General features: G+C 34.1%; 1 protein-coding gene across 6 annotated transcripts; it reads right to left on the bottom strand.

Annotated features, from left to right (window-relative positions):
* Positions 1–511: 511 nt before the first annotated feature.
* Positions 512–99,313, bottom strand: LOC143231028 (rho GTPase-activating protein 45-like). 6 transcript variants are annotated; one of them, XM_076465505.1, is made up of 27 exons: positions 99,177–99,313; positions 91,570–91,690; positions 75,557–75,845; positions 62,566–62,709; positions 53,573–53,654; positions 43,520–43,580; positions 41,621–41,684; positions 40,831–40,974; positions 38,368–38,432; positions 35,735–35,845; positions 33,566–33,646; positions 31,025–31,267; positions 24,607–24,723; positions 22,580–22,719; positions 19,935–20,032; positions 18,134–18,331; positions 17,441–17,571; positions 16,977–17,165; positions 16,260–16,397; positions 15,983–16,039; positions 15,331–15,458; positions 12,002–12,082; positions 11,618–11,796; positions 8,639–8,815; positions 7,794–8,441; positions 5,920–6,052; positions 512–2,759 (listed from the first exon to the last, which is right to left on the bottom strand). In XM_076465505.1, exons 2-27 carry the CDS (start codon positions 91,675–91,677, stop codon positions 2,387–2,389), a joined length of 4,179 nt encoding a protein of 1,392 aa, XP_076321620.1. In that variant the 5' UTR covers positions 91,678–91,690; positions 99,177–99,313; the 3' UTR covers positions 512–2,386. The 6 variants fall into 6 exon arrangements, with proteins under 6 accessions (XP_076321620.1, XP_076321629.1, XP_076321637.1 ...); XM_076465514.1 differs by lacking the exon at positions 99,177–99,313 and adding an exon at positions 98,895–99,000; XM_076465522.1 differs by lacking the exons at positions 91,570–91,690; positions 99,177–99,313 and adding an exon at positions 89,965–90,580.
* Positions 99,314–121,896: the final 22,583 nt, after the last annotated feature.

The raw sequence follows: 121,896 nt of genomic DNA, 5'->3' as shown, positions 1-121,896 counted from the left end.
ATTAAATAGCAACAGCAGTAAAATAGTGTAAGTTAACATACACTAGTAACAGTATCAAAGTAGTTGTGTTTCCTTGTGTAAGTTAACATACACTAGTAACAGTATCAAGGTAGCTGTGTTTCCTTGTGTAAGTTAACATACACTAGTAACAGTATCAAGGTAGTTGTGTAGACAGTGAAGTAGGGTAAACTAAGATAAAAGTTACATGAGACTAAACACACAGTATATCCTGTACAGCAGTAACTGCAGACAGTGAAGTAGGGTAAACTAAGATAAAAGTTACATGAGACTCAACACACAGTATGTCCTGTGCAGTAGTAACTGCAGACAGTGAAGTAGGGTAGACTAAGATAAAAGTTACATGAGACTCAACACACAGTATGTCCTGTACAGTAGTAACTGCAGACAGTGAAGTTGGGTAGACTAAAGTAAAAGTTACAATTGTTTCACAATTTGTAAGTAATTTTAAAATATCTCTACCATGTTTAAATTTATGTAATAAACATCCAAGTTTCATGTATTTCCACAAATTTATTTGCCTCTAGCATCAAATCATAAGATTTACAATATTTTGAGAACAGCGATATGCTACTGGGTTCTGTACAAAGTTAGTGAAATTCATGATGATGAGAGATCCACCTGAAGTAAAAGTTTATTATAAAGATGGCTGGTACAGGTATTAAAACTTTCAATTAAAATAAAGGAAAAAACTTCTGTACTTTATTTTAATTAAAGTTTTAATACATACACCAACCATCTTTAAAATACAAAGTTAGTGAAAACATGTGGTAGATTGGACTAAGTAAACAGGAATTACCATCTGAATGTTAAAATAAGTTACTCTTGAAGGTTCAGTATAACTAGTGAGAGGTTCGTTACAAAACAAACCAACCACTACTATCTTAGTCAAATTATACTAAGTAAACAGGAATTACCATCTGAATGTTAAAACAAGTTACTCTTGAAGGTTCAGTATGACTAGTGGGAGGTTCGTTACAAACCAAACCAACCACTACTATCTTAGTCAAATAATAAACATCGTTAATAACGATGGATGCAATGTTGACAAAAACATTCATCGTTTGGAAGAAATAAAGATTATTCTTTATATGTAGGTTTAACACTCACAAGGTACGTCAATAGAAGCCACTAGCATATGCGTATTTGTGTGTATATATATTAGCTTTATATATATATATATATATATATATATATATATATATTTGTTACTGACAGTTAAAGACTAAACACATCCAATGATTTTCTGAGCACTTTCTTCTACCTTTTCCATTAAATCATTTACTGTAGTTTAAAACATCACTTCATTTTTAGAATTTTAAAATAAAATGAATAGAAAAGTGTTTATTCATTTTTAAAGATACAGCTGATGGATGTCTCATACATTTCAAAACACTACACTCATATTCCACAATTATATATATAAAAGAAACCTATGACTTTCAACACGAGACATCACACAAATGCTATGGTTTCACGGCTTCTTTCTAATGTGATCTACTATTTTTCTAATCATGCTTGAAACCTGGAACTGTCGTTTAGCTTCCAGGTAGACACAGAAATGAATAAAAACCAACAATGCACAGTTTTAAGAACAGGATTAGTAAACACGAGAAACACAAGATCTTGTATCAAACAACTAAATATCAGTACGTGCAGCTGCTGATACTAGTTTTGTGCAACCTTTCATATAAAATAAAGGCATACCGTACATGAATTTAATGTGATTAATATTAAATTAGAGAAGTGTGAACACACTAATTTGTTAAATAATTACATGAATTTGAACAAACAACATAAAAGAGCAGGAAAAACCAGAACAGATATTAATCAAATCCTGTATAAACTCACAATATCAGTGAAGTTCTGTCACCTTGACAGAAGTATAAGCTCCAAACATTACAGTGGTTATTATGTCCTCAGACATACATAGAAGTGTTTGGACAAATATATTCTACAGAACGCAAGTCAACTACACGAGATTCATTCTTTAGCTCTAGTGTCTACAACATGTTCCTAGTAAACTGATCCCTGCAGTTTACATGTCAAGTTTTACTGAGGAAACAGAGCATGTGTAAATGCATGGCAATACATATTTTTTTCAAGCTATTTGATAGTTAAGACATAAATAACCATAAGAGGTCCTTACTGTTCTTATGTACATAATGTGGGATACTGAGCAGCACAACATGGCCAGGCTACCACTGTGTTTCAGTAACTAAATACCTCTGAAACAGTCAAACAATGGTGCAAACACCCAACACTATGTATTTTCAAACAATGCAAGAGTTAGAACAATACATCCTAAGAACGTTATGTGGTGGTGACCAGACTTTGAAGAACAGTGCTCTACACTGTCTATTTAGAGTCACACAAAACGGGGTTGACGATCCAATGACAGTTTATCCTGCACACCAGATGTTGGTTCAGGCTGTTGAAATATTTCTTCCTGGGAAGATATGGAACTTAGGGTTTGCCGAACTAACGAAGAAGAGTAGGTTGTATGAGATGGTGGAGTTGTTTGACTTTTAGTCATCGATCTAAACACATTACTGTCACAGCTGTCAGTGCCCTGTTTTCTCAAACCAAGCCCTTCTTGTGAGGAGGATGTTCGAGAGGCCTTTTTTATCTGACGACTACGTACAGATGGCATTTCTTCTGGACAAGATAACTTCCTCATTGAATGTTCCATGTAAGGTTTAGAAGTTGAAGAGCTTTCCTGTGTGTGTAAATCTTGGGTACTGTGAATACAGAATTAACACTGTACAAAATATTTAACTTATGTATGGTAACAAATATACATCCAAGTTATGTATGGTAACAAATATACATCCAAGTTATGTATGGTAACAAATATACATCCAAGTTATGTATGGTAAAAAATATACATCCAAGTTGTGTATGGTAACAAATATACTTCCAAGTCATGCATGGTAACAAATATACATCTAAGTTATGCATGGTAACAAATATACTTCCAAGTCATGCATGGTAACAAATATACATCCAAGTCATGCATGGTAATAAATATACATCCAAGTTGTGTATGGTAACAAATATACATCCAAGTTGTGTATGGTAACAAACACACATCCAAGTTATGTATGGTAACAAATACACATCCAAGTTATGTATGGTAACAAATATACATCCAAGTTGTGTATGGTAACAAATATACTTCCAAGTCATGCATGGTAACAAATATACATCCAAGTTATGTATGGTAACAAATATACTTCCAAGTTGTGTATGGTAACAAACATACATCCAAGTTATGTATGGTAACAAATACACATCCAAGTTATGTATGGTAACAAATATACATCCAAGTTATGTATGGTAACAAATATACTTCCAAGTCATGCATGGTAACAAATATACATCCAAGTTATGCATGGTAACAAATATACTTCCAAGTCATGCATGGTAACAAATATACATCCAAGTCATGCATGGTAACAAATATACATCCAAGTCATGCATGGTAACAAATATACATCCAAGTCATGCATGGTAACAAATATACATCCAAGTTATGCATGGTAACAAATATACATCCAAGTTGTGTATGGTAACAAACATACATCCAAGTTATGTATGGTAACAAATACACATCCAAGTTATGTATGGTAACAAATACACATCCAAGTTATGTATGGTAACAAATACACATCCAAGTTGTGTATGGTAACAAATATACTTCCAAGTCTTGCATGGTAACAAATATACATCCAAGTTATGTATGGTAACAAATATACTTCCAAGTCATGCATGGTAACAAATATACATCCAAGTTGTGTATGGTAACAAATATACTTCCATTTCTTGGTCTTTGCATACCAGTGAAAATTAAAACAGGAAATAATGCTAGGGATATGTAACCAAAGTGGTAGAATTTCATTAATGAATAGCAAATTACTGTTTCTCTAACCATAAGTAAAATGAAAAAACAAAACTTACTAAAGTGTATAAAAAACATACAATTGAAAACTATTCAGCTAATCCACAGGACTTGTACATTATATAACAATAAACAATACAAGCTAATATGTAATATGTACCAAGTGGAAATCATTCACGACTTGTACATTATACAACAATAAACAATCAAAGCTAATATGTAATATGCACCAAGTGGAAACCATTCAGGACTTGTACATTATACAACAATAAACAATCAAAGCTAATATGTAATATACACCAAGTGGAAACCATTCACGACTTGTACGTTATACAACAATAAACAATCAAACCTAATACGTAATATGCACCAAGTGGAAACCATTCAGGACTTGTACATTATACAACAATAAACAATCAAAGCTAATATGTAATATACACCAAGTGGAAACCATTCAGGACTTGTACATTATACAACAATAAACAATCAAAGCTAATATGTAATATGCACCAAGTGGAAACCATTCAGGACTTGTACATTATACAACAATAAACAATCAAAGCTAATATGTAATATACACCAAGTGGAAACCATTCAGGACTTGTACATTATACAAAAACAAACAATCAAAGCTGATATGTAATATATACCAAGTGGAAACCATTCACGACTTGTACGTTATACAACAATAAAAAATCAAAGCTAATATGTAATATACACCAAGTGGAAACCATTCAGGACTTGTACATTATACAACAATAAACAATCAAAGCTAATATGTAATATACACCAAGTGGAAACCATTCACAACTTGTACATTATACAAAAACAAACAATCAAAGCTGATATGTAATATATACCAAGTGGAAACCATTCAGGACTTGTACATTATACAACAATAAACAATCAAAGCTAATATGTAATATACACCAAGTGGAAACCATTCACAACTTGTACATTATACAACAATAAACAATCAAAGCTAATATGTAATATACACCAAGTGGAAACCATTCAGGACTTGTACATTATACAAAAACAAACAATCAAAGCTGATATGTAATATATACCAAGTGGAAACCATTCACGACTTGTACGTTATACAACAAGAAAAAATCAAAGCTAATATGAAACATACACCAAGTGGAAACCATTCACAACTTGTACATTATACAAAAACAAACAATCAAAGCTAATATGTAATATGCACCAAGTGGAAACCATTCACAACTTGTACATTATACAACAATAAACAATTAAAGCTAATATGTAATATACACCAAGTGGAAACCATTCACGACTTGTACATTATACAACAATAAACAATCAAAGCTAATATGAAACATACACCAAGTGGAAACCATTCACGACTTGTACATTATACAACAATAAACAATCAAAGCTATTTCCCAATAACTTCATATTTTGCACTGGATGAAGACATGAACCAACAATATGCTATATATTTGATAATTTACTTTCTATTAAAGTTATTTTCCAGTCAGCTATGTATGTATAATTAAACATATACAACAAAAATCTTTATTGCCAGACTTCTGCTAAAAAACCATGAACTACTGACTTTGTAACATGTAAGAAATTTAAACAAACACAATATAGTTAATGAAACTACCTCAGCTGAATAGATGGCAACTGCCTGTTGCAGATACACAAGTATAGAGGACAGTGTTTGGAAACTGATCTGCCTTTCTGAAATGTCTTCCTCTATACTTCTTTCTAAGTTAGGAAGTTGTTATCTATTCCACTCTCATCATGAATATTGTCTAAACAATCCATTAAAGAATACAAGATATCTATTTACCCATAGATTTCTGCTTTATTGCAAGAAGGCTTTGAACTACAGTTTCAGTAATGATTTAGTAATATACAGGTTATTTAAATAAACCAACATACCTACTTATTCCAGAAGTCTGCTAAAAGACCCTGAACTAGAAGTAATGATTTAGCAATATGTAAGTTATTTAAATAAATCAACATACCTGCTTATTCCCAGTGGTCTTCCAGAAGACAAAGTACTAGAGATGGCACTTGAAGAAAAAGTTAATGGAAGATGAATGGTGCTGATGTTTACAGGTGACGAAATGCTATTAGTTGAAAAGTCCACTGATGAAACTGTGTTTACAGGAGAAGAAATGCCATTAGTTGAAACATTCACAAATGAAACTGTTGTTTTTACATATTTGGAGCATGCTAAAGTTCCTGTTGTTGGTTTTTCCATATCTATATGAGTAACACTTCTTTTTTAGCTGAGTAATACTAAATATAGAAAATAATTTTGAGTGTACAGTTCTAGATTTCCCTAAATGTGTAAAAAAAAAGAAAAAGACTTCCAATTTAATACTTTTTATGAATTATCTGAAAACTTAAAATAAAACAAGATGTGTGGGTTTCACGTTTGAGCTTCTGATCCAATCAATATATTCATTTTCAGTGATGTCGAGAAAACCCACTTGTAGAGAAATATATATGCAAAAACAGCTCGTTTGGGTTGAGAAAATATTTTACATAGAAGAGCGAACAACGTTTCGATCTTCTTCAATTTTCAAACACTGCAAGTCAAATAAACACAACATAACCATAGAAAACACTCAAATACTAAATAAAGAAACAAACATAAACGCAAAATTAAAGAAGCCTTACTTATACAACAACTTAAACCCAAAATAAACCAATATAAAGGAACACCTTTATACCTATATTAATATAGGTACTTTACTACAGTTAACAGAAAGTTTATTATAGTTGACAGAAAGTGTACCACACCTGGCAGGAAGTTTATTATAGTTGACAAAAAGTGTACCACACCTGGCAGGAAGTGTACTATAGCTGACAGAAGGTATACTACAGCTAATAGAAAGTGTGCTATAGCTACAGAAAAATGTACTACAGCTGAAAGTGGACTACCATTAACAGAAAGTGTACTATAGTTAAAATAAAATGTACTACAGCTGACAGAAGGTGTACTATAGTTGACAGAAAGTGTACTACAGCTGGCAGGAAGTTTATTATAGTTGATGGAAAGTGTACTACACCTGGCAGGATGTGTACTATAGTTGGCAGTAAGTTTACTATAGTTGACAGAAAATGTACTATGACTGACAGAAAGTCTACTGCTGCTAGATTTGTTTCCATTTTCTGTTCTGTTGGACAGTTTGCAATAATTAAAACTAAATTTCACCTCAGCTAGTTCTTTTGTATATAATTCAGGAATTACAATTTCTGTCTTTTAAAAAATCACTGGCACCAACATGAAAGTTCACCACCATTATTGTCTAGGTAAGTTAGACTGATGCAAGAAGTCTGTTTTGCCATGAAGCAATTTAGTTTTTCTACATTAATCTGAAAACGTAGAAATTGTTAAACATGTGGTCTTAAATTGCACAAGGAACATAATACCAAGATTAATAATGTTAAAACTGATAAGATCTAACTATTTCAGAATACAAATGACAAGAGACATATACCATCACACACATGTTCAGCTAAGTAAGTTGAAATGTAACGTACTTAACTAAAGCAGTGTTTGATTATTCCTCACTTATTCTTCAACTGGTTAGAGGTTATGTTTAAACTCATTCACAATACAACAGAGGAGAAAATTTACAAAGTATGTATCTCTTTCTGATGACATCAAGTACTTATAACTTCTTAAGACTATCAGTTCCTGAAACTCTTTGCTATCTTACATTAAGAATGGAAATAGTTAGACAACACTTACAATAAGTATTTTGTGTTTTAAGTACCAGAATGTTTTCGTTCTTGTTTCTGTGCAGTATTTGCTATCTTTGTAGTTTTCTCTCTCTCCCTCTTGGATTCACTAAACAGTTAACACAAACTCTAAAGATTTAAATACCTGAATGTTTTGGTTCTCCTTTCTCTTTAATGAGTTCAGTACCAGACTGGCTGCTGAATCCTTGAACGCTCCCAACCAAAGAACCAGAGTAAGATCCAACACTGAGTCTTGAAGGACTATCAATCTGTTGAGCTGTTCCACTTATCTCTGGTGATGTTTTAGATGGAGCTTCAAAAAACTGACGCCTCAACTCTGCCGTGGATGCTCTGCTTCCCATTGCAGAGCCATGGGCTTTCTGGTCAGTTAGAGTAATGGCTGTGGTGGATGTGTAGATACTGGGTTGACTAGCATGGTTCTCTAACGTAGTATTGCTGGTTGGGGAAGGCTGGGTGGTTTCCATTTCACATTTCTGTTCTGCCACCGAGTGCGGTGTATTCTTTCGACGAGGAGGAACTGGTCGATTACTTTCTTCATCACCAGCTTTAGTCTGAATCTGTACTGTGCTGGACTGATTAGCCTCACCAATGTTCTTGAGAGGAGGTTCAGACCTGTTTGATGATGGGAGGTTTCCTGCATATCGTTTTGTTCCCATTGCTAATGAGCCGATAGATTTTGGCAGAAGGGGAGATTTTTTGGAAACTGAATCATCAGGAAGAGGCAGATCTGGCACTTCATCATCAGAGTAGCTTCCAGAACCAAGCCAGTCATCTGAAGAATTATAACTTTAACACTTAAACAATATAACTTCTTTATTTATTACAGAATGATTTAGAAAATAAACATTTAAATGTACTATGTTAATATTATGAAAAACACACAATCATTTAATTTTGTCATTGATTTAAAACCAATTTTCACGTGAAATAAACATATTTTTTTTAAATGAACTACAAAGAGCAGTCTACCTGATGAATGAGTATATTCTTCTGTCTCTGTCAGAGAAAGCTCTCTGGCACCTGTAGCAAGTGAGCCTGGAAGTGGGTTGTCAGATGAGCCACCGAGAGGATCCACGAGGGGACTCTCATCTACGTCACTCACTTGACTAACCCCTGAAAGTGTTCGACCCAAAGTTGCTTTCTCAGCTTAAAAAAAACAAAAAACAATGATTATTGACTCAGTTCATTACTTGTTGATAGTTAACTGGTTAATATTATATACTCCAAACTGTGCAAGACTTAGTGATTTTGTTAGTTTTAGCTTTGAACATCACACATTTAAAACAGTGCAAAGCTTAGTGATTTGGTTAGTTTTAGTTTTTAATGTTACACATTTAGAACAGTGCAAAGCTCAGTGATTCTGTTAGTTTTAGTTTTTAACATTACACATTTAGAATAGTACAAGGCTTAGTGAATTTGTTAGTTTTAGTTTTTAATGTTACACATTTAGAATAATACAAGGCTTAGTGAATTTGTTAGTTTTAGTTTTTAATGTTACACATATAGAATAGTACAAGGCTTAGTGAATTTGTTAGTTTTAGTTTTTAATTTTACACATTTAGAATAGTACAAGGCTTAGTGATTCTGTTAGTTTCAATTCATGTCACATATTTAGAAAAGTGTAAGGCTTAGTGGCTATGATTTTTTCCTATATCTTTGTGTTTAAATATAACACTATAAACTGAGCACTTGATTAAACAAGTCCATACAGCACTGTACATAGAGAAATTGGTAAAACAATAAATGTAAAATAACATTTATAAAACAATCTATCCTAACTGGTGAATCAATTAATTTATAACAAATACAAGTTATTTTACAAATAACTTAATAATTAACCACAAGTATTAAAAATGTTAAGATAAAAGGAACATACAACATTTAGAAAATGTTGCATAACTTGCAACAGTTTGTGTTCTCTTGTTTATAATGTCGAGCTATCAAATTCTAAAAATTAACTATTAAATACTTTAAAAATATACAAGGAATTAAAAACAGAAATGCAGTCATCAATTAGCATAAAAATGTGTGATATTCAAAGGCACCAATGTGTTTAACCCTGTCACTATAGGTATCCTTTACTGTGCATGACACGAATTTTTAAGTCTTATGTTCAGAATTTTATTAAAAGTACCTTTTCTTTATGTTGTACCAAATAGTATATCATATCTTATTTAACAACCATATTTTAACAGTATACAAGTTTTAAGTTCTTACTTCTACTAGTCAATATTTGAAAAAAACCTGAACTTCCTCAAATGTGACATTTTTTTTAGCATGTCATCTTCCCTCTTTTACCCACCACCCCTTGAAAATGTGTGAAATTAAACAAAGTACTCTCCACAAAATCACCATTGCTCAAATAAACCACAATTTTTATTGTGTTTGGTTACCCAGCCACTAAATAGAAAATCAGATCCATCCTATCTATCACATTTAATTATATATTACTTATAATCAACAGATGGTCAGAGTTTTCATCTATCAAATAATGTATTCTATAATGTTATGTTATGAACAGGTGGTTAAATGTCAAGTTTACTCAGAGTACAAATATTGTTCCCATGAGAAAGTTAACAACTAGCGTCGATGAATTTGTAACGACTGTTGTCGTAGAGTTAGAAAGCCAGAATATTTTTGAGAGGTAAGAGGACTTGTCTATTTTTTGCATGTTATTAATCTATGTTGTTTAGACCATTACTTAATTAAATAAAAATTATTAAAAGCAAAGCTATGAGTAGTATAAAAATTGGGTTAACTCTCTGCAATAATCAAAAGTGAGAAAAACAAAAGATTGGTTAAATATTTTATTTCTTGTTGTCACATACATTCTTTATGTGTTACTATAAAAGTAATGAAAACGTAAAAATAGGGATATTTTTAGTTGAGTTAAAGATTAGATTAAGTTCTATAAATAATAATATAATCAAAATGTTTCATAAGGCAGCCATGTAGAATGTCACGAGTAATTTGAAAGAATAACATGACCTGCACATGTACTGAATGATTTACAACTTACAATTGTGTAAATAGTAATTAGACACTATTCAAAGGGCAGTAAAACAATAACATTTATTTATAAATACATGTATACTGTTATGAACTTAGAGCTACTTAGGATAAATTAATGTAGTTTCAGGTTATAATTTAAGTCATTCTTAAAAAAAAACGGTAATTTAGATTTATTTCAATTTTTTTTTTGGTGGTTACAAGGTCGGTCAAATCTACTGATCCCATACAGAGATAAGATAGAGAAAATATCAGGCACAATATAGTTTTACTGAAAAAACATTTGAAATACATTTAAGAGGTTTTAAGGATTACACAAAGGAAATCTGAAATTTTTGAGACAAGGAAAAGTATTTTTATTCCTAACATGAAAACTGTTTTGCACACAGACTATTCAAAACAAATACTCTATATATTCGTGGACAAACCATTATTTTACATCTCAGGACAACTAGTATGGGTATTAACTCTTACTAATAAAGCACAGAACAAAGTTTTGACATTCTTAGGTCATCTTCAGGTTAACAAAGATGTTAATACCCACACAAACAGTCCTGAGACATACTTTTAGTTCAAATGGGTTTCTCGTCATCACAAATCCATTACTTTATTTGATAAATATACTTCACTGAAAAATATGATTTTTTGTATGTGAAAGACTTGTAATGTTGACTGAAAGACTGCCAAGTTTGGTGAGATAAACACAATATATTGTAAGTTAGAACTTAAATCTGAAAAGACTTCAAACAAATAAAAAGAGGTCACATGGTTGGTCAAGTTGACCAATCCTGTGTTGAGACAGTTAAAAATAGTAAAGAAAAAATGTTTAACATCAAATAAACAATTTACTTAGAACAATTCTTTAGAGTTGGCTGAGTTATTGAATTTCTTGTTCTGAAGAAATTGAAACAGAAAATTTATACTCTTTCATCTGTTCACCTTTGTTGTGCGGAGGAAAGATGCATTTTCTTGATCCAAACCCAGAGTTGATGATCAAAAGATCAGGATAGATCTCCTCAGGAACACCAAATATTTTGTCAGCATATGAAATGAGCAGTTCTATGACCCTTGTTTGATGAATGGTGTCAACCAATGAGCTTAATGATGCACTACCTTCACTAAATACACAAAACATGCCATATAATTTAAATGTTGTATATCATTACAATAAAATGTGATACAATTATAGTTATATACATGCTTTAATATTAATAAGGTGACATAATATGAATGAATTTTATATACACTTCACTACAAATCATGGTTACAATGTTAACTATCTTTATCATATGAAAAAAACACTTCCAGTCGTATATTGAATACCTTGTTTGAAGAAGAGTGGGGCCAAAGACAATCCCAAGGTTACTTGGAGGCATGTTGTTGTCCTCAGCATGTTCTGCCACTCTGAATGAAGAACAATCAATAGGTTTAGGACAAATTCAATTATCTTTATAAATTAATACGATCAAAACTTCTGATACGAGTTAAAATTATGATTAAAATATATGTATGTATATATTATGTTAATCAACACATAAATTATGTTTATGATGTTAAACAACACAAAGTTTCTGAAACAGTGATAACTTACTTCCATCGAACAACTCATCAAACTTTTAGAAAGATTTAGTGTTGTGCTAGAAGTTACAATAGTAAATGTTTTTACTTTAACAAGAATATTTATCAATCAAGTGATATCAAGCTATTTAAGGAACATCAGCTATTAACAAACAGACTGAAACCTTACTCCTTTCTAGTAGCAGATAACTAAATAAGTTGTGTTTTAAGTCAAGACATAGAGTTGAATTAAGTTTATCAAAACAGATTTAATACTTCTAACCTACTATTCAGTGTGTATATCTTCAAAATATTTGACAGTTAACATTTCAAGTCTTTCACATACTCAAAAATTCATATTTTTAATAAACTAGAGATTTGTTCATTAATATATCGAGTGTTAGTTTTTAGTAGTTTGTGTTAAAAGTAAGTTTAATGTTAAGATTAAAATATATTTATTCTCTTCTCAGAAATCTGAAATTTACTTTTTATAGTGAACTTCCTAAATACATTTAAACATTTAATCACTAGAACTTCCTAAATACATTTAAACATATAATCACTAGAACTTCCTAAATACATTTAAACATTTAATCACTAGAACTTCCTAAATACATTTTAAACATTTAATCACTAGAACTTCCTAAATACATTTAAACATTTAATCACTAGAACTTCCTAAATACATTTAAACATTTAATCACTAGAACTTCCTAAATACATTTTAAACATATAATCACTAGAACTTCCTAAATACATTTAAACATTTAATCACTAGAACTTCCTAAATACATTTTAAACATTTAATCACTAGAACTTCCTAAATACATTTAAACATTTAATCACTAGAACTTCCTAAATACATTTAAACATATAATCACTAGAACTTCCTAAATACATTTAAACATATAATCACTAGAACTTCCTAAATACATTTAAACATATAATCACTAGAACTTCCTAAATACATTTAAACATTTAATCACTAGAACTTCCTAAATACATTTAAACATATAATCACTAGAACTTCCTAAATACATTTTAAACATTTAATCACTAGAACTTCCTAAATACATTTAAACATATAATCACTAGAACTTCCTAAATACATTTAAACATTTAATCACTAGAACTTCCTAAATACATTTTAAACATTTAATCACTAGAACTTCCTAAATACATTTTAAACATTTAATCACTAGAACTTCCTAAATACATTTAAACATATAATCACTAGAACTTCCTAAATACATTTAAACATTTAATCACTAGAACTTCCTAAATACATTTAAACATTTAATCACTAGAACTTCCTAAATACATTTAAACATATAATCACTAGAACTTCCTAAATACATTTTAAACATTTAATCACTAGAACTTCCTAAATACATTTAAACATTTAATCACTAGAACTTCCTAAATACATTTAAACATATAATCACTAGAACTTCCTAAATACATTTTAACATTTAATCACTAGAACTTCCTAAATACATTTAAACATATAATCACTAGAACTTCCTAAATACATTTTAAACATATAATCACTAGAACTTCCTAAATACATTTAAACATTTAATCACTAGAACTTCCTAAATACATTTAAACATATAATCACTAGAACTTCCTAAATACATTTAAACATTTAATCACTAGAACTTCCTAAATACATTTAAACATATAATCACTAGAACTTCCTAAATACATTTTAAACATATAATCACTAGAACTTCCTAAATACATTTAAACATTTAATCACTAGAACTTCCTAAACTTCTGGCAAAACTTTCTATTTCATTTGTTATTTTCACTGGCCTCACTAACCTATCTCTATATGGGATTAATCAATTTGACCAACTTCTTAATCACAAAAAAACAACAGATAAACCTAAATAAATCAAAATTACCCTTTTTCTTGTTTACTTCAAATTGTAATATGAAACTACATTTATCTTCAGTAACTTTAAGCTTGTAACAGTATACATTTATTTATAATTAAATGCTATTGTCTTACTGCACTTTGTACAATATAAATGGTAAATCACTTGGGGACTATACAACACACGTAACACTATCAATTTACATTACTATGAGCCACTGATGTACATGCCTCATGTAGTTAATTTCATAATAATAAACAAACAAAAACTGGAAATAAAAGTACTTATCTAATCTTTTTTTCTTGCTGTCAATGACATTTAACCCTAATTTTGTTTATACTAATGGTAGTAGTGCACTACTATATAATACATTAGTAGTCTAATAAAACTTTGAATGTAGCACACTAAAACTTTGTGTCCATGCACAGTAAGGAATACCTGTGGCAAAGAGTTAAGAAGTTTATTTTGCTTTTAACGGTGTTTAATAACACACATTAAATATTTCTACTTTCCATTGTTAAACAAGTTTACTGTATCCTAAATAGAATGTAACAGTTACAACTATTACATTCTTTTATCCCTTCCTTCACTAATACACTTCTTATCACTCCACTGACCTTTCATATTTTACTTTAAAATGTAAAGTGGGATTATATTTAGTCTGGTACGATAGAGTAAGGTGGGAATATTATGACCATTACAGTAACTGTGAAGGTCTATCATGAAGTTAAAAATAAAAGATTTAACAAGGTTCTGGTAAGCAGGCCTAGAAAGCTGGTCCCAAATACTGCTAAAAACATGGGCAGAAAGTCTTGAAAATAGTAGCTGCCAAGGTAACTTGCACAGACATGCTGGTTGAAGCACAGCAGAGTTGAATGGAAGCCAGAAGAAAAGAGACAGAGGAGGACATTGTGGAAAACGATGGATTGGGAACACAGGCAAACCATGCCGAGGGAAGCAGGTAAGGAAAGGGTCTACAAATACAGGAAGCAGTCGTACAACATTCTACACAGATACGATCTACGTCTAAATATATAAACTAATAAAACTTGTGGTCTGTTAGAGAGAATCATTGTATAGATTCTTTTATTCTTGGTTTTAGTATTTATTATGACAGTTTTAGTAACAGTTACCCTACTGCATTCTTTGCAGAAATAAACAGTAAATGTTAACTTTACAAATCAATGAATCCTTTTCTTTTTCATAACAAACCTTTTCAAGTGATGCATAAGGTAGGCCAAAGTTTTAAAATGTATTCGAGGTAATCGTTGCACTAAACAAGACAACTCATCAACGGCATTGACAGTGTCAGATAACTCATCCTTCTGTGATGGGTAATCCTAAAACAAATATCTCATTAGACACTTACTCTGCCCACTTTCAGTAAAACATGCACACTTTAGAAACATTACATTAATATACATTTATACAATCTGGTTACTTGAAACATTTTGTAATTTGAACTTTCAAAACCTATTTATCACTCATCACAAATATTTAATACAACAATACCAACAAACATCTATTGTCCAAAACTGTATACAATAATAATAATAAACAAATTTCAACATAAGTAATATTTATTGTAATGAACTAACAATAATGTCAACATAAGTAACATTTATTATAATGAACAAACAATTATATCAATGTATGTAATATTTATTGTAATGAACTAACAAAGACGTTAGTCAGCTTAAAAGATTTGTATAGAGTATTATTAGATTTTAATTTACCAAACCAGAATGAATTACAAGATCAAATGTTTCTAGACTTTCACATCTAATTTAATATGAATCAATAGATTATGTTTTATCAATCTTATGTAAATAATATCAGCAAAAACTTAATATTGAGCACTTACTTTAGCAATTTTAATGAAATCAGGGTAGAGTCTGAAGGTCAGCAGAGGTTCAGGCAGCTTAAAGAGAAAAATCAATATTTGACACTAGAACTGCAGGTTTACCTGTAACTCAGCTTAACTGTTAGAATCTCCTGCTCATCACAAGTATTTCTTTCCATTATTTTTTGTCTAACACAAATGATTTATTGGTGAATGTTTTAATTATATACTTTTAAAACTTTATTGTGATGTATTAAGTGATGGAACTGTAACATAAGAAATCTAAGGCTTTCTCTACCTGTCTCAAGTACAGCTTTAAGACGTTAGCTATTACATTAGGGTGTACTTCAGTGAGATCAACTAATTCTGCTCCATTCTCAAAGCACTGGCACAGTTTTTCCACCCTTGACTTCACTCCAGAAACACGGTAAATGCCCTGTTCATAAGTAAATATAATAACGTGAATTCAAACTGAGAAGTGGCACAAACTGAAACAAGAAAATACACAGTAAGACAGACTTGAGTACAAAGTAAGAAGTGCCTTACTGCAATGATTTTGTGAAAAATATCTTAAATGCCAAAGAATATAGTTAGACATTAGGTCACAACAACACTGATGACAATTTTAACAAAACCTTTTCTTATGGTTTATTCAGGTTTCCAGCAAAACGAACATCATGAGATTGCACCCACAAACCACGCATGCTGCTGTGATTGTTACTTCAGACAATACCTCAACTTATAAGGTCTGCTGGGAATATAGCATGGGGTCCATGTTCTTCTTACGTGTATAGATTCACGGAGAAATATTTGTTAAGAGTTATTAACAGGCTAACTGTAATGCAACAAATATAACCAGCTGATCTAAAGCCCATGTTTTATCAAAATATAAAGTGTACATAAGAGAACATTCACTTTATTTAGATTCAACATAAAACTTAGTCAACTATTATAACAATATAAATAACAAAAAGGGGGTCCTAAATGACCTCAGAATATCAGCCTCATCACAAACCTTGATGAAGTATCCCTTACGGTCAATCTCCTCTATACACTTGGTAATAATGTGAGGTATTTCCTCATATGATTCCCTCGAGTGTGCTATAAGTTCCACGCCAAAAGTGGTCATCTTCCGAGGGAGTCGCTTGTGGCCACACTGGATGGGTAGTAGCTCCAGGCATTTCTTGTGGCTGGCAAGACCACACTGGAGTAACAATAAACATTCACTTAATTGTCTTACATCCACAAACCATGAGTCACAACAACACTTGACTAACAACAAACATTCACCTAACCATCTTATATCCACAAACCTGTGTAAGGCCATACTGGAGTAACAATAAACATTTACTTCATTATATCCACAAACCTGAGCAAGGTGACACTAGAGTAATAATACACATTCACTTACCCATCTTATATCTAAAAGTCTCAATATTAGTAAACTCAGTGTAAAAATGAAAATCAGTAAACACTTGCCTCAGAACACTCTACACCTTGAAAGTAGACGTACGAATCACATTCTCGACATCTTGCCGGTGTTTTCAACTTTTTAAAAGTGTGTGTTTCAGCAGCTCTTGACATACACGTCCGTCTTCCCACACTGTCAGCTGGCCAAAAAACAAGCAACAAGAGTCCAAACTGACTTATATTAAACACTGTACAAACACTCATTCTGATTCTTGATTAAAAACCTAGAACTTAAAAATAATTTAACAGAAAGTCTTTATGCAAGGGTATGTTTACCTAGAACTTAAAAATAATTTAAATAATTTAACAGAAAGTCTTTATGCAAGGGTATGTTTACTTATCTAATTATGTGTTTGTAAGAACACCAAGAAAGGTTTGTATGAACACCAAGAAAGGTTTGTATGGACACCAAGAAAGGTTTGTATGAACACCAAGAAAGGTTTGTATGAACACCAAGAAAGGTTTGTATGGACACCAAGAAAGGTTTGTATGAACACCAAGAAAGGTTTGTATGAACACCAAGAAAGGTTTGTATGAACACCAAGAAAGGTTTGTATGGACATCAAAAAAGGTTTGTATGGACACGTTTGTTTTGATAGCAGGCAATGTTTACATACAAATAAAAACCACTAGCTGTTGCCTGTGGACATTATGCTTATTTTGATAGCAGGCATCGTTTACATAAAAATAAAAACTACTAACTGTTGTCATGGTCAGTTTCCAATTCATCTCCTGAAGACATGGCTAACATTTTATGTTGAGCTACTTGTGGACTGCCTGGAGGACTAGTTTCTTGGGATTTGTTGCTGTGGCAACTGCTGATACTGTCTGAATCGCTGCCCATTCCTGCATGAGCCCCAGTGTTCCATGCTTTCATTGGTTGCTGGTACTTAGCAAGATCTATAGACCAATACAGTTAAACAAAATATTCATTACACAGACAAATGAAATTTATAATAGAAATTATCTTATCCAACTGTGTGCACAGAACATAACTCTAACACTAAAAACCAACCACTTGCAGAGGAAATTAAATATTAAATATAATTACAAAATAGCTTATAATTAACAACATATTATGTCCCTTTAAAACCTACTGTATCAGACTAACAACTTGTGACACATCATTCATTATGGATTATGTGAAATTGTACAATTCTTGGTTAGTGGGTGGAAGTAACTTGCTTATTTTATAGACAAACACACAGATAATACAAGATATACCTTAAAACCTACTATTCTCACTCATTACTTCTTAATAAAAGATACATTTAACTCTAACTGCTGAAGTATGTAGGTTTGCTTGGCATATTGTAGATGTTATTTGTCAGTCTGTGTACCAACACATTCTAGGGGTTATTTGTCAGTGTGTGTACTGACACATTCTAGGGGTTATTTGTCAGTGTGTGTACTGACACATTCTAGGGGTTATTTGTCAGTGTGTGTACTGACACATTCTAGGGTTATTTGTCAGTGTGTGTACTGACACATTCTAGGGGTTATTTGTCAGTGTGTGTACTCTGAACCTATTTTAGTGTGTTTTAAACAATATTACTTCCAAGAAAGATAAAGTCATAAAAAACGTATAGTAAGTTAAGAATAATAGCCAGTGTGTGTTGCATCATGTCACACTTGATTTCTCAAAATAAGTGGAATGGTAAAAGCTGAAAAACATTTAACCAAATAGAATAGTTCAATTACTGTCTTTCCATTACGATTTTAGTGGTGGGGTTACAAGAGGGCCATGAAGGGAACTGTTGTGAAACCTTGTAAGTGTAGTAAATATTGGTATAATTTAAAGAAATTAATCTTTCAGCCTAAAGTAAACACCCAGTGTGAGATACTGTGAGCTTGAGTGAAGTGCATAACATTTATCGTAAAAGTAAAAATATGGATTTAATTTGAACTTGCTTCTGAATTAAGATATGTTCTGTTATATCACTAACATTTTTAATAAAAACAAACCTCTTTAACCAACAGAAACCTAACTTAAGAAATCTATAAATATATTCCAGTTTTGTTGTCTATACATTTCATTTTATACTTTCAGTACACAGACTGACAACAGTACCCTTTTATTGCTAAGCAACAGGACATAATAGCTATTGCTGGAATGAATTGTTACTAAAATGCATTGACTTTCTGATATTTTAGAAGTTGCTTCTACCCAGCTTGCCTCATTAAAAAGATATGCATGCATCTGGGAATAAGTAATAATATCTAGGCACAAACCTTCAGCATTCACTTAGTAGGGTGCAAAGTTTCAGGTTTCTAGGTTCTTTCCTCTTGGCACTATGTTGGTCACATACACACACATAGACATGCTCTACTATTATTAAAGACTAACCCTCATAGAAAGAAACATTTAACATTGTCATTAGTTACCCCTCAGGAAAAGATAACTTATCAGTCATTAATTATAATATAAAACAAACATTCACATTAATTAGCCTTCAATAAAAGAATAAGTTGAAAACCTCATATTTTAAATGTGATTACACACCTTTACTGTCTGTAGACAACTTGCTGTAAACAGATGCATGGAGTGGAGAATCTTCACAACTCTCCATAGAGCCATTAGAACGACGATCTTTATCAAACCTATATAAAGAAAGGATTTCACATCCAACTTTGATCTGAACTTTTTATTTAAAGTTAAGTAACTTGCTACTTTAACCAAATAATAATTACAGTGAAACTCTGAGCGCACATGAAAGTTTTTATTAAAAAACAAAACAATCTAGTTGGCAGTACATGTGCTTAACACACATTCAAAACAATCTAGTTGACAGTACATGTGCTTAACACACATTCAAAACAATCTAGTTGGCAGTACATGTGCTTAACACACATTCAAAACAATCTAGTTGGCAGTACATGTGCTTAACACACATTCAAAACAATCTAGTTGACAGTACATGTGCTTAACACACATTCAAAACAATCTAGTTGACAGTACATGTGCTTAACACACATTCAAAACAATCTAGTTGACAGTACATGTGCTTAACACACATTCAAAACAATCTAGTTGGCAGTACATGTGCTTAACACACATTCAAAACAATCTAGTTGGCAGTACATGTGCTTAACACACATTCAAAACAATCTAGTTGGCAGTACATGTGCTTAACACACATTCAAAACAATCTAGTTGGCAGTACATGTGCTTAACACACATTCAAAACAATCTAGTTGGCAGTACATGTGCTTAACACACATTCAAAACAATCTAGTTGGCAGTACATGTGCTTAACACACATTCAAAACAATCTAGTTGGCAGTATATGTGCTTAACACACATTCAAAACAATCTAGTTGGCAGTACATGTGCTTAACACACATTCAAAACAATCTAGTTGACAGTACACGTTTAATATGTATAGTACAGATCTATATATCACTTTATGAACCTACAAAATATTAACAGTTCAATGATGACGCCAAATAAAAATCTATAAATCCCATTATAACGAAAATGTATTTACCATACTTATAAATCCCATCACAAACCATATAGAACACAGAGTAATACTGTATTAACACTGATCTATAAGATATAATAAAATATTAGTAACATAATTCACTACCTTTTTGAGTTTAACTCTAAAACATCTTTCATTAAGAAATATCAGTAACATTAAAATTATACCAGTCAAACTTAAAACATTTAATACAATACAGTAAAGTTAGTTATATATCAGATACTCTAAAACAATGTTGATAACAGCAAAAATCAAGAGGAACTGTAATGTTAAAACACTTCCAAGGGCTTCTATCTTCCAGCCATTAATTATACTAAAATATATTTACAGTGTATTATTATTTTCCCTGTAGGTCTATTTAATTATTCATTCTAATACATACATGCAACAAAAAAGTAGAATCATAGTATGACTTATTTCTAACCTAAATTCATTCTCATTATTAATGTATTTCATAACATGTGAAGCCTGAAGCTCTTATTCTATTAAATCAACTTGTACTTAATAACATGTGAAGTCTGAAACTATTACTTCTATTAAACCAACTTGTACTCGATAACACGTGAAGCCTGAAGCTATTACTTCTATTAAACCAACTTGTACTCGATAACATGTGCAGCCTGAATCTATTACTTCTATTAAACAAACTTGTACTTGATAACATGTGCAGCCTGAATCTATTACTTCTATTAAACAAACTTGTACTTGATAACATGTGCAGCCTGAATCTATTACTTCTATTAAACAAACTTGTACTTGATAACATGTGCAGCCTGAAGCTATTACTTCTATTAAACCAACTTGTACTGGATAACATGTGCAGCCTGAAGCTATTACTTCTATTAAACAAACTTGTACTTGATAACATGTGCAGCCTGAAGCTATTACTTCTATTAAACAAACTTGTACTTGATAACATGTGCAGCCTGAAGCTTTTACTTCTATTAAACAAACTTGTACTTGATAACAAGTGAGCCTGAAACTATTACTTCTATTAAAATAACTTATGCTTGAAAACTAATGAAACATGAAGCTCTTACTTCTATTAAACCAACTTGTATTTGACAACAAGTGAAACATGAAGCTCTTACTTCTGTTATACCAACTTGCATTTGATATCAAGTGAAACATGAAGCTCTTACTTCTGTTATACCAACTTGTACTTGATAACAAGCGAAACATGAAACCATTACTTGTTTTAACCATATGATTAAAGACACCACTGTTCTGAAACCAGAAAGATCTAGACAACTGGTTGACTGAAACTTAATTGTAAGAGAGATATTTCTATGGATTAAGTTGTTGCATCTTTTAATGCATGTATTAAGTGAGAGACATCATCCAAAGTTGACATTTGTATGGTGGAACTGGTCATGACAACAATGCTTCCTTCTTTAAAAGTTAGGTTTTGCCATTTGGCTTGTCAGAGGGAAAAAAAAACCCAAAACACCAATTTGATATTGTGTTTTTATTTTTTATGCTTTATAGTTTGAAGAGAATGAAGTTTTCTTACTTTAAAATAAAAAGACTTGATACATTAAGAGTTCTGCTACCTTATTATCAGACCCCTGTATGTTTGAAATTGTATAAAATAATTTTTGAAATTTTTTATCTGTGTTGATCATGTAGAAAAGTGAAACACAATAGTCCTGAATACACTAACCTGCTGTCACAAGAGAAAGGCTCAAAGGTAAAAGGGACAGATGCATAATACGTTTTCCCTGAGGGAGAAAGATGTTTCACATATTCCATGTATTGAGTTCCTGGTTCATAAAGTCTACTGGTTTCACACAGAGTCTGAAACTGGAAAAAGTAAAGATCTTGTTGTTAATAAGTTAACCATTCTTGGTAAGTTTAGATAACAAAACCAAGTACACAAAGCAAGGTTAACTTTTCTAAGTGAATCACTACCATAACAGTATGGATAGAACCAAGTACACAAAGCAAGGTTAACTTTTCTAAGTGAATCACTACCATAGCAGTATGGATAGAACCAAGTACACAAAGCAAGGTTAACTTTTCTAAGTGAATCACTACCATAACAGTATGGATAGAACCAAGTACACAAAGCAAGGTTAACTTTTCTAAGTGAATCACTACCATAGCAGTATGGATAGAACCAAGTACACAAAGCAAGGTTAACTTTTCTAAGTGAATCACTACCATAGCAGTATGGATAGAACCAAGTACACAAAGCAAGGTTAACTTTTCTAAGTGAATCACTACCATAGCAGTATGGATAGAACCAAGTACACAAAGTAAGGTTAACTTTTCTAAGTGAATCATTACCATAACAGTATGGATAGAACCAAGTACACAAAGCAAGGTTAACTTTTCTAAGTGAATCATTACCATAACAGTATGGATAGAACCAAGTACACAAAGCAAGGTTAACTTTTCTAAGTGAATCATTACCATAACATTATGGATAGAACCAAGTACACAAAGCAAGGTTAACTTTTCTAAGTGAACAACTACCATAACAGTATGGATAGAACCAAGTACACAAAGCAAGGTTAACTTTTCTAAGTGAACAACTACCATAACATTATGGACAGAACCAAGCACACAAAGCAAGGTTAACTTTTCTAAGTGAATCACTACCATAACATTATGGATAGAACCAAGTACACAAAGCAAGGTTAACTTTTCTAAGTGAATCATTACCATAACAGTATGGATAGAACCAAGTACACAAAGCAAGGTTAACTTTTCTAAGTGAATCACTACCATAACATTATGGATAGAACCAAGTACACAAAGCAAGGTTAACTTTTCTAAGTGAACAACTACCATAACATTATGGATAGAACCAAGTACACAAAGCAAGGTTAACTTTTCTAAGTGAATCACTACCATAACATTATGGATAGAACCAAGTACACAAAGCAAGGTTAACTTTTCTAAGTGAATCACTACCATAACAGTATGGATAGAACCAAGTACACAAAGCAAGGTTAAATTTTCTAAGTGAATCACTACCATAACATTATGGATAGAACCAAGTACACAAAGCAAGGTTAACTTTTCTAAGTGAATCACTACCATAACAGTATGGATAGAACCAAGTACACAAAGCAAGGTTAACTTTTCTAAGTGAATCACTACCATAACAGTATGGATAGAACCAAGTACACAAAGCAAGGTTAACTTTTCTAAGTGAATCACTACCATAACAGTATGGATAGAACCAAGTACACAAAGCAAGGTTAACTTTTCTAAGTGAACAACTACCATAACATTATGGATAGAACCAAGTACACAAAGCAAGGTTAACTTTTCTAAGTGAATCACTACCATAACAGTATGGATAGAACCAAGTACACAAAGCAAGGTTAACTTTTCTAAGTGAATCACTACCATAACAGTATGGATAGAACCAAGTACACAAAGCAAGGTTAACTTTTCTAAGTGAACAACTACCATAACATTATGGATAGAGTAATAGCTATACCACAAGGTGTTATATAATGTTTAAAACAAATATTATTATCAATGTCTTAAAGTATAACTGGCCAAAAAAAAAAGATCAGTAAATATTTTAAAAATTTAATCGATATACCTGGTTATTCAGGTTTAAAAACATAATTATTACTGAGGAAAACAAGAGTACATAATATTCCTTTTATCAGATATTTGATTTCTTTGATGGAACAGTTTTACTCAGGATTTATTTAATTTACTAATTACCTGTACAGGAGCAGGAGCAGAAACTGTATGCTGAAGTTGAAAGTAAGCAACTGTAACGGCTTTCATTGTCTGATCACACTGATACATGAGCTCACGGACCAGTTTTAACACTTCTCCCTGAAAACAAACCTAGCTTAATATAGATTTTATAAATACACTCACAAGGTAAATAGTGACTATAATAAAACCTATCTAGATACAGACTTTATACATAACTCACAAGGTAAATTGTGACTATAATAAAACCTACCTTGATACAGACTTTATACATAAACTCACAAGGTAAATAGTGACTATAATAAAACCTATCTAGATACAGACTTTATACATAACTCACAAGGTAAATAGTGACTATAATAAAACCTATCTTGATACAAACTTTATACATAAACTCACAAGGTAAATAGTGACTATAATGAAACCTACCTTGATACAAACTTTATACATAAACTCACAAGGTAAATAGTGACTATAATAAAACTTATCTTGATACAGACTTTATACATAAACTCACAAGGTAAATAGTGACTATAACAAAACCTATCTTGATATAGACTTTATACATAACTCACAAGGTAAACAATGTTCAAAACAAAACCTATCTTGATACAGACTTTATACATAACTCACAAGGTAAACAATGTTCAAAACAAAACTTATCTTGATACAGACTTTATAACATACATATCTGAACAGTAATCACCAGGTTTGTTTGGTTTATTTTGGATTTCATGCCAAGCTACTTGAGAGTTATCTGCACTAGCCTTCCCTAATTTAACAGTGTAAGACCAGAGGGAAGGGAGCCAGTCATCACCACTCACCACCAACTCTTGGTCTACTCTTTTACCAATGAATAGTGGGATTGACCATCATATAATGCCTCCATGGCTGAGAGGGTGAGTATGTTTGGTGTGACAGGGATTCAAACCTGCAACCCTCAGATTACAAATCAAATGCCTTAACCACCCAGCCATGCTAGGCCCACCAGGTTTGTTATAGGTAAACAGTAAAATATTTAATTAACTAATACTGTCTTACAGGAAGAGCCATCAAGAAGCTATTCTTTAGTTATTATAAATAATGTTTATGTTATTCAAAGTATAATATATAATAACAAAATAAAACTTGCACACAATTTTCATAGACTGTGGCAGGTTGATCATTTCCTATTAAACGTTTAATGAGAATAAAATATTAAAATTTGAAAAAGTAAAATCTATTCAATGCTTTTGACCCTATCTTAGAAATGATCCAGTCTTATAATTATAAACACTAATAAATAAATATTCCCATTGCAAAGCTGCGTATTACTGTTATTCAATTAGATATCCACATTAATAACATGAACACACTGTGTGGATCAGAACAAAGCAGTTCTCTACTAACTACTAGCAAACTTTATTGAGCTAGATAAAATCAAACGTTGGACTTCCAGAACCTCTATATTATATTATTGTTAGTTCAATACTTCACTGCTACAACTTTGTCAGGAGTTACCTGAAACTAAGCTGGAACAATATCATCAGTTTGTTATCTGTGTTATATCATTACAGTCACTGTTCACATATCTTGGTTGTTACATGTTATCTGTGTTATATCATTACAGTCACTTTTCACATATCTTGGTTGTTACATGTTATCTGTGTTATATCATTACAGTCACTGTTCACATATCTTGGTTGTTACATGTTATCTGTGTTATATCATTACAGTCACTGTTCACATATCTTGGTTGTTACATGTTATCTGTGTTATATCATTACAGTCACTGTTCACATATCTTGGTTGTTACATGTTATCTGTGTTATATCATTACAGTCACTGTTCACATATCTTGGTTGTTACATGTTATCTGTGTTATATCAATACAATCACTGTTCACATATCTTGGTTGTTACATGCTATCTGTGTTATATCATTACAGTCACTGTTCACATATCTTGGTTGTTACATGTTATCTGTGTTATATCATTACAGTCACTGTTCACATATCTTGGTTGTTACATGTTATCTGTGTTATATCATTACAGTCACTGTTCACATATCTTGGTTGTTACATGTTATCTGTATTATATCATTACAGTCACTTTTCACATATCTTGGTTGTTACATGTTATCTGTGTTATATCATTACAGTCACTGTTCACATATCTTGGTTGTTACATGTTATCTGTGTTATATCATTACAGTCACTGTTCACATATCTTGGTTGTTACATGTTATCTGTATTATGTCATTACAGTCATTGTTCACATATCTTGGTTGTTACATGTTATCTGTGTTATATCATTACAGTCACTGTTCACATATCTTGGTTGTTACATGTTATCTGTATTATATCACTACAGTCACTTTTCACATATCTTGGTTGTTACATGCTATCTGTGTTATATCATTACAGTCACTGTTCACATATCTTGGTTGTTACATGTTATCTGTGTTATATCATTATAGTCACTGTTCACATATCTTGGTTGTTACATGTTATCTGTGTTATATCATTACAGTCACTGTTCACATATCTTGTTTGTTACATGTTATCTGTGTTATATCATTACAATCACTGTTCACATATCTTGGTTGTTACATGCTATCTGTGTTATATCATTACAGTCACTGTTCACATATCTTGGTTGTTACATGTTATCTGTGTTATATCATTACAGTCACTTTTCACATATCTTGGTTGTTACATGTTATCTGTGTTATATCATTACAGTCACTGTTCACATATCTTGGTTGTTACATGTTATCTGTGTTATATCATTACAGTCACTGTTCACATATCTTGGTTGTTACATGTTATCTGTATTATATCATTACAGTCACTTTTCACATATCTTGGTTGTTACATGCTATCTGTGTTATATCATTACAGTCATTGTTCACATATCTTGGTTGTTACATGTTATCTGTGTTATATCATTACAGTCACTGTTCGCATATCTTGGTTGTTACATGTTATCTGTGTTATATCATTACAATCACTGTTCACATATCTTCGTTGTTATATGTTATCTGTGTTATATCATTACAATCACTTTTCACATATCTTGGTTGTTACATATTATCTGTGTTATATCATTAGAAGTTACAAAAATTTGTTAAGTGGTTTCAGTCTTATCTTAATAATATTGTAAATGTTGTTGTCTATTGCTAACTTCTATCTTAGACTCTTGGTAAGTGTTTTCACTCTTACCTTAATGATTTGTAATTGCTGTTGTCTCTCATTAGCTTCTGTTGTAGAAACTTGGTAAGTAGTTTCAGTCTTACATTAATGATTTGTAATTGCTGTTGTCTCTCATTAGCTTCTGTTGTAGAAACTTGGTAAGTAGTTTCAGTCTTACCTTAATGACTTGTAATTGCTGTTGTCTCTCATTAGCTTCTGTTGTGGAAACTTGGTAAGTAGTTTCAGTCTTACGTTAATGACTTGTAATTGCTGTTGTCTCTCGTTAGCTTCTGTTGTAGAAACTTGGTAAGTAGTTTCAGTCTTATTACCTTAATGATTTGTCATTGATGTCATCTATTGTTAACTTCTATTATAGGAACTTGGTAAGTGGTTTCAGTCTTACCTTAATGACTTGTAATTGCTGTTGTCTCTCGTTAGCTTCTGTTGTAGAAACTTGGTAAGTAGTTTCAGTCTTATTACCTTAATGATTTGTCATTGATGTCGTCTATTGTTAACTTCTATTATAGGAACTTGGTAAGTGGTTTCAGTCTTGCTTCCTTAATGATTTGTAATTGCTGTTGTCTCTCATTAGCTTCTATTATAGGAACTTGGTAAGTGGTTTCAGTCTGACCTTAATGATTTGTAATTGCTGTTGTCTCTCGTTAGCTTCTATTATACAAGCTGTGTAAGTGGTTTCAGTCTTACCTTAATGATTTGTAATTGCTGTTGTCTCTCGTTAGCTTCTATTATACAAGCTTTGTAAGTGGTTTCAGTCTGACTTTAATGATTTGTAATTGCTGTTGTCTCTCGTTAGCTTCTATTATAGGAACTTGGTAAGTGGTTTCAGTCTTACCTTAATGACTTGTAATTGCTGTTGTCTCTCGTTAGCTTCTGTTGTAGAAACTTGGTAAGTAGTTTCAGTCTTATTACCTTAATGATTTGTCATTGATGTCGTCTATTGTTAACTTCTATTATAGAAACTTGGTAAGTGGTTTCAGTCTTTCTTCCTTAATGATTTGTAATTGCTGTTGTCTCTAATTAGCTTCTATTATAGAAACTTGGTAAGTGGTTTCAGTCTGACCTTAATGATTTGTAATTGCTGTTGTCTCTCGTTAGCTTCTATTATACAAGCTGTGTAAGTGGTTTCAGTCTTACCTTAATGACTTGTAATTGCTGTTGTCTCTCGTTAGCTTCTGTTGTAGAAACTTGGTAAGTAGTTTCAGTCTTATTACCTTAATGATTTGTCATTGATGTCGTCTATTGTTAACTTCTATTATAGGAACTTGGTAAGTGGTTTCAGTCTTACCTTAATGACTTGTAATTGCTGTTGTCTCTCGTTAGCTTCTGTTGTAGAAACTTGGTAAGTAGTTTCAGTCTTATTACCTTAATGATTTGTCATTGATGTCGTCTATTGTTAACTTCTATTATAGGAACTTGGTAAGTGGTTTCAGTCTTGCTTCCTTAATGATTTGTAATTGCTGTTGTCTCTCATTAGCTTCTATTATAGGAACTTGGTAAGTGGTTTCAGTCTGACCTTAATGATTTGTAATTGCTGTTGTCTCTCGTTAGCTTCTATTATACAAGCTGTGTAAGTGGTTTCAGTCTTATCTTAATGATTTGTAATTGCTGTTGTCTCTCGTTAGCTTCTATTATACAAGCTGTGTAAGTGGTTTCAGTCTTACCTTAATGATTTGTAATTGCTGTTGTCTCTCGTTAGCTTCTATTATACAAGCTTTGTAAGTGGTTTCAGTCTGACTTTAATGATTTGTAATTGCTGTTGTCTCTCGTTAGCTTCTATTATAGGAACTTGGTAAGTGGTTTCAGTCTTACCTTAATGACTTGTAATTGCTGTTGTCTCTCGTTAGCTTCTGTTGTAGAAACTTGGTAAGTAGTTTCAGTCTTATTACCTTAATGATTTGTCATTAATGTCGTCTATTGTTAACTTCTATTATAGAAACTTGGTAAGTGGTTTCAGTCTTTCTTCCTTAATGATTTGTAATTGCTGTTGTCTCTAATTAGCTTCTATTATAGAAACTTGGTAAGTGGTTTCAGTCTGACCTTAATGATTTGTAATTGCTGTTGTCTCTCGTTAGCTTCTATTATACAAGCTGTGTAAGTGGTTTCAGTCTTACCTTAATGACTTGTAATTGCTGTTGTCTCTCGTTAGCTTCTGTTGTAGAAACTTGGTAAGTAGTTTCAGTCTTATCTTAATAATATTGTAAATGTTGTTGTCTACTGCTAACTTCTATCTTAGACTCTGGGTAAGTGTTTTCACTCTTACCTTAATGATTTGTAATTGCTGTTCTCTCTCATTAGCTTCTGTTGTAGAAACTTGGTAAGAAGTTTCAGTCTTACATTAATGATTTGTAATTGCTGTTGTCTCTCATTAGCTTCTATTGTAGAAACTTGGTAAGTAGTTTCAGTCTTACCTTAATGACTTGTAATTGCTGTTGTCTCTCATTAGCTTCTGTTGTGAAAACTTGGTAAGTAGTTTCAGTCTTACGTTAATGACTTGTAATTGCTGTTGTCTCTCGTTAGCTTCTGTTGTAGAAATTTGGTAAGTGGTTTCACTCTTACGTTAATGATTTGTAATTGCTGTTGTCTCTCGTTAGCTTCTACTGTAGAAACTTGGTAAGTAGTTTCAGTCTTATTACCTTAATGATTTGTCATTGATGTCGTCTATTGTTAACTTCTATTATAGGAACTTGGTAAGTGGTTTCAGTCTTGCTTCCTTAATGATTTGTAATTGCTGTTGTCCCTCATTAGCTTCTATTATAGGAACTTGGTAAGTGGTTTCAATCTGACTTTAATGATTTGTAATTGCTGTTGTCTCTCGTTAGCTTCTATTATACAAGCTTTGTAAGTGGTTTCAGTCTTACCTTAATGATTTGTAATTGCTGTTGTCTCTTGTTAGCTTCTATTATACAAGCTTTGTAAGTGGTTTCAGTCTTACCTTAATGACTTGTAATTGCTGTTGTCTCTCGTTAGCTTCTATTATACAAGCTTTGTAAGTGGTTTCAGTCTTACCTTAATGATTTGTAATTGCTGTTGTCTCTCGTTAGCTTCTATTATACAAGCTTTGTAAGTGGTTTCAGTCTTACCTTAATGATTTGTAATTGCTGTTGTCTCTCGTTAGCTTGTATTATACAAGCTGTGTAAGTGGTTTCAGTCTTACCTTAATGATTTGTAATTGCTGTTGTCTCTCGTTAGCTTCTATTATACAAGCTGTGTCAGTGGTTTCAGTCTTACCTTAATGATTTGTAATTGCTGTTGTCTCTCGTTAGCTTCTATTATACAAGCTTTGTAAGTGGTTTCAGCTTCAGTGGCTCTCTGTGAAGCATCATCTTCTAAGCGTCGTTTCTTGTCCACTTTGCTCGTTTCACTGCTCTCAGAACTTTCAGCTTTTAAAGCCGATCCTTTGGCCTTTTCATATTCTTGCTGCCGCTGGTAATACAAACTTTTAGCCTTTCGCAAGTTGCTTATGGCTTCGTGCTGTTTTACAACAAAGGTTTCTATATGTTAAATAATCAACATCACCATTGTATGACAACACACATGAACATTTTGGTTGTATTAAGATCTGATTCAAGTTAAGATTATATTATCAAACAAAAGAGTTTTCCTTACCTTCAACAACACAATCATTTTTACAATACATTCAATTCATCAAATCTCTCAAAAATAAATAATATTCAATAAATCCACTTTGATTATTGATATTTGTGAAGAAGTGTTGCTTGTTTATTTCACAGATCAAGTTCCACAAGCTCTTTCTAATTTTAAGCTGCTATATTAAAAGAAATGTTCAGTCAACAGCACACCCCACTAGCTCAGTCAACAGCACGCCCCACCAGCTCAGCCAACAGCACGCCCCACCAGCTCAGTCAACAGCACACCCCAACCCCTCATCAATAGTTGGATAAAACTGTTATAAATTCATTAATGTTTCAACCAAATGAAAATCAGTGAGTAATATGTTGAATCAATACTTTTATTTTAAGAAATATACTGGTAAAATGGAAGTTACAGTCATGTGAAAAAGTTAGGACACTCTATGAAAGCCTGTGTATTTTTGTAACATTTTTGGATATACACACACACACACACACACACACACACACATATATATATTTAATCTCAATTTCAACAATACTGAGGGATTATAGGAATATAACTAAACAATTAAAATTGAAGAAAAGACTTTTCAAGATCTTCTGTAAATATAATTCTACAAATATGCATATTCTGAGGAAAAAGTTAGGACACCCTACCCCCTAATAGCTAGTGTTACCCCCTTTGGCTGAAATAACTGCAGTGAGACACTTCTTGTAGCCATCTGTCAGTCTCTGACATTGGTCTGAAGAAAGTCTGCCCCACTCCTCAATGCAGAAGTTTTACAGCTGTGAGATGTTTGAGGGGTTTCTTGCATGTACAGCTCGTTTCAAATCACCCCACAGCATCTCAATGGGATTAAGATCTGGGCTTTGACTCTGCCATTCCAGGACTCACCATTTCTTAGTTTTCAGCCAGTCATTGGTGGATTTACTGGTATGTTTCGGGTCATTGTCGTGTTGCATGGTCCAGTTCCACTTCAACTTTAATTGTCGTACAGATAGTCACACATGATCCTCAAGCACCCTCTGATACACAGTAGAATTCATGGTGGATTCTATGATTGTGAGCTGTCCAGGTCCTGCTACAGCAAAGCAGCCCCAAACCATGACACTTCCACCTCCATGCTTCACAGTTGGTATGAGGTTCTTTTCCTGGAATGCTGTATTTGGTTTACGCCAAATATGTCCTCTGTTTAATTTTGGACTCATCTGTCCAAAGAACATTATTTCAGTAGTCCTGGTCTTTGTCTACATTCTCTCTGGCAAACTTCAGTCTGGCCTTAATGTTTTTCTCAGAGAACAAAGGTTTCCTCCTTGCACACCTCTCATGCAAGTTAAACTTATGCAGTCTCTTTCTGATTGTAGAGGCACGCACTTTCACATCAACAGTAGCCAGAGCCTGCTGTAGGTCCCGTGATGACATGTTAGGGTGTTCGGAGACCTCTTTTAGCATCTTGCGGTCTGCTCTCGGGGTGAACTTGCTTGGACAACCAGACTTGGGCATGTTAGCAGTTTGTTTGAAAGCTCTTCACTGTTGACTTTTTTCCAAACAGTGGAATGGCTGATTTCAAAATCTTTATTTTAAATCCCTTTTACCAAACTCATAAGGTGCTACAATTTTCTTTCTGAAGGCCTCAGACAGCTCTTTTACTCTCACCATGGTGCTCACTCTCACTTCAACAGTCACGAGCACACCAAATTAAATGTCTGATGTTTAAATAGGACAAGCCTCATTCACAACGCTGAGTAACAATCTTCTAATCACGTGCACTTGGTGTGATGATACACCTGTGTGAGTTGAGCCATTTTAAGTGGGAATAAATGTAGGAGTGTCTTAACTTTTTCCTCAGTAAGAATACGCATGTTTGTAGAATTACATTTACAGAAGATCTTGAAGTGTCTTTTCTTCAGTTTTAATTGTTTAGTTATATTACTTTAATCTCTCAGTACTGTTAAAATTGAGATTAAATACCTGTATATCCAAAAATACACAGACTTTCATAGGGTGTCCTCACTTTTTCACATGACTGTGTATGCAGTATTTCAACAAACACGAACAAAAACTGGGGGCTACAAATATGTCGAAGTTTTATATAATTTGATAATGACAGTATAAACACTTCCTTGAATCATTACTAACATCCATTACCTAAAACTAAGTATTAAACAGACTCACCATTCTCTTTAACTCTCTCTGCCACTTATCTTTGATCTGTTTACGTGCTTTCTCATGCTCATTTCTTCGTCCTGATAATGGCTACAAAGTTTTCATATATACTGTTAGCATTTAATTTGAGTTGTAAAATTATTATACCAAGTGAAAGACAAAAGTCTGAAATTTTTGCTTCAATATTCTAACTTTAATAATATGAAAATCATGAAACCCTGTAATGAGAACCATGAAAAGGTAGACTTTTCATTTTGAGGTGTAAACAGACAACAAGGTTAGACATGGCCTCTGTTTCTTATTTTATGTTTGTTATTCTAGATTATTTTATTTTCACAGCTAAGCAGAAATCACGACTTATATTTTAAGGTTTTATCTTCAAAATAATGCTATGAAAAATAAAACTGAAACTATAAAAACAATTTATATATATCTGCTGAAGCCTTCTTTCCTTTGATGTAAAGGCCTAATGCATTCTTTGATTGGCTGTAGCCTCTACTGTGGACTATAGTTTTGCATATTCAAGATTCATTAACACAGCTTTGATCAGCAAACCAAGGAATACAGCTAGGCCTCTTATAAAGGTGGAGGGATATATGATGTATATGGTAAAGCAGAATGAACACACAGCCTCACAGGTGTCTAAAAATGTAATTTCTTTAATACATGATATAATATATATATTTATATATTAGTTTGTTATAACTTAAAAACGAGTTGAAGCAAAAATAAAGTAATCCAAAAATGCTGCACTAATTGAAAAGATCCCACAGTACAAGCTATAATGTGGGATTATAAATGTACCCTAGGTTTTTGAGGTGATTGCAGAAATAGGACCCATATTGCAGTGGAGATACATCATCTATCTGTCTTAATCTCCATTCACCAGTCTCACATAAGAAATAAAAGAGTAGCAATACATATAGAAATAGAAATTAGGAGAGTGAAATGTTTGTGCTGAAACTCATAATTTTTAACATCTATATCACCCTTCACTGCCTGCAGACAGTTGTGGAAGGTGACTTCTCTCTCAAGTAAAAAATAATTGAAATAAAAATAAAAATGTACTACCATTTACGGTAAGTTAAAAACTTACCTCTTGAAGTCAGCATTCAGTTCCCATTATTGAAGAAAGGCACTAACTGATAGCACAGTAAGTTATATTAGTATGAAGTGTCCCACCCACTTAAGTCTACTGCGACTATCATGCTCTAACAAAGCCTTTATACATAGATGTACACCTTGCTGTATATAAAGACTTGCTTAGAGCTTCTTTAATAATATAATTAGTCAGATGTTTGGATATAAAGACTTGTTTAATAACATAATTAGTTAGATGTTTGGATATAAAGACTTGTTTAATAATATAATTAGTCAGATGTTTGGATATAAAGACTTGTTTAATAATATAATTAGTCAGATGTTTGGATATAAAGACTTGTTTAATAATATAATTAGTCAGATGTTTGGATATAAAGACTTGTTTAATAACATAATTAGTCAGATGTTTGGATATAAAGACTTGTTTAATAACATAACTAGTCAGATGTTTTGATCTGCTAGTTTCATTGCAGTTCTTGTCAGTTTGTTTACTGAACTATCAAAATGTATTAATTTTCACTAAAATACATATATATAAATGAAATGTGTGCTTGTTAGCACTGTTACTCCTTTGAGTATATTGGGACAATCTCAAACAAAATTTATATTTAAACACTATGATCTATTGCAACATGTCCTAAGAAGGTCAAAATTAAGCTCTGACCTATTTCTATTTTGTAAAGCCTTTTGGTTAAGTACTCCCAATCTATTAGGCCAATCTTGGCAGGTTGACACTTTAGATAATGTTAAATATTCCAAAGACATTCAAGGCCCAAGTATGAAAGATACTGGATAGTTTCTCCCATACCTTTCTTGTGGTCAACGAGATGTAGGGTGTTCAATGGTGGGATCACTGCAAAATCTGCAACTGTTGTTTATGAAGAAGGTTTGTTACCGTTTAAAATAAAGTTTATGTTCAAGTAACTGAAATATATGATTGGTGTTATATTTACATTGTTTTAATTAAGTTACAGATCAGTTGATGAGTACTTCAGTTGTTATACAATATATTGAGTTATTTCAGTATATCAAATATACAGAAGGGACATAATAACCTTCACAATTATTCTCTCTTACCTCAATAAACTTGTGCCCTTGTAGAAGTGCACAAGTAGAGAAGCAGGTGTTAGAATTTTCAAAATCCTGATCTAGTGCAGTGCAATAAACTGACTGGAATGGTAGGAAACTCTGAATAGAGACAACAACCAATACTTGTTGTTTTTCAAAACTACAATGTACAAATGTAATTACTATAATGTTTTTCTACATTAAACTGATCAAAATAACAGGTTAAATTCACTTTACAACTGTCCAGATATAATGGTAGAATGAAAAGTTATTCCACTGTACAAAGAAAATGCATTTTAACAAGTAAATATTTTAACCAGAAACTTGATATTAATTACCACTTGTCCACATCTGTCACCCAGATCTAACTCAATTATTTACCACTTGTCCACATGCCACCCAGATCTAACTCCATTATTTACCACTTGTCCACATGTTACCCAGATCTAACTCCATCATCTACCACTTGTCCACATGTCACCCAGATCTAACTCCATCATCTACCACTTGTCCACATGTCACCCAGATCTAACTCCATCATCTACCACTTGTCCACATGTTACTTAGAACAAACTCCATCATCTACCACTTGTCCACATGTTACTTAGAACAAACTCCATATTTTACCACTTGTCCACATGTCACCCAGATCTAACTCCATTATTTACCACTTGTCCCCATCTGTCACCCAGATCTAACTCCATTATTTACCACTTCTCCACATCTGTCACCCAGATCTAACTCCATTATTTACCACTTGTTCACGTGTGTCACCTGTGGAGACTAACTCCATATTTTTACCACTTGTCACATGTCACTTGGATCTAACTCCATTATTTACCACTTGTCACATCTGTCACCCGGATCTAACTCCATTATTTACCACTTGTCACATCTGTCACTTGGATCTAACTCCATTATTTACCACTTGTCCACATGTCACCCAGATCTAACTCCATTATTTACCACTTGTCCACGTGTCACCCAGATCTAACTCCATTATTTACCACTTGTCCACATCTGTCACCCAGATCTAACTCCATTATTTACCACTTGTCCACATCTGTCACCCAGATCTAACTCCATTATTTACCACTTTTCCACATCTGTCACTTGGATCTAACTCCATTATTTACCACTTGTTTCATCTGATCTAACTGTCATTTACCACTTGATCTAGACTCCATTATTTACCACTTGTCACATCTGTCACCCAGATCTAACTCCATTATTTACCACTTGTCACATCTGTCACTTGGATCTAACTCCATTATTTTTACCACTTGTCACATCTGTCATCATTATTTACCGGATCTAACTCCATTATTTACCACTTCTCACATCTGTCACATCCAGATCTAACTCCATTATTTACCACTTGTCACATCTGTCACTTGGATCTAACTCCATTATTTACCACTTGTCACATCTGTCACTTGGATCTAACTCCATTATATACCACTTGTTCACATCTGTCACTTAGAACTAACTCCATATTTTACCACTTGTCTACACCTGTCACCCAGATCTAATTCCATTATTTACCACTTGTCCACATCTGTCACTTAGATCTAACTCCATTATTTACCACTTGTCACATCTGTCACTTGGATCTAACTCCATTATTTACCACTTGTCACATCTGTCACTTGGATCTAACTCCATTATTTACCACTTGTCACATCTGTCACTTGGATCTAACTCCATTATTTACCACTTGTTCACATCTGTCACTTAGATCTAACTCCATTATTTACCACTTGTCCACATCTGTCACCCAGATCTAACTCCATTATTTACCACTTGTCCACATCTGTCACCCAGATCTAACTCCATTATTTACCACTTGTCACATCTGTCACTTGGATCTAACTCCATTATTTACCACTTGTCACATCTGTCACTTAGATCTAACTCCATTACTCCATTACCACTTGTCACATCTGTCACCCAGATCTAACTCCATTATTTACCACTTGTCACATCTTGTCATCTGTCAGATCTAACTCCATTATTTACCACTTCTCCACATCTGTCACCCAGATCTAACTCCATTATTTACCACTTGTTCACATCTGTCACTTAGAACTAACTCCATATTTTACCACTTGTTCATATCTGTCACCCAGATCTAACTCCATTATTTACCACTTGTCCACATCTGTCACCCAGATCTAACTCCATTATTTACCACTTCTCCACATCTGTCACCCAGATCTAACTCCATTATTTACCACTTGTTCACATCTGTCACTTAGAACTAACTCCATATTTTTCCACTTGTCCACATCTGTTACTCAGAACTAGCTACACCATTTACCACTTGTCCACTTCTGTTACTCAGGGCTAACTACACCATTTACCACTTCTACACATCTATTACTCTGAACTCCAAACTACAATGATATAACGTTTTAAGTTAAGAGTTCAAAATCTTTAAGCCTTGTTTGTATTGATTTACCACAAATTTCAATAACATTTCAACTGAACACATCCTATAATGTTTTATCTATTTTTATAATGTATTTATTAAACCTTAAAACTTTCTAATATCCCAGATTATTATAAAAGTTGAAGTTTCTACTGTGGTTCACACAGACATGTGTACTATACTGGCTGAGTTCTACAAAATTAATCCTTACCTCTTCTTGTAATATTGGTCTCATGGACTGGGCCAGTTTTGCTAGATTGCGAGCATGGTCAGCTTCTACAAGCAGCACAAAACTAACAGTAAGTTTACAACTATAGAGCTAGAGCAAATAAATATGGTGCAAACAAAAAGTTACGTTATTCAGTGAATCACCAATATTTATTTTTTCAACAAGTTTTTAGGTTACTGTTAACTAAAAAAAATTAAGTCAAAGTCTAAGAATACTAAAACAGTTTAATGTGAAAACCTTAACAGTAAAATGTGATGGCTTACTATAACATAGCCCCAATTAAAGCTTATTTCAGGATTATGTCTTTGAACACATAAATTAGAAACAAACACTGAAATCACGCAAACAGTAACAGACATCAAAAGAACAAAAATGTGTGTAGCACAATTAACAAATTTACAAAATATTAAAGATAAATATCCAGGATACCCAGCTATCTCACCTATATTAATAATATATATCCAGGATACCCTGCTACCTGACCTATATTAATAATAAATATCCAGGATACCCTGCTACCTGACCTATATTAATAATAAATATCCAGGATACCCTGCTATCTGACCTATATTAATAAAAAATATCCAGGATACCTTGCTATCTGACCTATATTAATAATAAACATACGGGATACCCTGCTATCTGACCTATATTAATAATAAACATACAGGATACCTTGCTATATGACCTATATTAATAATAAAAATACAGGATACCTTGCTATCTGACCTATATTAATAATAAATATACAGGATACCTTGCTATCTGACCTATATTAATAATAAATATACAGGATACCTTGCTATCTGACCTATATTAATAATAAACATACGGGATACCCTGCTATCTGACCTATATTAATAATAAACATAAGGGATACCTTGCTATCTGACCTATATTAATAATAAATATACAGGATACCTTGCTATCTGACCTATGTTAATAATAAACATACGGAATACCCTGCTATCTTACCTATATTAATAATAAATACACAGGATATCTTGCTATCTGACCTATATTAATAATAAACATACAGGATACCTTGCTATCTGACCTATATTAATAATAAACATATGGGATACCCTGCTATCTGACCTATATTAATAATAAATATACAGGATACCTTGCTGTCTGACCTATGTTAATAATAAATATACAGGATACCCTGCTATCTGACCTATATTAATAATAAACATACGGAATACCCTGCTATCTGACCTATATTAATAATAAACATACAGGATACCTTGCTATCTGACCTATATTAATAATAAACATACAGGATACCTTGCTATCTGACCTATATTAATAATAAACATACGGAATACCCTGCTATCTTACCTATATTAATAATAAACATAAGGGATACCTTGCTATCTGACCTATATTAATAATAAACATAAGGGATACCTTGCTATCTGACCTATATTAATAATAAATATACAGGATACCTTGCTATCTGACCTATATTAATAATAAACATAAGGGATACCTTGCTATCTTACCTATATTAATAATAAATATCCAGGATACCTTGCTATCTGACCTATATTAATAATAAACATACAGGATACCTTGCTATCTGACCTATATTAATAATAAACATACGGAATACCCTGCTATCTTACCTATATTAATAATAAATACACAGGATACCTTGCTATCTGACCTATATTAATAATAAATATAGGGATACCCTGCTATCTGACCTATATTAATAATAAATACACAGGATACCTTGCTATCTGGCCTATATTAATAATAAACATACGGGATACCCTGCTATCTGACCTATATTAATAATAAACATACGGGATACCCTGCTATCTGACCTATATTAATAATAAATACACAGGATACCTTGCTATCTGACCTATATTAATAATAAATATATGGGGTACCCTGCTATCTGACCTATATTAATAATAAATATAGGGATACCCTGCTATCTGACCTATATTAATAATAAATACACAGGATACCTTGCTATCTGGCCTATATTAATAATAAATATATGGGATACCCTGCTATCTGACCTATATTAATAATAAACATACGGGATACCCTGCTATCTGACCTATATTAATAATAAACATATGGGATACCCTGCTATCTGACCTATATTAATAATAAATACACAGGATACCTTGCTATCTGACCTATATTAATAATAAATATACGGGGTATCCTGCTATCTGACCTATATTAATAATAAATATATGGGATACCCTGCTATCTGACCTATATTAATAATAAATACACAGGATACCTTGCTATCTGGCCTATATTAATAACAAATACTGAAGATCTTCGAGATATTCAGGGTTGATCCTAATGTTATGTAACATAACAATATCAACCTTTATATCTGTAGAAATCTGAAAGCATTAACACAATACTTAGAAGTCATTTTTGACATAATAATATGGCAAAGATGCTCACCTAAGTTTGCCCTTTTATCAATGTATGTCATGACATCTTTAGCATACTTGGACCAAAGTTTGGCTCTGTGAAGAGCTAGTTCGACACCATCTGTGAGCTTCAGGAGTCTCAAGTCTATTTCTTGAGGTGTCAGTACCTCTAAAGCTGAACAAAATCAGATATTATAGAAGAGTTAGTGCTGTTTCCTGTCTTTAGATGATAGCATTACAGAGACATTTAAACAGCATTAGGGAAACAATTTGTTATCTCTACTACTAGAAATAATATAATGTGTTATATAAAATATCTCAAATAACATGTATGTAACTCTACAGAATCTTTTTAACTTAAACCACAGTTGAGTAAGAAAACACATTAGTATCAATTAGTAGTGTGGTTATGGGTTTAACAGCAAGTTATAGTCTGTTGTCAAACATCCTACTGGCCTGGCATAACATCCAGTTTTAGTCTTCACCAACATCCTACTTACCTGGTGTAGCATCCAGTTTTAGTCTGTTCACCAATGTCCTACTGACCTGATGTAACATCAACTTTTAGTCTGTTCACCAATATCTTACTGACCTGGTGTAACATCCAGTTTTAGTCTGTTTACAAATGTCCTACTGACCTGGTGTAACATCCAGTTTTAGTCTGTTTACAAATGTCCTACTGACTTGGTGTAACATCCAGTTTTATTCTGTATACAAATGTCCTACTGACCTAGAGGAACATCAAATTTTAGTCTGTTCACTAACATACTACTGATGTGGTGTAACAGAAAGTATCATTATATTTAAAAACAAATTTGTACCTGCATCTCTGTCCTTAGCAAAAGGGTCAGATTCTCCATCATCCGCTGACAGATTTTCACAAGACTGTTGATAAAGTAATCATTAATAAAAGTTATTTGTAATGAATATATTAAAACACTGTACCCCATCTTCTATTTTCAAGGGCAAACTAAATTCACTAAAACATACTGTTTCTATTTGAACCATAATCACATCACAGAATTAGAATGACCATTGAACATAGATTTATAATTTACACTTTTATTTAACAAAATGGCTTCTGATATTAAAAAAACTAAAGAGTGTGTGTGTGTTTTCTTATAGCAAAGCCACATCAGGCTATCTGCTGAGTTCACCAAGAAACTGAAAAGACACAATTTTTCAATTTTCTAATTTCTCTTACACTGTTATATTAAGAGCTACAAACCTTTATACACACTAGACCAGAAAGTAAGGGCTTGTGAATGTTGCGTCTGGTGTATTTGTAAAATCATTCAGTTTAGTTTTAATATATAATGAAATAAACCATACATAAAATTAGTTTCATTACAACACTTCTGAAGTGTGAATATATGGTAATGAGAATTATTTAAAATTCATCTCCAATTTCTATTTAACAGCTCACTAATATGATTATGTTTAAACCTGCCAAAACACTCAAATACTGTAGAAAAAAACCAATAAACTTTTGTATATTTTCATCAGATGTTCTATAACCTTCTGCATAGTCATTCCAGTTCTTATATTTTACTAGGTTCAAATTATGAAGAACTGACAAGATGAAGACAAGACACAACTAAATATGATGATGAGAAAGTTACACACTGTGTTGGCCATTGTTAGCAGTACTTACAACACTGTAAGTTGCACAGTGTGTTGGTTATTGTTAACACTACTCACAACACAGTGTAAGTTATACAATGTGTTGGTTATTGTTAACATTACTTACAAAAGAGTGTAAGTTTTACACCGCATGTTGGTAATTGTTGTTGTTGTTGTTTTGAATTAAGCACAAAGCTACACAATGGGCTATCTGTGCTCTGCCCACCACGGGTATCGAAACCCGGATTTTCTCGTGTAAGTCCGCAGACATACCGCTGAGCCACTGGGGGGCTGGTAATTGTTAACAGTACATACAACACAGTGTGTTTGTTAATGTTAACAGTATTTCCAATACAATGTCAGTTACACAGTGTGTTGGTTATTGTCAACAGAAGTTACAACACTTTAAGTTGCACAGTGTGTTGGTTATTGTTAACAGTACTTACAACACAGTGTGTTCATTATTGTTAGCAGTACTTACAATACAATGTAAGTTATACATTGTGTTGGATATTTTTAAAAGTACTTACAACAGAGTGCAAGTTACGCAGTGTGTTGGTTATTGTTAACAGTAGTTACAAAACAGTGAAAGCTGCATAGTGTGTTGGATATTGTTAACAGTGCTTAGAATACAGTGTTAGTTATACACTGTGTGTTGATTATTGTTAACATTTCCTATTGTCCTGTATAATGTTATACATAACAGACATGTTATGGTATCTGCTTAAGTTTATAACGCAAACGTTGTTTTTTACATACATTAACTTAAAAGAAAATATATAAAAATTCTTCAGCTTTTCGTAACTTTTAGTTTTCCTAAAACATGAAGAAGTTTGATATAATTTCATATACTTTCAGTATCTTGTTGTAAGAATCAAGAGTTAGGAAAGTCGTAGTAATTCTTAGTGTTATTTTTCATGTGTAGAGGACGCCACATACTATTAGACCCGAGTTTTTTAATTTTAACCTAAAATATTTACCTTTTTGTGAAAACGAGAGATAATATGAATAACGTGATACTTAAAGATACAGTTAAGTATAGTAGTTTTATATCAGTTCGTGAGAATATATATATATATATATACACACACACTTACTCTAGTTTTGGGTACAGTTTGGTACGATGAATCTAAGTCGCCCATCAAATAATCGGACACCCTGTAACACACAGTTGATATTTTAATACAAAGAATGATCCATATGTTACACAACTAAAATGGTCAACACATAAAATAAACAGTAGTTAATACTGATTTTTGTTATATTAACACACTGATAAAACAATTATAACTTACAACTGCTATGACTTTTTCGCAGTTATAACATTCCGTTTTTTTGAAATGTGCTTTTGAAGCTGGATGTGTACAGTTCGTTTACGTGAATACTTCACGTGGGTAATTTGCACGAGGCTGTTTTAACAGACTAGAATCAATACAGCTACTACAATTGTGACATCTGACAATTACTCCTATAACACACCCAAGGATCCAATATGCGATACACGATTTTAGGGTAATAATTGGTTGTTTTGGATTTCGTGTAAAGTTACACAAGGGCTATCTCTATCTATACTAGCTGTCCCTAATTTAGCAGTGTAGGACTAGAGGGAAAGCAGTTATCACTACTCACCGCCAAATCTTGGCCTACTCTTTTACCAACAAATAGTGGGATTGGCAGTAACTTTATAACGCCTCTACGACTGAAAATGCGAGCATGTTTCGTGTGACGGGAATTCGAACCTGTGACCCTCAGATTGTGAGTTCAGCACCCTAATCACCTGGCCATATTAGGCCCTTAGAGTAATGAGACGCTTGCAACAAAACCTAATATTCACAATTCGTTACGTAAACAAATAGGTCACGCCCAGCCAATAATGTACAACGTTTTTGTCTTTTTCTTTAATACATAGAAGAATGATAATGCCTTTAATGATGTGACAAAAATTAGAAAATAATGATTTATACATTTCGTCAAGGAACAACCTACAAATAAACATTGTAGTCATGTTAACAACTGTTTTACAGAACCGGGAAAAGATGTTAGTTAGGCTATTATTCAATTGTTAAATATGTAAAGGAATGAATAACGTGTTACACTTCTGCTCTTTAATTTTAATATCCGTTTTACCAAGGGCGAAATAGATGTTTGTTCATAGTCTTCTAACCCGCACCGTTACGTTCTCCGCCTCCAAGAAGCAAATTAGCTATATGACGTCACAAACATTTTTCGTACAATTATTAGTCCTTCACGCGGTCCCAGCTCACATGGCTGTGTTGTTTCTTATTTAAGTCTCCCGGATGTAACTTAATCATTTACAAAAAAGAAGTTGAAAGTTGACTACCCGCTGCGGGTCATCTTAAGACGAAATGTGGGTACATTTAGATTTATATAAAACTTAAAAATTGTTCCCTTTCTAATCTCAAGCTTCCAAAGTTACGGTTTGGTGTGTGTCACAATTATAATCAGTCTTTAGTGTGTAGTGAATCGGTGAAGTTACCAAAAAATGGTAGTACTACTAATATAATACGTGTGCAAAAAGAAGATACAATTTCTTTCATCAGGGGGTACATACACGAAAGTGTTAATATAAACCGTTAGAGGTCAGGTTGTTCCACATTACAAAAACTGTACTTATTACTTTAACATTCAACACTGATAACGAAAGACCCTGGAATGAGAGACTATATGAAAGTGAGGGGGTGGGAGAGGTCACATGTGGTACTTTCTTCACACTGAAAATACACAAAGTAAGAAACAAGGTCTACAACTATACAGGGGAAGCTGTGGTTTTAATGATCAGACAAGCTCGCCGCAAGAATCTTGAAAATGTATCCTTGAAATAGTTAGAGAAAGTGCTTTGGCGCCATCTAGAAACATATACCACCATACTCCACTGAAAATGAGAATCAAAAATACAGGTCTTACGTAATCAATAACTTATCGATTTGATGTTTATATTTTTACAAATATTTTCCCGTAAAACACACAGAATCAGTAGCAATTACGTCGAAATGTTCAGCATCTGAGGATAGAAATCATCGTAGTAACGTAATAGTATTAGCCTATAACAAATCTTCCCGATGGCCAAGAAACATTCTAAATGTATTAAAGTGAAATAGAAATGACCACGTGATTACAGACAGCCAATATGCAGTTACGTTTACTGATCAGAGAAGTGTGGCAGAACCGTCGATACTGATTCGATAGCTACAAAAAAATTCGATATAGAAGACACATTCTCCCATTCAACGATAACTACTGAACACACGTGACGTAAATCTCGGCTATTCAGCCCTGGTTCTGAGAAATTATGAGTGAAAGCAGAGAAGCATGTTATAATATTTTAACCACAGTGGCAACGAGGTCTTTCACCCAATAACAGGGTTCATTAGACGCTATTAATTTAATTTGAGATTTTATTAACAATTATTAAATCATATTAGGATAATTTAAAACATTCTGGGTATTCAACTGACAGTTGGTGAAGTTGAGATACGGGAAGTCTGTTTACCAACAGAAAGTGTCTGGGCTCATAAAAAAAAACGACTGTGGATATGTAGAAACACGAGACTATATTCCCGGTAGTGAAGTCTCGAGCACAGTAAAAGTGGCACTTGTTACAAGTCACCTATAGTACCACGAAGCAGGCCTGTATTTAAAAGTGGCACTTGTTACGAGTCACCTGTAGCACCACGAAGCAGGCCTGTATTTAAAAGTGGCACTTGTTACGAGTCATTTGTAGCACCACGAAGCAGGCCTGTATTTAAAAGTAACACTTGTTACAAGTCACCTGTAGCACCACGAAGCAGGCTTGTATTTAAAAGTGGCACTTGTTACGAGTCATTTGTAGCACCACGAAGCAGGCCTGTATTTAAAAGTGGCACTTGTGACAAGTTATCTGTAGCACCACGAAGCAGGCCTGTATTTAAAAGTGGCACTTGTTACGAGTCACCTGTAGCACCACGAAGCAGGCCTGTATTTAAAAGTGGCACTTGTTACGAGTCACCTGTAGCACCACGAAGCAGGCCTGTATTTAAAAGTGACGGTTGTTGTGAGTCGCATGTAATGCGAATGTAGCAGGCTTGTCTTCAATGATTGCAACGTAACTGTTCTTACTGTAACTATATGTGCTAACCCTAGTCTAGGAAGCTTGTGTGATAAGAATACAACTTTCTTTGACCCATCAGCATGTTTACATACAATATCAGAAATGTTTATATATTTACACACAATAATGTTATTGTGAAACTTCTGTCAAAAAGACCTACATAAAACAATTAAAAGTCCTATTATCCGACGCACCATAGCTCCAAGTCTGAATGTAAAAGAACTGACACATGCAGGTTGTTTCATTACATAAGCAGTAATACAAGTAATGTTATATTAGGGACATAAGACGAACATTTTGAGGTTTATCTGAGAGACCTATACTAGTGTTACCTGCTGTTCTTTTGACCTTCCTAACTATATTGTTTGTGTTTTTATGTATACGCAACAATATCATTTTGTAACCAACATTTGCTACCAGACACGTGGTTTCCTCACGTAACAGAATCCCGTAAACTTTTTACAGTCAACAATACACAACCAATTCCAAAATGGACAACACTTACACAGTACTTTATTTTTTGATACATATGTTTAACATTACAGCTTTTTTTCAAAATATAGTTCTTCACCAGAAAACCGGAGATTTCTTTTAAACCTTAGTAGTACAATTAGTTGTGTTACATTCTGAACAACGAAATACTGCACTGCATTTTAATATACATGATAATACTGACAGGTGACGAACTCATAAGATCATTTGTAGGCTACAAGTTAAACATCTTTAGAACATTGATAGTGAAACAGAAAACACATAACTCTAGAATTAGTTACTCATGGATTACAGCATAGGTAGATATGTAACCCTAGAATTGCTCATGATTCACAATAAAACATAGCTAATACTTAACTCTAGGGTGTTTTCTTATAGCACTTCCACACTGGGCTATCTGCTGTGTCCATCAAGGAAAATCGAAATTCCGATTTTAACGTTATAAATCCGACGACTTACTGCTGTCTTACCGAGACACTTTAACTCTAAAATTACCTATGCTTTACAGCAGAGCTAGATACTTAACCCTAGAATTACCCATGGACTACAGCAGAGCTAGATACTTAACCCTAGAATTACCCATGGACTACAGCAGAGCTAGATACTTAACCCTAGAATTACCCATGCTTTACAGCAGAGCTAGATACTTAACCCTAGAATTACCCATGGACTACAGCAGCGCCAGATATTTAACCCTAGAATTACCCATGGATTACAGCAGCGCCAGATATTTAACCCTCGAATTACCCTGCATTACGGATGAGCTAGGTATTTAACTCTAGAATAAATAATGAATTACAGATAAACAAAACTAGATACTCAAACCTAGAATTACAGATAAACAGTGCTACATACTTAACTCTAAAATTACATACAAACAAAGATAGAACCTAGAACTGTATCAACACATAACTATCACGCATGCATCTCGCGTATTTTTGATCATTTTTTTAAAAAACTACTTGTACAGAGTGTGACATTTTCTCTCCGTGTATTTGCTGTGAGTTACAGACAAATGTAAACAAAACTTGTGTGATTAATTTCAATAATTAATACCAGGTTTTCGTTATGTATTATATACAGGAAATGAGTGATTTCATTCAACTGTTACGGTGTAAGAACTAACTGGTAATCTAAAGATTAATAAAAAATTCATATATAACAATATGTTTACAGCTAACTATTTAATAGCCAACAGTTCTTATATCGGTTACCAAAGTTGATTTAGCAGCTTTTGTCCTGGACAGAACACTTACCTGTGTATATATTCCTGCAGAAAATACGAGGGCATGGAAAACAAGAAGAAATTCATAACTATGTACTGACAACAAGACAAAAACTAATTTTCTAAATCGACATTAGCAGTTTTCAAAGTACAAATGTGGCATTAACAATCATTTTTTAAACCGACTCAAGGAACAAAACAAACAACACCGCGATCTTCCGTTCTTTCTGACACGAGCGACATCTCGAAAGATGACGAAAGTTATACCGTCCCACATTGTTTCTGTAGCAGGTGTTTCTCCATACACTAAGTTTCAAGTTACAGTTTACCACTACTGGCCCCACCCCCAGTAACTGTTAGCTCATACAATAAATACACTTCTCATCCACTAACTTTTAACGGATAAACTTTATCCCTTCAATTCCCTGATTTATTATTGATTATTTAATAATTGTCTCTAAATATTTATCCACCAAATCATGTAATTACGTTACTGATACGGCGCCAACAACAAAAACATTTTTACTGGAAATTCTAAGCTAACTTCTACAACATACAAGTTCGGTCCACCACCTACATATATTCCTACAATTACAGATACTAGTGTTTAACATTTGATCTCACTATGTAGGAAGTGGGGGAAGAAAAAATACCCATAATAGAAGGAAGAGGATAAGGCAGAGGGGCAAAAACTGACGTCTCATGGCAACTCATATTCACGTGGATGAAACCCTAGTGTAATAAAACACATTAAAAGCCCACACTTTAGTACAAGTAGAATACAACATATTAAAAGCCTACACTTCAGTAACTAGTATGAAAAAAAAACCCATTAAAAGCCTACACTTCAGTGCCTAGTATGATAACATAAAACATTAAAAGCCTACACTTCATTACCTAGTATGATAAAAAACACATTAAAAGCCTACACTTCAGTACCTTGTATGATAAACACATTAAAAGCCTACACTTCAGTACCTTGTATGATAAACATATTAAAAGCCTACACTTCAGTACATTGTATGATAAACACATTAAAAGCCTACACTTCAGTACATTGTATGATAAACACATTAAAAGCCTACACTTCAGTACCTTGTATGAACAAACACATTAAAAGCCTATACTTCAGTACATTGTATGATAAACACATTAAAAGCCTATACTTCAGTACATTGTATGATAAACACATTAAAAGCCTACACTTCAGTACATTGTATGATAAACACATTAAAAGCCTACACTTCAGTACCTTGTATGATAACACATTAAAAGCCTACACTTCAGTACCTTGTATGATAAACACATTAAAAGCCTACACTTCAGTACCTTGTATGTACAGTGCCTTGTTGATAAACACATTAAAAGCCTACACTTCAGTGCCTTGATGATAAACACATTAAAAGCCTACACTTCAGTACCTTGTATGATAAACACATTAAAAGCCTACACTTCAGTACCTTGTATGATAAACACATTAAAAGCCTACACTTCAGTACCTTGTATGATAAACATATTAAAAGCCTACACTTCAGTACCTTGTATGATAAACACATTAAAATCCTACACTTCAGTACCTTGTATGATAACACATTAAAAGCCTACACTTCAGTACCTTGTATGATAAACACATTAAAAGCCTACACTTCAGTACCTTGTATGATAACACATTAAAAGCCTATACTTCAGTACCTTGTATGATAAACACATTAAAAGCCTACACTTCAGTACCTTGTATGATAACACATTAAAAATCTACATCTAAGTACTTAGTACGATAAAAACAATTTAAAGCCTACACTTCACACAAGTCTTTGAAAATCAGAGTAAAGGTATTTGTTAAACCAGAGAAGTCTTACAAAATCAGAGTAAAGGTATTTGTTAAACCAGACAAGTCTTTGGAAATCAGAGTAAAGGTATTTGTTAAGCCAGGTGAAACTTGTAAAATCAGAGTAAAGGTATTTGTTAAGCCAGGTGAGACTTGTAAAATCAGAGTAAAGGTATTTGTTAAACCAGGTGAGTACCAGATGTGAAGTGATAATACTTATATTATAAAAAGATCAAATTCTATCAATGCTGCTTATATTTGAAAAGAAACATTACAAAAAACTGATATTTAAAGTTTCAATACAGAAACCCCAACTGTATAACTTCAACACGTTCACTCCCGATATGATTTTAGGGTTATGTACCGCGTCACTCACATATGAGACACGCAATATTTTGTTAAATACACGCCAACTAATTGTAATTTAAATGTGTACAGGGCTATTTGATTCTGGTTTGTAAGGATTATTCTTTAAAATAATATTTACACTTATTTGTATACACATATATTACAATACAAATTGTTATTATTTCTACGTTTGTGTGTATATATTTACATTAGAAAACACTTGAACTGTATATCCTTGTGGAATATAATATTCGGTTATTTCCTACCTTGATTATTAATTATAAAACTACAATATGCCTGTTGTTAGAACAAAAACAATGTGAGTGACATGATCCTAGAAGCAAATGGGCTTTCATGTCATTCATTTGTTGAAATTAACAAAAACCATATTTATATCTAATAGCCCTAAACCTGGCAAGAGCTTACTATTCTGTATAAACGACGAATCCGGGCTAAAGCGAAATTCCACAAATATGACCTTGGCGGAGAATAAGCTAAGAACCCCTGCTACAGAAACACAAACTATATGCTTTACGAACCTTTTAAAATAAATGGTACTGACCATCCTGTTAAACACTTTAAACCTAACCGTTAAATCACCACGTTAACTAACCACGTGTTCTCAAAACTATGTGGAAATGTAACTGTCTACATCTCCAGATCAGCTTATCATATACTCCTTTAATTATCCTGCATACCAGTCACACTGTCGTTCAATCCTTGGGGGTATACTTTTCGTTACTATTTTATAGTGAGGCCACAGAAACCTAATCTAGTTAACATTTACAAAATGCTTCGTTATTACCTCTCCATCACAGCGTACTAGTCTTCTCATTTCCACACGTGGTCTCGTGATCCTACACAGGCTCTCAAGACACAACGAAGATCTACTTTTATATTTACTCAGCTTTGAAAACAATTAATGTTAACCAATTAGGATAACAGCCCCTGTGACGCGTGGTGCTCAACACATCTACATTAGGGCTGTTTAGATTACTGTGTTTCATCCACTAACTGTGGCACTTCCATACAATGTTATATTGTTTCTGAACTAACGTCCTATTCATACACACAACAACAAGATTAACTGCTCTATTACCTTCGGGTTATTGTGAAGATTTGCAACAAAGTCGAAAAACATCTGAAAAACTTCAACGAGTAAGACTGCGCCATCTAGTGATAATATCATTTATATAAACAATGGTGCTAGAATGGCCCATTTCTATTACAAAATAACAATGTTAAAACAACGGTTTTTGAACTCGAAGACTTCTAGTACATTTTGTTCTTCACGTCTTGGTTATTAAATAAACTTGGGCGGAAAGCAAACACAACCCTTCACTACGGCTGTGAGTGGGTGGTGTTCTGCTGTAACTTAACTTGATCTTTTCACACGTAAACTTGGTAAAGCAGTCTTATATCGCAGTACATGAAACAAAGGCAGAATATAGTAGTAGCGGGAACACAGAAAGAAAGTAACATGGAGTTCTTGAATTACCATATTAAGGCAACTAACACTTTACAACACAAATTAATTAGCTGTGTTGAGTTCCCACACATTATGGCCACTATCACTTTACAATACAAATTAATTACCTGTACTTAAGTTACCACACATTAAGGCCACTAACACGTTACAACACAAATTAATTACCTGTACTTAGTTACCACACATTAAGACCACTAACACTTTACAACACAAATTAATTACCTGTACTTAAGTTACCACACATTAAGACCACTAACACTTTACAACACAAATTAATTACCTGTACTTACTTACCACACATTAAGACCACTAACACTTTACAACACAAATTAATTACCTGTACTTACTTACCACACATTAAGACCACTAACATTTTACAATACAAATTAATTACCTGTACTTAAGTTACCACACATTAAGACCACTAACACTTTACAATACAAATTAATTACCTGTACTTAAGTTACCACACATTAAGACCACTAACACTTGACAATACAAATTAATTACCTGTACTTAGTTACCACACATTAAGACCACTAACACGTTACAACACAAATTACTTACCTGTACTTAGTTACCACACATAAAGAGCACTAACACGTTACAACACAAATTACTTACCTGTACTTAGTTACCACACATAAAGAGCACTAACACTTTACAATACAAATTAATTACCTGTACTTAGTTACCACACATAAAGGCACTAACGCTTTACAATACAAATTAATTACCTGTGCTTGGTTACCACACATAAAGGCACTAACGCTTGACAATACAAATTGCTTACCTGTGCTTGGTTACCACACATTAGGACCACTAACGCGTTACAACCAAATTACTTACCTGTGCTTGGTTACCACACATTAAGACCACTAACGCGTTACAACCTGGAGTGCTTACCTGTGCTTGGTTACCACACATAAAGGCACTAACACTTTACAATACAAATTAATTACCTGTACTTAGTTACCACACATAAAGAGCACTAACACTTTACAATACAAATTAATTACCTGTACTTAGTTACCACACATTAAGACCACTAACACGTTACAACACAAATTAATTACCTGTACTTAGTTACCACACATAAAGAGCACTAACACTTGACAATACAAATTACTTACCTGTACTTAGTTACCACACATTAAGACCACTAACACGTTACAACACAAATTACTTACCTGTACTTGGTTACCACACATAAAGAGCACTAACACTTTACAATACAAATTACTTACCTGTACTTAGTTACCACACATAAAGAGCACTAACACTTTACAATACAAATTAATTACCTGTACTTAAGTTACCACACATTAAGACCACTAACACTTGACAATACAAATTAATTACCTGTACTTAGTTACCACACATTAAGACCACTAACACTTTACAATACAAATTAATTACCTGTACTTAGTTACCACACATTAAGACCACTAACACTTTACAATACAAATTAATTACCTGTACTTAGTTACCACACATTAAGGCCATGAACGAACACAGGTAGTACAAAGCTGTCAAGATTTATAAACAGGCCCAGTTAAAGTAAGTCACTTTAATGAGTTGATCCAACAACAAAACTAGAAATATGGTTACCTAAGTAACGAGGAACTAAGGAAACAATGAAGTGTAACATGACACTTACCTGCTGCTGAAAGCGAGGGCTAGCTGGTCAATAGCTTCAAAGAATTCTGATGGGTCAGCCTTTTCATCTTCGTAGTTATGACCTACCAAAAGATATCTCATTATTTAATGTCATTGAACCTTAAATGTCATAACGGCTCCTACTGCAGGTTGGGTGCACAAACAAGCTACTACCTAAATTACATAACATATCACAGTGGTACAAGCAGTCGAACCACGAACGGTTTTGTCAGTAGGGCGCTAGTTGGCTTTTTTTTGTGATTTTTATACTAAACCGTTAGTTACGAGTACTATTTCTTTGGGAATAATAGTGACACTCTTAGAAATTTGTCAGTGGGAATATGAACATAGGACTAACTAAATATTCTAAATTGGTCGATCTTGTGAGATACTATTGGGTTTACGGCCATAAATATTTTAAAAGCAAGAGAAACCAACTGATGAAATAAAGCACTCTAATCTTTGTAGCTAAGAATGTAAATATATTTTAAATGAGCTATACTGATAATAAGGTTCATTTTAATTTTTAATCAGAACAGAAATAAATACACGGATGGACAGATAAAAAACAACTTTTAATACATTTCATTCATCACTTTTCTATACGGTGACTTTCACTAATCATATACTTTATGTTAATTCCTAATACTTCAGTAATTTCTATTGTTTTAATATATTCATGAACGAAACATTAATTTAACAAAATGAGATAAACTTGTTGCTACGACTGCAAGCTATTTCTACCACTATCTTGACATTCACAAAGAAATACTTAAATTTTCCTCACCCCTGTACAGAACCAAGATAGAACTTCTCCAAACAGACAAAACTTCTGTCGAGAACCAAGACAGAAGGAACTTCTCCATACAGACGTAACGTCTGTAAAGAACGAAGATAGAAAGAACTTCTCCAAACAGACATAACTTCTGTACAGAACCACAGTAAAACTTGTCGAAACACACATAACTTCTGTACAAAATCAAAAAAGAACTTCTCCAAACAGACGTAACTTCTGCACAGAACCAATACAGAAGTTCAAACAGATGTAACTTCTGTGTAAAACAAGACAGAAAGAACTTCTCCAAACAGAGGTAACTTCTGCATAGCACCACGACAGAAAGAACATATCCAAACAAACATTACTTCTGCACAGAACCAAGACAGAAAGATTTAGTTTGTTTTGAACTTTGCGTAAAGGGACACAAGGTCTATCTGCGCTAGCCATCCCTAACTGTGCAGTGTAAGACTGGAGAAAAAGCAGGTATTCATCACCACCCATCGCCATTTCTTGGGCTACTCTTTTACCAACAAATACTTGAAATGACCTCACATTATAACGCCCCCATGGCTGAAAACGCGAGCATGTTTGGTGTGACGAGGGAAACACTCTTTCTTACCTTCACTTTCACTTACTAACTTCACATTTCCTACTTGTATTTATAAGTAACTCAACTAAGACTATAACATTATTCACAATACTAGACATATGATGCAATAATACTTACTTGAAACAACGAAAAACTTCAAAAGATTTGAGAAACATGACATTACTTTACAGCAATTTAACACACAACAAATGATTTGTAAACAGTTGTGTACCTGTCGTAATCAGGTGAGTTACAAGAACCACGACCAACAAAATTTATAAAGTACCTTCAATACATCCTGATGACGACGAAGAAGATCGAAACATTGTTCGCTCCTCTACTAGTGCTTTTTCTACCTATACCAGCCGTTTTTAAATATATAACCTTCAATAACCTTTTATGGAAATTAACACAGCACTTGTATACCACTTGATGATGCCAGGTTTAGCTGGTGAAACGTTGTGAATATAATAAACACTTTTATTATGCCGAACCGATACAGAACTTGTGTGATTTTGAAGAAAAAAAAAAGAGAATATAATAATTTTTAATATTTAATTTAGTTTCTGAAAATGTTATGAACACACCTAAATAAATATACAACATTCTTGATGACGAGAAATCCACTTGAAATAAAAATGTTTCTCAAAACGGCTGGTATGGGAATTACCACTTTTACTGATAAGCAGAGAACAGCATTTCAACAAGAATGTTAGCTAGAACTGGTGACACGGGATTCCTCATACTTGGACCATTTATTTGTGGGTAGTTTTGATCACCCGATAAAATTAACGATGAAATCAACAAAATAAAACAACACTTCATCAACATCAACAAACTTCCTCAAAAAAACCGTGGAAAAAATATGCACACACATGTAGACCAACAACAATCAAACAACAATAAATCCCAAGATACAACAAACCACAAAACCTTACACTGCTGCATACCATATGTTCCTAACATCAGCAAAAAGACAACCAACAGTTGGAAAAAACTGATAACAAAACACAACATTCCAGTAAAGACCAAATTTATTGAAAAACCAGGTACAAAACTAAAGTCCATGCTATGTAAAAACTAAACTGGCAAACACAACTTTAACATTATTTAAAAAATGCAATGCAACAACTGCCACGAGTTTATAATAGAGAAGCAAACAGAAAAATGGAAACTAGACTCCAATAATACAAAAGAAAACCTACACACATTTTTGAACACCGTTAATCAAATAAACACAATACAACCATACCAAACACCGAGATACAAAGAACTTCTTCAAACAGACATAACTTTTGCACAGAATTAAGATAGAAAGAACTCTCCAAAGAGATGTAACTTCTGCAGAGAGCCAAGATAAAAAGAATTTCTCCAAAGAGATGTAACTTCTGCAGAGAGCCAAGATAAAAAGAATTTCTCCAAAGAGATGTAACTTCTGCAGAGAGCCAAGATAAAAAGAATTTCTCCAAAGAGATGTAACTTCTGCAGAGAGCCAAGATAAAAAGAAATTCTCCAAAGAGATGTAACTTCTGCAGAGAGCCAAGATAAAAAGAATTTCTCCAAAGAGATGCAACTTCTGCAGACAGCCAAAATTGAAAGAACTTCTCCAAACAGACATAACTTCTGTACAGAACAGACAAAATGAACATCTCCAAAGAGACGCAACTTCTGCACAGAACCAATACAGAACTTCTCCAAACAGACATAACTTCTGTACAAATCCAAGATGGCACTTCTCAACACAAAGGTAACTTCTGTACAAAATCAAGAATGGATTTCAAATAGATGTAACTTCTTATAGAACAAGGACAAAAAGAACTTCTTCAAACAGATGTAATTTCTGCACAGAACCAAGACAGGAAGAACTTCTCCAGACAGATGTAACTTCTGAACAGAACAACAGTAAAACTTCTTGAAACAGACGTAACTTCTGTACAAATCCAAGATGGCGGTTCTGGACACAAATATAGCTTATGTACATAACCAAGACAGAAAGAACTTCTCGAAACAGACATAACTTCTGCATGGAACTACAGTAAAACGTCTCGAAACAGACATAATTTCTGTACAAATCCAAAATGGCGGTTCTGGACAGAGACATAGCTTCTGTAGAGAACCAAGACAGAAAGAACTTCTCCAAACAGACGTAACTTCTGCACGGAACCACAGTGAAACTTCTCGAAACAGTCGTAACTTCTGTACAAAATCAAGAACTTCTCTAAACAGATGTAACTTCTGTACAGAACAAGGAAAGAAAGAGCTCTAATCAAACATAACTTCTGCACAGAGTCAAGATAGAAAAAACTTCTCCACACAGACTAAATTTCTGGAGAGAACAAAGACAGAAAGAGCTTCTCGAAACAGAAATGAATTCTGTGCAGAACCAAGATAGAAAGAACTTCTCCAAACAGGCAAAACTTTGGCACAGAACCAAGACAGTTGGTTGGTTGATTGAGTGTTTTTATGGCACAAAGCAGCTAGGCTATATGCGCCAAACATCCAGTAAAAAGTTAAAAGTAAATTTGTACAATTCATAAAAGGAAATTAAGGTAAAACAAAACAAAGTTTAAAAAAAAGATAATTAGTTTACATCTAGTCTACAACATTAAGAGAAAAATTACAATAACACAAATTGTAAAGGACTTTCTGTTGCATAATTGTAATTATCATAACTCACCAGGAAGACTGAAGACCTGGAAGACCAGGTAAGTACAAAAACCACCATCAGTCACCTGAAGTTGGCCTTTCCAGTCCTGGTTGCGAGTTATTTGACATTATGGCCATTTTCAAAAAGGAAAATAAAAAAAAGTTTAAAAAGACGTGTAGCAAAATTATAATAACTCTCCAGGGTGACTAACGGGTAGTTCAAACAGCAGTGTTAGTCACCTGAAGCTGGCCTTTCTAGTCCTGGTTTCGAGTTATTTAATGTTATGGCCAGTTTCTAATTTCAAATCGAACAAGATGAACTGTGATTTTTAATAGGGAGCCACATTAAAAAGGTGTAATGTATAGATTAAAAAACTTAAATTTAGAAGAACTTCCTCTTTTTGATCCTTATGGAAGAAAGATGTCCAAAGTCCAATATAGGGTTTTATTTGGAAAAGCTTGTTTTTACGTTGATCACTCCAAGTCGACTGCCAGCTGGCACGGAGCCGAGCCCTGAATACAGGACTATGCTTTGGAAAGGAACAAAGTTTTGAAGCATATAGTAAAGACAGTTGCAAATAGTGGAGGTGCAAAGAAGGTTCATGAGACTCTATACATAAGCTCTGATGTGGGGAAGTGTGGAAAGCTACAGTGCAGAGCCGAAGACCTTGATGATGAATAGGGTCAAGCATATTTAAGACAGAGCCATAGACCAGTGATCCATAGTTGAGTTTCAATCAAATAAAAGCATGATATATCTTTAGCACAGAATGTCGATCCGCTCCCCAAGTGATGGAAGAGAGGACATGGAGAATGTTCAGTGTCATACTGAAAGACATATGTCAAAGGAAAGACATACTGCCAGACATTTGACTCTAACTGCTTGATGTGTGGTATAAAGGTCAGCTTTAAAGGTTTGGAATGTATGGCCATACTCTGCAATTAAGATAACCTGCCTTAATAGTGGCAGGTGAAAGTGGTGACGTAAATGTGAGAATGAAGACATTGGTTGGCACCATAATTCCATCTTTGCGAGCGGATATATGCCTCGCTGCAGAAACTCCTTGGGTGGAGAAACCAGCAAGAGTCTCTGACTAGGGGATGTTTTTCCAATACCTCTCAAAAATAACTACTCATGATGAATTCAAAGTAGCATGAGGTGTAACCTCATTAGGTATATCCCCAATTACCTTTGAATTTTAGAGAAGTTCACTGTGATGAGATGTGGATGTTTCCATCAATATGTCATCAGATTGAAGCTTCTTTACTGACTTTGGAGAGCTAGCAAGTCCCTCTAGTCCCTTCTGACTGAAAAGGGAGACATTTGCCCTAAAGGTTTGTCTGAAAGTGAATGTAATAAGGAAATGAGGTACAATAGGTGGTACAGATGATGAGGATTGCTGCTCAGAATCTTCAAGATGTAGTCGTTTAAGTATAGACTGTTTTTTTCACTATTTTTTAAGATTTTTAATTGGAGTATCCATGATAAAAAAAAAAAGAATTTTTCAGTGCCCACTGAACCAACCCACCATGGAGCCCTATGAGAAGACACAGCACAATACCAAACAAGGACATTGCAGCAATGCCAGGGGTTCATGCGCACTATACCCAAACACCAACATCAGATGCAATGTCCACAACACCTGTTGAGAACTTCCAACACTGGTACTTGGTTGACCCCAGCCTAAGCGGACCAGCCGACTGACCAAAGGGGTGCCACACCCCTAGGCACCCCGTCTATAAGAATTCAAGGACAAAGTGGTGTGTTAGGGTTTGACCCCTCTACCAACAGAATCCTCTCCTCCCCTTTATGGATCGTCACACACGGCAAATATGTGGGTGGACATTTAGATCCCAGAGGAAGTAAACTGATAGAACAGAACCTTCTCTGGTAGGTCCTCTCACCATGTACAGGAATCCACACTGAGGGGAACCAAGACAGAAAGAGCTTCTCAAAACAGACATAGCTTTGGTACAGAACCACAGTAAAACTTCTCAAAACAGCCACAAGTTTTGTACAAAATCAAGAAAGAACTTCTCCAATAAGATGTAACTTCTGTTCAGAACAAGGACAAAAAGAACTCGAATCAAACATAACTCCGCACAGAGTCAAGATAGAAAGAACTTTTCCAAACATGACTTCTGCACAGAACCACAGTAAAACTTCTCGAAATAGACGTAATTTCTGTACAAATCCAAGATGGCACTTCTCAAAACAGATGTAACTTCTGTATAGAACAATGACAGAAAGAACTTTTCCAAACAGATGTAAGATCTGTGCAGAATCAGGATAAAAAAGTATTTCAAACAAACATAACTTTTATACTGCACAAGGACAGAAAGAACTTCTGCCAGATAACTGTAAATTTCCACAACTGTGATGCTCCATCAATGCCAGACTAAATTTCTGTAACCTTCCAGAAGTGGGATGATCCATCAATGCCAGACTACTGTGAACTTCCACAACTGTGATGCTCCATCAACACTACACTAAACTTTTGTAACCTTTCACATCAAAGATACTCCATCAGCATCAGACTAAATTTCTGTAACATTCCACAACCAGAATGATCCAACAGCAACAGAGTAAACTTCTATAACCATCACAACTGGTATGCTCTAAGAGCATCAGATACTCCATCAGCATCAGACTAAACCTCTGTAAACTTCCACAAATGGGATGCTCCATCAACACCAGACTAAACTTCTGTAACCTTTCACAACCAGGATAGTCCATCAGCATCAAACTAAATTTCTGTAACCTTTCACAACCAGGATAGTCCATCAGCATCAAACTAAATTTCTGTAACCTTTCACAACCAGGATAGTCCATCAACATCAAACTAAATTTCTGTAACTTTCCACAAATGGTATGCTCCTTCAGCATCAGACTAAACCTCTGTAAACTTCCACAAATGGGATGCTCCATCAACACCAGACTAAACTTCTGTAACCTTTCACAACCAGGATAGTCCATCAACACCAGACTAAACTTCTGTAACCTTTCACAACCAGGATAGTCCATCAACATCAAACTAAATTTCTGTAACTTTCCACAAATGGTATGCCACATCAGCATCAGACTAAATCTCTGTAACCTTACATAACTGTGATGCTCCATCAACACCAGACTAAACTTCTCTAGCTTTCCACAACTGGGATGCTCCACCAATATCCTCTTTCAGAGGGCTTTCATTTTCTTATATATGCAGCTCAAAAATACTGACAATCATGTGATTTAGTGAAAATGCAAGTTCATTGCATTTCATGAAGGTGTGTAAATGTAATTCTCTTCAGACTTGGTGCCTGGAGAAGTATGCAAATTATTTATTTATCAAGTGTTTCTGGAGGCCATTAGAAATAGTACAAAAATCATTAAGATATATGATTCAAAGAATGATACAATGAGAGTTTGTCAAATATAATGACCATGACATGGCCTTTTGAATACTGTATACATTGGTGGTACTGACAGTAGGAACTTTGTAAAGTTTCACACATGTACCAGAAGGCAACTGGCCAGAATGGATGTTTGGATAGTGAAAATTGATATGAATTGAAAATTGTAGGGCTGAAGTCATATACTGGAAGTCACCTGTCCAAGTTGGTCTTTCAGTGATTAACTTCTGTGGGTTGAAATCAAATACTGGAAGTCCAAGTTGGACTTTCAGTGATTAACTTCTGTGGCTCTTGATACCAACCTCACAAAATTACTTAAATATGAACGAAGCTTCTGAAGTTAGACTTTGAACAACACAAATTTGTTCATGTGATGTGTGGCTCTAAAGTTAGCCAGTTCAAACTTTATATCTGACACCCAGTGGATGCCATTTCCCCTTCACTTTCACTAAGTAGTTCTGAAACATAAGTTTTTGGACCAATAAATATTTGAGTGTTTTCTAGCTTCATGCTTTAATACCTTAATGTCACTATGGAATTTCTTAAGTTTGTTGATTGATGTTACTTAATATGGTAGCATCCCAGTAGATATTGTTTTACAATATTTACAACTTTAAGTCAGATTCCTTTATCCTGGATTTATCATTGGAAAACTTTTCCTTGTTAACAGGCTTGTAATTATAATAAATGCTCTTTCACATTCACTTAAACCACTCTAAGTTACAACCCCAATCACAGACATTACATAGTAACTGTATCATTCCTGGTCACAAAAATTATCTTGAATGTTCCCATCTGTTATGAGATGGTTTATTAAGTGTTCTTGCCACCTAGTGAGTATAATAAAAACTATTTATATATGCAATGTAAGATTTCCTTTTTAAGTTATGGCATTATGTAGAAAATGAATTTGCTGGTGAGGGTTCTTACAAGCACCACCTACCACTGTGTGATATGCTGTGTAAAAACCTATTTATGAAATAAGCAACTTTTTCCCAAATTAATTCCATTTGAATTACCTATGGTCTGTTTACTAAACCTTTACATGTTCATGATATGTTACAAGACAAATACAAAACTGTTCCTAGTCAATGGTGACTAAATAATATACCAGAATAGGGCCAGTTTTACAGGTTTATTAGAACCTCATGGACAATCCTTGATTCATACATGGCTATTAATGTAACAAATTCAAAACGCCATGTTATTGACCCCGTATCACACTCTGATGTATTTATTATATTACCAACAGTATGTAACAGGTAATCTTATCTCAGCAGTAACACTGTTCCAAATAAAAACAATCCCTGCTCTACTAAAATGAATTAAAACTAACAACTGTTGATTTTATTAGAAATTACATAATGAATATTTCATGACACTAATAATAATAATATTGTAGAAAGTGTTTCTTTGAAACATTAGAACTTTTATTCAAGTGAATTGGTTTTAAGAAACTAGGTTGTTATCACATTAAACCTGCTGTAACACAGACTGTTCTCATGTTAACCTTTAAAAGGCAGCCATCATCAACTGATGCTGCTACTTACAACATTCCTGCTGTAATACACGTTGTTCTCACCTTTAACCTGCTGTATGACTGTCCCTGCAGCCATGAGAAGGTCGGTCGACTGGATAGGAGGATATTTCTCAAGAATACTTCTCAGGATTCGTAGCACTTCTCCCAGCTTCTCATGAGCTGCTACTCGCATTGTTTCTAGTTTTTCTGGAATTAAATGATAATATATATAAAGTACAAGTTCACTGATGAACATTACCCATAGCAATGTTCAAACAAAGCCTACTGATGAACATTACCCATAGCAATGTGCAAACAAAGTCTACTGATGAACATTACCCACAGCAATGATCAAACAAAGTCTACTGATGAACATTACCCACAGCAATGTGCACACACAAAACCTACTGATCAACATTACCCATAGCAATGTGCACACACAGTATACTGATCAACATTATCCATAGCAATGTCCACACAGTGCACTGATAAACATTACCCATAGCTGCATACACGCAGTCAACTGGTGAACATTACCCACAGCAATGTCTATTGATGAACATTACCCATAGCTACATACATGCAGTCAACTGATGAACATTACCCATAGCTGCATTCATGCAGTCAACTGATGAACATTACCCATAGCTGCATTCACGCAGTCAACTGATGAACATTACCCATAGCTACATGCACAGTCTCCTGATGAACATTACCCACAGCAATGTGCACACACAGTCTATTGATGAACATTACCCATAGCTACATGCATACAGTCTATTGATGAACACTACCCATAGCTGCATGTACACAGTTTAGTGATAAACATTATCCATAGCTGCATGTACACAGTTTAGTGATAAACATTATCCATGGCTACATGCACACAATGTAGTGATGAACATTACTCGCAACAATGCCTAGGCTTCTGTTAGCCATTAACCACATCACCATTGGCAAAAAGAAACAGCCTGTGGCTAAAAATCTAGTGTTGGTTTCGCCACAATGGCAAAAGATAATTTTTTGGTCTTGGATGGTTTTACTTTATTTATTCTGCTCAAGTTTTGGTCTTAACAGCTTTCGTGGTTTTTATTGCCATCTACGCCATTAATGATGACAAATGACCAGAGGCACCCCCCGGCGAGTTGAAGAAACAAGAAACATCTTTAAAAACTACCACTGACTATAATCTATATTTTCTTTAGATATGTATTTTTATGATTTCTGGGATATGACAACTAACAAATTAAATTTAAAAACAAAATTATTACTCAGGTGTGCTAATGATTTCTGTTATTTTCATTTCTTATGCTACATGTTTGATTCTGCCCATGGTACACAAACAGTAATCAGAGAAAACCTGACTTTTGTCAAACCAACATATGGTCTGTATCAAAGTGGAAATCCCAAGTTTCATTTGACACGTGTTTGAATTGAGATCATGACAACTCCTACATCAGATAAAAAGATGTCTAAACAGTTAGGTATATCAAGTTTTTTTCAAAAGAAGGTTGAAGTAACAACATCAGTTGATGGTGGGAAATGCACTTCCAAAAGAAAAGACAGCTCTGAAGAAACTAAAGCTTGCAGCAGTGATCAGACTGTCAGTGTGAAAAAAAAATATACCTGCAATTTTCACAGAGTTGTTAAAGAAACTTGGTTTTCACAGTTTCCTTGGCTGGAACATGTTTCCCAACAAAATACATTTCATTGCAAATTATGCAGAGACAACAAGAAGACAAATATTTATGCTACCACTGGGAAAACTGCTACTAAGCCTAAAACAGAAAACTTGGTGAAGCATGCATGGTCAAAAGATCATTGCAGTGCAGTAGCATCACAAGTTTTGAAGAAGGACATGTCAACTGCTGCTCTGAATGTGTATGTGGGGTGTAAAGGTGACATTCAGACACAGATGGCCACATTACTTGTACAAACAAAGGAAGCCATGCTAACTGTGAAGTTTCATTCCCTCCTTTCACTACAAGTATTCAATGTAAGAATATTCTTCATTCTAGTATTAATAAGATACTTTGTTTTCTACAGTATTTTCTTAAAACAAAAGGCAATTTGACAATTTTCTAAATGTGAAACATTTTGAAAATATCTATCAAAAATTAAGTAGCTAGCCAACTCTTCCAAATATCTTTGTTTATTATTTTAATTGGTGGTCTTATTTCAAAACACAAGTTCTTATATATTTTTTAACAGGGAGTGACCTCTCTAAAGAAACTACAGACTCAGTCACAAAGTGGAACAGAGAGCTTCATATACACCCACAGCCAGTTTCTGGATGATATGTACAGTGCCCTAAATCATGTAGTTCAGGATGAAATGCAGGCAGACTTTTGGGCATCGCCTTTCCCTTTTTTGCTCTTGAAGCAGATGAAGCAACTGATGCAGGAAACACCTCTATACTGATAATTTATATCAGGTATCTTTCATCATTAGGTGAGGTTACAAGATGATTCCTTGCTGTGCATGAGCTGACCAACACTAGGGCTGATTCTATCTACAACACAGTGCGCTCAGTCATGGCAGATTGAGGATTGTTTGATGCTGACTTGGTTGGACTTGCAACTGATGGTGCAAATGTCATGGTGGGAATAAAAACAGGTGTTGTTACAAAATTTAAGGAGGAATGCCCCTGGATAATAACAAGTCATTATTGGCACACAGATTACAGTTGGCAGCTGAAAAGGCAGCAAACCAGGTGCCATACCTTGTGAAGTACATTTCAGTTTTGAACCAGTTTGCAAAAAGCCTGAAATATTCTCCCAAGTTGTGTCAGGTTCTGGAAGAGAGCAAAGCATTGCATGGAGAGAAAAGCAACAAAATCAAGCAAGTGTTCTTCACATGTTGGCTCTCTTTTAATGATTCTGTCCAAGCACTAGTCAACTGTATTGCATCTGTGATAAGCTGCCTGCAGGTCGTAGCAATGGAACATGGTACTCCAGGCCGAGCCTTGCTACATGATCTAGTCCAGCAAATGTCACGTTACAGCTTTATCATGATGACACAACATATTTTTTGGCTGATGCTGTTGGCATTCTTGGACTTTGTCAAGATCTCTACAGAGAGCTGATTTATCTTATGATCAGGCTAAAGCAATTATTGATGTGTCAATTCAGTTGCTGGTACACATCCCTGGTCCTTACACACAGACTGCACAGAAGGAACTCTTACAAGCTCCTGATGCCAGTGGTTACACTTCTTACAGAGGCCATGACATCAAAGATATTGATAAATAACATGAAAAGAACAGATCAGCTGCCGAGTCATTTGTTGAAGAGGTGGTCACAAGACTACAAGTAGCATTCCTAAACACTAACATCAAGTCAATTTTTTCAATATATAGCCCATGTCACAGCAGAGCAGTATCTGATGAGGATGATCTGAAGAAACTCATCCAGCACTTCTCTCCTTTCGTCAATGAGGATGAGGCACTGACTGAATGGCTGCTACTAAGAAACATAATGGAACAGGATGCTTACAAAAACAGAAACATGAAGAGCTTCTACAAGGAATACATCAACCAGACCCGTCAAACTTTTCAAAATCTGTCTCAGCTTGTAGCAATTGGATTAATAATTCCAGTTATAACTGTTGACTGTGAGCAGGGAATTAGCAGGTCCAACAGCATCAAAACAGATGCCAGGAGCAGTCTGTCTGTGGCCAAGACAGAAATCTTACTAGTCATACAACCGTATTCTAGTTTTAAGTCTTTTTTTGTTGTTGTTTCTGGGTTATTTCAAGGAATGTATCTATTTATTTACAACTATATTTTACTGGATAGAATTGATGCATATTAAGTCACACACCACACAGTTTTTGGTGACCTAAAATTGTGGCTAAACAACTGTCACTGTGGCTAAAAGAAAATTACTTTGTTTAGCCACAGTGGCTAAGAGTTATTTTTCTAGTGAAACCCCAGAATGCACACACAAAGCCTACTGATAAACATTACCTATAGCTATATGCACAAAGTGTACTGATGAACATTACCCATAGTACATGCACAAAGTGTACTGATGAACATTACCCACAGCAATGTGCACACACACAGTATTGATGAACATTACCCACAGCTACATACATACATTGTACTGATGAACACTACCCACAGCTACATGCACACACAATCTATTGATGAACACTACCCACAGCTGCATGCACACACACACAGTCTACTGATGAACATTACCCACAGCTGCATGCACACACAGAGATTACTGATGAACATTACCCACAGCTGCATGCATGCACACACACAGTCTACTGATGAACATTACCCACAGCTGCATGCATGCACACACACAGTCTACTGATGAACATTACCCATAGCAATGCACACAGTATACTGATGAACATTACCCATAGCAATATGTACACACAGTCTAATGATTTTCCAACACTACTGTTGATGAATGTTACAAGTTATGTCTCACAGGAATCCAAACGTTGTCTCATGAGAATTGTACAAACACATTCTCACTGTAGGAAACCCATCATATAAGTAAAAGAAATTAAAAACAAGTATACAATTTAAATAAGGATACACAACAACTTCATTGTTCATATCCATTTCAAATTAGGATTTCTGGCTAAGCATGCATTCAAGCAATGCTTGTGTATGTGGACTCCTTGTTTGTTTTGGTGTTTTTTTATATCCCTAATAACTAGTGTGTGTGTGTGGACTCCTTGTCTGTTATAGATGTTAAGTTACATCACTTAAAACTAGTGTGTGAACTCATTTTTTGTTAACCTGTTCAGTGCCGTAGATGAGATAACTAGTCTAAGTCAATAGGTAACACAGTGCCACGGACGAGTTAATTCATTTCATGTTTTGTACATATTTCTTTATTTTGTGCACTACTACAAGTTTGGCTTAGAGAAAAAATAGTATTTGTTGCTTATTTCCTTTGTTTTAAAAATTACTCAAATTTGCTGAAAAAAACCTGGCATAGAAGCTGCCGTAGCAGCTGAAATACTAGGCAGTCAAAAGGTTAAAGGTGTTCTTTTATATCACTGACAACCACTGTAGGTGGACACCTTATTTGTTATAAGTGATATTTTATATCACAGACAACTAGGGTGTTTGAACACCTAGTTTGTTATAAGCATTCTTTTATGTCGCTGACAACTAATGTGTGTGGACTTCATGTTTGTTATAGTTGTTCTTTTATGTCGCTGACAACTAATGTGTGTGGACTTCATGTTTGTTATAGTTGTTCTTTTATGTTGCTGAAAACTAATGTGTGTGGACTTCATGTTTGTTATAGTTGTTCTTTTATGTTGCTGAAAACTAATGTGTGTGGACTTCATGTTTGTTATAGTTGTTCTTTTATGTCGCTGAAAATTAATGTGTGTGGACTTCATGTTTGTTATAGTTGTTCTTTTATGTCGCTGAAAATTAACGTGTGTGCACTTCATGTTTGTTATAGTTGTAATTTTATGTCGCTGAAAATGAATGAGTGTGGACTTCATGTTTGTTATAGTTGTTCTTTTATGTCGCTGAAAACTAATGTGTGTGGACTTCATGTTTGTTATAGTTGTTCTTTTATGTCGCTGAAAATTAATGTGTGTGGACTTCATGTTTGTTATAGTTGTTCTTTTATGTCGCTGAAAATTAATGTGTGTGGACTTCATGTTTGTTATAGTTGTTCTTTTATGTCGCTGAAAATTAATGTGTGTGCACTTCATGTTTGTTATAGTTGTTCTTTTATGTCGCTGAAAATTGATGTGTGTGGACTTCATGTTTGTTATAGTTGTTCTTTTATGTCACTGAAAATTAATGTGTGTGGACTTCATGTTTGTTATAGTTGTTCTTTTATGTTGCTGAAAACTACGGTGTTGGGATATATTGTTTGTTATAGGATGTTCCTTTATATCACTGACAACCAGTGTGTGTGGACTCCTTGTTTGTTAAAGGTGATCTTTCACATCACAGACATCTAGTGAGTGTGAACTCATTGTTTGTTACAGATGTTCTTGTATAATGCTGACAACTAGGGTGTGTGGACTCCTTGTTATTATAGATGTTCTTTTGTATCAATGAGAACTGGTGTAATGGACACATTGTTTCTTTTGGTGTAATTTTATATCACTATCAAGTAATGTGTAAGGACTCCTTGTATGTTACAGATCTTTTCTTATATCACTGACAATTAGTGTGCATGTACTGCTTTTGTGTTATAGATGTTCTTTTACATAATTGACACCTATTGTGTGTGAACTGCATGTTTATTATAGGTGTTCTATCATATCACAGATAACTATTATGTGTGGACTCCTTCTTTGTTATAGATGTTATTTACAACCACTAGTAACTAGTGTGTGTGGACTCCATGTTTATTATAGGTGTTCTATTATATCACAGACAAGTAGTGTGTGTGGATTAATTTGTTTTCGTGTTCTTTCATATCACTGAACAACTAGTGAAGACACCTTATATTTCTGGTATTCTTTTATATCACAGATAACTATTATGTGTGGACTCCTTCTTTGTTATACGTATCACAGAAAAGTACTGTGTGTAGACTAATTTGTTTTGGTGTTCTTTAATATCACAGACAAATAGTGTTTGGGCTCCTTGCTTGTTATAGGTGTTCTTTACAATCACTAGTAACTCGTGTGTGTGGGCTCTTTGTTTGTTATAGATGTTCTTTACAATCACTAGTAACTAGTGTGTGTGGGCTCCTTGTTTGTTATAGATGTTCTTTACAATCACTAGTAACTAGTGTGTGTAAGCTCCTTGTTTGTTACAGATGTTATTGTATATCACAGACAACTAGAGAGTGTGGTCTCCTTGTTTGTTACAGATGTTCTTGTATATCACTAATAACTAGTGTGTGTTGACTCCTTGTTTGTTACAGATGTTCTTTACAATCACTAGTAACTAGTGTGTGTGGACTCCTTGTTTGTTATATATGTTCTTTACAATCACTAGTAACTAGTGTGTGTGGGCTCCTTGTTTGTTATAGATGGTCTTTACAATCACTAGTAACTAGTGTGTGTGGACTACTTGTTTGTTACAATGTTCTTTTCAACCAGTAGTAACTAGTGTGTGTGGACTCCTTGTTTGTTACAGATGTTCTTTACAATCACTAGTAACTAGTGTGTGTGGACTCCTTGTTTGTTATAGATGTTCTTTACAGTCACTAGTAACTAGTGTGTGTGGACTCCTTGTTTGTTACAGATGTTCTTTACAATCACTAGTAACTAGTGTGTGTGGACTCCTTGTTTGTTATAGATGTTCTTTACAGTCACTAGTAACTAGTGTGTGTGGACTCCTTGTTTGTTACAGATGTTCTTTACAATCACTAGTAACTAGTGTGTGTGGACTCCTTGTTTGTTACAGATGTTCTTTACAATCACTAGTAACTAGTGTGTGTGGACTCCTTGTTTGTTACAATGTTCTTTACAGTCACTAGTAACTATTGTGTGTGGGCTCTTTGTTTGTTACAATGTTCTTTACAATCACTAGTAACTAGTGTGTGTGGACTCCTTGTTTGTTATAGATGTTCTTTAGAATCAGTAGTAACTAGTGTGTGTGGACTCCTTGTTTGTTATAGATGTTCTTTACAATCACTAGTAACTAGTGTGTGTGGACTCCTTGTTTGTTACAGGTGTTCTTTACAATCACTAGTAACTAGTGTGTGTGGACTCCTTGTTTGTTATAGATGTTCTTTACAATCAGTAGTAACTAGTGTGTGTGGACTCCTTGTTTGTTACAGATGTTCTTTACAATCACTAGTAACTAGTGTGTGTGGACTCCTCGTTTGTTATAGATGTTCTTTACAATCACTAGTAACTAGTGTGTGTGGACTCCTTGTTTGTTATGGATGTTCTTTACAATCACTAGTAACTAGTGTGTGTGGACTCCTTGTTTGTTATGGATGTTCTTTACAATCACTAGTAACTTGTGTGTGTGGACTCCTTGTTTGTTATAGATGTTCTTTACAATCACTAGTAACTAGTGTGTGTGGACTCCTTGTTTGTTATGGATGTTCTTTTCAATCACTAGTAACTTGTGTGTGTGGGCTCCTTGTTTGTTATAGATGTTCTTTACAATCACTAGTAACTAGTGTGTGTGGGCTCCTTGTTTGTTATAGATGTTCTTTTCAACCAGTAGTAACTAGTGTGTGTGGACTCCTTGTTTGTTACAGATGGTCTTTACAATTACTTGTAACTAGTGTGTGTGGGCTCCTTGTTTGTTATAGATGTTCTTTACAATCACTAGAAACTTGTGTGTGTGGACTCCTTGTTTGTTATAGATGTTCTTTACAATCAGTAGTAACTAGTGTGTGTGGGCTCCTTGTTTGTTACAGATGTTCTTTACAATCACTAGTAACTAGTGTGTGTGGACTCCTTGTTTGTTACAGATGTTCTTTACAATCAGTAGTAACTAGTGTGTGTGGGCTCCTTGTTTGTTACAGATGTTCTTTACAATCACTAGTAACTAGTGTGTGTGGACTCCTTGTTTGTTACAGATGTTCTTTACAATCAGTAGTAACTAGTGTGTGTGGGCTCCTTGTTTGTTACAGATGTTCTTTACAATCACTAGTAACTAGTGTGTGTAGACTCCTTGTTTGTTACAGATGTTCTTTACAATCACTAGTAACTAGTGTGTGTGGGCTCCTTGTTTGTTACAGGTGTTCTTTACAATCACTAGTAACTAGTGTGTGTGGACTCCTTGTTTGTTACAGGTGTTCTTTACAATCACTAGTAACTAGTGTGTGTGGACTCCTTGTTTGTTATAGATGTTCTTTACAATCACTAGTAACTAGTGTGTGTGGACTCCTTGTTTGTTATGGATGTTCTTTTCAACCAGTAGTAACTAGTGTGTGTGGGCTCCTTGTTTGTTACAGATGTTCTTTACAATCACTAGTAACTAGTGTGTGTGGGCTCCTTGTTTGTTACAGATGTTCTTTACAATCACTAGTAACTAGTGTGTGTGGGCTCCTTGTTTGTTATAGATGTTCTTTTCAACCAGTAGTAACTAGTGTGTGTGGACTCCTTGTTTGTTACAGATGTTCTTTACAATCACTAGTAACTAGTGTGTGTGGACTCCTTGTTTGTTATAGATGTTCTTTACAATCACTAGTAACTAGTGTGTGTGGACTCCTTGTTTGTTATGGATGTTCTTTTCAACCAGTAGTAACTAGTGTGTGTGGACTCCTTGTTTGTTACAGATGTTCTTTACAATCACTATAACTAGTGTGTGTGGACTCCTTGTTTGTTACAGATGTTCTTTACAATCACTAGTAACTAGTGTGTGTGGACTCCTTGTTTGTTACAGATGTTCTTTACAATCACTAGTAACTAGTGTGTGTGGGCTCCTTGTTTGTTACAGGTGTTCTTTACAATCACTAGTAACTAGTGTGTGTGGACTCCTTGTTTGTTACAGGTGTTCTTTACAATCACTAGTAACTAGTGTGTGTGGACTCCTTGTTTGTTATAGATGTTCTTTACAATCACTAGTAACTAGTGTGTGTGGACTCCTTGTTTGTTATAGATGTTCTTTACAATCAGTAGTAACTAGTGTGTGTGGACTCCTTGTTTGTTACAGATGTTCTTTACAATCACTAGTAACTAGTGTGTGTGGCTCCTTGTTTGTTACAGATGTTCTTTACAATCACTAGTAACTAGTGTGTGTGGGCTCCTTGTTTGTTATAGATGTTCTTTTCAACCAGTAGTAACTAGTGTGTGTGGACTCCTTGTTTGTTACAGATGGTCTTTACAATCACTAGTAACTAGTGTGTGTGGGCTCCTTGTTTGTTATAGATGTTCTTTACAATCACTAGAAACTAGTGTGTGTGGACTCCTTGTTTGTTATAGATGTTCTTTACAATCAGTAGTAACTAGTGTGTGTGGGCTCCTTGTTTGTTACAGATGTTCTTTACAATCACTAGTAACTAGTGTGTGTGGACTCCTTGTTTGTTACAGATGTTCTTTACAATCACTAGTAACTAGTGTGTGTGGACTCCTTGTTTGTTACAGGTGTTCTTTACAATCACTAGTAACTAGTGTGTGTGGACTCCTTGTTTGTTACAGATGTTCTTTACAATCACTAGTAACTAGTGTGTGTGGACTCCTTGTTTGTTACAGATGGTCTTTACAATCACTAGTAACTAGTGTGTGTGGGCTCCTTGTTTGTTACAGATGTTCTTTACAATCACTAGTAACTAGTGTGTGTGGACTCCTTGTTTGTTACAGATGTTCTTTACAATCAGTAGTAACTAGTGTGTGTGGGCTCCTTGTTTGTTACAGATGTTCTTTACAATCACTAGTAACTAGTGTGTGTAGACTCCTTGTTTGTTACAGATGTTCTTTACAATCACTAGTAACTAGTGTGTGTGGGCTCCTTGTTTGTTACAGGTGTTCTTTACAATCACTAGTAACTAGTGTGTGTGGACTCCTTGTTTGTTACAGGTGTTCTTTACAATCACTAGTAACTAGTGTGTGTGGACTCCTTGTTTGTTATAGATGTTCTTTACAATCACTAGTAACTAGTGTGTGTGGACTCCTTGTTTGTTATGGATGTTCTTTACAACCAGTAGTAACTAGTGTGTGTGGGCTCCTTGTTTGTTACAGATGTTCTTTACAATCACTAGTAACTAGTGTGTGTGGGCTCCTTGTTTGTTACAGATGTTCTTTACAATCACTAGTAACTAGTGTGTGTGGGCTCCTTGTTTGTTATAGATGTTCTTTTCAACCAGTAGTAACTAGTGTGTGTGGACTCCTTGTTTGTTACAGATGGTCTTTACAATCACGAGTAACTAGTGTGTGTGGGCTCCTTGTTTGTTATAGATGTTCTTTACAATCACTAGAAACTAGTGTGTGTGAACTCCTTGTTTGTTATAGATGTTCTTTAGAATCAGTAGTAACTAGTGTGTGTGGGCTCCTTGTTTGTTACAGATGTTCTTTACAATCACTAGTAACTAGTGTGTGTGGACTCCTTGTTTGTTACAGATGTTCTTTACAATCACTAGTAACTAGTGTGTGTGGACTCCTTGTTTGTTACAGATGTTCTTTACAATCACTAGTAACTAGTGTGTGTGGACTCCTTGTTTGTTACAGATGTTCTTTACAATCACTAGTAACTAGTGTGTGTGGACTCCTTGTTTGTTACAGATGTTCTTTACAATCACTAGTAACTAGTGTGTGTGGGCTCCTTGTTTGTTATAGATGTTCTTTACAATCACTAGTAACTAGTGTGTGTGGACTCCTTGTTTGTTATAGATGTTCTTTACAATCAGTAGTAACTAGTGTGTGTGGGCTCCTTGTTTGTTACAGATGTTCTTTACAATCACTAGTAACTAGTGTGTGTGGACTCCTTGTTTGTTACAGGTGTTCTTTACAATCACTAGTAACTAGTGTGTGTGGACTCCTTGTTTGTTATAGATGTTCTTTACAATCACTAGTAACTAGTGTGTGTGGACTCCTTGTGTGTTATAGATGTTCTTTAGAATCACTAGTAACTAGTGTGTATGGACTCCTTGTTTGTTATAGATGTTCTTTACAATCACTAGTAACTAGTGTGTGTGGACTCCTTGTTTGTTATAGATGTTCTTTACAATCACTAGTAACTAGTGTGTGTGGACTCCTTGTTTGTTATAGATGTTCTTTACAATCACTAGTAACTAGTGTGTGTGGACTCCTTGTTTGTTATAGATGTTCTTTACAGTCACTAGTAACTAGTGTGTGTGGACTCCTTGTTTGTTACAGATGTTCTTTACAATCACTAGTAACTAGTGTGTGTGGACTCCTTGTTTGTTACAATGTTCTTTACAGTCACTAGTAACTATTGTGTGTGGGCTCTTTGTTTGTTACAATGTTCTTTACAATCACTAGTAACTAGTGTGTGTGGACTCCTTGTTTGTTACAGATGGTCTTTACAATCACTAGTAACTAGTGTGTGTGGGCTCCTTGTTTGTTATAGATGTTCTTTACAATCACTAGTAACTAGTGTGTGTGGACTCCTTGTTTGTTATAGATGTTCTTTACAATCACTAGTAACTAGTGTGTGTGGACTCCTTGTTTGTTATAGATGTTCTTTACAATCACTAGTAACTAGTGTGTGTGGACTCCTTGTTTGTTATGGATGTTCTTTTCAACCAGTAGTAACTAGTGTGTGTGGACTCCTTGTTTGTTACAGATGGTCTTTACAATCACTATAAACTAGTGTGTGTGGACTCCTTGTTTGTTACAGATGGTCTTTACAATCACTATAAACTAGTGTGTGTGGACTCCTTGTTTGTTATAGATGTTCTTTACAATCAGTAGTAACTAGTGTGTGTAGACTCCTTGTTTGTTATAGATGTTCTTTACAATCACTAGTAACTAGTGTGTGTGGACTCCTTGTTTGTTATAGATGTTCTTTACAATCACTAGTAACTAGTGTGTGTGGACTCCTTGTTTGTTATAGATGTTCTTTACAATCACTAGTAACTAGTGTGTGTGTGGACTCCTTGTTTGTTACAGATGTTCTTTACAATCACTAGTAACTAGTGTGTGTGGGCTCCTTGTTTGTTACAGATGTTCTTTACAATCACTAGTAACTAGTGTGTGTGGACTCCTTGTTTGTTACAGATGGTCTTTACAATCACTATAAACTAGTGTGTGTGGACTCCTTGTTTGTTACAGATGTTCTTTACAATCACTAGTAACTAGTGTGTGTGGGCTCCTTGTTTGTTACAGATGTTCTTTTCAATCACTAGTAACAAGTGTGTGTGGGCTCCTTGTTTGTTACAATGTTCTCTTCAATCACTAGTAACTAGTGTGTGTGGGCTCCTTGTTTGTTATAGATGTTCTTTTCAACCAGTAGTAACTAGTGTGTGTAATGGTCTTTCTATATCTGCTCTCTGAATATATTGATACCTGCAGTAAAATAATGTAATAAAACAAGCGTCACAGAAGTATGTTAGTGTTTTCTACAAATTATGTCTACATGTAACAGAATGTGTTTCTAGAGAAGTGATAATAAAACAACTTTGGTCTTACATTATATGAGAATCAAACACTGAATTTTTTAAATTTAACTCTTAGTTACCTTTCTCAGGATGAAAAATTTTTCTAAGTCTACTCAGAGTTTCTTTGAAACTTCGGACATCATGAGTCAGAACGATAATGTCTTCCTGTTCCACTAGGTGGCTTTCCAGTGATCCATCGCTGCTAATGCTATTCATCGAGGCAGAAAGTGAAGTTCCCGCTCCACCTAGTGAATGGGTACTTGCAGCACTGTCACTACGCATGTGTGCTCTTCCTAACTGTAGTGCAGATGTACCATCCATTCTCGGAGGAGTGCTGCACACTGAATCAGTGTCATCGTTGTATATGCTCTGGTCAGAAGTAAAATGAGGTCGGATAACACATTACTGACAGAACAGTACTTTGTTACAATAATACACAAGGGAAGAAGAACGTTAAGCCATAACAGTCACTGTAATAGTGACTCCTTTATGTAAATTTATGACTAAGCTATCATATGTAACATATTTCTTTCAATATCCAGCTAGAACTGATAAATATCTCATGTTGAAAAGTTTTATAGTTGTTACAACCTCCAGTTCACTAACATACCCTCAGGTCTTAACTGGTACTGCTACTCTGCTCATGGTACAAATCTTCCTATCTACAGTGTATGTACTAAAGTTACTGGTACAAAATATGGCTACCTATATGGTACAAGCTGTTGGAACATAATGTTACTCTTTAAGTGCTCATGGACCAAATTCTTACTCTATAGGGGTTACTGGTACAAAATGTTATTCTATAGGTGATCATGGTACAAAACATTACTATATAAAGGTGCTCATGGTACAAAACGTTACTATCTATGGGTGCTCATGGTACATAATGTTATTATCTATAGGTGCTCATGGTACCAAATCTTACTCTCTATTGATGCTCATGGACCAAAATGTTACTATGTATAGATGCTCATGGTACATAATGTTACTATGTATAGATGATCGTGGTATAAAATATCACTCTCTATAGGTGCTCATAGTACAAAATGGATCTCTTTGGATGCTCAAGGTGCAAAATGTTATTCTCTAACCACTATCAAAAACACATTTATTATTTCAGTTTTTAGTAATAACAATTAATTTCTGGCTCAGTTTAATTTCTAGGAGTGTACTTATACAAGTGTGTTATTATGGTACATGTGGTTCTTGCATTTTATGTCACTTCTAAAAATCTATACAACGTTTATAGGAATACTTTGTCACAAAACTGCTCAATAAACGTAAACAAGTTGAATAATATGGAAGTAATGTTTACGGTACTAAATAACAACTGTTATTTAATAAACGTAAACAAGTTGAATAATATGGAAGTAATGTTTACGGTACTAAATAACAACTGTTATTTAATAAACGTAAACAAGTTGAATAATATGGAAGTAATGTTTACGGTACTAAATAACAACTGTTACACGAGTAAACTGAAGTAACACTCATACAAAAATTTCTTCTCGGTTTGAACGATCTTCAGGTGTTCATTATTTTACAGAGAATTAGTGAAACTATGATGTAAGACTGCCCATACAGGTGACTGAACATATGATGAACAAAGGAAAAGTAGGTTTTCATTTGTTTTAGTTGGACTAGCTTGTGTGTCCACCTTAAAAAATCAAGCACCAAATTTTATTGGTGTAAATCTGTAAACTTGGGGCTGTTAAAGGTTAAGGTTTAACCAAACTGTAAACCAATATTACTGATACAGAAAATACCTTTTAATATAATAATATATGAAAAAATAAATGACTGCATTTTTTACTTTGTTGTTTCAAATTTGAAATATAATTACAGCAAAATCACACAAATGTACAGTCCAGGGTTTCCAAAAAAATTAACATAATATTATCTCTATGACCCACTCCCTCCACCTATGCCACTGTTAACTAGACTATAAAACAGTAGGAGAGCCCTGATAATTGTAGACTGTGAGAGTGGGTGCCCTAATGAACAGCAAGGTTGATGTACATCAGAGCAGTCAGTTATAAATAATTAAAGTCTGATTAGGGCTTCTCCAATTTCCTTAGTGATATAGTTCCAATTGCTCTAGTCACTGGGGTGGTTGAACCCCTTTTCACATACCCAGAAGTACCTTTTTTCTAACTAAAAATGTTGCATTTACACAACTACCAGAAGTTTCAAGTAGAAATTTTTTTACAAAAGTCAATTTGAGGAATGCATATAAACTAGAATTTGTTTACTTTTACTTTGTATCATTTAACACAAACAAAACCAGTGCTTAAAGTATTCTCTTTAGTCATGAACCCTGTCCTTCTTCAGTTCCCTGGTTCTGGCAAGTTAACTGTTGCACTAAATAAAAGATTTTCAAACACAGTTCATTCTCTGATACTGTGACTGTATTTACTAACATCAAAACAGTCATATCTCAATAAGATATTCATTGGTTATAAAAGATATTCTGTGCTCGATATCTCTAATTTTGAACTGACAAACTAAATGAAAGGCAGAAATATCTACTAACAACTATTTAGCTGTCTTTACCTTACCAACTTTTGGTAATGCTCTTATAACAGCCAGGTGTATGAAACATGATTTTGAAAGCACAGAATGTGAGCCATGGACTCTTAGACTGACAGCTACTCATGTTGTCTAGAGCTGTGGCAATTAAGTTTTTTGCTTGTACCACAATCCTGGATTATAAATTAACTGCTCTCTTCCCATAACAGAGATCAACAGCCTAAGTACATAAACTAATAGTAGACAAACTGATCAACTCACAGACAAGTATTAAGACAACAATTAGTAAACACTTCAATGTGTGGCTGACTCCTGAACTTAAACCAAACAAGACAGGGATCATATCAAATGATCTAGCTAATGACTATTTAGCAGGCTACTGGAATATGATTCACACTTGTCTTTTGTTAGATATGTATACACATATATTAATAGTTCTAAAGCTGCCAACCATATTAATTGTAAAGAGGCGAGTTTTTTGCCACCACTATAAATAATAATAATGATTTTAATACAAATAAGAGAAATCATAGAGAATGCACCACAGCACTTCTTTTATACACTGGATAACATCAAATTTTACCTTTTAAAACTTAGAAAATCCTTCTCAGATCCACAACAATCAACAAACCAGATTATTATCCTTGTTTTGTAGTGTGATGAGTCTTATGACAAAGTTATTAACACAAAACTGTCAAAATGTCCTATATTTCTATTTATTATAAAGGGGTTTCAAAATGATTCAGAATCCAGACCAAATTTCAGAGAGAATTGTTCCATGCTAACCCCTCATCTTGTGTAGAATTTTCATCTATGTCTGTCCAATTGTTTTCCATATAAGAATGTGAACACACAGACCCATATGCAATATCTCACACTGCCCACAAGTGGCAAAGATAATCAAAAACATTACTTTTTTTTTTTTAAATTACCATTACCAGTTGTGAATAGCTACCAAACTGTTGGAATGTTACATCTATTAGAAGGGAAGTTTTAATATTATTGGTACAGGATTGTGGTTTAAAATCACTGGTATAAGACAATGGTTTCAACATGACACTATGCCTATAGGGTGGTTTTAACAACATCATTGGAACAAAACCATGATTTTTAACTGTATCCGTAGGGTGATTTTAATGTATAAAACTCACGTTAATGTTATTTGTAAAATATCATGGTTTTAACCATGACACTGTGTCTATAAGATGGTTTTTGAAATAACTAGTATAAGACAGTGGTTTTAACCCCGACACTGCGTCTATAGTATGCTTTTTTTAATTTGCCCAAAGCTACTATCTGCACTAACTGTCCCTATTTTAGCAATAAAACACAAGAGGGAAAACAGCTGACCATCACCAACCACTTCTTGGGCTACTCTTTCAGCAATAAAGAGTGATATTATCAATCACATTACAACAACTGAAAGGGTGAGCATATCTGGTGTGGTGGGGATTCAAACCCATGACCCTCAGATTATGAGTTGAGCATCCCATGCTGAGCCCCTGTATCTATAGTGTAGTTTTAATATCATTACACTTCTTGTCTTTACAACCAAAATAAATGGTTAGCACCATATAATGGTATGCAGTGAGTTAATATAAAATAAAACTGTTTTTAAGCATATAATGGGTTACATGCACTATCCCTACCAGGGCTACTGAAATTAGATAATAATGTCACAACCACTAAGACACCAGAAAACCCAAAATTTAACACTCTATTAAATTAATATTAGCTAATAATAATAATAATAATAATAGCTAATTAATATTAGCCTAATATTAATAACCTTTCAAGTTGACCTGGGGCCTATCAGGCCCCACTTTTTGTAGGAGTGTTAAAGACAAACTACTTAGGTAACCATTCATACAAGTGTTGAGATTATCACTTGTTCTCTTGGAGTAACCATCCACCATAGTAACCACAGTAATAATTTCTCCCTATTCTGATTTATAGTTTAATATATGGATGGTGAAGGAAACAGTCCGTATGTATTAACAAGAAGTGTGGCTTGCTGGCCACTGCTATAGTTGTTTTTGTATTAAGAACCAAGAACCAAATTAAATAATAAAGATATAGCAGCTTTGAACACAAGCCACTTGAATACAAAATTCCATCAGGTTCTATTGCTTAGTGACGTACCATATATAGATTATATTACTTCACATGTTTGTAACCAGGGGGCAACCCAAGCAGAAATATGCACTGTATGTGAATGTGGCAACTGGCCAGGATCCACAAAAAATATAAAGAACATTTACATATAGTAAGTAGAAGAGATTAAACACCTCTCATAAGCCTAAAATCACAATGAGAAAGTAATAGCACACATCTACATTTTACAAATAGATGAAACACTATATTCAGGATACACAGGAACATTAAAAACATTACACTACTTAACAATATCTAGTTAATGTATTTTACAGTAATATTCATTTTAAATACAGAACTTAAAAATAAGTCATAATAAAGAACTTTCAAACCAAGACTTTTGTTTCATATTATAAGACTTATCTGTCATGATATGTGGTTGGAAAAAAAGTTTTCCAAATGCTAGAGTTCTCACATGACTTTATTCTTTCATCACACCCCAAAATCAAAAAGCTGAGTTCTCAGTCTCCCATAACACTGTTACCTTTTCAATCTCCCATAAAAACAGTTACCTTCTCAGTCTCTTATAAAAGTACTGTTACCTTCTAGTTCTCTCATAACAATATTATGTTCTCAGTCTCTCATAACAACACTATTACCTTCTCAATCTTTGATAACAGTACTATTACTTTTTCAGTTTCCTATAATAATACCACTACCTTCTCAGTCTCCTATAACAGTACTGTTACCTTCTCAGTCTTCTATAACAGTACTGTTACCTTCTCAGTCTTCTATAACAGTACTGTTACCTTCTCAGTCTTCTATAACAACACAGTTACCTTCTTAAGCTCAAATAACAACACTATTACTTTAACAGCCTCCTATAACAACGTTACCTTTGCAGTCTCCCATAAAAAAAAAACTGTTACCTTCTCATACTCCCATAACAATTCAGTTACTCTCTCATACTCCCATAACAATTCAGTTACTCTCTCATACTCCCATAACAATTCAGTTACTTTCTCATACTCCCATAACAATAGTTACAATCTCAGGAGCAGAAAGTGTTCATACAGTTCAGAATGTGTGAAAAAACTGATATTCCTGTAAAAAATTTTTAGTTTAGCGAATAAACTATATTATACCATTCCAGAACTAGACACTGGGTTCATAATTATTGGAATTTAGCCAGCAAAAAATGTACTTCCGGCAATTTAGCACCGTCTCCGTCATTATCTGCTTGGTCATCATGGCAAACAGGAAACAACTGTCCAGCGATTTAAAAACCGAATTATTGTAAAATACAAGTCTCGTGTGTCTCTTTCCGGTATTGCTACACAACTTAATGTGCTGAAATCTACTGTACAAAGCATAATTGCCAAGTTTAAGCTCACAGGATCAACTGCTAACCTCCCTCGTTCTGGATGCACCACCAAAATTCCAGAGAAAACCAAGAGGAAGGTTCTCAGAGAAGTTAGTAGGAACCCTCGTATAACACGTAATGACATACAGAAACTAGTAAGGCAAACTGGGGTTGAAGTAAGCACCTCTACAGTTACGAACATGTTACGCTCTTCTGGGTTCAAAGCATGCCGTCCTCGTAGAACTCCATATTTAAAGCCTGTTCATTTAGAAACATGACTGAGGAATGAAAGAAAGCATGTAGATGAACCCTTTACCTATTGAAAGAGTATTCTTTGGTCAGACACGACTAAAATTGAGCTTTTTGGCCACAATGATGTTTGCAATATTTTCCGTAAGAAGGGGGAATGAAATCTTCCAAAAAACACCACCCCTACAGTTAAACACAAAGGTGGCTCAATCATGTTATGGGGTTCCTTCAGCTCTTATGGTGTAGGCAGTCTTCACCGCGTCAACGGAATCATGAAAAAAGAAGAGTATGTTGATATATGAGACACTTGTATCAAAAATGATGCTCGAAACTTGCGGCTTAGGCGTTATTGGATCTTCCAGCACGACAATGACCCTAAGCACACATTGAAATACATGCAATCCTGGTTGCAGAGGAGACATATAAGCGTTCTGGAGTGGCCATCGCAGTCACCCGATCTCAACCCAACTGAAAACGCTTGGCATGAGTTGAAGACCAGGGTTCATCAGCATCATCTGAAAAACTTGCAAGAGTTGAAATGTAAAGAATGGAAGAAAATACCAGTTGAGTACTGTCAAACGATCATGGAGGGCTATGAGGAGAGATTGCACCAAGTAATTCACCCAAAAGGCTATGCAACTAACCATTAAAGTTGACACACAAACACTTTCTGCCCTTCCTGCGTTTGGTTATTTGTTTATAAACAGTTTATTTGTTGTTTAATTTACATAAAAATTTATGTAGATGTGTGTTAGTATAATATTTATAATATACCATACTTCTATTAGCCTACTTGTGATAATTTTTAAGTTATGAACAAAAACCCACTCGGGATGCAGGGATATGAACACTTTCTGTCGTAACTGTATAAAAATGCTGTTACCTTCTCAGTAACCTATAACAATGCAGTTACCTTCTCATACTCTTATAACAATAAGGCTACCTCTTGATAATCATATAACAATACTGTTTTCTTCTCAGTCTCCCATATCAATACTGTTACATTCTCAGTCTCCTATAACAATATTGTTACCATCTCAGTCTCCCATAATAACAGTTACCTACTCAGACTCTTATTACATTATTGTTACCTTATCAGTATCCCATAACAGTACTCTAACATTCTCACACTCCCATAAGAATATTACCTTCTCAGTCTCCCATAAAATTACTGTTACCTTCACTGTCTACAATAACAATACTGTCACCTTTTCAGTCTCCCATAACAATATTGTCACATTCTAATAATCCTATAATAATGTTGATGTCTCATACTTCTATAACAATACTGTTCCCTTCTCAGTCTCCTATAACAGTACTGTCACCTCATACTCCTATAATAACACTGTTCCCATCTCAAACTCACATAACAATACTGTTCCCTTCTCAGTCTCCTATAACAGTAGTCACCTCATACTCCTATAATAACACTGTTCCCATCTCAAACTCACATAACAATACTGTTCCCTTCTCAGTCTCCTATAACAGTACTGTCACCTCATACTCCTATAATAACACTGTTCCCATCTCAAACTCACATAACAATACTGTTCCCTTCTCAGTCTCCTATAACAGTACTGTCACCTCATACTCCTATAATAACACTGTTCCCATCTCAAACTCAAATAACAATACTGTTCCCTTCTCAGTCTCCTATAACAGTACTGTCACCTCATACTCCTATAATAACAGTTCCCATCTCAAACTCACATAACAATACTGTTCCCTTTTCAGTCTCCTATAACAGTACTGTCACCTCATACTCCTATAATAACACTGTTCCCATCTCAAACTCATATAACAATACTGTTATCTTCGAAGACTCTATGAGAATACAATTACCATCTCAGTTTCCCAGAAAAATATGTAAATATTTAGACACCAAAAAACAATATTGTTACCTTATGAGTCTAGATGAACATTAGAAACTAAACTGATGTAGAATGTGAAAATCAATACTAATAAGTGAATGTTAAAACTAGTAATATAGAATGAGAACATAAATACTACTAAATGAGCATTATAAACTAGTCTAATGTAGAATGTTTACATCAGTACTACTAAATGAACGTTATAAGTCTCATGTGGAATATGTACATGAATACCATTACTAAATGACGTTGAAAACTAGTATAATGTAGAATATGGACATCAATACAACTAAATGAACGTTATAAACTACTGTGATGTAGAATATATACATCAGTACTAGTAAAATAAAGTTATAAACTAGTGTGATGTAGAATTCATATATCAATAATACTAAATGAGCATTACAAACTAGTTTGAGATAGAATATGTACATCAATACTACTAAATTAATGTTATAAATTATTCTGATGTAAAGTCTATACATCAATAGTACTAGATGAACATTATAAACAAATCTGATGTAGAATGTAAAAATCAAAACTAATAAATGAATGTTATAAACTAGTCTAATGTAGAATGTTTACATCAATACTATTAAATGAACATTATAAACTAGTCTAATGCACAATGTTCACAGCAATACTATTAAATGAACATTATAAACAAGTCTAATGTAGAATGTTTACATCAATACTATTAAATGAACATTATAAACTAGTCTATTGTAGAATGTTTACATCAATACTATTAAATGAACATTATAAACTAGTCTATTGTAGAATGTTTACATCAATACTATTAAATGAACATTATAAACTAGTCTAATGTAGAATATTTACATCAATACTATTAAATGAACATTATAAACTAGTCTAATGTAGAATATTTACATCAATACTATTAAATGAACATTATAAACTAGTCTAATGTAGAATGTTTACATCAATACTATTAAATGAACATTATAAACTAGTCTAATGTAGAGTGTGGGCATCAAAACTACTAAATGAACGTTATAAACTAGTGTGATGTAAAAAGTGTACATCAATACTACTAAACTAACATTATAAATTATTCTGATGTAAAATCTATACATCAATACTACAAGATGAATAGTAAAAACTAATTTGATGTAGAATGTGAAAATCAATACTAATAAATGGACATCATAAACTAGGGTGATGCAGAATGTGTACATCAATACTAAATGAATGTTATAAACTAGTGTGATGTAGAATGTAAACATCAAAACTACTAAATGAATGATATAAACTAGTGTGATGTAGAATACATAAATTAATACTACTAAATGAGAGTTACAAACTAGTCTGAGATACAACGTTTACGTCAATACTACTACATGAACGTTACAAACTAGTCTGATGTAGAATGTGAACATCAAAACTACTAAATGAACGATATAAACTAGTGTGATGTAGAATGTGAACATCAATACTACTAAATGAACGTTATAAACTAGTGTGATGTAGAATGTGAACATCAAAACTACTAAATGAACGTTATAAACTAGTGTGATGTAGAATGTTAACATCAAAACTACTAAATGAACGTTATAAACTAGTGTGATGTAGAATGTGAACATCAAAACTACTAAATGAATGTTATAAACTAGTGTGATGTAAAATGTGAACATCAATACTACTAAATGAATGTTATAAACTAGTGTGATGTAGAATGTGAACATCAAAACTACTAAATGAACGATATAAACTAGTGTGATGTAGAATGTGAACATCAAAACTACTAAATGAATGTTATAAACTAGTTTGATGTAGAATGTGAACATCAAAACTTCTAAATGAATGTTATAAACTAGTGTGATGTAGAATGTGAACATCAAAACTACTAAATGAACGTTATAAACTAGTGTGATGAAGAATGTGAACATTAATACTACTAAATGAATGTTATAAACTAGTGTGATGTAGAATGTGAACATCAAAACTACTAAATGAATGTTATAAACTAGTGTGATGTAGAATGTGAACATCAATACTACTAAATGAATGTTATAAACTAGTGTGATGTAGAATGTGAACATCAAAACTACTAAATGAATGTTATAAACTAGTGTGATGTACAATGTGAACATCAATACTACTAAATGAGCATTAAAAGCCAGTGTAATATAGAATCCATACATCAATACTACTAAATGAAAGTTATAAACTAGGCTGATATAGAAAGTGTACACCAATATTACAAATGAACATTAGAATCTAAACTGGTACCTTTATCTAATTACTACACTTAATATATTACATAAAGTGTTGAATTATAAAAGATTTAGCGTAGTATACAACAAAGTCAGTTGTTCTTAAAAGACGATAAGTTTATCATATTATGTTTACATCATAAACTGAATAATGTTACCAAGGTAACAAAATGGTCATCAACTATTTATCACGTGAGAACCATTTCATGTTTAGTTTACATTCAATGCACCAAAAGCAAGGGATTTCTGACAACCATGAAACACTTTAAGGTTTTGAGTGACACATTTTGAGTTCCATGTTTTGAATCAAAATATTCTGCAACTACAAACAAGCTGCTAACATTCTACTAGAATTATGTCCATTTCAGAAGATCAGGTGTAAAAAATCAGACTTAGCATTTTCAAGATAAATGGTGATGCAATACAACTTGTACCCATATTCCATAGGTACTTGTTTAATATTTAAATCTTCCTAAGTAAATGTTAAAAACATGTCCTCCCTAGTACCACTGTTTAAACACCAACAGATATAGTTGGTTTATCCATACATCTTGTAGCATTTAAATAATAACAGTGATACCCAACAGTTATCTGTTATTGCAAAGCTTAAATATTTACCTCCATGTTTTTTGGTCACATTTGTTTGGGTCAACAGGAGGTCAGAACACTGTAGAAGAGAAGACTAGCTTGTAAAAACATTAAGGATGATATAAGCCAACTTACACGGACTGGGACTGGAACTGATTTTGTTTGAAACAACAACACACACATAGAGCTGTGTAACTCACAGATGTATTCATGGCTGTGTAACATGAAATCTGATTATTTTTACGAAAAGCTTAATCTCATTTAAGAAGTACTGCCTAACTGACATCCATAATAACTGTCACCAGATAAAATGAGATGTGGATCCGAGGAAATTTCTGAATATCCTGGTTTAAGGACATTAAATATTAGCACCTGGTGTTAGTTTCTTCAAGATGTGAAACTGAAATGTGTGCCTCCTCTAAGATTTAAGAATTGTGGGCATGACTTTAATAATATCTGATACTTCAAGAAACAACATGACCACATCTGTGAGTACATAAGTTAGTCATTTTGTGTATTATTATAAACTAGTTAGTCCATTGCTGTGGATAATGAGTTTGTGTCTTCATGAATAAACAGAATTGTGAAATAAAGAAGTGGAATTTCTATTAGATGTATGTTGTTTGTGAAGTCAAGCCTATCATTGAATTTTAGTTTTATGCTCTACCTAAAAACTAATGAAATCAATATTTGATATACTGTTAACTCAGTGAATCAGTGGATTCATTGAGGGAAAGTCTTGTAACGTGTAGATCGACTCTTTTCATTTATCTATATCTATTAATCTGTTGAAAAAAGGTAGAAACATAGTTCAGAGATGGCACTAGAAGATGCAAACACCAAGCAGTAGCTGGGAAACTAGCTCAGATGTGAAACTATAAGATTGACTGACGCAAACAGTAAGCAGTCATAATTTGTACTGTGGGAAGATTCTCTGCACTACATGATGTGCTAGTAACTGATGCTGAAAAATGTCCTATATTGAGAACTGGCTTCATAAAGAAACACAAATGAGCATTGTCTGTTTTTAAACAGTCTCAGACTTTATGACCTGAAAATCACTGCAGACCACATGATAATTACAGGATGAGAGGTTAAACTTTAAGTGACAACAATGATAGAACAGCAAAATAATAAATACAGCCAATCTAAAGTAGAGTAGGGACGAATCAAGAAGAGCAGTTGGTCCAAGCCAAATTTCATCTACTGTGGTCATTTCTGGAACTACATCAACACAGTAGCAGCCAGCTGATTAGATAGAGAGAAGACTTAGCCAGAGGTAAGTCAATGTGCATAAGAGCTCAATGTCCTTGTTGAGACCACATTCAATGACAAGATAATAATAAGTGATGATAAAAATTTAAAGGTCACCTCGATGAATAAAGAGCAATAAAAGACTTGCTGAATGGACAATTTAGGAAACACCAAATTAAAAAAAAAAGAGAGAGAGAGAGAGGTTTTGTCTTATTAATGAAAATTATGATTGTACTTCATGTCTTACATATCTCGGTAATGAATGAATGATTGTAATCTTTAGTTTTACAAATATTAATGTTGTTAACTGCCAGAACTACTGTAACAACATCTCTGTCACGTAAGTTTTCAATTCAGTTGGACCAAAGGTTAAAGCAAAAGAGTTATCACAATTTGCTAATTTTGTTTCTTCACTTTCCATAAATCTTCTGACCATAAAATTTGTGATAAAAATTATGTTAACTGCAGAATTTGTTTCCCACATTTCTTTCAGTTTGTCCATTTCGAATTCCAAATAAGGAAGTTGTAACAATTTTAATGCTCTGCCAGCTTTAGACGTTTAAAAAATCGTAGCTTTTAGACAAAAATAAATCGAGTTTGTTATTTCATAACAAGCCTGATAGCCATTTGTTTCTTGACACAATTCAACACAGGTCGAAGTTCAACTAGGTTGAATGCATTCAAATCTTATGCAAAAAACGGATATCAAGAGCATAACAATCAACGATTTGATAATAGTAATTCTTTCATAATTCGATATTTTATATTTTACTTATTAATCTTTGCATTGAACTACATCTTTCATAAATTATGCTTTTGGTGTTATTTAGTTAGTCTTGCTTTAATATCTGAAAAATAAAGAAACAGTGTATAACATCCAGAACTTTAACCCTAAATCACAAAACCCCATAACTATTAATCGCGTTATCACTATTAGGCTTAGATACATTTTGCAAGCCTTTTCTACCATAATATACATTAAATTTGTATATTCTTTAAAGTCAAAATCACTTCTGTTTCGTATTTAATGTGATCAGATTAAATTAACACATTATTATAGAAAATAAATAGCGGTATTTACAGTGTTATACATACGAATGCTTCAACTGTGTCTATGCTATTTGCTTAATAGATATAATATCTTGGATCTGCAGAATAAACAAACATTTCCAATTACTCATGTCACTTCTTTAATATCGCCGTCCCCAAGCAATGCTTACGAACTCACAATGTTAATAACATCGGAATATCGATAACCCATTGCGTATAAAAAGCAGATAATCTAGTATGTAGCTTTACGTTAAAAGTACAACAAACAAAATTACACTTAAAACATGGTAGTGTCATTAATAATATCTTAATTCACACACCCTAGTAATACAGTTACTAATTAACATGCACATATTTCGATTTTAGTTTTTCGAAAAACACGCGTGTGCAATGGTTCAAATGTTACAATAATCATGACAAACAAAATAATAAAAATCGAATGTTTCCATAAATCACAATTTAACTATTTCACACAGTGGAAAACAAATGACTCACTTCTGTTACGTCATATGAAAAAATATTCACAAAATAATCACAAATAATAGTTTAACACCGCTGACAGAGGACTACAAGTAGCAACGCGATAAGTCCTAGATAGTGAACCACAGAGATACTACCGTACAATCAGGATGTATGAATCTCTCAAAAACATATACAGAATCATACAATTAACTTGTGCGTGTGGGTGGGGATTGGTTATATCTACATAGATACTGAACATATGTTGTTGGTGTATTTTTTGTTTTTTAAGGGAAATGGGGGGGAACTTATTTGATTTCATGGATAGGTACATAAAGCGACAACTATACTACAGCAATTTACATGTCAGGCAACAAGTACCCGCGGCGATACCGTTGATGAAGAAAGGCGTTACGCCAAAATGTAACAGACAAGTATAAATCTAAGGTTTAAGAAGACATGTCATTTATAAGTATTTGTTATGGTTCACAGATTTCAACCACGTAACAACTATTCTCCTCGTGGCTGTTCTAGTCACAACCAACTACTCTGGGATGAAAGGAGGAGAAACTTATTTTTTTTTTATAAAAGAACTAAATAACTACTAATACAAATTTCGTGAGGTCCTCTACTGGCAATAACCCAAACTATTACATTATTATGTTTATTACAATCAGTCGAGTATTATAAATATTAGGTAAAAATATAAAAAACGGAGCAATAAGTCTTTTTCACTGAGTATGTAATGTAACATAGCTGCGAAATAGGAACTATCGTATAAAATTATGACCTACTTTTGTTGGGATGTCCATATAAAGCTTTCATGTACTCGTGAGAAAGATGGTCGTCAACGTGAAACTAGAACCAGCAATGTTCTTTCTAACTCTCCTTTAACTTAAGTACAGTACTTATGACGCAACAGGGCAACTACTGTAAAATGTCTACAGCACATAGCATAGGCCCGTTTTTATAAAAGATGGCGATACATTAGTACACTCAGAAAACGAATTCTTTCTCGACATTTTATTTTGCCTACCTATGGGTCATAGACCGAACTAAAAACTCCAACATGTTCATCATAAATAAATAATTTGAATTTAACTGCCTTGTAAACTAAGGTAGTGATGCCAGCACACACATACAACTCGTGCATCAGCTTCGCGAACTTCTGGTGAAGAACAAGCGTATACATACAAACTGCCAACTTGTGTGTGTGTGTGTGTTCTAAACTAGGAACGTCTGGGTCTTAAGCTGGCATACACACCACTACTGACGTCTACCGTAAGCACTTATAGTATGTGTGACGGTTTTAAATCTACCACCATCAACACATTGGGCTGATAATGCACTGGTTTTCAGCCGCAGAGTACCATGTTTCGAGCAAAAAATTGCCTGTCACTAAAAAATAAATAAATCCGATTTACATCCTTATATAGGCGCTTGGGAACAGAGCCAAATTTTGTGCGAGTCTAGTGGGCGTGGTAAGGTTGAGGAAATTGAACATAATTTTATTTGCACGAGAGCAGATAGATATATATCAATCCTGAGAAAAACTGGGAGACATGGGAAAATTTAGAAACATGGGGTTTCGCATCATCGTTTTATAATCTTCAGTAAGCAAGAAATGTTCTCGCCTACCAATCTTCCAAATCTAACAATATGTACCACAAGTTACTTCAATATAATCTAAACCACTAACTATTAAATTCAGTAATGAATCACGTTAAAGATGTGTAAATATGATGAATGGCGTAAGTTGACATACGTTAAACTATAAATGTTAAAACGTGTCAGTAATTTATGGACGCTAATATCGTTGTTCAACTCCTTTTAAAAACTGCCAAAACAAAGATATGTTCAAAACTACTTGTGTTTCACTGGTAAATTGTTGTGTACGTTTTAACATTGCGTTTTATAAATTTACGTTAATACACTACATAAATGTATTGTGTATTAAAATTAGTTGATGCTATGATAACTATCACAAAAGTAAACAACAAATCAAAATTAATATTTCTCAATATCCACAACTGCAATAAATTTGTGCTATGCAAATAACAAAACAATAAATATTATGGTTTACAATTACTGCTTTTTCGATTATTCCAAGTAACTGAAGTATTAACACAAAGATTCTTTGTTCTCAAGCTACTTGTGCTCTGCTGGTATCAAACACCCAATTCATCCATTCCTAGATGAGCAATAGTTATTTATATATCTCATCAAACTAATCACTAATTATCTTCTACAACCATACTACCGTTAGATTTTATGAACACCAACTCAAATAACAAATTAATACATTTAATATGAAAGAAAATCCTAAATTTAGAATGAAATATGTGAAACAGTTTAACAAACTAAGTTGTTGTAAGTTACATTAAACATTCTGCACTCACAGAATGCTGAAGTCCTGATGGAGTCAACGACGAAGTGCTTGAACTTTTACTGTACCTGTTCTTCAAGTTGTCTAGGGTGATGTTTAGTTTCCTTCCAAAACTTTCCATTCTTTAGAGCAAACTTCAATTAGAAAAACACATTATAAACATATTATACACACATTATAAACATACTACAAACATATTATACACACATTATAAACATACTACACACATATTATACACACATTATAAACATATTATACACACATTATAAACATACTACACACATTATACACACATTATAAACATATTATACACACATTATAAACATACTATAAACATATTCTAGACACATTATAAACATACTATAAACATATTATAAACATATTCTAGACACATTATAAACATACTACACACATATTCTAGACACATTATAAACATACTATAAACATATTATACACACATTATAAACATACTACACACATATTCTAGACACATTATAAACATATTATACACACATTATAAACATACTACACACATATTCTAGACACATTATAAACATACTATAAACATATTATACACACATTATAAACATATTACACACATATTCTAGACATTATAAACATACTATAAACATATTATACACATTATAAACATATTCTAGACACATTATAAACATACTATAAACATATTATACACATTATAAACATACTATAAACATATTCTAGACACATTATAAACATACTACACACATATTCCAGACACATTATAAACATACTATAAACATATTATACACACATTATAAACATACTACACACATATTCTAGACACATTATAAACATACTATAAACATATTCTAGACACATTATACACACATTATAAACATACTACAAACATATTCTAGACACATTATAAACATACAATAAACATATTATACACACGTTATAAACATACTATAAACATATTCTAGACACATTATAAACATATTATACACACATTATAAACATATTCTAGACATTATAAACATACTACACACATAATAACTGGTAACTCAGTCACACCGATTACAGTGGTAACTTAGTAACACTGATTATACGAGTGACTCAGTAATGCCTATTATGTAAGTAACTCGGTAACACTGATTATACTGGTAACTCAGTAACACTGATCATACTGGTAATTTGGTAACACTGATCATAGTGGTAACTCTGTAACACTGATCATACTGATAATTCGATAACACTCATCATACTGGTAACTTGGTAAAAGTTATCATAATGGTAACTCGGTAACACTGATTGTACTGGTAACTCGGTAACATTGATTGTATTGGTAACTCAGTAGCATTGATTATAGTGGTAACTCAGTAGCATTGATTATAGTGGTAACTCAGTGACACTGATCGTAGTGGTAACTCACTAACACTGATCATACTGGTAATTTGGTAACACTGATCATACTGGTAATTTGATAACACTGATCATACTGGTAATTTGGTAACAGTCATCATACTGGTAATTTGGTAACAGTCATCATACTGGTAATTTGGTAACAGTGATTGTACTAGTAACTCACTAACACTGATTACAGTGGTAACTCAGTAACACTGATTATAGTAGTAACTCAGTAACACTGATTATAGTGGTAACTCAGTAGCATTGATTATAGTGGTAACTCAGTGACACTGATCGTAGTGGTAACTCACTAACACTGATCATACTGGTAATTTGGTAACACTGATCATACTGGTAATTTGGTAACACTCATCATACTGGTAATTTGGTAACACTCATCATACTGGTAATTTGGTAACAGTCATCATACTGGTAATTTGGTAACAGTGATTGTACTAGTAACTCACTAACACTGATTACAGTGGTAACTCAGTAACACTGATTATAGTAGTAACTCAGTAACACTGATTATAGTGGTAACCTTTCTAATGGACTAATACTATCTACAAATATCATATCTACTAGCTTCTCACCTTTCTAATGGACTGATACTATCTACAAATATCATATCTACCAATTTCTCACCTTTCTAATGGACTGATATTGTCAACAAATATCATATCTACCAATTTCTCGCCTTTCTAATGGACTGATACTATCTACAAATATCATATCTACCAATTTCTCACCTTTCTAATGGACTGATGCTGTCTACAAATATCATATCTACCAATTTCTCACGTTTCTAATGGTCTGGTACTATCTACAAATATCATATCTACCAATTTCTCACCTTTCTAATGGACTGATACTATCTACAAATATCATATCTACTAGCTTCTCACCTTTCTAATGGACTGATACTATCTACAAATATCATATCTACCAATTTCTCACCTTTCTAATGGACTGATATTGTCAACAAATATCATATCTACCAATTTCTCGCCTTTCTAATGGATTGATGCTATCTACAAATATCATATCTACCAATTTCTCACCTTTCTAATGGACTGATGCTGTCTACAAATATCATATCTACCAATTTCTCACCTTTCTAATGGACTGGCGCTATCTACAAATATCATATCTACCAATTTCTCACCTTTATAATGGACTGATACAATCTACAATATCATATCTACCAATTTCTCACCTTTCTAATGGACTGATGCTGTCTACAAATATCATATCTACCAATTTCTCACCTTTCTAATGGACTGGGGCTATCTACAAATATCATATCTACCAATTTCTCACCTTTCTAATGGACTGATACTATCAACAAATATCGTATCTACCAATTTCTCACCTTTCTAATGGACTGATACTGTCAACAAATATCATATCTACCAATTTCTCACCTTTCTAATGGACTGATGCTGTCTACAATTATCATATCTACCAATTTCTCACCTTTCTAATGGACTGATGCTACCTACAAATATCATATCTACCAATTTCTCACCTTTCTAATGGTCTGGTACTATCTACAAATATCATATCTACCAATTTCTCACCTTTGTAATGGACTGATACTATCTACAAATATCATATCTACCAATTTCTCACTTTTCTAATGGACTGATACTATCAACAAATATCATATCTACCAATTTCTCACCTTTCTAATGGACTGATACTATCAACAAATATCATATCTACCAATTTCTCACCTTTCTAATGGACTGATACTATCAACAAATATCATATCTACCAATTTTTCACCTTTCTAATGGACTGATACTGTCAACAAATATCATATCTACCAATTTCTCACCTTTCTAATGGACTGATGCTATCTACAAATATCATATCTACCAATTTCTCACCTTTCTAATGGACTGATACTGTCAACAAATATCATATCTACCAATTTCTCACCTTTCTAATGGATTGATGCTGTCTACAATTATCATATCTACCAATTTCTCACCTTTCTAATGGACTGATGCTATCTACAAATATCATATCTACCAACTTCTCACCTTTCTAATGGTCTGGTACTATCTACAAATATCACATCTACCAATTTCTCACCTTTCTAATGGACTGATACTGTCAACAAATATCATATCTACCAATTTCTCACCTTTCTAATGGACTGATGCTATCTACAAATATCATATCTACCAATTTCTCACCTTTCTAATGGTCTGGTACTATCTACAAATATCATATCTACCAATTTCTCACTTTTCTAATGGACTGATACTATCAACAAATATCATATCGACCAATTTCTCACCTTTCTAATGGACTGATACTGTCAACAAATATCATATCTATCATATCTACCTAAAATTATCATATCACCTTTCTAATGGACTGATGCTATCTACAAATATCATATCTACCAATTTCTCACCTTTGTTATGGACTGATACTATCTACAATTATCATATCTACCAATTTCTCACCTTTCTAATGGACTGATACTGTCAACAAATATCATATCTACCAATTTCTCACCTTTCTAATGGTCTGATGCTATCTAAAATTATCATATCTACCAATTTCTCACCTTTCTAATGGACTGATGCTATCTACAAATATCATATCTACCAATTTCTCACCTTTGTTATGGACTGATACTATCTACAATTATCATATCTACCAATTTCTCACCTTTCTAATGGACTGATACTATCAACAAATATCATATCTACCAATTTCTCACCTTTCTAATGGACTGATACTATCAACAAATATATCTACCAATTTCTCACCTTTCTAATGGACTGATACTATCAACAAATATCATATCTACCAATTTTTCACCTTTCTAATGGACTGATACTATCAACAAATATCATATCTACCAATTTCTCACCTTTCTAATGGACTGATACTATCAACAAATATCATACCATTCACCTTTCTAATGGTCTGGTACTATCTACAAATATCATATCTACCAATTTCTCACCTTTCTAATGGACTGATACTATCAACAAATATCATATCTACCAATTTCTCACCTTTCTAATGGTCTGGTACTATCTACAAATATCATATCTACCAATTTCTCACCTTTCTAATGTACTGATACTATCAACAAATATCATATCTACCAATTTCTCACCTTTCTAATGGTCTGATGCTGTTTACAATTATCATATCTACCAATTTCTCACCTTTCTAATGGACTGATACTGTCAACAAATATCATATCTACCAATTTCTCACCTTTCTAATGGACTGATACTGTCAACAAATATCATACCTACCAATTTCTCACCTTTCTAATGGACTGATACTGTCAACAAATATCATATCTACCAATTTCTCACCTTTCTAATGGACTGATGCTATCTACAAATATCATATCTACCAATTTCTCACCTTTCTAATGGACTGATACTGTCAACAAATATCATATCTACCAATTTCTCACCTTTCTAATGGAGTGATACTATATACAAATATCATATCCACCAATTTCTCACCTTTCTAATGGACTGATACTATATACAAATATCATATCTACCAATTTCTCACCTTTCTAATGGACTGATACTATCAACAATTATCATATCTACCAATTTCTCACCTTTCTAATGGACTGATACTATCAACAAATATCATATCTACCAATTTCTCACCTTTCTAATGGACTGATGCTGTCTACAATTATCATATCTACCAATTTCTCACCTTTCTAATGGACTGATGCTATCTACAAATATCATATCTACCAATTTCTCACCTTTCTAATGGACTGATACTGTCAACAAATATCATATCTACCAATTTCTCACCTTTCTAATGGACTGATGCTGTCTACAATTATCATATCTACCAATTTCTCACCTTTCTAATGGACTGATGCTATCTACAAATATCATATCTACCAACTTCTCACCTTTCTAATGGTCTGGTACTATCTACAAATATCATATCTACCAATTTCTCACCTTTCTAATGGACTGATACTGTCAACAAATATCATATCTACCAATTTCTCACCTTTCTAATGGACTGATGCTGTCCACGATTATCATATCTACCAATTTCTCACCTTTCTAATGGACTGATGCTATCTACAAATATCATATCTACCAATTTCTCACCTTTCTAATGGTCTGGTACTATCTACAAATATCATATCTAACAGTTTCGCACCTTTCTAATGGACTGATACTATCAACAAATATCATATCTACCAATTTCTCACCTTTCTAATGGACTGATACTATCAACAAATATCATATCTACCAATTTCGCACCTTTCTAATGGACTGATACTATCAACAAATATCATATCTACCAATTTCTCATCTTTCTAATGGACTGATACTATCAACAAATATCATATCTACCAATTTCTCACCTTTCTAATGGACTGATACTATCAACAAATATCATATCTACCAATTTCTTATCTTTCTATAAAATTTGGTTATTTTTCTATGTTTTTACAAAATGTTTGGCTTTCTTAAAAACAATTTAACAAAAAGTAAATTTTACTTTAGAAATTTTATTGTTCAATTTAATAACTTTTAATAGAGCTTTCTTAGAATACCCCAATTAGTTTTAATTTTTGGAATATCATGACTAGTTTTGATTTCTTAGAACATCACGATTAGTTTTGATTTGTTAGAACACCACAACTAGTTTTGATTTCTTAAGACATCACGATTAGTTTTGATTTGTTAGAACACCACAACTAGTTTTGATTTCTTAAGACATCACAATTAGTTTTGATTTGTTAGAACACCACAATTAGTTTTGGCTGGACATATCTTCAAATCACAATTCCTGAAGGTAAAATGCAGTAGAGAATAATAAAATGCTGTCATGTTTTTATGACATGATTACTTTTTCTGCATGATTACTCGAGTAACATTCAAAGTAACCACATAAAATGATACAATATACATATAATAACATATAAAGACAATTTCATAACTTTACTATTTCTAATCCAAATAAAAAAATAAGGCTTAAAAACTTGGACAATTCTACTGTGTAACTTTACTTCATGAAATAAATGACTTAATCATTAAAGCACATTAATCTTTTTACACACACACATATCTCTCCATCAAAGTAAAAATATAAACAGATAATTCATTGGACTTTTAAATATAACAATAAGGTCCATAGAAAGTTTCATTGAAAATCCCTCTAAAAGTAACAATTCATCTAACTATGTAGTGATCAAATCTGAAAAAAAGAGGTCTTGGTCTAGATATTTTGGTCAGTAGATTAAAATTAAACTTTGCAAATTTGTTTATTTCTTTTGTAATTTTCTTACAATAGCTTAAGAATGAAAATATCTATAATATGGGTACAGATCATATAACAACAAAACCAATAAAATTTTAGCTTTGGCTTTCAATTTTTATCATTTCTTCAAGTTATGTGTTTCACTACACTATTTATCTTCTGAAATCTGGTTTTCTTGAAATCATAAAGACACTTAATTTGCCACTTCAGACAAAGATTTACGAGTGGTTGCATTTAGTCAGATATTGTCAGACAAGCTTAGTTTGTACAAAGCAAATTTCAATTTCGAAAAGTGTTAGATGAGTTGCCTATACAAGTCTGTGATTAAGTGTGATTATTTTAAATAAACAAATATTTTTGTAGGTACACATTCTAGATTTAAGCCACAAGGTATTTTGCATTTAATATTAACTTCTAATAAGGGCAAACTATCTATAACTACAAATTGTTGCCTCTTTGTACAAATCGTAGTTTTGTGTTCAGTTTTCTTTATTAATAATACTAATAATAATATAGTGAAATTAGACTCCTAAAGTATCGGGTAATATTTTTTACGATTTAAATGTAAAGACGGCTGCCAAAATTAAAAATTTGTGTTAGAATTTACACCTAGTTTAAATTTATCTAAAAACTAAATTAAAATGTTAAATCGCTTACGAAAAGATGTTTCACTTTTTCTTCAATTTTAATAAAAATACAGAAGATGATATGTCCTCATTTTTAAGACTTTAACTTCTCAGTTTTACTGGAATTTTAAAGTTACATTTTAAACAAACCAACAGGCAAAGACGGTAAAATATTTCAGCTTTAGCCTATATATAACATTATATTAACAGTATTGAATTTCTAAGTCTTACGGAATTTTTTAAACTTTATTAACACGAAACTAAGAAGCATGAAAATTATAATTTTCCCAGATATAAATTACGATATACGTACCATCACCCATACAAACGCAAGTTTAAATTAAAACTTAAATACATTAATATACGATTACACTAAAATCTGGTATAATACTAGCCTCCAAATTTTAAGTAACGTACACCAATGTAAGGTAAGGTCGTGTTTCAGGTTTTAAATTTTTTACGACTTTCACCTTTTACTATGTATCAAATGCCCACGTATATGAGTTGCTATAATTTTGTTTTCGCTCTAACTGCTAGAAATAACGTTGAATAAAATACCTATACATTCTATTGTAAAAAAAAATAAAAAAGGATGTGGGATTTCTGTAATCATTTCTAAATTATTATTTTTTTATTGAAGGTAAAATATATCATAAACCAACTCGATTATGCGTGGATCAATTTACTACTTTTGTCTACGTGTTGGGACTTTAAAAGGTTAACTTGAAAACGTGAAATGTTGGAATAATCAGTCATTCATCTCCAAGTTTGCAAAATTATCATAAAAAAATACCATTAAGAATACAACTAGTTCTTACATACATTATAAAAAGCATCTTTACTCTTAACACTTGTATCTTACATCTGTTTATACTTCCCAAAATAAGGCAATTTATTAATAAATTAAATATTATTTCTCTGTAGCGTCATCTTTTGAGAGCTTATAAAAACAAATGTAATCATCGTAACAGAAAGATATAACATCCAAACATCTGTTTCAAATAATAATAAAATACTTCTGTAATTTCATTACTTCATTTAAATAGTTTAAGCTTTCTTGAATTTAAGCTATCCTTCAATAAGTATTTATATGAGCATATAAATATAAATATTTAAAACCATAATAATGTATATTTATGATGCCATGGTCCCACCGGGGCAATCAACTGGTGCTAAAAAATTTATAACTCTAAAACTTGAATTTTCTTATATTATACTTCAGGTATAATATATGAAAATTATAATATGAACATAATATATACGTATTTAATATTCTCACCCTAAAAGATACCCTGTGCAACTTTTGAGATAAAGAAATAGATTAGAAGTTGTTTTGTTGCTGGTTTTCTTAACTTTGTATAAAAGTACCCAAGGGGCACGTAGTCTTTTCCTAATTTTCAACTGAGAGATTAATATGAAAAGCAATTAGTCAGGAATAAGGGTAACAAGCCTACATTGCGCCACCTTAAATATGTAAGGGGTAGGGGGTTTAAGAGTCGCAATTATAAACCATCTAGCTGAAACTGTAGAGATTGTTTATTGTCATATCCAGGCTCAAACCTTAGATCTTCCTGCGACGCCTGCCCATCTGTGCTTACTTTCAGGTGACTGATCATAGTTTTGATAAAAAATAGATCATAAGTGGAGTATCAATCACGAGTAAGCGCGAAACGTAATAAGAGAAAACTCTTTCTATAAAACGATGTTGTAGTTCTGTATTGTTTATTTGTGATCAATGAAGAACATTGTTAATAATATTATTTAGAAATTTAATTTTAAGTTCTCTATAATTTTATTTTATTTCTTATTCACATAGCTACATATGTTCATGATTTTTAATTGTGGTGGTTGAGTTTTAATCATGTCTATATCATTTTCTAACTGGAATATGAACAAAGAGTGACTTTAAGCTTTGGTTTACAGTGCTGTGTTATAGCATTGTTATTCGTATCTGTAACAGTTTTCATATAATTATTAATCGTAAGAGATAAAACAGCCAAATTTTATTCTTTCTGTAGTTAAACAAACTCTGACAACTTCAGATATAGAAAGACATTCTTAGTTAAACAAATTCTGACTACTTCAGTTAAAGAAAGACGTCCTTAGTTAAACAAATTCTGACAACTTCAGTTAACAGAGGGCTATCTGTGCTCTGCCCGTCACGGCTAACAGAACCTGGTTTCTAGGGCTGTAAATCCGTAAAAATACCAACGTGCCACTGCGAGGCGTTTGTTATATATCCTAAATTTTAAGAAAATAGGACAAAAATATTATGTCATTCCACTTCCATTCTTTAAGAAATTCTAAATGCAATATAGTTTTGTCAAATTTCAAATCAAATTTTATTCTAAAGTTCTGAAGTCCCAGGCCTAATAATGCAGACAATAGAAATATGTTTCTGAAACATTAATCTAATGAAAGTTAATATACACAACATATCAATAACAAAATGAAAACTTGTTATTAAATAAAGAGACAAAGGAAAAATATTCAACTAGTCAATAATAATGTCAATAACTTCAATTATCAGTTAGGTAAGTCTAACCAAATTGTAAGCTGTATTATCTAGTGAAAACCGCTGACTCAAAACGTCATCTATTTGAAATAAAAATATAAAAATCTTGGCTACTGTTTAACGTATTCTGTAATTTTAAACATAATAAACAACAACACACAATAATTGTTTTTACAATTAATAGAAGTTACGGATGACAACTACGTGCTTCATTCTAAAATAGTAACTAAGCCCAATGAAAACAGAGAATTATTAAGCCTAAATATTTTTTAAACACTACATCGAAATTACACACGGAAGAGAGATATACAGTGAAACCACTCAGTGCTCCACACAAGCTCTCCATTATACAGACAATGCCTCACCGAACAAAGTCTCACTGGACAATGTGAAACTAGGTTTTGAAAAATAGAACAATCTCTCACAGAACAAAGTCTCACTAGACAATGCCAAACCAGGTTTTGGTAAAATAGAACAATGTTTCACCAAACAAAGTCCAACTAGACAATGTTAAACCAGGTTTTGGAAAAATAGGACAATGACTCACTAGACAATGCCAAACCAAGTTTTAGAAAAATAGAACACTGTCTCACCGAACAAAGTTTCACTGGACGATGTCATACCAGGTTTTCGTAAAATAGAACAATGTATCACCGAACAAATTCTCATAAGACAATGTCAAACCAGGTTTTAGAAACATGGGACAATGTCAAACCAGGTTTTGTAAAAATAGAACAATGTCTCACTGGACGATGTCAAACTAGGTTTTGGTAAATTAGAACAATGTTCCACACAAATATTTTTATATAGTTTACCTTTTTATTTATTTTTTATTTTGAAGACATCTTGAATGTTTGATCGTTTGTAGTTTTGGGCATGTTTGTTTCAAAGTGAGAATCTAATTAGGTAGGCAGTTTGGTAATTATAGTTTGTGTTTTTAAGTATAAGAAATTATACATTGTTGCGAGAAATACGGTAATTTGTTACATAAAACAGGTGGGTGACTCATCAGAAAGAAATGGTTTCATTTCAATAAAACAATTGTCAAACACATTTTTCAGTCGATTAAAAAGACTAAAAGTTTTCAGAAAATGATTGGAAAATACAGAAACATACGAGTAATATCCGGAAAAAAAATTGTCTGAGCATAATACAAGGCCCGCAATAGACAGGTGGTTAAGGCACTGAACTCGTAATTCCAGGGTCACGGGTTCGAATACCTGTTACACCAAATATACTCGCCCTTTCAGTCGTGAGGGCTTCATAATGTGACGGCTAATACCACTGTTCACTGTTAAAAGAGTAGCCTAAGAGTTGGCAGTGGGCGGTGATGACTAGCTGCCTTCTTTCTAGTCTTACACTGCTAAATTAGGGACGGCTAGCGCAGATAGCCCTTACGTATCTTTGCTCAAAATTCAAAGACACAAAACAAATATTATGACAATTTAATTCATGTAAAGAAAAAATAGAACAATTAATTCTTGAATGTCTAGAAAAATTAGAGAAATATTGGTGGTCGACTTTATTTGATTTCCACATTCAAGACTTATAGTTATAATTCTTCACATTGTATGCATCTTATGCTTTATAAAAGAAACGCAAAATTTTTGCAAAAATCAATATTTATGAATAGGAATGCAACATTAAAAGTGAGTTTGTTTTAAGGCGAGAGTCAGTATTCACTGAGGTGAGACATTGCCTTAGATCCAAGCTTTCCACCTGTCTACTGCGGTCAACATGAGATACTTCACGTAATAAAATATCCGCATTAGAATTAGAAGAACATCAACAAATTCAAATATTCAAAGAAAGAAAAAGACGATGTAACATTAATATCTTTGATTCACAAAGCTTTTTTTTTCATTTTCTGCTGAGTAAAAAATATCGAAATCTGTACTGAAGGTGTCCAGAAAATATGTTGTCAATATCTTTATCTGAAGATGTTCAGTAAAGATGTTATTAATAAATTTACCACAACATGCTCCATTACACATGATTTTGAAGTGTGTGGAAATACTCTACCGATTTCTTTCTTTGTATTTTAAATGTACTTTGATTCGAACCACCAGATGGAGAACCGAGGAACCAGTTCAAATTACAGACTTTTCTCTGTAATGAAGCATTAGTGATTCTACTTCTACTTAGATCATTTTTAAAAATTAATCTATAAAAACAATTTATATTTTGTATCTGTTGAGGAGCTTATAGGCCAATGTTACAGAACATGAATTTAATTAAAACACTTTTATCTGCAATTCAGTTTCCCAATCAAAGTGATCCTTCTACACTTAACGAAGCTGCTCTTAAGCCTAGACCTCTGTTTTTGAAAAGTACTTCATGTTTTACAGGATCATTGTTTCCTTCTACTAGCAATTTCGAAGACCATTCTTTAAAATCAAAAAACACGTGCAAGCTTCTTTCTCAGAGTGACACTCCTTTGATTGAATCTCAGTTCATTCAAGTAATTTTGCTAATTATCACCTTTCCTCAATTGTGTAATTATAAATCTTATATTATTTTTAAGATACAATGTTATTTTTAATTTTAATGATATTAATATCTTTTTAAAGTTATACTAAACATATATTTAGCACGTTATTTGTCTGTTGAAACTAAGGCACAACTGAAAAAAGTGAGTTGGTAATTTTTTTACATAATTTAAAATTATGAATATGATTAAGACTTGTGAAAGAGTGTTCAAAGCATCGTTCAATAACAGTTTTAAATGAGCGTTAAATAATTGCACTATTAATGTTACGGTTGTTAAAAACATGCAGTTTTTTTTAAGTTTATCAATAACATAGACACTGCATAATTAAGCCTAACAATGGGATTAAGAGGTTTTACAATTACAATACAGAAGCTGAAAGGAAAAAAATAAGATAATCACTGAAACTTTTTAAAATTATTCCCAGGTTTATTTTATCGTTTACGTTTTATTGTATTATTTTTTGATTGCTAATTTATCGAAATGTGCCCAAAATAAATCAAATGCATTCTTAAAGCATGGTAGGCTGAACTTTAAAATTTTTGTATCGCTTCACAAAAGCTTGGATTAAAGGTTTCTGATGGAAGTTTTAACGAAACAAAATATTATTTTTGTTAGTAATTATCTTATATTTATTCATACCTAAATGTTTGAAATATTACATATTTACTTCTCTGGTTGCAGATGTATGGAAAGAAGAAAATGTATCGAGTCAAGTTAGGTATTTATTTTTATTTTTTTAATTTGTATTTTGTTTTTCAAGGTAAAAACTATGGATATGTTTTTTTGCATATATTATCTAACCTGTACAAAAGCGAATGTGAGTTACGTCAGGCCATGCATGGATTATCGAAATGGGAGTCATAAAAACCAAAATGCGTTTATCCAGATAAAATAAGCCAATCATTGCCTGCTAATTACGATTTTAGTGATGGGGTTAAAGGGGATTTCAGGGTGTGTGTGTCCTTTGAAACAAATATAAACAAATATTATACCGTGTATAATAAGCCTAAAATAACTAGGTAGTGTGACATCACAGACTAGGACGATGTGTGTAACATTTATCGTGAATTTAAATTTAAGTTGTTTAAAAATTAAATTAATTTCTGTTTTATTACGAACGTTTTTAATAAAAATAAACCTCTTTAACCAACCAAGTCTCAGCTTAAAGAAATCAATAAATATTTTTTTAGTTTTGTTGTCTATACATTTCATATTATACTTTCAGTACATAGAGTGACACCAATATTAGGTTATACTTTTGTTGGTGAGCAACATGACATAAAGACCTATATTGCGACCAAAACGTGCGGGCTTTTCTATATATTAGAAGTTGTTGATATGACTGATTTTTACGAATAATTATTCTATGTATATGTCACGAATGCAATTCATAAATAATACTTAAGGAAACTCATGCTTATATGAAACTGGAAAATCTTTTTTATGTGATGTGCAAACCTAAACTTAGGGGTTTATTTTTATCCTGTGTGCATGTAGATTTGCGATAGGGGTCACAATTTTCCTGTTTCGTTCCCCTTTTCGGTTACCGAGTACTTTATTTTTTCTTCTCAGGGTGAAGATATGACGTAATGAATACATCACAAATAGATCTTATGCACTGTCGCCATCTATATAAATATAATTGTGCTGTCTGTGGTATATCCATGTAAACACTTCCCAGGATGTGCGTGGATCTTCACCAAATTTGATAACCAGACTCATGTTATCCATGAGGAAATACACACAAATTTTCAGTTTTGCATTTAGCGATATTTTTTACCACTGCTTCGACCCTCATTATAAATCTTCACAAAATTTGGCATGAATTTACGGATTCACATTTTTTTATAGACAATTTGGGTTTTTTAAAAAGTTATATATAAAGGAAAGAACTTTTGATATACAAAGATAAACTTTCATTAATCATGAACTTACATAACTTCCGTCAAAGTTATTGGGAAATTCAGCTAGTTATATTCCTTTTAATTCGCTCACAAACGTTTGACTACCTCAACTGCACTTGTATCCCTCTTTACTATAAAAGTTGATTTCAAAAACTTTATCTCAGATATGAAATATGAGGCTAAAGTACACTATTGGGTGGGGGTTGTATTACTTGCACTGTCAATTCTGACAGGCTATACCTTAGATTGTAAAGACTTACTCTAATGTCAGTTACAGAAATGTTAAATTTAATGTGTGGTACATGGAATAGGAACAGTTGTAGTCAATAGTTTTTGTACAGGTAAGTTTAATGTGTGGTATAGTAATAGGGACAGTTGTAGTTAATAATTTGTAATATAACTTAGTTTTGGTAGTCAATAGTCAGTTGTTTTTTTAATATAATGTGTGGTATATGTTTTGTAGTCAATAGTTTTTGTACAGCTAAGTTTAATGTGTGGTATATGGACAGTTGTAGTCAATAGTTTTATAGCAGGAGTGGCTATTGTAGTCAGTTGTTTTATGTATTACTAAGTTTAATGTGTGGTATATGTTATAGGGACTGTTGTAGTCAATAGTTTTTTGTATAGCTAAATTTAATTTCTGGCATATCTTATATTGACTATTGTAGTCAATAGTTTTTATATAGCTAAGTATAATGTGTAGTACATGTAATAGGGACTATTTCAGTTAATACCTTTTGTATAGCTAAGTGTTATGTGTGGTATATGTCATAAGGACTATTATAGTCAATAGATTTTTGTATAGCTAGTTTAATGCATGGTGCATCTAATAGGGACTATTGTAGTCAATAGCTTTCAATATAGCTAACTTAATGTGTGGTATATGTAATAGGGACTGTGGAAGTCAGGCTAATGTGAGGGTAGGACTGATTGCTGTATTAGTTAGCAGTTTTACATGGAAGTCAGGCTAATGTGAGTGGATTACTGATGACTATGCTAGCTAGCAGTATTAGATGGAAGTCATGCTAATATAAGTGGATGACTGATTTGTGTGTAACATAGTAGTATTACATGGATATCAGGCTAATCTAAGTGGATGACTTATTTCTGTTTTAGCTAGCAGTATTACATGGTAGTCAAGCAACAGCAAGTGGATGACTTATTACTGTGTTAGATAGGAGTACCACATGGAAGTTGGCTAATGCAAATGCGTGAATGATTATTGTGTTAGGTAGCAGTCTTACATGGAAGTCAGGCTAATGTAAATGGATGACTGATAACTATGTTTGTGAACATTATTACATGGAAGTCATGCTAATGTACGTGGTGACTGATTTTTGTGTTATCTACTAGTATTACATGTAAGTCAGGCTAATGTAACTGAATAACTGAATTCTGTAGTAGCTAGCAATACTAAATGGAAGTCAGGCTAATGTGAGTGTTTGACTGATTAATGTGTTAGCTATCACTATTACATGGAAATCAGACTAATGTAAGTGGATGACAGATTACTGTGTTAGCTAGCTGTTTTATATGGAAGTCAAACTAATGTAAGTGAATCACTGATTACTGTGTTAGCTAGCAGTATTACAGAGAAGTCAAGCTAATGTGAGCGGATGACAGATTACTGTGTTAGCTAGCTGTTTTATATGGAAGTCAAGCTAATGTGAGTGGATGACAGATTACTGTGTTAGCTAGCAGTATTACTTTGAAGTCAGGCTAATGTGAGTGGATGACTGATTACTGATTTAGCTCGCAGTATTACATGGAAGTTAGGCTAAGGTGAGTGTAAAATTGTTTGCTGTATTAGCTAGCAGTGTTACATGGAATTCAGACTAATATAAGTCAATGACTGATTAGTGTGTTAGCTAGTAGTATTACATGGAAGTCAGGCTAATGTAAATGCCTTACTGATTATTGTGTTCGGTAGTAGTTTTACATGGAAGTCACAATAATGTAAGTGGATGACTGATTATAGTGTTCGCGAGCAGTATTACATGGTAGTCAAGGTAATGTAAGTGGATGGTCGATTTTTGTGCAAGATAGTAGTATTACTTGATGTCAGACTAATATAAATGCATGACTGGTTTCTGTGTTAGGTAGAAGTTTTACATAGAAGTCAGGTTAATGTAAGTGGATGAGTGATTTTTGTGTAATCTAGCAGTATTAGATGAAAGTCAGGCTAATGTAAGTGAATGAGTAATTTTTATGTAAGAAAGTAGTATTACATGGAATTCAGGCTAATGTAAGTGGATGACTTATTACCTTTTTAAGTAACAGTATTACGTGGAAGTCAGGATAATGTAAGTGGATCACTGATTACTGTGTCTGCTAACAGTATGGATGGCATTTAGGCTAATATAAGTGGATCACTGATTACTGTGTCTGCTAACAGTATGGATGGCATTTAGGCTAATATAAGTGGATTACTGATGACTGTGTTATCTACAGTATTACATGGAAGTCAGGTTAATTTGTTGAATGACTGATTACTGTGTTAGCTGGCAGTTTTACACGGATATCAGGGTATTATAAGTGGATGACTGTTTATTGTGTTAGCTAGAAGTATTACATGGAATGAAGGCTAATGTAAGTGGGTGAGTAATTTTTTTGTAATCTAGCATTATTAGATGGAAGTCAGGCGAATGTAACTGTGTTAGTTAGTAATATTATATGGACATCTAGCTAATATAAGTGGATTAATGATTACTGTGTTAGGTTGTAGTTTTACATGGAAGTCAGGAAAATGTTAGTGGATTACTTATTACTGTGTTTACTACCAATATTACGTAAAAGTCAGGCTAATGTAAGTGGAGGACTGATTGCAGTGACTACAGTACTACATGGTAGTCAGGCTAAAATAAGAGGAGGACTGATTATTGGTTTAGCCAGTGAATTGTTGAGGTATTATTTGTCAGTTATTGAGAAAAGTTTGTAGACACTTATCTTTGTATTTTTATTGAATAAACCATCACCCCCCAGAACAAATGAGCTTAAATAGGTATATGTTTATTTTCAATTGTTTTTGTTTTGATCTATAAGAGAAATTATGAAGAAGTTATTTGTTAGTATACAGATGTATACTGACAAACTTTTGTACTTTGAGGTTTATGACGTACTTTTATGATGTTTTTTGTTACCTGAGTCGTGCACATTATTTTTAGTCTTTTTGTAATGCTAATGATTCTGTTAAACAGAGGTTTTCACTCATTATTTAAATATATATTTTATTTTAAAACATTATAAAGTTGACCCAGCTACTCAATATTTCAACATTCTCTGGTAAAGAAAAGTTTCTATTCATTATTATGGTATGAGTGATATCTGATTGATACGTTGAAATTCTAGAAATGTTTGTTTGAATGTACCATAATTTTATTATAAATATTTATTTAAATTTAATAGTAAAATACTTTTTATTTTCGTATTTATAAATGGTGATCTTTAGGATTGACGAAGACTATTCTGAGATGATGCACCTCTGATAAAAATAGACAATAATTAATCTGAGGTGATGTATATCTGATAAAAATAGACAATAATTAATCTTAGGTGATGTATATCTGATAAATATAGACACTAATTAATCTGAGGTGGCATACATGTTATAAAAATAGACGCTAATTAATCTGAGATGATGTACATGTGATAAAAATGGACAATAATTAATCTGAGGTGATGTATATCTGATAAAAATGGACAATAATTAAGCTGAGGTGATGTATATCTGATAAAAATGGACAATAATTAATTTGAGGTGATGTATATCTGATAAAAATAAACACTAATTAATCTGAAATGACATACCTGTGATTAAATAGACACTAATTAATCTGAGGTGATGTACATCTGCTAAATCAGTTTGTTATTATTATCGTGGATTTTCAAGTGATATGTTCCATTCATGTTATACGTGCAGGTGATATGTTGTCTTCCATATGTCATACACGTGCAGGTGATATGTTGTCTTCCATATGTCATACACATGCAGGTGATATGTTATATTCCATATGTCATACATGTGCAGGTGATATGATGTCTTCCGTATGTCATACATGTGCAGGTGATATGATGTCTTCCGTATGTCATACACGTGCAGGTGATATGATGTCTTCCAGTATGTCATACATGTGCAGGTGATATGATGTCTTCCATATGTCATACACGTGCAGGTGATATGTTGTCTTCCACATGTCATACACATGCAGGTGATATGTTATATTCCATATGTCATACATGTGCAGGTGATATGATGTCTTCCGTATGTCATACACGTGCAGGTGATATGTTGTCTTCCACATGTCATACACGTGCAGGTGATATGTTGTCTTCCGTATGTCATACATGTGCAGGTGATATGATGTCTTCCGTATGTCATACACGTGCAGGTGATATGTTGTCTTCCATATGTCATACACGTGCAGGTGATATGTTGTCTTCCACATGTCATACACGTGCAGGTGATATGTTGTCTTCCACATGTCATACACGTGCTGGTGATATGTTGTCTTCCGTATGTCATACATGTGCAGGTGATATGATGTCTTCCGTATGTCATACACGTGCAGGTGATATGTTGTCTTCCACATGTCATACACGTGCAGGTGATATGTTGTCTTCCACATGTCATACACGTGCTGGTGATATGTTGTCTTCCATATGTCATACACGTGCTGGTGATATGTTGTCTTCCATATGTCATACACGTGCTGGTGATATGTTGTCTTCCATATGTCATACACGTGCAGGTGTTATGTTGTCTTCCACGTCATACACGTACAGGTGATATGTTGTCTTCCACATGTCATACACGTGCTGGTGATATGTTGTCTTCCACATGTCATACACGTGCAGGTGATATGTTGTCTTCCACATGTCATACACGTGCAGGTGATATGTTGTCTTCCACATGTCATACACGTGCAGGTGATATATTGTCTTCCATATGTCATACACGTGCAGGTGATATGTTGTCTTCCACATGTCATACACGTGCAGGTGATATATTGTCTTCCATATGTCATACACGTGCAGGTGATATGTTGTCTTCTGTATGTTATACACGTGCTGGTGATATGTTATATTCCATATGTCATACATGTGCAGGTGATATAATGTCTTCCGTATGTCATACACGTGCAGGTGATATGTTGTCTTCCACATGTCATACACGTGCAGGTGATATATTGTCTTCCACATGTCATACACGTGCTGGTGATATGTTGTCTTCCATATGTCATACAGGTGCAGGTGATATGTTGTCTTCTGTATGTCATACACATGCAGGTGATATGTTGTCTTCCGTATGTCATACACATGCAAGTGATATGTTGTCTTCTGTATGTTATACACGTGCTGGTGATATGTTGTCTTCTGTATGTTATACACGTGCTGGTGATATGTTCTTTTCCACATGTCATACACGTGCAGGTTATATGTTGTTTTCCGTATGTCATACACGTGCAGGTGATATGTTGTCTTCCATATGTCAAACACGTGCAGGTGATATGTTGTCTTCCATATGTCAAACACGTGCAGGTGATATATTGTCTTCCATATGTCATACACGTGCAGGTGATATGTTGTCTTCCGTATGTCATACACGTGCAGGTGATATGTTGTCTTCCGTATGTCATACACGTGCAGGTGATATGTTGTCTTCCGTATGTCATACACGTGCAGGTGATATGTTATATTCCATATGTCATACACGTGCAGGTGATGTTGTTTTCCATATGTCATACACGTGCAGGTGATATGATGTCTTCCATATGTCATACACGTGCAGGTGATATGTTATATTCCATATGTCATACACGTGCAGGTGATGTTGTATTTCCATATGTCATACACGTGCAGGTGATATGTTGTCTTCCGTATGTCATACACGTGCAGGTGATATGTTGTCTTCCGTATGTCATACACGTGCAGGTGATATGTTGTCTTCCACATGTCATACACGTGCAGGTGATATGTTGTCTTCCGTATGTCATACACGTGCAGGTGATATGTTGTCTTCCGTATGTCATACACGTGCAGGTGATATGTTGTCTTCCATATGTCATACACGTGCAGGTGATATGTTGTCTTCCACATGTCATACACGTGCAGGTGATATGTTGTCTTCCGTATGTCATACACGTGCTGGTGATATGTTGTCTTCCGTATGTCATACACGTGCAGGTGATATGATGTCTTCCGTATGTCATACACGTGCAGGTGATATGTTGTCTTCCACATGTCATACACGTGCAGGTGATATGTTGTCTTCCACATGTCATACACGTGCTGGTGATATGTTGTCTTCTGTATGTTATACACGTGCTGGTGATATGTTGTTTTCCACATGTCATACACGTGCAGGTGATATGTTGTCTTCCATATGTCATACACGTGCAGGTGATATGTTGTCTTCCACATGTCATACACGTGCAGGTGATATGTTGTCTTCCATATGTCATACACGTGCAGGTGATATGTTGTCTTCCATATGTCATACACGTGCAGGTGATATATTGTCTTCCATATGTCATACACGTGCAGGTGATATGTTGTCTTCCGTATGTCATACACGTGCAGGTGATATGTTATATTCCATATGTCATACACGTGCAGGTGATATAATGTCTTCCGTATGTCATACACGTGCAGGTGATATGTTGTCTTCCATATGTCATACACGTGCAGGTGATATGTTGTCTTCCATATGTCATACACGTGCTGGTGATATGTTGTCTTCCATATGTCATACACGTGCAGGTGATATGTTGTCTTCCATATGTCATACACGTGCAGGTGATATGTTGTCTTCCATATGTCATACACGTGCAGGTGATATGTTGTCTTCCATATGTCATACACGTGCAGGTGATATGTTGTCTTCTGTATGTTATACACGTGCAGGTGATATGTTCTTCCCAATGTCATACACGTGCATCTTCCCAATGTCATACACGTGCAGGTTATATGTTGTCTTCCGTATGTCATACACGTGCAGGTGATATGTTGTCTTCCATATGTCATACACGTGCAGGTGATATGTTGTCTTCCATATGTCATACACGTGCAGGTGATATATTGTCTTCCATATGTCATACACGTGCAGGTGATATGTTGTCTTCCGTATGTCATACACGTGCAGGTGATATGTTGTCTTCCGTATGTCATACACGTGCAGGTGATATGTTGTCTTCCGTATGTTATACACGTGCAGGTGATATGTTATATTCCATATGTTATACACGTGCAGGTGATATGTTGTCTTCCATATGTCATACACGTGCAGGTGATATGATGTCTTCCATATGTCATACACGTGCAGGTGATATGTTGTCTTCCATATGTCATACACGTGCAGGTGATATGTTGTCTTCCGTATGTCATACACGTGCAGGTGATATGTTGTCTTCCGTATGTCATACACGTGCAGGTGATATGTTGTCTTCCGTATGTCATACACGTGCAGGTGATATGTTGTCTTCCGTATGTCATACACGTGCAGGTGATATGTTGTCTTCCGTATGTCATACACGTGCAGGTGATATGTTGTCTTCCGTATGTCATACACGTGCAGGTGATATGTTGTCTTCCATATGTCATACACGTGCAGGTGATATGTTGTCTTCCATATGTCATACACGTGCAGGTGATATGTTGTCTTCCATATGTCATACACGTGCAGGTGATATGTTGTCTTCCATATGTCATACACGTGCTGGTGATATGTTGTCTTCCATATGTCATACACGTGCAGGTGATATGATGTCTTCCGTATGTCATACATGTGCAGGTGATATGTTGTCTTCCATATGTCATACACGTGCAGGTGATATGTTGTCTTCCACATGTCATACACGTGCAGGTGATATGTTGTCTTCCACATGTCATACACGTGCTGGTGATATGTTGTCTTCTGTATGTTATACACGTGCTGGTGATATGTTGTTTTCCACATGTCATACACGTGCAGGTGATATGTTGTTTTCCGTATGTCATACACGTGCAGGTGATATGTTGTCTTCCATATGTCATACACGTGCAGGTGATATGTTGTCTTCCATATGTCATACACGTGCAGGTGATATATTGTCTTCCATATGTCATACACGTGCAGGTGATATGTTGTCTTCCGTATGTCATACACGTACAGGTGATATGTTATATTTCATATGTCATACACATGCAGGTGATATGTTATATTTCATATGTCATACACGTGCAGGTGATGTTGTTTTCCATATGTCATACACGTGCAGGTGATATGTTGTCTTCCATATGTCATACACGTGCAGGTGATATGTTGTCTTCCATATGTCATACACGTGCAGGTGATATGTTGTCTTCCATATGTCATACACGTGCAGGTGATATGTTGTCTTCCATATGTCAAACACGTGCAGGTGATATATTGTCTTCCATATGTCATACACGTGCAGGTGATATGTTGTCTTCCGTATGTCATACACGTGCAGGTGATATGTTGTCTTCCGTATGTCATACACGTGCAGGTGATATGTTATATTCCATATGTCATACACGTGCAGGTGATGTTTTCCATATGTCATACACGTGCAGGTGATATGTTGTCTTCCATATGTCATACACGTGCAGGTGATATGTTATATTCCATATGTCATACACGTGCAGGTGATATGTTGTCTTCCGTATGTCATACACGTGCAGGTGATATGTTGTCTTCCGTATGTCATACACGTGCAGGTGATATGTTGTCTTCCGTATGTCATACACGTGCAGGTGATATGTTGTCTTCCGTATGTCATACACGTGCAGGTGATATGTTGTCTTCCGTATGTCATACACGTGCAGGTGATATGTTGTCTTCCGTATGTCATACACGTGCAGGTGATATGTTATATTCCATATGTCATACACGTGCAGGTGATGTTGTTTTCCATATGTCATACACGTGCAGGTGATATGTTGTCTTCCATATGTCATACACGTGCAGGTGATATGTTGTCTTCCATATGTCATACACGTGCAGGTGATATGTTGTCTTCCATATGTCATACACGTGCAGGTGATATGTTGTCTTCCATATGTCATACACGTGCAGGTGATATGTTGTTGTCTTCCGTATGTCATACACGTGCAGGTGGTGATATGTTGTCTTCCGTATGTCATACACGTGCAGGTGATATGTTGTATTCCATATGTCATACACGTGCAGGTGATATGTTGTCTTCCATATGTCATACACGTGCAGGTGATATGTTATATTCCATATGTCATACACGTGCAGGTGATATGTTGTCTTCCGTATGTCATACACGTGCAGGTGATATGTTATCTTCCCAATGTCATACACGTGCAGGTGATATGTTGTCTTCCGTATGTCATACACGTGCAGGTGATATGTTGTCTTCCGTATGTTATACACGTGCAGGTGATATGTCATACACGTGCAGGTGATATTTTCTTCCATATGTCATACACGTGCAGGTGATATGTTGTCTTCCATATGTCATACACGTGCAGGTGATATGTTGTCTCTTCCATATGTCATACACGTGCAGGTGATATGTTGTCTTCCGTATGTCATACACGTGCAGGTGATATGTTGTCTTCCGTATGTCATACACGTGCAGGTGATATGTTGTCTTATTCCATATGTCATACACGTGCAGGTGATATGTTGTCTTCCATATGTCATACACGTGCAGGTGATATGTTGTCTTCCGTATGTCATACACGTGCAGGTGATATGTTGTCTTCCATATGTCATACACGTGCAGGTGATATGTTGTCTTCCATATGTCATACACGTGCAGGTGATATGATATGTCTTCCATATGTCATACACGTGCAGGTGATATGTTGTCTTCCATATGTCATACACGTGCAGGTGATATGTTGTCTTCCGTATGTCATACACGTGCAGGTGATATGTTTTCTTCCATATGTCATACACGTGCAGGTGATATGTTCTCTTCCATATGTCATACACGTGCAGGTGATATGTTTTCTTCCGTATGTCATACAGGTGCAGGTGATATGTTTTCTTCCATATGTCATACACGTGCAGGTGATATGTTGTATTCCATATGTCATACACGTGCAGGTGATATGTTGTCTTCCGTATGTCATACACGTGCAGGTGATATGTTGTCTTCTGTATGTCATACACGTGCAGGTGGTGATATGTTGTCTTCCATGTCATACACGTGCAGGTGATATGTTGTCTTCCATATGTCATACACGTGCAGGTGATATGTTGTCTTCCATATGTCATACACGTGCAGGTGATATGTTGTCTTCCATATGTCATACACGTGCAGGTGATATGTTGTCTTCCATATGTCATACACGTGCAGGTGATATGTTGTCTTCCATATGTCATACACGTGCAGGTGATATGTTGTCTTCCATATGTCATGTCATACACGTGCAGGTGATATGTTGTCTTCCATATGTCATACACGTGCAGGTGATATGTTGTCTTCCATATGTCATACACGTGCAGGTGATATGTTGTCTTCCATATGTCATACACGTGCAGGTGATATGTTGTCTTCCATATGTCATACACGTGCAGGTGATATGTTGTCTTCCGTATGTCATACACGTGCAGGTGATATGTTGTCTTCCATGTCATGTCATGTTGTCTTCCATACACGTGCAGGTGATATGTTGTCTTCCATATGTCATACACGTGCAGGTGATATGTTGTGTCATACACGTGCAGGTGATATGTTGTCTTCCATATGTCATACACGTGCAGGTGATATGTTGTCCATATGTCATACACGTGCAGGTGATATGTTGTGATATGTTATGTCATACACGTGCAGGTGATATATGTCATACACGTGCAGGTGATATGTTGTCATATGTCATACACGTGCAGGTGATATGTTGTCTTCCATATGTCATACACGTGCAGGTGATATGTTGTCTTCCATATGTCATACACGTGCAGGTGATATGTTGTCTTCCATATGTCATACACGTGCAGGTGATATGTTGTCTTCCATATGTCATACACGTGCAGGTGATATGTTGTCTTCTGTATGTCATACACGTGCAGGTGATATGTTGTCTTCTGTATGTTATACACGTGCTGGTGATATGTTGTCTTCCACATGTCATACACGTGCAGGTGATATGTTGTCTTCCATATGTCATACACGTGCTGGTGATATGTTGTCTTCCGTATGTCATACACGTGCAGGTGATATGTTGTCTTCCGTATGTCATACACATGCAGGTGATATGTTGTCTTCCGTATGTCATACACGTGCAGGTGATATGTTGTCTTCCATATGTCATACACGTGCAGGTGATATATTGTCTTCCATATGTCATACACGTGCAGGTGATATGTTGTCTTCTGTATGTCATACACGTGCAGGTGATATGTTGTCTTCTGTATGTCATACACGTGCAGGTGATATGTTGTCTTCTGTATGTCATACACGTGCAGGTGATATGTTGTCTTCCATATGTCATACACGTGCAGGTGATATGTTGTCTTCCGTATGTCATACACGTGCAGGTGATATGTTGTCTTCCATATGTCAAACACGTGCAGGTGATATGTTGTCTTCCATATGTCAAACACGTGCAGGTGATATATTGTCTTCCATATGTCATACACGTGCAGGTGATATATTGTCTTCCATATGTCATACACGTGCAGGTGATATGTTGTCTTCCGTATGTCATACACGTGCAGGTGATATGTTATCTTCCATATGTGTATACACGTGCAGGTGATATGTTGTCTTCCATATGTCAAACACGTGCAGATGATATATTGTCTTCCATATGTCATACACGTGCAGGTGATATGTTGTCTTCCGTATGTCATACACGTGCAGGTGATATGTTGTCTTCCGTATGTCATACACGTGCAGGTGATATGTTGTCTTCCGTATGTTATACACGTGCAGGTGATATGTTGTCTTCCGTATGTCATACACGTGCAGGTGATATGTTGTCTTCCATATGTCATACACATGCAGGTGATATGTTACACGTTCTTCTGTATGTCATACACGTGCAGGTGATATGTTGTCTTCCATATGTCATACACGTGCAGGTGATATGTTTTCTTCCGTATGTCATACACGTGCAGGTGATATGTTGTATTCCATATGTCATACACGTGCAGGTGATATGTTATCTTCCATATGTCATACACGTGCAGGTGATATGTTGTATTCCATATGTCATACACGTGCTGGTGATATGTTGTATTCCATATGTCATACACGTGCAGGTGATGTTGTTTTCCATATGTCATACACGTGCAGGTGATATGTTGTCTTCCATATGTCATACACGTGCAGGTGATATGTTGTCTTCCATATGTTATACACGTGCAGGTGATATGTTGTCTTCCGTATGTCATACACGTGCAGGTGATATGTTGTCTTCCGTATGTCATACACGTGCAGGTGATATGTTGTCATTCCGTATGTTATACACGTGCAGGTGATATGTTGTCTTCCATATGTCATACACGTGCAGGTGATATATTGTCTTCCATATGTCATACACGTGCAGGTGATATATTGTCTTCCATATGTCATACACGTGCAGGTGATATGTTGTCTTCCATACACGTGCAGGTATGTCATACACGTGCAGGTGATATTTTGTCTTCCGTATGTCATACACGTGCAGGTGATATGATGTCTTCCGTATGTCATACACGTGCAGGTGATATGTTGTCTTCCGTATGTCATACACGTGCAGGTGATATGTTGTCTTCCGTATGTCATACACGTGCAGGTGATATGTTTTCTTCCGTATGTCATACAGGTGCAGGTGATATGTTATATTCCATATGTCATAAACGTGCAGGTGATATGTTGTCTTCCGTATGTCATACACCTGCAGGTGATATGTTGTCTTCTGTATGTTATACACGTGCTGGTGATATGTTCTCTTCCACATGTCATACACGTGCAGGTTATATGTTGTTTTCCATATGTCAAACACGTGCAGGTGATATGTTGTCTTCCATATGTCATACATGTGCAGGTGATATGTTGTCTTCCATATGTCAAACACGTGCAGGTGATATATTGTCTTCCATATGTCAAACACGTGCAGGTGATATATTGTCTTCCATATGTCATAGACGTGCAGGTGATATATTGTCTTCCGTATGTCATACACGTGCAGGTGATATGTTGTCTTCCGTATGTTATACACGTGCAGGTGATATGTTATATTCCATATGTCATACACGTGCAGGTGATGTTGTTTTCCATATGTCATACACGTGCAGGTGATGTTGTTTTCCATATGTCATACACATGCAGGTGATATGTTGTCTTCTGTATGTTATACACGTGCTGGTGATATGTTATATTCCATATGTCATACACGTGCAGGTGATATGTTGTCTTCCACATGTCATACACGTGCAGGTGATATATTGTCTTCCACATGTCATACACGTGCTGGTGATATGTTGTCTTCCATATGTCATACACGTGCAGGTGATATGTTGTCTTCCACATGTCATACACGTACAGGTGATATATTGTCTTCCACATGTCATACACGTGCTGGTGATATGTTGTCTTCTGTATGTCATACACATGCAGGTGATATGTTGTCTTCTGTATGTTATACACGTGCTGGTGATATGTTGTCTTCCACATGTCATACACGTGCAGGTGATATATTGTCTTCCACATGTCATACATGTGCTGGTGATATGTGGTCTTCCGTATGTCATACACGTGCAGGTGATATGTTGTCTTCCGTATGTCATACACATGCAGGTGATATGTTGTCTTCCGTATGTCATACACGTGCAGGTGATATGTTGTCTTCCACATGTCATACACATGCAGGTGATATATTGTCTTCCATATGTCATACACGTGCAGGTGATATGTTGTCTTCTGTATGTCATACACATGCAGGTGATATGTTGTCTTCTGTATGTCATACACATGCAGGTGATATGTTGTCTTCTGTATGTTATACACGTGCTGGTGATATGTTCTCTTCCACATGTCATACACGTGCAGGTTATATGTTGTTTTCCGTATGTCATACACGTGCAGGTGATATGTTGTCTTCCATATGTCAAACACGTGCAGGTGATATGTTGTCTTCCATATGTCAAACACGTGCAGGTGATATATTGTCTTCCATATGTCATACACGTGCAGGTGATATATTGTCTTCCATATGTCATACACGTGCAGGTGATATGTTGTCTTCCGTATGTCATACACGTGCAGGTGATATGTTATCTTCCCAATGTATATACACGTGCAGGTGATATGTTGTCTTCCGTATGTTATACACGTGCAGGTGATATGTTATATTTCATATGTCATACACATGCAGATGATGTTGTTTTCCATATGTCATACACGTGCAGGTGATATGTTGTCTTCCATATGTCATACACGTGCAGGTGATATGTTGTCTTCCATATGTCAAACACGTGCAGGTGATATATTGTCTTCCATATGTCATACACGTGCAGGTGATATGTTGTCTTCCGTATGTCATACACGTGCAGGTGATATGTTGTCTTCCGTATGTTATACACGTGCAGGTGATATGTTGTCTTCCGTATGTTATACACGTGCAGGTGATATGTTGTCTTCCGTATGTCATACACGTGCAGGTGATATGTTCTCTTCCATATGTCATACACGTGCAGGTGATATGTTTTCTTCTGTATGTCATACAGGTGCAGGTGATATGTTATATTCCATATGTCATACACGTGCAGGTGATATGTTTTCTTCCGTATGTCATACAGGTGCAGGTGATATGTTATATTCCATATGTCATACACGTGCAGGTGATATGTTATATTCCATATGTCATACACGTGCAGGTGATATGTTATATTCCATATGTCATACACGTGCTGGTGATATGTTATATTCCATGTGTCATACACGTGCAGGTGATGTTGTTTTCCATATGTAATACACGTGCAGGTGATCCGTATGTCATACACGTGCAGGTGATATGTTATCTTCCCAATGTTATACACGTGCAGGTGATATGTTGTCTTCCGTATGTTATACACGTGCAGGTGATATGTTGTCTTCCGTATGTTATACACGTGCAGGTGATATGTTGTCTTCCGTATGTTATACACGTGCAGGTGATATGTTTTCTTCCATATGTCATACACGTGCAGATGATATATTGTCTTCCATATGTCAAACACGTGCAGATGATATATTGTCTTCCATATGTCATACACGTGCAGGTGATATGTTGTCTTCCGTATGTCATACACGTGCAGGTGATATGTTGTCTTCCGTATGTCATACACGTGCAGGTGATATGTTGTCTTCCGTATGTCATACACGTGCAGGTGATATGTTGTCTTCCGTATGTCATACACGTGCAGGTGATATGTTGTCTTCCGTATGTTATACACGTGCAGGTGATATGTTGTCTTCCGTATGTTATACACGTGCAGGTGATATGTTCTCTTCCATATGTCATACACGTGCAGGTGATATGTTCTCTTCCATATGTCATACACGTGCAGGTGATATGTTTTCTTCCGTATGTCATACAGGTGCAGGTGATATGTTATATTCCATATGTCATACACGTGCAGGTGATATGTTGTCTTCCGTATGTCATACACGTGCAGGTGATATGTTATCTTCCATATGTCATACACGTGCAGGTGATATGTTATATTCCATATGTCATACACGTGCAGGTGATATGTTATCTTCCATATGTCATACACGTGCAGGTGATATGTTGTCTTCCGTATGTCATACACGTGCAGGTGATGTTGTCTTCCATATGTCATACACGTGCGTATGTCATACACGTGCAGGTGATATGTTATCTACACCATATGTTATACACGTGCAGGTGATATGTTGTCTTCCGTATGTCATACACGTGCAGGTGATATGTTGTCTTCCGTATGTTATACACGTGCAGGTGATATGTTGTCTTCCGTATGTTATACACGTGCAGGTGATATGTTTTCTTCCATATGTCATACACGTGCAGATGATATATTGTCTTCCATATGTCAAACACGTGCAGGTGATATATTGTCTTCCATATGTCATACACGTGCAGGTGATATGTTGTCTTCCGTATGTCATACACGTGCAGGTGATATGTTGTCTTCCGT

Source organism: Tachypleus tridentatus, chromosome 1 (assembly GCF_004210375.1).
Source record: "Tachypleus tridentatus isolate NWPU-2018 chromosome 1, ASM421037v1, whole genome shotgun sequence".
In the NCBI taxonomy this organism is placed as follows: Eukaryota; Metazoa; Arthropoda; class Merostomata; order Xiphosura; family Limulidae; genus Tachypleus; species Tachypleus tridentatus.
Note: the sequence above shows the minus strand (reverse complement) of the source record. Positions and strands in the feature narration are given on the sequence as shown.

Bases quoted from the DNA above. Each gene is read 5' to 3' on its own strand.
- LOC143231028 (XM_076465505.1), bottom strand. From the start codon at position 91,677: ATGGAAAGTTTTGGAAGGAAACTAAACATCACCCTAGACAACTTGAAG. The intron at 22,720-24,606 runs GTAATTAGTAAA...TACTTTTTCCAG, and splicing joins CTGCTCCTGCTCCTGTACAG to TTTCAGACTCTGTGTGAAAC. The intron at 8,442-8,638 runs GTAGACTGCTCT...ATAATTCTTCAG, and splicing joins AGAATATACTCATTCATCAG to ATGACTGGCTTGGTTCTGGA.